Source organism: Pogoniulus pusillus, chromosome 35 (assembly GCF_015220805.1).
Source record: "Pogoniulus pusillus isolate bPogPus1 chromosome 35, bPogPus1.pri, whole genome shotgun sequence".
In the NCBI taxonomy this organism is placed as follows: domain Eukaryota; kingdom Metazoa; phylum Chordata; class Aves; order Piciformes; family Lybiidae; genus Pogoniulus; species Pogoniulus pusillus.
In genome coordinates this window covers 10,466,783-10,581,704 of record NC_087298.1, presented here as the reverse complement: position 1 = coordinate 10,581,704, position 114,922 = coordinate 10,466,783, and the positions used below count along the sequence as shown (strand labels likewise).

Below are 114,922 nucleotides of genomic sequence, written 5' to 3'. Positions count from 1 at the left end.
GGGATTTTGCATCAGCATGGGTCAGAGAAACAACGAGGAAAGAGGGCTAAATATCAGGAGGGAGGCAAACCAAAAGGGCTTGTATTGGCCCACAAACAGAAGCAACAAATTTGCCACCAGGTAATTCCAAGAAGTCAGAAAACGTTTTCTAAGCAGTAGAGGAGTGAAGATACAGAGTTTGGTTTCTTACGTTGATGAAGGTGTCTGCTGACCCACAGGCTCCTGCCAGAGATGATGATGGGGCCACAGATTCTAGCTGAGACTCTGAGGCAAAGTTCAACGAGAAACAAGAGCAATGCCATTCACAGTTCCAAATCCACACTTAGGGCATCAGCTCTTTATCCAGAAGGATTTGCCTTCTTCCAAATCCTTCCAACATATAAGTTGTCCAACCATAAACTTGTCTTTAGCTCCTGTTGGTAAAGATGTTGGGAGCTGGATTTCAAGCTCTCACATCAAGAGAAGCTGCTGAGGAATGAATAGGTCATGGCAAGCACAGCTGGTTTAGCATTCCAGGTGAAAAGAGGCTGAGAAGGACTAAAATTACATCCGATGCCAAGGGAAGGGTTCAGAAGTGTTTGCACAAGGCAAGCACCAAGCTACTCTGACGGTGTTGATGCTAGGAGGAATCAACATCTGAACTGCTTGCACGCTGGAGGGCTTGGGCTTTTTTTCCTCTTTGTTTTCATTATTCCTGCTCAATTAGATGGGACATTTAGAGGTTGCTACTCTGTATTGCTTTTACCTCCAGGCTACTGGTGTTTGCCCAAAACGCTGGTAACAGCTGCTCGAACCCTGCCTGCCGAATTGTTACTGCAGCTCAAAATCACCCCCCTGAAGAATGCACAACGGGAGCCAAATCCACGGGAGGTGTAGCCTCTCTGGAATTCCACACAGGTTAATGTGGCTGCAGCTAGATGGGTAAATAAAGATCAGCTTGTCCGATTTTGGACACAGGATGTAACCTAATACAGAATACCAATACTCTCCATTGGCCATTTTCCCTGTTTCTAAACTCAGAGAAAGATCCTTTGAACAGCAATCTCCAAGGCTTGGGCTGTAGTTACAGTCACCTGCAACCTGAAGGCTGAAGAAATGATCAGAATTTAATGGGGAAAGGTCAGCATCATTTTGTGCTGCACCCCAAGTAGGCTGATGTCCAGAGAAGGGCGACGAAGCTGGTGAGGGGCCTGGAGCAGAGCCCTGCGAGGAGAGGCTGAGGGAGCTGGGGGTGTGCAGCCTGCAGCAGAGGAGGCTCAGGGCAGAGCTCATTGCTGCCTGCAGTTACCTGAAGGGAGGTTGTAGCCAGCTGGGGGTTGGTCTCTTCTCGTAGGCAACCAGCAACAGAACAAGGGGACACAGTTTCAAGTTGTGCTGGGGGAGGTCTAGGCTGGATGTTGTTAGGAAGTTGTTGGCAGAGAGAGTGATTGGCATTGGAATGGGCTGCCCAGGGAGGTGGTGGAGTCACCGTGCCTGGAGGTGTTGAAGACAAGTCTGGACGAGGCACTTAGTGCCATGGTCTGGTTGCTTGGCCAGGGCTAGGTGCTAGGTTGGACTGGCTGAGCTTGGTGGTCTCTACCAACCTGGTTGATTCTGTGATTCTATGATGCAGCAGGAGAGAACACGTGCAGCAGCAAGCCCTTCTTTTGCTAATGGGACCTGAACTGACAAGAGATGAGTTAGGCAGCTTCAGAGTAAGAAGAGCTTGAATGTCTCAATGTGACAATTCTTTGCAACCACAGATTTGTCAGGAGAACAGCAAAAGCTGAGATCCCACTGCCGGTGTTTGCGCTGTGTAAAGATGTGTGAGCAGAATATGTCATGTAAATATATATGTATATATAATACAGCTACATATATATGCTCTGTCTCTATATATGCTCTATCTATAGCTACAGCTGTGAGCTGTTGCTGGGATCTGCAGACTGACAAATGCCTTTTTCAAAAAGACAATCAGGCTAAGTAAAAATGAACTCACAGTCCCTCAGATTCCACACATTGGGGGATATTGTCAAGGGAGGAGCAGGGCTTTATCTGCAGTTCATGCCTGCACTGGGAAATTGTACTTGACAAGCTGGGTTATAAGAATGTTCCTACAAAAGAGGGAGATGAAAGGCACTTGAAAAATCACAGCCCAGCCTCTGGTTCCCACACCGGCATCAAAGTGTTGCATCCCCTGCTTGGCCTGGGATTTGAGGATACTGCCCTGCTTTAATGATCAAGCCTGCAGAAACAGCTCTTGTGCTGATAATGACCCTTGATTAAGATGTTTGTTTAGGTTGTTTGTGTTTTCCCCTCCCAGGCTTGTTGTCAGGTACAGAGGGTGACAATCCCAGTGCAGTGGCCAGTGCCTGTCAAGGAGGCACTGCCTTCTGAGGTCCAGAGAATCCTTTAGGTTGGAAAAAAGGCCTTTAAGACCATCAAGTCCAATCACCAACCCAGCAGAACTATGTTTGAACAGGGACTCATCCTAAAAAGGTTTTGTGGGTTGTTTTTTTTTTTGGTGGAACAGCCCCTCACAGAGACCTTGGAGAATTCAAGTCTTGCTCAGCACCAGACGTATAGTACGAGTCAGATCAAGGCTAGACACACTGATACCAAAGGCCTTTTCAACTGATACAGAGCAGAGTGGAGTAAAATCCTTGGACTGGCTTGGCTCAGGAGCAGTGTGGGCAGCAGGACAAGGGAGGTTATTCTGCCCCTGTGCTCAGCACTGGTCAGGCCACCCCTTGAGTTCTGTGTCCAGTTCTGGGCTCCTCCATTCAAGAGAGATGTTGAGGTACTGGAAGGTGTCCAGAGAAGGGCAGCAGGGCTGGGGAGGGGTCTGGAGCACAGCCCTGTGAGGAGAGGCTGAGGGAGCTGGGGGGGGTGCAGCCTGCAGAAGAGGAGGCTCAGGGCAGAGCTCATTGCTGTCTACAGCTCCCTGCAGGGAGGTTGTAGCCAGGTGGGGTTGGGCTCTGCTGCCAGGCAACCAGCAACAGAAGAAGGGGACACAGCCTCAAGTTGTGCTGGGGCAGGTCTAGGCTGGATGTGAGGAGGAAGCTGTTGTCAGAGAGAGTGATTGGCATTGGAATGGGCTGCCCAGGGAGGTGGTGGAGTCACTGTCCCTGGAGGTGTTCAAGAAAAGCCTGGATGTGGCACTTAGTGCCATGGTCTGGTTGATTTGGTAGGGCAGGGTGCTAGGCTGGCCTGGCTGAGCTTGGAGGTCTCTTCAGCCTGGCTGACTCTATGATTCCATGACTCACTTGTGTTCAGTGCCATGCCACAAGCCTTATCTCCAGCTGCCCTGCCCAAACCACACAAACATTTGCTTCTCTGGAGAAATGCTTTTACAAGCCTTTAAGTTAACACATCCCAGGGATAGCTGCGTGCAGTGAGGCTGAACTGAGGCATCTGCTATGCTGTGCAGCCTTTCAGCCTTTCTGCAGCCTGCCAAGCATTCTCTCGATGCGTGTCCCCTCGCATCATCACTGCCCCTTCACGAATTAAGCCTCCAGGGACCTCGCTCTGCAGCAAGTGTCAATCTCTTGCATTTGCTTCTTCCTCCCCAGTTTTTCTCCTCCTCAGCTGAGACCCTCGGCAGCCTCCTGAACTGCGCTGCTCCACTCGACCCCGTTCTGCCTGCACCTCCCGCCCGGACACAAACGGGCTCACGCCGCAGACCGGGCTCGGGGGCAGAGCTGGGCCCGCGGTCCTCTGTCCCGCCCTGGTGGCCGCCTTCACCACTGCAGCCGTCCCGGGAGCCCCGAGGGCTCGGAAGTTCCAAGCTGTGTCCAGCGGCTGCCCGAGAAGAGAGGCACCACGCCTCGCAACACCCCGACCATCGGGAGCCCGGTGAGCACGGCCACGGCCCGGCGAGCAGGGGCTGCAGCCGCCCCGCCGGGACCGGACCCGCGGCACCGGGCCGGGAGCGGCGCTGCGCCTGCGCGGGAGGCTGCGGAGCCACTTCCGCCCTCACTGGTATTTACCTCCGGCGCTGCGCCTGCGCAGGACGCTGCGGAGCCACTTCCGCCCTCACTGGTATTTACCTCCGGCATTGCGCCTGCGCAGGACGCTGCGGAGCCACTTCCGCCCTCACTGGTATTTACCTCCGGCATTGCGCCTGCGCAGGACGCTGCGGAGCCACTTCCGCCCTCACTGGCTGTTTACCACCCCCCGGCGCTTTGGCTCCTCCCCTGCGGGCCACATGGGGGGCGGAGCGGGAGGGACACAAACAGGGGCGCGCCGTGACGTCACCGCGCGGTGCGCCGTGACACGTCGGCGGCGGCGCAGCTCCGGAGCCGGATGTGCCAAGATGGCGGCGGCGGCGGGGGCCGGTGCGGTGGCCGTGAGGGGAGGCGGTGCCCGCTGCTGAGAGGTCTCTGTCGCTGTGAGAGGCTGCCAGGTAGTGCAGGGGCGGCTGAGAGAAACGGGCATGTCTAGACAGACGGGCGGGGGAATCTCGGATGGCCTGCGGGAGGAACGCAGGGCCCGAGGTGCGGGCCCCGGGGCTGGCGGCGGTTGGAGCCCCTCTCTGCGCGGCTGAGGCTGCCCGGGGGGGCTGCGCCTCAGGGCGGTGGCACCCCCCGGGACGGGCAGTCGCGGCACAGGGAGGCGGCGGGGCGGTGGCAGTCGCGGGTCTCGGGCCCCGGTTCCGTTTGGGGTAGGTCATGGTGCTGCAAGGAGGGGCGAAGCGGTGAAGCGCTGCGGCAGGCAGCGGGGCTGTGCCGCCAGGGCGGCTTCCCGGCGGGGTTCGGCTTGGCGTGGGGCGTCTCGAGTGCCGCGGTGGGACAAGGTGCACACTGCAGGTGTTCCGTGTAATGTTTCATGGGGTGGGGAAGAGCAAAAGAGATCCTCCCGTCAGAACTGTCGCCTGAGGTTCGTGGCCGCCTGTTTGCTTGGCAAGATCTAATACTTCTCGCAACTCAGGGGCTTTTGTTTTCGACTTGTTACGCGTGGTAGGTCTGTGCTTTACTCGAGCTGCAACTGGTGCTGACTCAGGAGTACAGTTGCCTGCAACTGGCACCTGCTGGTGTGGTGGACTGGTAGTCAGTCTGCTTTGCAAAACACAGGGGAATGCTGCGCCTTGCTGCTGCCTGTGAATCGCTTTGAGCCCTGTGCTTTTGATTCCTGAAGAGCACTCTTCACTGAGTTACACTTCTAACCACACTTGCCGTTTATGAGAGGGCCAGCAGGAAGCTGTCAGCAGTACTGAAGCTGTAGAGTGTGCCCAGGCTGAGGGTCATTTGCATGACTGCAGCTGTGCAACAGTCAGCATGAAAAAAAACAACCCTGAAAAACTAGTGTCCCAGGGACTGCCTTGAACGATGCCAATCTCATTCTCTACCTTGGGGGTGCAGGAAGGTTTTCATTCACTTTGTCATGTACTTGAGCCTGTTTTTTTGTTTGATACATGCATAGGCACACATAAGAACATTCATACGTTGTGAGGATGCTTATTTGTGTTTAAGAGCAGCTTGCTTAGCTTAAATCCCTTGAGGACAGGATTAAATGAATTGCCCCCAAATAAATTATTCCTTCATGCAGATAAATTTTCACAGGGAAGTTTAATCATGGCTGTAGAGCTCATCAGGTGAAATTTATTGATGGCCTTGTCTGGAGGGTATATTTTATCTTTTTTTTTTCCTCTTCTCCCCTTTGGTTGCATTTTCTTGGCATGTGTGGAAATGCCTTCTGCAGTTGTTGTTTCTGGTAACTGATATTGAGCATTATCTATTAATAAACCCAGCTGAAAGTTAAGGATTATCAAAGCAGGGCTGGATTGCTCTTAATTTAGGTAGTTATTTCTCTTCTACAACTTACATTTTTTTAATCAGCATTTCTGTCAGTATCAGACTAGGGGGCAGGGAGGGTTGGTATCACCAGGCTGATATCTTCTGTTTAACTTACCTGACAGGGGCATGTTCATTTTATTTGGACTTAATTCTTCAAATCTTGTTTTTACTACTGTGTGCAGTCTGTTAATATTAACTTGCCTTCTGGAAGGAAACTGATACCCTCTTGTTGAACTTCTCTCATGCAACAACAAAGATCTGGGTAGAGAGATGACCAGGCAGTGCTTTTACGTAGAACTCTCTGCCTAATTAGCTAATTACTGGTTATTAACTAAAATATGGCAAAGGATTAGGATTTTTTTTTTCCTGGTGTACATCTGATGAGACACAAAGGAGGGATGTCCGTTGTAGAAATGTGGAAGTGGAGGTTTCAGTTGTAAATGCAGTTGGGTTTTGTGCTCAGCTGTATTTCAGAAACAGCTTTTTCTGATAAGAACAGAACTGTTAAGTAAGTGTCAATATTGCTCACATAGGTTAATCCTTTTCATGAGGCATTAATACATCTGTCTTGGCAGATGTATGAATGTTGTCTTCTCCCCACCAGTTTATTTGGAGGGGAGGGAGGAGTTCTTGCAGTTAGGTTAATACAGTTAAGATGATGATGAAAAACCAGTGGGGGTTCCCAGAGAAGTGGGGGTGTCTGAGGGGTTCTTCAGCCTGTGGGTTTCCTGGTAGTGTGGTTGGCAGTAAGCAGTCTGGAAAACCTTCACTTTGGTATCATAGTGGGGAAAAAAGGTTGCAGAGCACTAAAAGCTTTTTGTGAGTATTCCTTGAGAGGAATTTAACAGATAGGGTGTTGAAGACACATCCAAGTAATGCATGAAACCGATGAAGCTTCTTATTTAATGCTTTTCTCTCAAAGTCAGCTCCTGGTATTCTTTCCCAAAGTTTTAACTTTGGATACGACTGTGTACTACTTGTGGATAAAAGGAAGGACTTCAGAGCCCTCTGTCTTTTGGCTGAGGCCCTCTGGAAAAGTGGCCTGAGTGCTACATAGGACTGCTGGACTTTGCAGTGATGAGTAGAAGAGATTTTTCATTAGGGTAGATTGTCCTGATGCCTAATAAAGCCTGCACAGATCATGCTGTGATACATTTCAGTATGCATTTTAGTGGACTTATTTAGTTATAAATGCACAGCTTTGCAGTCTTCACTCAGTGTGTGGTTTTGTTAACCAAATCCCAGGAGTATTTTGTGTTTGAACTTCTCTACAGCTATTAAACTTCTGGCTTGATTACAGACATCTGACTTTCCTGGCTTCCCATTTTATTACCCTTACTGACAAGATGCTGAATGTTTAAAAAAACCAAACCCTCCAACTAAAAATTGCACAGCTTTTATCTGTCTTCTACAAACAGAAGTGCATCTGGTACCAAACAGTTGCTATGGGTGCTCCAAATGATATAAACCATATTTGTTGTGTATTATTAGGAAACAAGACTGTCATGTGTTGCTAAAGCTTCACTAAGCTAGACTGGACAAGGACTGATGAGAAACTTCTCCCAGGGTAGTTAAGAGGTGATAAAACAAAAAAACATGCATCTTCCTGCTGTCTACAACTCCCTGAAGGGACATTGTAGCCAGGTGGGAGTTGGTCTCTTCTCCCAGGCAACCAGCAATAGAACAAGGGGACACAGTCTCAAGTTGTGCCAGGGAAAGTATAGGCTGGATGTCAGGAGGAAGTTCTTCATAGAGAGAGTGATTTCCCGTTGGAATGGGCTGCCCAGGGGAGGTGATGGAGGCACTGCCCCTAGAGGTCTTCAAGAAAAGCCTGGATGAGGCACTTAGTGCCATGGTCTGGTTGATTGGATAGGGCTGGGTGTTAGGTTGGACTGGATGATCTTGAAGGTCTCTTCCAACCTGGTTGATTCTATGATTCCTGATTAATGTACTGAGCTTCCTGTGTGCCAGATTCCTCACTGGTGATTTTTGGAGTTCTTGATGGCAGAGCTGGAATGTTTCTGTGTCTGTCCCTTCCATCCTAAAATACAGCTGTAACTCTCATACTGTGCCCGAGTCCTCACTAATGTGAGGGCAACGATATTGATTAATTAACAGGTGGAGGGGGTTGACTCTTTTATGTTCTTAAATGCAGTTTGGCCATTAGGCAGCATTCATCATACTTCTGATGAAAGCCCACTTGCCTTTGTCAAAGTAAATGACACCACTGCCCTACACAATGTTTTCTTTATTGAAACAAAAATAGCCTGTGTTCTTTTGAGGAGATTAACGTCTGATGGATTGGTCTCTGGGGGTGCTTCTCATCTTACCTGTGAAAAGGGCCATTCACTGGAGCAGCAGTGCAGCAGAGCTGAGGATAATCTCTAACAGAGTTATAACAATTTCTCTGTAACAGAATTGAGCTTGCTATAGTGCTTGCAGGTTCTGCTGGCTGCTGCTGCGTGGTGACTGTGCTGCATGTTTCTGCTTACGATGAACTTGGGGGAAATGCCTTGGTGAAACTCCATTAGTGCTTTAGCAGTGGGAGATTTTGCCATTTGTACAGGACTGAACTCTGTTTAATTACTCTTACTTGGAGCTATTTGTTAATGTAGTTAAAGAATCATAGGATGAGTTGAGTTGGAAGGAACTTTAAAGATCATCTAGCTCCAGCCCTCCTGCCATTAGCAGGGACACACATACTAGACCAGCTCACTCGAGGCCACATCCAGCCTGGCTTTGAATGCATCCAGGGCTGGAGCCTCCACAGCCTCTCTAGGCAGCCTGTCCAGTGCTTCATGGGGAAGAATTTCTTCTTAATGTTTAATCTAAACTCATCATCTTCCACTTGGAAGCCATTATTCCTCATCCTGTCATTGCAGGCCCTTGTAACAAGTTCCTCTCCATCTCTCCCATAGCCCACTTCTAGGATTTGAAGGCTGCTCTAAGGTCTCTCCAGAGCCTTTTGTTCTCCAGGGTAAACAACCCCAACTCTCTCAACCTGTCCTCATGACACAGGTGCTCCAGCCCGCTAATATGCATTGTCACCACACAGCATTAAACTTCCTTAATACTAGACTTGGCCTTAGGAACACAATGTCAGGTGTATGTTTCCCACATTTTAAAGAAAAGAGAGAGATTTTCCCCTTCCAGTTCTGAGTAGCTTTGTTTCTAAGATAAAAATGACTCAAGTGCTGCCTGTGTTGTGAGAGGGGCAACTGATGTGTTCTCTGTTTTGCCTCGACAGGACAGAAGAAGGAATCTCTCTGTGGCATCCACTAGTAGTTTGTCATCTAGCATCCGACCCTGGGGGAAGGCCATCATGCAGCAGCCTCCACAGGCTGTCCCCGCGGGAGCAGCAGCCCCACCTCCTGCCGGCATGGCTCGGAACACGTACTGGAGAAACAGCTCTCTGGGCAAGCGAGCAAACGCAGCAGCGGCCCCGGTGCAGCCTGTCACAGACCCTTTTGCATTCGGCAAACAAACCCCCCAGGGTCCCCCTTTAGATAATCCATCCAAGGGCAATGCATTGCTTATGCAAAGCCCTCCCCCAGCCATGTTTCCACAGAGTTCACCCTCACTTGTAGCAGACAATCCTCATGGACTGCATCCACCTTTACCAGCTCCTGTGTCTCAGCCAGGGGTAAACACCAGTACCTTTTCTAATGTTCCAGTTCCTTCGCCGTCCCCTGGGTATGTTATCAATAGTACTGCAGCAGTGCATCCAAATGCAGATCCTGGACTACATGGGCATTACAATACAGGAGCAGCAGCTGAAAATTCTTTCAGTGTGCATCCTGGAATGGTGTCTGCATCAAACAAACCTGGAGGTAGGCAAGACTTTAATAGAGATCCAAATGATGTTCCTTCAGGACCCAGTACGACAGCACTCTTCCCTCCTCCTCCTCAGCAGCCTGTGTCTCAGTGGAGGCCTCCTCAAGGTAACCTGCAGCCTGCAGTCCAGAATTTTGTGCCCTATCCTGAGCCATCTTCTCAGATTGACATTCATAACATTTCTCAGTCTTCTGTTAGCGCTTCTCATCCTCCTCCACAGAGAAATTTGCAGCAAGGCTCTGTACACCAAGGTATTCCACAAAATACCATGCAAGCGCCTTTATCTGGTGGTGAAAAGAGTGGGAAAAGTGGCTCTGCAAATAGCAGTCATCACATGAACAGTGTCCAGCCTGGCAATGTGTTCAGGCAGAACAGAGAAGTGCCCAACACTTGGCTAAGTCAACCGTACCAGGAGCACTTCTACCCACAGCCACCGCTCCAAGACTCCAATTTTGTCATTCCTGCACCTCAGGAAAATAATCCCCAAAACCAATCTCTGGATACATCTGAAACATCAAACAGACCTTATCCCACAGATCGAGATTCAGGAACACTCTCCATGTTTTTCAAAGGGGATGAGGCGGAAAATGAAGAAATTCTTTCATCTGAAAAGGATTACCTGGTGGAGAAAGCTGAGTTTGATGCTTCCCAGCCAAATTCAGCATCCCTGTATCGCCAGCCAGCACATCCTCAGCGGCTAGCGACCAGTGCACTCTCTCAAGGGCAGATGGGTGCAGGTTCAACCAGTGAGATAGTACAAAAAGGAATGGATGTCCAGTACTTCCCCAAGCTTGTGAGTCAGCAGGAGATGCAGGCTGCTAAGCACTCTCTGTTTGGCAGTGGTGACAAGGCCCATGCCGGTGCCATGTCTGGGAATGGCGGGTCACAGTATGAAAACGTGGAGAACCTGGAGTGCATTCAGAATCAGGAGGTGCTGCCAAGTGAACCACAGAACATCAGCACTTCATCCTCTGCTGCTGCAGGCCCTGATCTGTATCGATACGGATCCTTTCCGGGTCAGATGCTTCCAAAGAACGCTGTTGTGAGCCATGCTGAGGGAGGACCAAATCTAGAGGCACCTGATCCATTACCTCATCCTGTCCGACCAGACAGTGTATCTTCAAACTATAGCAACATTAGCCACAGGAGTGCTTCCAGCTCAGCCAGACCTCCAGAGCAAGTTGGTACCTTTATTCAGCAAGAAAGTGGGAAGCCTGATGAAGAATCTTCTGCCAGCTTCTTCAAACAGATTGACTCCTCCCCTTTGGGAGGTGATTCAGGTGAGCTAAACCTGAGCAAGAACTATCATGCTAATCTCTCCCAGCCTCCTACTCCAAGCCCTCCTAAGCCTACTGGAGTGTTTCAGACAAGTGCAAATAGTTCTTTTGAACCTGTGAGATCCCATGGAGTTGGTATAAAACCTGCAGAGATAGACCAAGCAAAGATGGTGGTTGAATTAAGAGAGAACCACTCAAACCAAAAGAGTATCAAGAAGAATACAACTGTGCTGGCTGCATCCCCAGGCAATCTTGAACAGCCACCAGATAATCTGGAAACTATTTTCATGCCTCAGGTACACCCACTGCCTCTTGCAGCCACTGGGGAAGCTGGCAACATGTTGCACTCTGGACCTGCTGTGGAAAACATACAATCGGTATCTGACAGAAGGTCCTCAACAAGAGCTCAGGGAGCAGTTAAGAAGTGTGATAGCCCAGCAACGACTTTGTGGGCTCATAATGAGTTACCTAATTTTGGGGGGAATGTTCTTCTGGCTCCTGCTGCTCCTGCAGTGTATGTACCTGCCAAACAAACTGTAGAAGTCATTCAGCCACCAGAAGAAGTCCTATCTAGTCAGCAGCCAAGTAAACCAGGGACTATTGCTGTGCATCTCTCCCAGGATGGAATTACAGCTTCTGAAAATCTTGAGAATCCTCCCAAAATGGGAGAAGAGGAGGCACTTCAGTCTCAGGCAAGTTCTGGTTATGCAAGTTTGTTGTCTTCTCCACCTACAGAGTCTTTGCAAAATCAACCTATCCTCATTGCTCAGCCTAATCAAAGCTATAACTTGGCTCAGCCAATTAATTTTTCCCTTTCTCTATCTAATCAGCTAAGCAGCAATGAAAACAATCAGCCAATGAAGGACTCTGGAGTTGGGGACAAGCCTGCAATGGGTCCCCAAACTTCACATGCTGGTGGGATCATTTCTGGGGAGAACGTGCCGTTACCTGCGATGCAAGTTGGATCTCTGTTAGTTAATGCACTTCCAAACACTAATCTGTTAAAACATAATTTATTACAAAGCCCTGTTAATTCCTCTGATTCTGCTTCTAATCAGCCTGCAAACTTGCTTATGAAAACTCCGCTTAATTTGGCTCCAGAAGGGCAAAAGAATGTCAGTGTGGAAGGTTTTGTTCCTGAATTTGCTAGCAAGACAGAGTCTAACTCATCTGCTTCTCCTGGGACCAATCTCCCCAGTGGAAGTGCACTGATCCCTCCTGGTAATCCTGTAGTGCAGGCTGCTAATTCTGCACAGCATCCAAGTAACAATGGAGAAGCTGCTGGAGTGCTTGACTTCACCATGGCACGGCCCTTGGAGAAAACCAGTACAAGTAGTTCTGTACAGGTGCATAACCAGGCTCTTTCTGGAGGTCCAGTATATCCTCAACAGTCTGCTGGTAGTGCTGGTCAGGTGGGTCCCGAGATGCATGACCAACATTTCTATCAACAGGTGACAAAAGATGTACAGCACCAGGCTGTGTCAGACAGAGCTGTACAGGGAGCATTGCCATCCCAACCGCAAATGCAAGCAGCTCAAATGCAGCAGTCAACATCTGGGCAGTCCTCACTTCCTTCAAACTACCAAATAAAAGCTCTGCCAGCATCCCAGCAGCATGAGAACCAGGTGCTGAGTAACCATCCTCAAGCTGCAAGTCCCCAGGAGACCAGTTCAGCACAGCCCACAGCAAGGTACAATCAGACAAGTCCTGATAAGCAGCCAGCAGGTACTCCAGCTTCCACAGCCTCTTCTACCACCACTGGGCAGTCAGCCACACCAAGTGTGCAGCAAGACCTGCAGCGTCCATCTCTGCCTCAGACTCCTCAGGATGCCTTTGGTCCACCTCAGAACCCTTATGGCTACTATAGAGATCCATATGATGCTTACCAGCCTCCGTATCCACCGCCTTATCCTGCAGACCCCAGAGCAGCAGCTCTTTATTACATGGTAAATGTTTATGTCTCGTTTCCTCCTCTCCCACCTCAGAATGCTTTAGGAATTGTAATCTTTGACTTGTGAGTTTAAGCAGTTGGGTCATGGTCAACAATCAGTACAGCATTCGTGGTGAAGTATTTAAATGTAGGGAAAAAGCAGAGTTCAAGTCACAAATCTTTACAAAGATTGTAAATGCTTCAGGTAGTTGTTACTGCCAGTTGCAGTTGTCACAGATGTCAGGTGAGAGCCATTTATTGGGTTCTTTGGAAAAAAAAATGGCAGTTACAACTGCCATGAACCTAAACTTGACACTGATCTGTTGGAATGGGTCCAGAGTAGGCCACAAAAATAGAATGGAGTCCCTTTGCTGTGGGGTCAGGTTGAGAGAGTTTGGGTTGTTCAGCCTAGAGAGGAGAAGGCTGTGGGGGGACCTTTTTGTGGCCTTTCCGTGCTTGAAGGGGCTGATCACAAAGCTGAGGCCAGACTTCTTAGCAGGGCCTGTTGTGGCAGTATAAGGGGTGGTCTTTTTAAACTGAAGGAGAGATTTAGACTAGAGAGAAGGAAGAATGCCTTTTTTTTTTTGGCACTGAGGGTGGTGAGACACTGGCCCAGGTTGTCTAGGAAGGTAGCAGATGCCCCATCCCTGAAACCATTCCAGGTCAGGCTGGGGCTCTGAGCAACCTGCTCTAGTTGCAGATGTCCCTAGTGACTGCAGGGGGGTTGGAGTAGATGACCTTGAAAGGTTCCTTCCAACCCAAATCAGTCTGTGATTCCATAACTGCGCTAGGTGCCTGGCTGTTTCCTCTCTGGTGCCTGACTTACAGGCAGTTTAGCAGTGGCAAACACAGTGGTGGAGCTGCTTTAGCCCAGGTGTTAGACTTTTTGTTTTCTTAAGTTTAGGATGTTCATAGCTTTGAGCATAACTTACTACAGCAGAGAGGAGAAGCTAGACTCTAGTCTCTTGACCTGCTTCTCTTCAGGCATCACAGTTGTGGTGTGTGTGGTGGTTTGTTTGATTTTAAAGGTTTCTTGTTGAGGGTGGAAAGCCTCTGCCCTTACAGGTCACTCTCTTTTCTAGGACAGCTATGGACAGTATGACCCACGGTACAGACACTACGACAGCGCCAACGCCGCTTACATGGAGCCTGGGAGCTATCGCTATCCTGAGCCGGAACGTCCTAGTTCCAGAGCCAGTCACTGCTCTGACAGGCCTCCTTCTAGGTATGCAATGCCTGAGCTGAGCAAAGATGTGGTGTGCCCTGAAGCAGAGAGTGTCACGATGCCTGCTGGAGTTTCAGAGCACAAGCAGCAGAGGGGAAGTTCAAAAGCTCTTTGTGTGCTGCCACAGGAATGCTGGGTATCAAATGCTGTGGCTGAAAAGGATATGGTTCTGCAGCCTTCTCTGTTGCTAGCCCTTTGTTCCTCCTTTCATTCAGTTCTCTGGGTGGTTGCTGGTGTTTCTGCCAGACAGAAGCTCACTGTGATGGACACAGTGCTGAGATTAGCTCTCTTTCACACGTGCAGTGAAGGAGCAGTGTGGACTATGGGTTTCAGTCAGTACTTGTTTAGTTTCTATCTGGCACTGAAGCTGTGGCCCTAAAATTTGTTTATTAACATCATTTCAGTGCCTTTGTCTGGGATTTGGCTCACAAGCATGGCTGTATGGGTGCCTTACTGACCCATGATGGTTCAGATACTGGGAAGAGAGAGATGGTGAATCAAGTGGACACATCCTGGTGCTGTGTCAGGTTGACTTGATGATTGCATGAGCTGAGTGGATAAACTGTTCTACAGTATCCTCAATCCATGCAGCAGAGGTGCTCTGTGGGTGTTTCACACACTGTGACTTCACCATGGGCTTTGATGCAGGTAGCACATGAGTTAGGAAAGCTTACAAGCCAAAGTCTAATTAATATGAAATAAAAACAAAGAGAGGGGGAAACTGTGTTCAGGTGTTCCTTGTAAACATCAAATGCAGGAATTAAATCTCTAGTATTTCTCAAGCAAAAAGCAGCAAATTGCCTTCCAGGGATGACTGCTTTCTGGTGATTACTGCATAAGTGATTGGTATGAACCTCAAATTAATGACACAATGTTACTGCTGCATTATCTGGGGGATGGATTTTCAGGTTTCTCAGAGACAGCCCCAGTTGCCTCTCTGGAAATGCTGAAACCCTTTGTAGTTGTCTGTCGTTGATAGCTCATTCATGCAGCAGCCCTCACCTTAAAAATGTGCCACTTTGCTTACCACCTCCAGAAGATTATGGGAGGTGTGTATTTGCCTTGAGGAGTGCAAAACAATGGCTGTATCTGCATGTGATAACCTTTATCATCATTTTAAGAGAATCTTAAGTGCACTGTGAGATCTTGTAATGAGATAAGCAGCTCTAGGAGCACTTCCCGAGGTGTGTTGCTCTTATCTACTATTCTTATAAGAGGCCACAATTTCTATAGGTGGCCTTAGGCAGACCAAAGCTCGTTAGGAGTAACTCTGTCAGTTGATTTGTGAGGTGACATTGTAGGCAGCTGTGGACTGTGGTTTGGTACTGCAGGGCAGCAGAGTCCAAAAGTGGCTCCAGTGTGATAGTGTGACTGAAACTTGCCCTTAATGCATCATTGCTGATAATGCAGCTTTGTAAACTTTGCTTGAGGAGAGCATAACATCATTCTGAAGGAGACTGAGAAGGTTGGTTGAGTGGATAAACCTGATCTGATAAGATCAAACCTCCTTCTCTGCAGAGTAAGTGCAGAGTTAACAAACTTCCCACATGCTCCAGGGAGGAGCATCACTCAGCTTGCTTGGCCACCTGGGAGTTGTATGATGAGTTGTAGAGAAGCCTGAAAGTTTCCATTATCCCATACTGCCTTTAATTATCTTTACCTCTTGTGCATGGATATGTACATGGACTTGTGTCTCCTCACTTGGGTAAGACCTATGCATAGATCTTTCCATACACATGTTTGAACTTCTCTCCATTTCTATGTAGACACTACATGGTTCATCTTCTGGCTTGTCTCAGAAGTTGTGGCATGGTCACCCAAAAGAAAGTATGTCCTAAAGGCTCATAATTTTTCAAGCAAAGGCCACATCTTTCTCTTCCCATCAAAAGTATTCCAGTCTCCTTTTGTATTCACACACACTTCTGTGTTGGTTTTAATCAGGTTCTTGTGCTTGTTCTGTTCATTTGACAGTCATTGTTCTCATGTGGGCTCTGTGAATGAGTATTTTCTTCTACTGGTCCTCCTGTTGCTCAAATGAGAACCAAGCTTTTCCTGCTATCCATCTGAGCCTATTGAGAAGGTTATTAAACTTACAAGTCTGAAATCATTTCTGTAGTAATGTGCTGCTTTAAAATTGCAGCTCAATGCCTGTATTCAGTGAAGTGTTAAATATAAGAATGTGCAGACACTCAGAACATTGCTGCCTCTGCTGAAGAGCTGAGCTGGAGAAACAGACTGAGCATAGAGTGGAAATAAACCATTGAAATGGTATCAGTGCTGGTCCTGCAGGGTTAGTGTTCTGTGTGCCTGCCAGCCAAAGGCTGCCATCAGCTCCAAATCAGCAAAGTGGTGGAATATTAAGTTCTTCAGCCAGGTACTCAAAAAAGTTAAAGCATGCTTTGGTTTTGTTTCCTTTGTAGTTGTGTTTCACACTAGTGCCAGATCCTACTGTGGCAGCCCCAGATCTGAAACCTCTGCTCAGATACATCAGCAGGATCTTTTTTCTTCTGCAGGCTCTTTTCTGTAGATCTGCTTTGTTCTTTGTCCTTTCAAGTAGGCCAAGTTGCAAATGTGAAAGGCCTGTAGTGATAGGATGAGGGCCAATGGTTTGAAATTAGAGAAGAGGAGGTTTATATTAGATGTTAGGAACAAGTTCTGCACCATGAGGGTTCTGGAACACTGGAAAAGGTTGCCTAGGGAGGTAGTTGAGGCTGCATCCCTGGACATATTCAAGGTCAGTCTTGACAAAGCTTGGAGCAGCCTGATCTAGTGGAGGATGTCCCTGCTGACTCTGCAGGGGTTGGACTAGGTGGCCTTTGGAGATCTCTTCCAATCCAAACTATTCTGTGTTTCTATGAACTATCCATGAGGGAGGCAGTTTATGTCCTGACCCATTTCACAAGCCCTTCTCCAGACTATACTCCTGTTTTCATCCCCACAAGATGTCCCTCAGTTTGAGAAGTGCTTTGCTGTACAATTAATTCATTACCTTGACTCCTCTGTTGAGACAGTTGGAAAGATGCTAATTATAGCAGTAGTTTTCATGATTAATTGTCTGTTAGTAATGAAACTTATCACCAAAGCAGTTAACAAACCCCACTGAATTATAGTGTACTGGGAGCTGCCACTTTTTATGGCACACAATAATTCAGTGATGGTTTGTGAAGTTTCATTTTATGATTCCCTGACTTCATGTAAATGGCTTCTTTTAAGTATGAAACTCATAGTTCATCCCTCTGCTGGCTTCAGAAGAGGCTGAAGGAGGAATAACAACATATTATACCTATGCTTTCTCTTTCAGGCAAGACTATTCTGATGAATATTATGGGAAAAGTGGATGGAGTGATTACTATCCAGGCTATTACCCAAATTCTTATGATTATGGAGGTAAGGTGTCAAAATGAAATCAGGTTTTCTGTAGAAAATGGCAAGCTTAAACAAAAACTTACTGGAAAGAGAAAAAGATGAGTGAATTGATTTGTTTTCCATATTAATTAAAACTGTTCCTTCTGCAACCAGCAAGAATGAATTTAGGGTTGCGGAACGTTGATCCTTGGCCTTACTTCAGTTCTTAATACCATGCCAGCCTTCCTGTATGGTTTTTAATCAGTTTTAAAAAAGAGAATCAAGTTTATTCTTCTTTACCAGACTTCACCTTCTTATTGTGAAAGGCACCAGTGTAAGTCTACAGAATAGTTTCCTTCAATGTACTCAAACTTATCATTCACTGGGGTGTATCCTTGGTGTGCAACCTGCAGGCAGACTTCATTTTATATGAGTGTAAACAGAAATTAACTCATGACTGGAATTTGTTTTGGTCTGTGGTTGTCTAAATGCTCCCAGAGATAGATTGGCATTGGAAAGCTAAAGATAATGACTCGGAGTGTCTGGGAGGGTTTAAAGCAGCCTCTGTCCACATCCTGAGGCAATTAGCATGATGCTATCGCTGAGATTTTGTTAGTATTTATTGAGCTACCATGCCATAATCAAGTTCTAAAGCTGTTGGAGCAGATTTCTCTCTCTGGTGGTGAACACTGCTCTTTCAGGAGTATGGAGCTGACTCTAGTAACCATGTTTCTCTGAAAGGTGTGAAATGGATTTTGCTCAGTTGTTTTTTTGTTTGCTTCAGAAAAAGAGTGGACATTTATGTAGCTTTAACTACATTATTCTGATTTATTCTTTGTGCTTCAAGACCAAATCAGGGTACAGCTGAAGAGGAAACATCAGGAAAAGAAAGAAGAAAGCTTGTAGGTACTGGTTTTCAATGCTTAAACCATTTCTTTTTGTATTCCAAAGATCCAAGTCACTGGGAACGTTACTCAGCATACGACCCCAGGTACAGAGATCCTCGATATCAGAGGTATTGGTATGACCACGAACACAACCCTTACCAGAAGAGAGAAGCATATCCATATGGCAACAGGTTTGTCTGTGTTCTTGATAATCTTGCCAGATGTGGGGCAGCACAGGGCCTAGGTGCTGATGACCATCAAAGAAGCCGTGTGTATGTCAGAGTGAAGGCAGCCAATCTGCTTTCTGCAGGGCTGACTCCCCCATAGTCAAATATGTCACCAGAAAATTAAATCATGGCAGTGAGTGTGAAGGCAAAGGCTGAGTCTTTGCTTGTGCACTAACAGAAATGCTACTTTTACCTGATAAAGATCTGCTCCAAAGCCTTCAGATGTTATGAACTGCTGTGATAGTTGTAGCAGGCAGCAGAATTTCAGGGTATCCTGCAGATTTGTAGGTGAAATCCTCTCAGTGCTGATGAATTCTGTGACAGACTTAACAGTGCACCATTAGACATTTCACAGACATGTCTCACCAGTTCTTTCTGTAGCTTCAACAGATTAGAAAGCAGATGAGCTGTCATGTCACTCTCAAGAAAAGGCTTTCAGGCAGCAGGACTTGTTTTCAGGTCAGGTGAACATTGTGTGGGTTTTCCTAGAATATGAGGTTGGTCTTGATCAGGTATATTCTGCATGAACTTCTTGAGGAGACTGCAATGAAGACCTCAGTCTAGGAAATATCTAAAAGCCCTTCTGAAGTTAGGTAGATAAATGTCCAGAGAAGTCAATTCTCTTAGGGTTATGAGTATCTTCATTTTTGCTTTGGATGATTAAGGATTCAGACATTTCTCCCCATGAAGACAGACAGAAAACTGAGGCTGCTTTAGTCTGAAGAGAAGGCCGAGAGGGGATCTTAATGTTTATAAATCTCAGAGGGGTGGGTGTGAGATGAAAGTGTCAGGTGCTCTTTGGTGGTGCCCAATGACAGGACAAGGAATAGTGGGTGTAAGCTGGAATGCAGAAGGTTCCACCTTCTTTAGAGGAAGAGGAGACACTTCTTACCTGGGAGGATGACAGAGCACTGGAGCAGGCTGCCCAGAGAGGTTGCAGAGTGTCTTACCCTGGACACTTTCAAAACCCACCTGGATGTGTTCCTGTGTGGCCTGCCCTGAGTGATCGTGCTCTGGCAGGAGGGTTGGACTCAATCCAAAGGTCCCTTCCAGCCCTTTCCATTCTGTGATTTCTGTGTTCTTCAGGCATGACCGATACGAAGATAACTGGAGATATGATCCTCGTTTCGCTGGAAGCTTTGATGATGAGTCTGAACCCCACAGAGATCCTTATGGAGATGAATTTGACAGGCGCAGTGTCCACAGTGAGCACTCTGGTCACAGTCTCCGTAGCTCTCGCAGCATTCACAGTCGCCAGAGCAGCTTCAGCTCTCGCTCTCAACAAGTGAGTTTCCAGTGGTCACATCAACTATTCCTTCAGCTGAGTCTTTCTCAGTGTTAGGGGTGGGTGAAACATTAGAAATCTTTTGAGGTTTAGCTTGGGAAATAGTATTTTGAAAACTTTTCTTCTGTAAGCTAAGGCTGTTTTGTAATATGGTTTTGAACTTAATATTTGTCACAGTTGTCAAGAGAACTTTAACCAAAATCAGCACTCAGCTGTGCAAGTTGCCACACACAGAGAAATGGAAAATTTCCTCTGCTGAATCCATTTGCTGTTTGTGAGAACTTTGCCCTTTCTGTGCTTGGCTGTAGTTGATAATGTGCCTGGCTTTGCATTCTGTGCTTTTTCTCATCACAAGCATGAGTCCTGTCACTGAATTTGGGATCTGTTGAAAGACTAACTCCGTATTTGTATGGTGCTATTTTGACTCTGAAAGCAAAACCCAAATCTAACTGATTGCTCACCTACTTATGCCATAAGTACAAATAACTGATAACCACAGAGACTATTTGGGTTATTTTTGAGATCAGCTCCTTGGGGTGTGTCGTTTTTAGCTCCCATGTGTTGGCTCATCATGTTTCCAGCCTCAACTCCAACTCGTTCAGTAATATTAGAAGTAGTATTAGAGATTGGAGTGAGATGGGGGTCAGTGTCTTCTCCTGTCAGGTGCTAGAATGAGAGGAGATGGCCTGAAACTGTGCTAAGGGTAGGTTGAGGTTGGAGATTAGGAAAAAACTAATGCAAGAGTGTTCAGGCTTTGGAACAAGCTGCCCAGGGAGGTGGTGAAGTCACACTCCCAGCAGGTGTTCAAGAAACCTGTGGCCATGGCACTTGGGGACATGGTTTAGTGGTCATGGTGGTCTTAGTTTGACAGTTGAACTTGATGACCTTAGAGGTCTTTTCCAACTGATAGAGATTTATGATTCTGTGATTATTTAGGCATTTGTCTTTAGGCACCTGGAGTCATTTGGGCATTCTTCAGGTTTGATCAGCTGAGATTTTTCTGTCACAGCAGAGTTCAACGTTGATTCTGATTTATAGTTTCTGATACAGCAACACTCGAACCTGTAACTCACTGTGTACTGTTTATTTTCACACAAGCACAGACATTGTGAGACAACTGAGCTTCCTTGGGTGGGAACAGATCAACCAGTAGTGAGAGCAGTGAGGGAGAGCACCACGATCTGTTAACTGTCTCCTCTAGCCTGCTGCTCCAGGTGTCTTGTGGGGTAGTTCTCTCAGATGCAGGCCTGCAGTAGCCTTGATTTATCAACAGTACAAATACTCAGAGCTGGGGGGATGCTGACTGCCTTTAGTCATGCTTGCAGTGTTGCCTGCTCTGTATAACTTGATGCTCTGCTAACAGTTACTAATATGATTTGTTTAGAGCCAGCTGTACAGAAGCAATCATGACCTAACAGTTAATACCTATGAACCTACTGCGCAGGCAGTGTCGCTCCATGGGGATTATCCATACGGAGGATATGCTACTAACTTTGATGGACAACAGCCTTATGCAGATTATGGCTACCAAGCTGAAACTGGATGGTCAGCTGTAGAACAAGGTATTGACATTGCTGGGAAAGGAGGAGGGAAGATGCTGTGCTTCTGAGGGTGTCTAGCAGCAGTAATTTGCACTTCAGTTAGCGTTTGTAGTAAGCCTTTCATGTGTTCACTGAACCTGATAACAGGCTAGAAGCTATTTTGCAGCATATGTGCACATGGAGAGTTTGTGTTTCCTTTTAAGTGTAAGGATAACTTGCTGAAACATGGGTGTGTCACAGAACAGTAGTAGCTGGGCAGTTTGCTATTAAATGCTGCATACTCCCATCTGTAAATATCTTTACTATAGATAGATTTATAACTAACCTGTTTGTGTTTCATGGGAAGTGATTAAAGTTTAACTTGAAACCAGATTTTTCCATATATTTTTTTCCTTACCATTTTGCTGTTTCTCTGGAAAGGGCTTTTCCAGAATATGTTAAAGTATATCAGTAGCTCTAAAGATACATTTGTACAGAGGTTACAGATGTGTGTCTGATACAAAACTGCTGAGCTTCTGTAAGTTTGGTTTGGTTTTTGGCACTGCAAATCTTCAGCAGGTCTTTGGGACTACAATGGAACTGATTAATTGTGGCTTACAAAGTTTAGCCAAATTGAATGACAGAGGTTTATCCACTAATACTGCAGGATTACTGCATTGGATAAAGGCATCAGCAAGTTTACTCAGTTGCAGGACAAATTACTTGTCCTTATTTTATCTTGTTTTTTTTCCTGTTTCAGCACCTTTAAGGCCTTCAACGCCTGAGAAATTTTCAGTGCCTCATATCTGTGCTAGGTTTGGTCCTGGGGGCTACTTAATTAAAGTGCTACCAAACCTGCCTTCAGAAGGACAGCCAGCTCTGGTTGAAATACACAGTATGGAGGTAAAGTTGAAAAGGAAAAAGGGGGGAGGTGGAATACAGATGCTGCTTTTGAAGTGGAAGGGAGAACTTTCTGACCTTTTTGTCTACATGAGCACATTTATCTGTATCAATCTGGGCTGTAATCATAAGGAAAAGAGTTGCTTTAAAAGCTTTTTTTTGTCTGAGAGATGATGTGGCCACCATCAGCTCATCCAGCTCTATATTGTGTTCAGGTAGGATCCTTACATCCTAGAAGGGCTGGATTTGTGTTGATTTGCCTCTGTGTCACAGTTCATAGCGACAGCCTTGTCCTCATATTCCCTGCAGAGCTGAGGGCTGCCTGTCACCTGTGTGGACTGGGGATTAAATTTCATGGGTACATTTTCATTCTTGTGCCTCTACCAAGGAATGTGTTAGATAGTATTGTCCTGCTCTGGCAGGGGGGTTGGACTCTATCTTCTTGGGTCCCTTCCAACCCCTAACATCCTGTGAGCCTGTGAATGATGTACTTAAGGGATGTAAAATCTATGGAAGGACAGGCTTCAGTGGTGAGGGTGGAATTAATTGGTGAAATATCAGGGAGCACAATTGTCTACAAGTACTAGAACATCATCAGGAAAACTTGAACTTGGCAGTGTTTGGTTTATGGTTGGACTGGATCTAAGAATCTCTGCCAACCTAAGAGATTCTCTGATTAAGGAGATATATTTATGCTGCAGGATGACTTCCATCAAAAGCAGATTTCATCATTTCTTATCCTTATGCAGACTGCCAAGTTACCATGTGTGTTTTGTTGGAGCAGTAGCCTTGGTTATGTTCAGATCTGGAGGTTTCAGTGGTAAAAAGCAAAATCATAGCTAGAAGAATTTCTTATGGTTTGTATTTGTATTGCAGACTATGTTACAACATTCTCCAGAGCAAGAAGAGATGAGAGCATTCCCTGGTCCTCTTGCCAAGTATGTTCTTAGAGATTTCAGAAATAACTTTCATGCATTCAGAATTTATTTCTTCATTAAACTTTTGTCTGCAGATTAAACTGTTTTAAGCTACTTGTGGCTTTTCACCTACCCAAATAATTTAGGAGCTTTAATTCTGTTCCTCTTGCTAATCATAATAACAACCTGTATGCTTAGATCTCTCATTAAAAATGGGTTTTCTTTCTTTCTTTTTTTCACAGAGATGACACCCATAAAGTGGATGTTATTAAGTTTGCACAAAATAAAGCTACACAGTGCTTTAAGAATGAAAATCTAATTGACAAAGAATCTGCAAGTCTGCTTTGGGACTTTATTGTCTTGTTGTGCAGGCAGAATGGGGTATGTCTCACTGCTGGATTTTATTATCACCTCAAACATTTTGTTCTGTACAGATGGGTATTTATATAAGGCAGTAATATGCCTGTAGTGATTTATCTTGGAATAGTTTATGGATTGGTGGGTTCAGTGAGGTGGTCACTTGTCCTCAGGTGCTGAGAGGTGCTGTTTTTTAACATGTTGCTGTTGAAGTGACAAAATGAAGTGTTGGAATAACAGGAGGTTTTGGTCCTGATTTTTCTCTTCATACAGACTGTTGTGGGAACAGACCTGGCTGAACTTCTGCTCCGAGATCATAAAACGGTGTGGCTTCCTGGGAAGTCCCCTAACGAGGCAAATCTGATTGATTTCACTAATGAGGCTTTGGAACAAGTAGAAGAGGAATCTGGTGAAGCCCAGCTCTCGTTTCTCACTGATAGTCTCATAACCACAATTGACAGCCTTGAGAAAGAGACAGAGAGATTCAGAGAGTTGCTGCTTTATGGGCGCAAGAAGGTGAATGCTTACACTCTTGTTCCTGATACTTACAGGGTCACAGAATGGTTAAGGTTGCAAAGGACCTCGAGGATCACCCAGTTCCAACCCCCTGCCATAGGCAGGGACACCTCCCACTAGAACAAGTCACTCAAGGCCTCATCCAACCTGGCCTTGAACACCTCCAGGGAGGGAGCAGCTACATCCCCCCTGGACAACCTGTGCCAGTGTCTCACCACCCTCACCCTTTCCTAACATCTAGTTTGAGTCTCCCCTCTGCCAGTTTAAACCCATTCCTCCTCATCATTTACAAGACATTGTAAATAGTCCCTCCCCACCCTTCCTTTAGGCCCCTTTCAGATACTGGAAAGCCACTCTAAGGTCTCCTCAAAGCCTTTTCTTCTCCAGCCTGCAGAGCCCCAACTTGCTGTATTTTGTTTACCTGTTTTCCACAAATCTTGAAGCTCTAAGCATCAGTTAAAATCTCTTTTGCAACTTGCAGTGCTTATAATATTGCATGACAGTGCACTACACTGAGATGGAAAAATGTTATGCCCTGCAGTTAACATAAACCAAAATGATATTAATGTGTTAACATTTGATCTGAACAAGCATTTTAAAATTCTGAGTGCTACAGTGGAACAACCATTGTTTATCTGAGCAGCATCATAAACTATTCCCAAGAAACTAATTTCTGTATTAATTAGGATGCTTTGGAGTCTGCCATGAAGCATGGTTTGTGGGGTCACGCTCTGCTGCTTGCCAGCAAAATGGACAGCAGAACACATGCAAGAGTTATGACCAGGTACTGTTTGGCTTGTTGATCAGTACAATGTGATTCCTTGTTCTGCTAATGAGGTACAGGCTTGGTGCTCAGAAACCTTAATGTCAAAATCATGAGTTATTCTCAGTAGCTTATGCAAGAATTGTACTTGAATTTTATATCTCTGTTTGTCATCTGTTACTTTATATCCTGGAGCCTTCTGGCCATAAACTTAAACGTGAAAAGTTGTTCTATGCCACTTGTTCCTTTTAAGGGGTATTTGATCAACGTGGGCTTGCTTGAGGGATGCTGTTAGTCACTTTGTGCAAAAACCCAACTATTCCAGCTTGGTTGAAGCCAAGTTACTCTCTTGTACCCTTCATTCTCCTTGCCTAAAAGAAGCAGATGTTTTTGTGCCTGCTTTGTTTATACACAGAAAATCTTTCAGCTTCCTGAGCTTGTGAAATCATGTACTGAGTTTAGTCAGCTGGTGAGAGAATCCTGAAGTTTTTCCCAGCTTGGACTGAGCTATGGCAGAGTGGCAGATCCAGTTAACTAGTAATGTTTTGCTTGTGGATTGGGCAACTGCTTATTCAGTGTAGTATTTTCAAACAGCACTTCATCTCTAGCTTAGTTTAAGAGAAGGAACTACCACTGATGCTTTTTTAACTGCTTTCAGTACACTTTAACAGCTTACCTCATGTTTGTGTTCTCTTTTTCTCTATAATGTCCCTGTAGATTTGCCAACAGCCTCCCAATTAATGACCCTCTGCAGACTGTTTACCAGCTCATGTCTGGAAGGATGCCAGCTGCATCCACGGTAAGATTTGAGTGTGAGCTGCAGCTGATAGTAAAGGAGTGCTGCAGTGAGTAGTATAGATCACAGCAGTGATCTTTCCATGTGCTTTGCCTGGAATTGTCAGATAAGTTGCTTTGGTCCTTTTTAGGTTGAAACACCCATGCAAGAGCTCCAGTCACTGATTTGACTAATTCTTCTACTTTTAGTGCTGTGGAGATGAGAAATGGGGAGATTGGAGGCCTCATCTAGCAATGGTGTTATCCAACTTGACCAATAATGTGGACTTGGAATCCAGGACCATTGCTACCATGGGAGACACTCTTGGTAACTCTTGGGGACTAAACAGGGTGATGACTGAAGGGTTGGACTTGATGATCTATGAGATCTCTTCCAACCTTGGTGATACTGTGAAAGCTTCCTGAAAGCTTTAATTACAAAGCTTATGTTTTTGACAACAAGAAATTGCTGTGTAAAATGTGAAGTGGAACAGTTTTATATGGCTGTGTCTCTGTTGTGAGGGTGTTTGAATGCAAAGCCAAAACAACACAGGACACTCAGTTACAGCATGCCACTGAGGGGAAGCCTCCTGAGTCCTGTCCCTTATTTCTCTACAGCTTCTAAAGGCCTGCTGGATGCTGCTCATTTCTGTTACCTTATGGCCCAAGTTGGGTTTGGAGTTTACACAAGGAAGACAACAAAGCTTGTCCTAATTGGATCAAATCACAGGTTTGGCTTTCTTTTTTTCTTCATGGAAAGAGTGATTGCCTATTGGAATGGGTTGCCCAGGGAGGTGGTGCATTCACCATCCTTGGAGGTGTTTAAAAGAAGGCAGGATGAGGCACTTAGTGCTGTGGGTCAATTAATTAGAAGGGTTAGGTGCTAGGTTGGATGGACTTGATGATCTCAGAAGTCTTTTCCAACCTGGTTAATTCTGTGAAAAATGAAACTTAAGAATTGGGCTACTCTTCCTAGCACTAGCCACAGCTAGTTTGGAGGCATCTATCTGATGCCCTGACCTTGTTTGAGGAGTTGAAGTTACTGATATTGTGTATCTAATGGAGCTATGTTTCTGACTTTATTGCTGGGTTTGTGTGTTGTTGTTTTCACTGTCAGCATATTACCATCTCAGTGTCAGTGATACTTTTCATTTCCCATTCCCAACAGCTTGCCATTTTTTAAGTTTGCCACTAATGAAGCCATCCAGAGAACAGAAGCCTATGAATATGCCCAGTCACTAGGATCTCAGCCTGGCTGCTTGCCCAATTTCCAGGTGAAGAGCTGCTTCTTTTTGCTTTACTGTAGACAAATAGCAGTTACTTGGATGTATTGGGTGGAAGAAGAGAATGAAAGCTTCCTCCTCACCTTTTCATGTTTTCCTGCTTAGTGTAGTTGTCATAATGAGACCTCTGAGCTTTCAACTGAACTGGCAGACTGCCTTTCTTGTGATACCTCTAAGAACATTCTGACTGCTTGGTTTGCTTCATCTGCTTGCACTCCACAGGTTTTCAAGTTCATCTACGCTTGCCGACTGGCTGAAATGGGACTTGCTGCTCAGGCCTTCCATTACTGTGAGGTGATTTCCAGAACTGTCCTTAAAGACCCACATTACTATTCACCTGTGCTTATTGGCCAGCTAATCCAGGTAACATCAAGAATTAAGTATTTGTGGCTTTATATTGTAGGTAGCAAGTTGTAGATGCAATTGCTTTGTGCTGCCTGATTAACCTAAACTTCCCCTTCGTTACTTTCCTTAGATGTCATCCCAGCTACGCCTGTTTGACCCACAGATAAAGGAAAAACCAGACCAGGAGTCTTTGATTGAGCCTTTATGGTTAGTAAGGCTTCGACATGTGGATGGACAGATCAAGGTACAGAATGTAATTCTCACCATGAAGTCTTCTCTTCTAAGGATCAGTGTGAAGCCAAGTGTTTTCATTGGTTTGTTTTACACTACTAATTACAGAGCAGATGAAGCAACTTGTGGTTCACTCATGGCATAAAGGACAAGTGGTGTGATTTAAGCTCTGGATTTGCCACACTGTGGTGTCCTGATAGTCCAGGGGTGCTGTATGTTAGGAGAAACTTTCCTTACTATTGTAATGCAAGGAGAATTGCACGGCTCAAAAAGATACAGCAACTCCTGCTGTAAGCAGAGGATTAATTTGATGGGACCCTGAGAAACCTAATCCAGTTGGAGATGTCCCTGCTCACTGCATGGGGGTTGGACAATGTGACCTTGAAGGGTGCTTTCCAACTTGATTTGTTCTGTGATCTGCTTGTCAGTTCTGTCTGAATTAGCATAGCTAGGTTGGAACTGTAAAAAAAATATTTAAAGAGATCTGTTAGAAATGTGAACCCTGAGGTGATTAAATAAGCTTCCATTGATAAAACCCTGCTCCCCCCCCAAAACAAACCCAAAACAAACCACAAAACAACCTAACAACAACAGCAAACCAAAATAAACCCCACCCTAAACCAAAAAAAAATCCACAAACAACAAATGTAAATATTTAGGTCAAACTTGGCCTGCAAATGGCTGACAACTCATTTTTGACTGAAATTTGTGTGCTGTTTCCACTCTTAACGTTTCCTTTGCTGTCTGTTCCCTTGGTTATGACCTGAATGTCTTGTACAGTTCATAAGCTATTGCTTTCTTGTGCAGGAGGGTGCCATAGCTTATAACACAGACAGATCCACTCCAACACCATATGCCTGCAGCACACCAAGCTCTGAATTAGACCACACCAGTCAATGTGATGGAGCAGGAGCTGGTCATGATGTGGGTCCAGGTGCTGAAAATGCATTGTTGGCATCCATATTGCCCAGCATGACTCAACAGATGCAAGGTGTGCAGCTGATGCCTTCAGGTGAGTGTCTCAGACCCTTCTTCATGGCAGAAAATAAAAGTCTCAGGTTTCTGGCATAAGAAACCACTTCAGAGGGTGGTTAAAAACAGGGAGATGCCATTTCTGCATCCTAGCATTTTTGTAAGGTAAAATGTTCACAAACTGCAATTTTTTAGTTAGGGCTGATAACTTCCTTTTTGTGTTGCAGCATCTCAGGCTGTTCTCGATGGGTCAGCTGCTATGATTCCTCCTGGTGACCAGGAAGCTGTCAGAAGTGTCCCTTTCTATCCGGTGGCTCCTCAACCTATTGGTCCAGGACCTGGCTTTACAACTCCAGGATTTTCAAATGCCTATGGTGCTGAGCCATCACCACTGTACTTAGGGTCAGCACTGCCACCAGGAGGGCCACCACAAGAAACTGAGCCACGGTCAGAAGAGCAGACACACATGGAAACAGGTCAGGCATCTCAGTAAACAGCTTTCCCTCCTTACAAGGGGAATGAAGTATTTTGGGGAATAATGCAAAGTACATCACTATTGAGAAAGGCAATCAAAGTTTGAGTATTAAAACATAAATCCACCATGTGATGGTACAGAGACATTTAGGGAAACTCAGTGATCATTCTGCTTCTTTGGCTTAGTTTAAAAGAGAAGTCAGCCTCAGCAGATGATGATTTAAACCCTGAATGGATCATCACCGAGTACACTGGGATTGGAAGCTTTGGTTGCAAGAATTGTGACTGGACATCAGCCTCCAGGACTCTGATTAGTTTAATTCTGTGACAGTGGACTCTGACACATGTGAGGGTGGGCAGGAGCTGTATTAGAGATGTGAAAAACCTTCAGTTGCCTCATACTGGTGTTTGCATCCCTCAACCTATTCTAATCTACATTTGGAGCAAACATCCTAACCATGCAGGAGAGAAGAGAAAATCACAGCAGGTCTAGTTGCCATTCTTTAAAAGACCAGCACAAAATTCAGAACTAGTGAGAATTTTGCCTTAAAATTTAGGGGTTTAGGGCTTTTTGTGGTTATTTTGGTGGTGGTTGCTGTGTGTGTCCCCTAATGTGATGTAATTTGGTTTTGAAGGAATGCAGAGGATGGCCCCAGAGTCTCCATCACAAGGCTCCTTCCCTGAGCAGCGAGAGGAGGATTTCTATGGCAGGATGGCTAGCATGGTACCTCTGTTTCACACATCTCTTCAGCAACTGTCAGCTGCACTTGCACATCTTTGCAAACACAAGAATATATTTGGGCTCTCTCTTGCTCTTCAGTGAGATTTGAGGCTTAGTTTTCCTTTCCCTTTCAGTAGAATAAATAACAAGGAGCTAGGAGGAAAATTTTAGCCACAATTTTTTTCTCTAAATGTTAGTTATTTTCTTTTAAAGGGGAAGGGGAGACTATCAGGCTGCTGTCTGGAAAGTTTAAAATCTTTCTCTGCCCTGCCTTCCTCTCCCACCTTCCAGACTGATTTTTCATAGCCAGAAGAACTTGTAGCATCCATCAGCAGATGAGGCATGCAGGCCCCAAAGAGTCTTTGTGTGACAGTTTTAAAAGCACAGTGTTGACTTCTGCTTGGAAATGAGGAAGGTCTTTATCAAAATCCCAACTTCTTTTTTAAAGTATCTGGTATTTTCACTGTTAAAACAACATTGAAGTTGGCATCTCCTTGGAAGTGAGTCCCCTGAGGTGAAAATTGTTTGAAGGGGTTTGTCAACCTGATCTAGTTGAAAATGCCCCTGCTCACTGAAGGAGGGTTGGACTAAATGATCTTTAAAGGTCCTTTCCAACCTAAAGCATCCTCTGATTCTGTGATATAAACAGTTTTAATGTGGATACATTTGGCAACTGATGAAAGGTGTGGAGAATTGTAAACTAGAATTTGACCATATAGAATTTAACCACAACCATAGCAAAGAAACAGGCATTGGATTTTTTTTTATATACTTCATGCTTGAGTTACTATGTGAATGTTAGAAGAACAACTTGGTGGAGGGGAAAAGAAAATGCAGCTACCACTCCCTGGTGCAGCATTTTTATCTCTTTCCTCTTGTGGGCTGCTTAACCTGCACAGCAGTGCCCTAACATAATTCTTTTTAATGGACCAGTTTCATCATAGCGCAATTAACTTGGCCAGATTTCAGCTCTTTCCACACCCTCCTGCATGCCAGAGGAGATGCAAGGACCCAAATAACCAGCTTGGATATCTTTAATTGTGTGAGAATGCTTGATGAAAGTGAATGTTGTGCAAATATTTAGCTGCTTGCTTATTATGCATGTCCTGGCTTTATGTCTAACCAGGCACCAGGACGAAGATCCAGATCTGCATCTCAGTCTTCAGCACCTATGGTATGCCATCAGCAGGCTCTTTCACTAAATCTTCATTCTTATTTATGTTTGTGGTTGGTTTGTGTGTTGTGTGGGGTTTTTTTTTTTCTTTTTAAGTGCTTTTATATCTCTTCCTGTTACTGACTTTGCAAAACAGAAATTTGTTTAGCAAGGTGAAGTGTGAATCCATCACTCCAGCAGCAACACCTTTGTGCTTTCCTTTGTGTGTAACGCAGGGCTACGGGCAGAGATCTCGGACAACTTCAGAGTCCTCTGTTCATTCTGTGGGCCGAGAGAGATCCAATTCTGCAGCAAAACAGCCCTCTCCTCCTCCATCTGCTCCTGCAGGGAAAGAGAATAAAAAAGAAACTAAAAAGGAGGCAGCACCTAAGAAGGTAAATTTTCTAAGGTGCCTATAGCTGGAGGAAGTTTGTTAGCACCTGTGGGAACTCCTGCTCCAGGTAGTGATTTAAGAGGGCCTGACTGAACTGTCTCAGCCTGCAACTGTCTGCAGCTTTGGCCGCAGAGTTGAAGCCTATAAGAAAAAGATTATTTGTTGCATGAGTGCTTCTTTTATCCTGCCTGTAAAGACAATGGGGACAGAATTAACTAAACAGATGAATTTCTTTTCAGAGTGGTGGAAACTGGCTTCGCTGGCTGATAGGAAAAAAGAACGAAGCTCACCTTCCAGATGACAAGAACAAATCAGTAAGGCCCCCTGAATCACAAAAATCTTTCCCTATATAATTCTAATTGGTTCCAAAAATGTTCCTGGATGGCAAATGAATATTGTTTTGGCAAGCAAAGAAATAAGCACAACTTTAAAGATTGTCTTTATTTTAGATCTGACTTCTAAAAGCAAGTTACAACTATTTCTTCTGCTCTTGACGACTTTGGCACTCCTGATCCTTGACTGTGGTTTTCTTGTAGATTGTTTGGGATGAACAGAAGCAACGCTGGGTTGATCTGGATGAACCAGAAGAGGAGGTAAAAAAATCTGAATATTCATTTCTCCAAGTGAAAAGCTGAAATCTGTGCTAGCAAACAGTTATCTTTTAATCTGTTAGTGCCCCTGAAGAGCTGCCTTTTGCTGAATTTGGATTAAAATGTGCAGCATTTTGAAACTAACAAAGAGGTTGCAAGTTCTTTATGGAGCCATTTGTATCTTCAGTTGCAGTTGGATTTACAAGGGAATTTACTTTGAACTTAGTTCAGGGTGTCTGTTCGTAGAGGTTGCCATCATTTAGATAATTGATTGTTGACTGAGTTCTTGCTAGCAGGAAATGGGGCAGGGGGGCAGAAAAAGTTAGAATCATAGAATGGTTCAGGTTGGAAGGGACCTCAAAGCTCATCCAGTTCCAACTCCATGCCATAGACAGGGACACTTCCCACTAGAACAGGTTGCTCAAGGCCTGGCCTTGAACACCTCCAGGGAGGGAGTATCCACAACCTCCCTGGGCAACCTGTGCCAGTGTCTCACCACCCTCACTGGAAAGAACCCATTCCTAACATCTAGTTTGAATCTCCCCTCTGCCAGTTTAAACCTATTACCCTTTGTCCTGTCATTACAAGACCTTGTGAGTAGTCCCTCCCCAGCCCTCATGTAGGCCCCTTTCAGATACTTAAAGGCTACTGTAAGGTCTTCTTGAAGCCTTTCTTCTCCAGGCTGCAGAGCCCCAACTCTCTCAGCCTGTCCTCATAGCAGAGCTGCTGCAGCCCTCTGAGCATCTTTTTGGCCTCCTCTGGACTGGGTCCAACAGTTCCATGTCCTTCTCTTGTTGGGGGCTCCAGAACTGCACACAGGACTCCAGGTGGGGTCTGATGAGAACAGAGTGAAGAGGCAGGATCCCCTCCCTTGCCCTGCTGCCCACACTGCTCTTGCTGTAGCCCAGCACAGGGTTGCTGTCTGGGCTGCACTCACACTGCAGGCTCCTGTTGAGCTTTTCATCACCCCACACCCCCAGGTCCTGTTGCTTAGGGCTGCTCTCCTCAGCCATTCCCCACCCAGCCTGGATTTGTGCTTGGGATTGTGCTGACCTGGATGCAGGACCTTACACTTGGCCTTGTTGAATGTCATGAGATTGGCCTGGGCACACCTCTCCAGCCTGTCCAGGTCCCTCTGGATGGCATCCCTGCCCTCTAGCAAGTCGACTGTGCCGCACAGCTTGCTGTCATCTGCAGATTTGCTGAGGGTGCCCTGATTCCTCTGTCCCTATCAGAAGATTCTGTAGTTTTAAAAATCCAATGCATTGGATAGCAAAGCAAATCACCTGTCTCAAAAGACAAACGAGTAAGAGTCACTGTTGTAAGTGTAGGTGGGTTGTAGAAATGCCCTGACCTTAGTTATCAGGTGGAGTGTGAGGAACTACAAGATGTCTGTGTACCCAATTTTGTGTGCTCTGGAAAAGACAAGGAGAAGTCAGATGAATACTTGGTTTAAAACTCTTAAACGTTGATGTGGTTGGATGTTATTTTGTTCTGCCTGCAGAGTAAACCTCCACCACCACCTCCAACAGGATTTCCTAAAGTTCCCCAGGCTGTTCCACCTGGACCTGGAGGTGGACCCGGAGGCCCACCTGGTGCCCCTGTCAACATCTTCTCTAGAAGAGCAGGTAGGAGATGACATTGGTGCTTGAAGCATGGGACACTTCAGATTTTCTCTTGCATAAAACATGAAGGTGGAAGTCTTGACTTCTCTGGAGCTGTCTGGGAACAGTTGGCAGCTCAGTGCTATCATGGAGCTGAGCCTATTGGTGGCACTGCTTGTGTTTGTCACAAGCGTGTTGTGACTTGGCTGTTATTGTTTGTATTCCCAGAGCATTGTTTTCTGATGCTGAGAGATAGTTTTAACAAGCAAACTCTTCAGGTAGACGTGGGTGAGGCTCACTTGTCTCTAATGTCTGTCTTTTCCTGTTTCAGCTGGAGGCAGAGCTCATTACGTGGATGTCCTGAATCCAGGTGGAACCAAGTCAAGCAGTGCTCTCCCTGCACCAACAGACCTGTTTGCCCCCTTGGCACCAATGCCAGTTCCTGCAAATGTATTTGTTCCAAACTCAGGTGTGTCATGAGTGGATAACATTGAGGAGGTTGTGTGGTTCTCTCAGTCACTTTTGACACTGGATATGCTTCAATGGCTATTTTATAACACTCAATCTCATTAACTGCAGTTTGATTTAGAAGTAGAATCAGTCTGGGAAGAGCAGTGAAACAAATGGGGTGTAAAGCGCAGCTCTGCATGCTGCAAACAAAGGGATTGGGTGTGGGATTTTGCCTTTTTTCTCCCCATTGCAGAGTGGCTGGGCTTTCCAAATAGCAAAATGGGAACTGTGGTGTGTTCCTGTGCTGCTCACTATCTCGTGCTCACTTGTCACGCCTATTCCTAGTCCCAGGATTGCTGTTTGCAAAAGAAAGGTCCAAGTTTTATCTGCACACTCGCGTCCCACCTATTTTTTTTTGCTTCTACTTGCTGTGTTGTACCACATTACCTATATGCATCTGTAGGTCTACATCCATATGCATCTCCTGCTTGTCGCAAGACTTGGACATCTAGAGACCAGGACACAGCCCTCTTTAAATTACTTTTGTTCTGGGAGAAGATTAATATTGTAGAAATCTGGTCCTGTTGATGTCCCTGCATCTCATTTTGTAGAATCAGACAGCCTGGTATGGCATGGGTTTGATGCCTGTTTCCTTTGTAGTTCCAGGGGAATCCCAGCCACTGGAAGGCAGTGCTGCAGCGGAGCACACACCAGCTGCAAACCAACCCAACTCAGATCCTGCTGCAGCTGTTGAACCAGAGGTGGGTTAGGATAAATGCCTTGTGCTTAGGAGGGTTTTCTTTGCAAGCACGTTGTTGTAGGGATTATAGAATCATAGGATCAACCAGGTTGGAAGAGACCACCAAGATTATCCAGTCCAACCTATCACCCAGCCCTGTTGCAATCAACCAGACCAATATGTTTGGTGCAGGTATAAATTCAAAGGTTTGATTCATCTCTAGGAGCTTATTCTTTCAGTCAGTACCTTCTGCATTCCAGATGTTCAGAGTAATTAAGTAGATTGAAGAGCACTTCATTCAGTTCAAGAGTAGACTTTATTTTAATAAATAGATATAGGGTCAGCATTTTTTAGTGATTGGTTTTCTACAGCTTCCCACACCAGCATGAGTTTAACCCTTTTAGGTTATGAACATTTCACTCAGTCTAAAGTGGAAAAAAAAATTAAGAGGTTGATCTTCTGGGATAGTTTTTAAATGCTGGTGATAAAGTGATCCCAGCAATGAAGAAAGGAGTTTTTTATTGCTGCAGCTGTCTTTTAGGAAAAGAAAATAATCTTTAAAATCTCTTTTTTACAAGCCTAGGAATAGGTCAGATTAACAAGGAGTTAATCATAGAAGCAACCAGGTTGGTGTATGGCATTTTAGTTAAGGGAAATACAAGTGAGTACTGTGGGAAGCCCATGGAAAGTTGTTTCCCAGTTGGACAGCTGCAGTCTGTCAGGGAAGCGACTCAGGACACAGGGAGAGGCACACACTGCATGTTTCACCTGGCCCCGTGTGTTGTGATGTTCTGCTTCAGTGGGATCAGTCTAGCAGAAATACAAAGCAGCATCACAGTAACTAAGCTAAACAGAAGTGCACTGTTTTTTCTTTAGTATTTAAACCCTGCAATCCTTCCTCCTGGATCTGGACTTCCTGTTTCTAACCCCGATGGCTCCCAGTCAGGCGAGGTAAGGCTCGATTCGAAATAGTTGGGTAATGACTCCTGCAGTATAGTTAAACTATCAATTTATGGTGGGACTTAACGTGGGCCATCTCAAACAACAAGTAGCTGATTCAGATGCTGATGAGCAGCCAAGATGGAATCATGTGGCTGCCTCCAGAATCATTCTGGAAAGACCTCTCTCAGTCTCTACAAGTAGCTCATCCTCAGTGTCATAGGTCCCGGTGTGATCTTCTTTTTCCATATAAGTAGACTTCTTCAAGCCTTTTTCAGAGTAAAATGTCAGGAGCAGTTTGAGGATCTCTTCTTGCCTCCATGCATGCATATAATTTCACTAATATCAAGTGCAAGACACAACAAGGAGAGCAGATTGCTATGTGCCAGGCAGAGTAACATGACCTTTGTTCCTACTAAATGTTTTCTATACCTACATAATTTCCCGTGCTTTCAAGAAGCCCTTTTGATTTAAACTAACTTCTGGCTTGACGTTTGGTTTGGTTTTGTTTTGGTGTTTGTTTTGGTTTTTTTTAACTTGAAGTTGGTTTAACCTTTGGCAGTGAAACTTTGACAATGAAATCAAAGGACTGGAAGCTTGGGGCAGTGACCTGCATGACGACTCTTTTTATTTGTGTTTTTTTTGTATTTGTGTGTTTCTTGCTGTTTTGTAGCTTTCGCGCTCTAGTTCAATGAGTTCATTATCACGTGAAGTAAGCCAGCATTTTAATCAGGTACATGTGGCTGGCCATTCTCATTTTATCTTCACTTTCTTTTTCCTCTCCTTCCCCTCCCCTCCCCTTCTTTATTTTGCATATGCTCAAATCCTTACTAATGCTACGTTTTGAGTCGTTCTTCCCCTCTTCTCATTTCACAGAAGTAACTCATGATGTAGTGTTCCTTTTAACACTCAAACAGGGACTTCAGAGTTCTTTCTTTATGAAAGTGCATGTAATCCAGGCATGCTTTTTTCCTTCATGTTCATGTTCCTAAGAGATTCACTTAATGGTTTTGATCACCTCTTTCTTGGGATCTCAAAAGTCATTTAACTTTAAACAATCAGAAACAAACCAAACTCCTAAAAAAGCCTCTCACAAGCAAAACTTTTGCTGTTCTACTGCTGCCAGTCTCAAATCAGTAATGTCAAAACCTGTTTCATCTGCAAAAGCCCCTGTAGGAATTAAAGGAATGCTTCATCTCTGCTGTATGTTCCACTACTGGGGGTCACCAGAATAGAGTGACCCAAACTTCCTGGTATTTCTTAGTCAAGGCATAGAATGTTTAGCTGGGGGCAAGCCCTAAGGTCTACTAACAAGAGCAGAAGGTACTAATTGAGTGAAGTCACACTGGTGTCTTGTTTTGGTTTTGCATGCTTTGGTTTTTCAGAGCTGTTTCCAGTTGGTGCATGTGCCTTTGTTTTGCCAGTTCCTACATTGAGCAGTGCTGTTAAAGATGTGGATGCAAACCATGCCAGCAGCTCTTGCAGTCGTTACGATATGCTGCGCTGTCCATATTGTTGGCATTGTTCCTGTCAATATTTGCCTTGTGTAAGCACACCAGTTCTGAGCAGCAGTGATGCTCTGCAGATGGTAATTTCAGTGTCTTCTACCTTCTAGCCTGCCACTGTGCCACCCTCGGGGGGACCTGCAGCAGGAGCAGTACAATTCTACAACCCCTCGCAATTTGCACAAGTGAGTAGGGGCTGTGTCTCGACTTTGAACACAACTGTTGAGCAAGCCCAGGTTTTGGTTTTACTACCTCAGTCTGGCTTGCTGCATGGAGACTGTTAGATGCATACAGAGACTTGTTTAGCACCTGGTTAACAGTTTATGGTCAAAACTTTGTGGCACTTACACAGAAGTGAGGTGCAAGTTACTCACATGGTCTTCAGAAGAAAAATTTTCACCATGAGAACAGTTAAACATTAGAATAATCATAGAATCAGTCAGGTTGGAAGAGAGCTCCAAACTCAGCCAGTCCAACCCAGCACCCAGCCCTATCCAGTCAACCAGACTGTGGCACTAATTGCCTCATCCAGGCTTTCCCTGAACACCTTCTGGAACAGTGACTCCACCACCTCTCTGGGCAGCACATTCCAATGCCAATCACTCCTCTGACAACAGCTTCCTCCTAACATCCAGCCTGTACCTCTCCAGGCACAACTTGAGACTGTGTCCTCTTGTTCTGTTGCTGGGTGCCTGGCAGCAGAGCCCAACCCCACCTGGATATAACCTCCCTTCAGGGAGCTGCAGACAGCAATGAGCTCTCCCCTGAGCCTCCTCTGCTGCAGCCTGCACACCCCCAGCTCCCTCAGCCTCTCCTCACAGGGCTGTGCTCCAGGCCCCTCGCCAGCTTCATTGACCTTCTCTGGACGCCTTCCAGTACCTCAACATGTCTCTCAAATGGAGGAGCCCAGACTTGGACACAGCACTCAGTCTCCAAAAGGAAGCAGTGCGTTCCCCTCCACTGGGCACTTTTAACACTCAATCTGATAGGGTGCTGGACCATCCCATTTAGACTACACTAGCACCTAGGAAGGTTGGACCAGGCGATCCTTGAGGTCCCTTCCAACCTGGCATTCTGTGATTGATTCTGTAACTTCATTTTTTTTTCCTAATCTCTTTTCCAGTCTCCTGCAGTCACTGGAAGCTCAAGATTGGGAAGAATTGGACAGAGGAAATATCCAACCTTGAAGTAAAATACAAGAACTTTGTATTTGGAGTTCTGAGTAAACAACTCTTCAATCTTACAGGATGTGGTATCAGTACTGCGGTTGACTTAACAGAAATTGAATGATGGGTGATTTTTGTTTTTCATGAGTCTCCTTATTTGCACCTCATCTACTCAAATCATTACCAAACATGAAATGTAGGTAACTTTTCCTGTTTAAAAACAAACAAAAACCTTGGCTAGGAATAGCTCTGCTGTGGTAAAGAATAGACATGAGGGAGGAGATAGTTGTTGTCTGTTACAAAAAAAACCCTCTGTGTAAATTGCATTGGCAGTTCATTCCTGAAGTATAAAATAAACCATGAGTGTCACCTTGAAAGACATAGTTTCAGGGAATTTCTAAAGGATGCTTCCCTCTCAGTGAGGGCAAAAAACCTCAACTAACTCATGTCCACATTGTAACATAACACTCTGTGGCCTTAAGAGGACCATGCACGATTGTGATGCTTAGCAAACAAGACTGGAATGGGAGATGTTCCTCTGGGGGAGATGCCTCACGTTGGTTTGTTTCTTGAAGCAAGGGAGGGAGCCACAGCTCATCCAAATAAATTGACCTATATCAAATGAAAACTGTGACTGTAATCTAATACTAATTGGATTGGCTCTTACCTAGTCTGTATGTAGTTTGTGGTTTAGACTACTTGTAAAGCAAACTGTATAGTCTGGCAGAAGCTCCTGTATCATAGCCAACGCTGTACTATTTGACGAGTGAGTGTTCTTTTAAGTGCAATACGGTTACTTGCTTTCTCTCAGACTGCTGGCACTGTGCAGTTAAGGTGATGACAGCTTGAAAGTTGTTTCTTTTCTTCCTGTTGAGTGCCAGAATCAGCATAATACTCTGTTCTTGGATTTCCATGACTAAAATAACCGAGCTAACAGCTGAATTTCAGACCTGCTAAAAGTAGAATGGATTAGACCTCCTACCGATGGACTTCCAAATCTTTCTAGGTTTCACGTAGGAAATCTTGAAATCCATGGTATGCATCATTGAGGGATCTGACTTGTCTGCAAAGAGAGAAATAAACTTTTAAATATTTATTAAATCATTAGGCCATATTTTATTTAGAACTTGCCACCAAACTATTTTGATGCTTTCTTGTTTTTTTTTTCTTTACTTGAATTCTCTGCCCGTTGAGTAGAAATAATGTGGATGTGAAATTGCCATTGTTGGTCCCCTGTTGTTCTCTTCTCTTTTTCCTAAAAAAAAAAATGCCACCTCTCTGAGATCCTGATAGCCTTATGTATGTCCTAAAAGGTTTGTATGTAGCTGAAGCAAAATGCTGGTTTTGGGGAGGGGATTAGAAACCTTTGCATAATGGTCCATACTTGATTCCAGATGTGGTCAGCAGCAGTCAATGTGGTTTACTTTTCTATGTCTGAAGCCCAGACAGACACTTGGCTTTCCTCTAGTCCAGCCAGGCTGCTGCTTATTTTCTCCTTTCAGTAGAGACTGCCAAACAACTTAATTCAAGAAGGCTTCCTTTGAGCTGGGAGCTGCTATCTTTCCTAAGTGTAAGATTTGACACTGTAAATTCTTAAATAAAGTATTTTGCGCTCTGGAGCACTTTCACATTTTACTACTACTTGTGGTTATTGCTTTAGTGAGGTGGGCTGCAGGAACTTCTCTGCTCTTTGGAAAGGATCCATTTAAAGGTTGTGTTTTGGAACTGGGTGTGATATCTTTATTTTTTAATAGGTCATAGAATGATAGGCACCTTGGAGATCCAAGTCCCATGCTAAAGCAGGTTTGCCTAGAATAGGCTGACTGGGATCACAAAGTCCAGGTGGGTTTTGAAAGTCTCCAACCATCCTGTTGCACCCTCACAGCAAAGCAGATGTTCTTGAGTGAAACCTGCTGCGTTCTCCTTTATACTCATCACTCCTTGTCCTGTTACCGGACACCGCTGAAAAGAGACTGGCCCTATCCTCTTACTCTCCCCCACATCCTTTAACTCTTGCTGAGCAGAGAGGATCCCCTGTCAAGCTGCTCTTCTCCAGGCTAAACAGCCCCACATCTCTCCACTACAGAAAGGGACATGATAACATGATATTCAAGAACTGTCTGGCTGTGTTCTGGTGTGATCTGCTCTAGGTGATGCTGCTCTGGCAGCAGGGCTGGACCAGATGATCTTTGGAGGTGCCTTCCAGCCCCTGACATTCTGTGATACTGTGATCTCTGAGCTTTTCCTCAGAGATGCTCCAGTTCCCTCAGCGTGCTCTGGCCTCCTGTTGGACTCTTCCATAGTTCCTGGTCTCTTCAACTGAGGAGCCCAGAACTGGACACTAACCAGGGCTGCTCTGTTGGAACTGGCAGGGTAAGTATTTTTGACAGATTTGCACAGATTGTCAGACTGCATTAGATTGGAAAGGACCCTCAAAGGGCATCTTGTCCCATGCCTCTGCAGTGAACAGGAGCACCTCTGGCTAGATCAGGCCCCTTTGAGTCTGATCTTGAATGTCGCCAGGGCCCTCAACCACAGCTCTGGTAAGTCTGTTCCAGTATTTTATCACTCCTTGTAAAAACTTCTTCTGTATGTCCAACCTAAATCTCCTCTGCTCCGCTTTCAAAGTATTGCTCCTTGTCCTATCACTACACACCCCTCTAAACTGTTCTTCCCTAGCCTTCCTGTGGGTCTCTCCAGTGCCTTTTCCAGGCTGAACAGCCCCAGCTTCCTCCTCAGCTTCTCTTCACGGGAGAGGCTCCTCCTGGACGTCCTCTCGTCCCCCTCTCTCGGATGTGCTCTAGCAGGTCCCTGTCTCTCTTCTGGCGGAGGGCCCAGAGCTGGACGCAGTACTCCAGGTGAGGGGGGCGGAATCCTCTCTCTCCACCTGCTGGCCCTGTTTCTTGTGATGCAGCCCAGGATGGGATTCGCCATCTGGGCTGCAAGTGCACGTTGCTGGCTCAGGTCCAGCTCCTTTTCCGCCAGCACCACCAGGGCCTTTTCTGCAGGGCTGCTCTGACTTTCTTCGTGATGCTCTGATCCTCAGGCTGTGTATCTTCACGGGAAGGCTCAGCGTTTAAGCTGTGCACTTAACCGGTCTAAGTGTGAGACGCTTTAAACGGAGTTGAGTGCCGCCTTAGCGTGGCAGGTGCGGTCCTCCCGCCGCCAGGGGCCGCTGCCTGCTGTCTGGAGGGTGGGCCCAGCGTCTGCCGCCTGCCGTTGCCACGGGCGCGCCGCGGGGCTGGGGCTGGAGCTGAGGCGACTTCTCTCGCCCGCCAGGCCGGGTCGGGCCGAGAAGGGCCCTTGGGGGACAAAGGTGGCTGGAGCTAGTGGGGGCCCGCCCGCAGCAGCGGGTGAAGTGCTACTGAGGCCAGCGCAGCGGAGCCGGCCTTCGGCGGGCGGCAGCGAGCCCCGCGGGCCGGGAGGTCAGTGAGGAGCGGGGTGGGTGGCTGCGGGGCCTGCCCGTGTCAATGGCTGCTGTCGCGGCGGCTCCCGCCCCTCCGCTCCTCGCCTGCAGCTGGCGCGGCCGCTGTTAGGGTCGTGGTGGCGAGGCGGGACGGTGGGACGGGGAGGTGTGTGAAGGGCTGCGGAAACCGTCTCTGTCCGGTGAGACACGGAGGTATGAAGGGCTGCGGAAGCCATCCCTCCTCTTCAGTGAGACACGGAGGTATGAAGAGCTGTGGAAGCCATCCCTCCTGTCCGGTGAGATACGGAGGTATGAAGGGCTGCAGAAGCCATCCCTTCTGTCCGGTGAGACACGGAGGTATGAAGGGCTGCAGAAGCCATCCCTCCTGTCCGGTGAGATACGGAGGTATGAAGGGCTGCAGAAGCCATCCCTTCTGTCCGGTGAGATACGGAGGTATGAAGGGCTGCAGAAGCCATCCCTTCTGTCCGGTGAGATACGGAGGTATGAAGGGCTGCAGAAGCCATCCCTTCTGTCCGGTCGGAACGTGGATGGCTTCCCCTCGGGTACCAAATCCGCCTTCCACTGTGCTTTAACGGGATTTGATGTTTTCAGTACTTTAACGTGTTTCCAGTCTGGAGCTGCCCCGTGTGGGGAGTTTGGTTTGCAATAACTGCAGTGTAATGAGATGCTTCCTCTCCAGGTTGGGGTTTGCTATGGAGCTAGATTCTGTATCCTTAAAACTAATCCCCAAGATGTTCCCTCGGTTTCAGCAGTAGTGGCTAGAGGCTGAGCAGGAGAAAGTGGCAGCAGTCACCTTGCTGTGGCATTAGGTGAGAGGCTGAGATCGCTGGAAATTTCCTGGTCTCTGGTGCTGAGTGCTGTGGGCAGAGTGGAGGCTGTGACTCAGTGTGCAGCCAGGAGAACAAGCTGTGATTTATGTGCAGTTTTAATCTCCTTTTATGCTGACAGGATGCACAACCTTGTTTTAAAGAGCTCTATGCACAGCTGCGGTGCTGACAGCAGCAAGGAAGTCAAATCACAGCTCTGCTCTCGTGAACAAATAAAGAGAGAATAACGTTGTTTTTTCTAGCAAGGTCACATTAAGGTTTCGTTTGTGTCAGGGGGAGGTCCTGTGAAGAGCATCCTCTCCGAGGAAGGAGCAGAGTTTGCAGCTCAGTAACTTCTCACACGCAGACAATGCATCTGCCCACACGTACACCTGCGCTTCATCCTCAACCAAAGACTGAGCTGTCTTCAGTTTCCATGTGTTTCTGGCTTGGTTAAAGCCCTGTGAACCTACAGGGTAAGCAAAGGAAGGAAGCTATGCTGTGAGGAACTTCTGTGGAGCAGTGTCCATAGCTGGTACCCAGAGAAGAATGAGTACTCCAAATGGATTTCCACTGCACTCAGGAGGATGTGTCACTCGGAGCATGGAGGGTGGAGCAGTACAGGACCTGCAAGCTAAAAAAGCTGGGAAAGCAGCTAAGAAGGAGGCTGGAGACAATGGGCCACTTACCTTTGATGACCTTCCAAGGGTAGGCACCTCTTTAAACGAAGCCTTGAAGTTTCTACCAGGTGAACTTAAAGCTAATATGAAAATTAAATCCATCACTCCAAGGCCTCCTCGGAAACCGCGGCTGGAGCGTGCGGCGTCTTTGGACGAGAAAAGCTGGAGGAGGTGGAGGCGCTTTCGAACCAGCCAGGAGAGCCTGACTGATCCCAACGAGACCAGTTCCTCCAATGGCTCTCTGCAGGAGGCATCCCTCAGCACCCCCGTCAGGGGCAGGGCGAGCCCCTGCCCTCAGCGCTGCCAGCAGAGCTCCTTGCACAGTTGTTCGCCAGATGCCTCAGAAGCCAGTCCCGCGGGCAAGAGCAGAGGAGGTCCCTCCGAGCTGGGCAAGAGAGCTTCCGAGATCTCCAGTGCCTTCGGTGGCCTGCTGCGGGGGAAGGCGTTCACGGGCGGCAAACCCCGGCTGGCCCAAATAATGCCAGCTCGACCTCTGCCACCCGTGGAGCTCAATGTGGCCTCTCAGGCGCTGAGGACAGCTAATAGGATTGATTCAGATTGTGTGGATTACCAACATTATTCTCAGCACAAGTTTGGGAGGGTGAGCAGCAGCCTGAGCGACACCAGGCTGCATGGCAACGGCGTGGTCTATGACAGCTGCTCCACGGACTCCATGAAATCTACGTTTAGCCTGCTCACTCCCATTCGCTCCAAGGATGTCAGAAGCAGGTATGTCCGTTGGCTTCCCGTGGCAAAGCCTAGGGTGTGTTAGCAGGGAGCCAGCTGCTCTAAAAGATCCTTCTGGGCTGAGAATGGGAGCTATCAGTAAAGCACAGAAGTTGGTCTGTGTTGTTTAATCTATGTGGAGGCTGAGGAGTGTGAAGGTGTTTAAGGCTAGGCTGGATGAGACCTTGAGTGACCTGATCTAGTGGGAGGTGTCTCTGCCTATGCCCTTGGAACTGGGTGAGCTTTGAGGTCTCTTCCGACCTAAACCATTCTGTGATTCTAAGATGGAGAAGTCAGTGCAGATAGTCTGTTTACTTCTTTCAGCTGGTGTTGGTTTTAGAATCATAGAGTCAGTCAGAGTTGAAAGGGACCACAAGGATTATCTAGTTCCACCCCCCTGCCATGGGCAGGGACACCTCACACTAGATCAGGTTGTGTAGAGCCTCATCCAGCCTGGCCTTAAACATCTCCAGGCATGGAGTTTCCACCACCTTCCTTGGCAACCCGTTCCAGGGTCTTACCACCCAGTTTCCATAACTGTAAGTTTGGTTTGCTGTCAGCTTGCTTGTGATATTTAAGTAATCTGGTGTGAAAATGGAGAAGTGTTAGCCTGACAGGATAAGGGTTGGGAGAGCTTTTATTTTACATCTGGAAATACTCTGGGCTTGAGCTGAAATGTTAAGTGCCAGGAGTCACAGAATGGTTTGGGTTGAAAGGGACCTTAAAGACCGTCTAGTTCCAACTGCTCTGCCATGGGCAGAGGGACACCTCCTACTAGACCAGGCACCATCCAAGCTGGCTTTAAACACTTCCAGGCCTGGAGCCTCCACAGCTTCTCTGGGTAACTGTTCCAGTGCCTCACCACCCTCGTAGGGAAGAACTCCTTGTTTGGCTTCTGGCAGGATGAAATGATGTTCTTTGAACTGCTTTAGTCTCCTACAGGAGGTCTTCTGCCCCAGCTTTTCCAGGAAGCTTTTGAGGAAGAGTATGATTCCACTCAGACCTCAGCAGTTTCTCCTAGTGTGGCCCTGACCTGCTCTGTTCATTTGTCATCATTTGTAGTTGTTTAGATGTTTGATTGGAGGGACTCAAGACAGAGACACTGCAACAATTACTATTGATAATCCTGCAGGTCAGGAAACAGGTTAAAAGGCAAAGAACACTGTGTACTCATCTGAAGGTTGTACATTTCAGACACACAACAGCCTGCAAGACCTTGAGGCATAAACCTGATTTTGATCTAAAAAGTGACAATCAGTGGTACAGGAGAAATAATTCTGAGATAAATTAAAGTTACTGTCTGGTAAGACAGCCCCAAGGGTAGGATGCAACTTGTTTGCCTTGAGAGATTTTCTTTCACTTCCCTCTGCAGAGCTGTTGGAGTTGTCTGGGTAGAGCAGTGTGTCGCAGGGTGTCCCCTGGCATCATGCTGGCATCATTCTTTGCAGAGCTTAAACAAGATTATAAATGGTTGTTCAATTTGAAACCTTGTTGCCAATCTCCCTTGCTGTCTGGAGAGGCAGAAAGCTGGGGCAGATCTCTCCTCTTTTTCCAATGTGATCCTCTAGTTGACTGGATAGGGCTGGATGATAGGTTGGACTGGATGGTCTTGGAGGTCTCTTCCAATCTGGTTGATTCTATGATATTACACTAAGAAGCAATTATAAATGATAACTCAAATGCCAAAACATTCTATAATAAAACTATGAACATAGAATAGATCAAGGTCACTCTAAGAACTAAATCTGGGTATTTTGTTGGTTGGTTTGGGTTTTTGTTGTTCTTTTTGTTGTTCTAGAAGTATAGACATTTAAAAGTATTGAAAAGAGATTGAAATGTAAAAAAAGCCTGGATGAGGCACTTAATGCCATGGTCTAGTTGATTGGACAGGGCTGGGTGCTAGGTTGGACTGGATGATCTTGGAGGTCTCTTCCAACCTGGTTGATTCTGTGATTATCTCTGAATTCAGACTCAATAAATCATCTTTCAAAAGCCACTTTGAGCTGAATGGAGGAAGAGTTTGACTTTGAATCCTTGGAGGAGCAGAACACTGGGAATGACACAGCTCTTCTTATGTTTCAAGTAAACTGAGCTGCTTCAGGATACCCAAACATCAAACTCATCTCTTTATTTTGTATGTGTGCTGGGGGAAGACTGAAGACTTTGGATGGCTCCAGTCTTCTTGTTACAGAACCTGTGCAGTAGCAGTGTCACCACGAGTTGTGTCCCAGATCTGAAAAGGCCACTTTGTGGCAACAGTTTTGTTCTGTTGCATGTGATCCATGAACCTTCTTCAAGGGTTGAATCTTTATAAGGAACTTAAATCAAGCAGAGAAATATATCACAGAATCCCAGAATGTTAGGGGTTGGGAGGAAAAAATCCTCTAGTGCAACCCCCCTGCCAGAGCAGGATCACCTAGAGTAGGTCACACAGGATAAAAACTTACCATCTAAATACTAAATGCTGTTTTCTTGAGCTAAAAGTGTGTCTTTGATTAACTCAAGTGTTACAAATCACTATTCCAACCTGTTATTCCCTTTCCTTAGATGCTCTTTTATTGCTCTTCTGTTCACAGAAGCTATTTGGAAGGCAGCCTTCTGGCAAGTGGTGCCTTACTGGGAGCAGAAGAACTTAGCAGATATTTCCCTGATCGGAATATTGGGATTTTTGTGGCCACCTGGAACATGCAAGGCCAGAAGGTATGTGCACAGAAGTTTCCCCAGGTCTTCTGGCAGTGGTAAAGTTCCTCCAGCTTTACTGCAAGGACTGGTGTGATGGACTACTTCTGCTATGCTCTGTTCGTGTTATTTTGTTTATGACTGCTCCTCACTGACTTGAGTTCTTTATCAAATTATAAGACCCTCTCTTGCTTGTTCACTTTAGTCACTCATTGGAATAGGCTTCAGCAGACATTAGGTATAACAGCAGTGAGCTTGCTTGTGCCACTCTGGCTTTTTGTCAGCTTCTTTGTACTCTGCTGCACTTAAAGTCATGAGGATCATAGGCATCCTGTGTCATAAGGGTCACAGGATGTTAGGGGTTGCAAGGGACCTCCACAAATCGAGTCCAGTTCCCCTGCACAGGTCACAAAGGGATACATCCAGACAGGCCTTAAAAGTCTCCAGAGAAGGAGACCCAACAACCTGTCTGGGGAGCCTGTTCCAGTGCTCCATGACCCTTAGAGTAAAGGAAGTTCCTCCTCATGTTGAGGTGGAACTTCGTGTGCTGTAGTTTATACACATTGCCCCTTGTCCTATCACAGGGTGCAGCTGAGAAGTGTTTGTCCCCTCCCTCTTGACACCCAGCCCTCAGACATTAGTAAACATTGATTAGATCCCCTCTAAATGTTCTCTTCAGTAGAGTAAAAAGCCCCAGGTCCCTGAGCCTCTTCTCATAGGGCAGGATTCCAGCACATTAATCACCTTCATAGGTGATTAATCTACTCTTGAGTAGATCCCTGTCCCTCCTAGACTGGGGAGCCCAAAACTGAACACAGTATTCCAAATGAGGTCTCACCAGGGCAGAAAGAAGGTAGCTGACAATTCAGTGTTTATGATGAGAACATCTCTGATAAAGAACACAGCCTCCTGCCTACTTCTTTACATGGCCTGAGGATTCCAGACTTATTCTACCAGGTGGTTTAGAGGCTGTGCTTGGAGGAACATAAGCAACCCTTGGGATGTTCAGTTAACAGCCCATGAGCTTGGTAAAAATCACAGGGAATTACAAACAGTGCTGAGCTGTGGAATCTCAGTTGCTGCTGGAGCCACAGCAGTCAAAGTCTGTCTCAGGGAAGAAGAAGTTTTAATGCTATCATTTAGCCTCCTTTTAGAAGCCTGAATTGTTTGTATGTGCTGTGGAATTTGTGGCTTAACCTGGACTCCTCTTGGTCTTTTCTAGTCCATTTTCACATAACTGATATTGTGGTTTTGTTTTCAATCATAGGAACTTCCAATAAACCTGGATGACCTCTTATTACCAACAGATCCTGACTATGCCCAGGACATGTACATCATTGGGGTTCAAGAAGGCTGTCCAGACAGGTAGCAAAAACAATGTAATGAACCATCCTCTTTTATTGTTAACTAATTACTTTGGGTTTAATTAGTCTGGAAATAGTCTCCATCATATTAATAATACTTTCAATAAACAGCTCATTTAATAAGGTTGAATTCCATTGCATAAACCTGTGGGGAGATGTTTTTTAGAGGAAAATGGCATTAAAAAAAGCTGTAAATAGAGAACTTGGTCCTGTTGTCAGAGCAGCTAATAACAAAACTGTGCTCTGATTCCTGTGAGCTGTCTCCTGGGCTGGCTGTGAGCCATTGCAGCCTCGTGCTCATCACTGGTGCATTGCTGCAAATTTTAAGTCCATCCAAGATTGGCCAACCCCAGAAGGGCAGGTTCAAGCCTCACTGAATCACAGACCTTTAAAGGTCATCCAGTCCAATCCCTCTGCAGTCAGCAGGGACAACTGCAACCATAGCAGCTCGCTCAGAGGCCCAGACAACCTGACCTGGAAAGGTTTCAGGGATGGGGCACCTCTCTGGGAAACCTGGGCCAGTGTTTCTCCACCTTCAGCATCAAAAATTCCTTCTCTCTAGTCTAGATCTCCCTCTTTCAGTTTCAAACCATCACCTCTTGTCCTGCCACAACAGGCTCTGTTAAAAGGTCTGTCCCCAGCTTTCTGATCAGCCCCTTTAAGTACTGAAAGATCACCAGAAGGTCTTCCTGGAGCCTTTTCTTCTCTGGGCTGAACAACCTCAATTCTCTTAGCCTGGCCTCTCAGCAGAGGGGTTCCAGCCCTCAGATCATTTTTGTGACCTCCTCCACTTTATTAGGGTGTATTCCCAGCAGGATTGTCCCAGATTTGCAGCCCATTCTCACCACCATGCAGAGCTGGCTGCATGGCATGTGCGGAGCTGCACATTGAACTGGACAGCCTCTGCTGCAGCACTGCTGTGGAAGTTCTGCTTATGCTTCCTTCATGTTCTTTATCAGAGAGACCACTCAGGTTTTACCACACTGATTTCCTTTCCTGGTTACTGTCTCTTGTGCTGTCCTCTGTGATCCAGCTGTTGTTCTTTCCTGCAGAAGGGAGTGGGAGATCCGCCTGCAAGAGACACTGGGCCCCCACTACGTTATGCTCTACTCTGCTGCACATGGGGTGCTGTACATGTCAGTCTTCATCCGGAGGGACCTGATCTGGTTCTGCTCAGGTGTGTGGTCCAGTGAGAGCTGCAGAGTGGGGAGGTGAAAGAGGCTGCTGCTGTTGGGTGCCTTGCCCTGTTCTCCAGGGCTGCCCCTTGCCTGACTTCCCTGCTCACTGTCTCTAAATGTGTTTGGGTAAAACCAGCTTCTTTTTCTCCTTCCAGAAGTGGAGTATGCCACAGTGACAACCAGAATTGTATCCCAGATCAAAACCAAAGGAGCTCTGGGAATCTGCTTCACCTTTTTTGGGACCTCCTTTCTCTTCATCACCTCCCACTTTACATGTGAGACATTTACAACCTTGTTAGAAGTGTCTTGATTGAGGGAGGAGGAGGGGAGTTTGCTTGACAAAGGTAGAAAAGCTGCAGAGGAGCAGGACAGGCTGGAGTCAAAGCTTAGGACTACTGAGCTGAGAACAATAAGGGAGGGTGATTTTTTTTTATAGCAAACTTACAAAAGAACTGTTTAGGAGCCAGGAATGAACTCTGCACAGTTGTATCCCCTTTTCCATACTTCCTGTCAGTATTTCTCAGTTTGCTTCCTGGGTCAAAGAGTTACATTTTACATGTGGGAAGTGTCTGATGTGCTGCGATAACCAGAAGTGGTAACTGCGTGGAAATGGTGCATCATTGGCAGTGCTGGGATTTCTGTTTTTCAGCTGGGGACAGTAAGGTGAATGAGAGGAAACTGGACTACAATAAAACCATTCAAGCCCTTACACTCCCCAAGAACGTTCCAGACACAAACCCATATCGGTCCAGTTCCAGTAAGTGTGAAACCATACTTCTGTGGGAGCCCAAATGGGCAGAGCTTGTGCACTGCTTCTCAGCCTACACTAAGGAAGAGGGAACGAGGGTGCTCATTTGAGGTGGGAGAACAGGCAGCCACAGGGCTTTTGTCTGAGGGTGGTTATTATTCACATGATTATTTCCAGTACCTGAAGGGATCCCACAGGAAGGCTGCAGAGGGACTTTTCGTAAGGGTGTCTAGCACTAGGGCAAGAGGGAATGGTTTGGAGCTGAGGGAGAGTAGGTTTAGACTGGATCTTAGGAAGTTCTACAGTACAAGGGTGGTGAGACAACTTGCACAGGGAGCTTGTGTATGCCTCCTCACTGGGGGTGCTCAAGGCTAAGTTGGATGAGGCCTTGAGCAGCTGAGTCTAGCAGAGAAGTGTCCCTGCCCATGGCAGGGAGGTTGGAGTAAATGATCTATCTCTAAGGTCTCTTCCAACCTAAGCCATTCTAGGATTCTATGAAGTGTAGTATCTCCTAGCAGTAAAAAGGAAAGGATTGATGCCTGTTCCTTGCAGATATCCAGCAGCATGATCAGTAAGCTCAGCATCACACAGCTCTTACCTGGAAAGAATTAAGTGAGTTTCATTTTAATGAGCAGGCAGCTGCATCGTAAACTTTCATGTCCCTCCAAAGTCAAAAGGAGATTCAAGGAAGAAAAGGTTGGGATCCCTCTTTTGCTTTCAGAACTTTTTGGGTTATTTACCTTTATGCTGACACTTCTGGCTTCAATTTGCAGGTGATGTCACAACTCGGTTTGATGAAGTGTTCTGGTTTGGTGACTTCAACTTTCGGCTCAATAAGGATCGGGAGACTGTGGATTCCATCTTGAACCAGAACCCAGGGACAGATGTGTCCAAGCTACTGGCCTATGACCAACTCACTAGTGAAATGAGCAGGGGTGAGTGAGCAGATGGTTTTCACCTTAGCCACCAAGAACAAAGATAACTACTCACAGAAATAATTGCAGCCAAATCCATATTTCCTGCTTTCTCTTAAGTTCCCTAAAAAGGAAGTCAGCAGTTGTCAAATACAGTGAGAATGTACAATGCTGTAGCATTTTGCTATAGTTAATCTCCCAAGTCATTTCCTGCTTTGTCATCTGACTCTTCTGTAAACTGAGCAGCATTTATGCACAGTGTCTTGGGCTTTTAGATGTAACTGGTCTTTGCAGAGCATCATGAGCTTTGGTGTGCATGCACCAAGTGGTTTTGTTTAAACAGCCACTGACTGCTTTTTATCCTCACTATGTAATAACTTGAGCTTGCTCCCTTTCTGGAGCCCAAACCCAGTTTTTTCTAGTCATGTATGTACATGGCTGTTGTTTATGGCCAGCATTAATTAGTGTTCTGGATTCTTAGGAAGGAGGAATTTGCTGTTCATGCTGTTCTGCCCTTCCCTTGCAGGCTCTATTTTCAAAGGATTCCAAGAGGCTGACATTCACTTCTGTCCTTCTTACAAGTTTGACATAGGAAAGGACAGCTATGACACCACTTCCAAGCAAAGAACTCCTTCCTACACGGTAATGGGTGCTGCAGAGCAGCGTGCTCCTGCGGGCTGCTCAGCTTCACAGCTGTCTCCACAGGGGGTTCTCACCTCTGGCAAAAAGCTGCCTTTCAGAGCTAGTCTGTGTGAGAGAGAGTCGTGCTGAGATTTGTTACTTAAAGGCAATGGGTGTGTGGAACTGGTTTGGAAGAAAGGAATGTTGGATCTGTGAGCACAGGGAGCAGTTTGGCACAGGCTGCTAATCTCATTTTCCTTGCATGCTGGGCAGTGCATTCTGCCCTGTGCTCAGCGCTGGGCACAGAACCACTCCTGGGATCAGACTCTCATTTGTCACGAGTGCATCCCTGTGCTAGACACTGAATTTTGCTGACTGGAGTGTATGAGAAACTAATGGATTTGTCTCTCATGAAGCAGTGCTTCTTTCCAGGGTGGGTGTGCAAAGGGACTTGCATCAGTCTCCCCTGTCTCTGCCCCCCAGGATCGAGTTGTGTTCCGCAGTCGGTACAAAGATGACATCCAGGCGGTCAAGTACTCCTCCTGCCCTAGCATCCGAACCTCGGACCACCGGCCCGTGTTCGCCTTGTTCCGCGTCAGAGTGAGGCCTGGCAGAGACAAGTTAGTACCCCCTTGTGTCACTGATTGCACACGCTCCACCCATCCCGAGGGGATGCCCCTGCTTGGACTTTGTCCTCCCAGGAGAGTCTCTGAAATAGTTTATCCTGAGTAGCTTTCCACAGCCTCTTTGACTTTTGACTGATAAATGCTCTTTATGCTATCAGAGAATATGAGAGGTTGGAAGGGATCTCTATTGATCACAGGATCAGAGAACGTTAGAGGTTGGAAGGGATCTCTAGAGATCAGAGAATGTTAGAGGTTGGAAGGGATTTCTAGAGATCACAGGATCAGAGAATGTTAGAGGTTGGAAGGGATCTCTAGAGATCAGAGAATGTTAGAGGTTGGAAGGGATCTCCAGAGATCAAGTCCAACCTCCTGCCAAAGCATCATCTAGGGCAAGCCACACCAGAACACATCCAGGTAGGTTTTGAAAGCCTTCAGAGATGGACAGTCTGCAACCTCTTTCTCTCTCTTCTCTCTCACTTCAGTGGTGACAGCAGTGAGAAAGCTTAAACCTTGCACTGATACCTGAAATCCCTGCTGCCAGGTCCCCAACTCCTCCTTAAATAAGCCCTAACTGCTATGAAGAGAACTTTGTTTTACCATTTTCTCCCACAGCAGTATCTTAATGCCTTAAGAAATTAAAAATTAGGGGTTTGGCTGTAGTTGGGAAACACTGGGCAAGGGAGGAGGAGGTTTTTGTACCCTGCTCTAACTGCTTGTGTTTGTATTGTAGCATTCCACTTGCTGCAGGGCAGTTTGACAGAGAACTCTATTTAATTGGGATAAAGAGGCGGATTACAAGGGAGCTTCAGAAGCGGCGAGAGCAAAAGGACCAAAGATCCAGCAGCATCTGTAGCATTTCCTGAGCTGAGAACTCTGCGATGCTTGTGTTGGAGGAGGATTTCAGGCCATGGCAAACTCTGCAGGGAATTGTCTGCTTAAGCAGTTGCTGTGGCTTGTGAAGAATGTCTTAAACCTCATCCTGGATTCATCTGCATAAGCTAATCCATGTAGCTCAAGTGCTTTTGCTGAAGAAAATGGAGTCACTTACTTAGGACATCCATCCCAACAGATCCAATTGATCTATTTTTAACTATACTATCTTTGGAAGCAATCAGATGCCGTCTCTTGGTTCTAAGATGACTCCACCCAGGGGACACAGCTTCTGGAATTGGCATGATTGAGGACCAGAGAAAAGCCTGCAGAAAGGTGAACGTTTTTTGTCTGTCTGTCTGATTTGGTTTGCTTATGTACATTGTGGGGTTGAGTTTTCTTTCTTCTCACTCCTAGCCAAGTGTTGAATACTGTGTAAAATGCATGGCAGGGACCAGTTAGGGGATTTCAGCAGTTGTGTGCAAGGATGGTGCTCCCCTGTTGGGCTTTTTGGGTCCTCTGCAGCAGCTGTGTGTGAATGTACTACTGTGCATTTGAAGTGTAGAGACATTGCCTTTCAAGAATTATTTTAAAGGCCTTCTGTTACTAAGGGGGTAAGTGTTAATCTCTCACACCATGTATTTGGCTGTTGAGACTGTTTGAAACAATCCCTTCCTTAAGTCACCTACCCTCCCCAGGGGTAGGGAAACACCACCTGCCTTCAGCAGCAGGACATTGGAGTTGGGAATAATGGTCTGAGTACAGCCACTGTGCAATGCTTCACCAAAGTGAGTACTAGGAAAGTGTGCAGAGGCTGCAGCACGTCAGCTGAGTTCCATTACCTCTGATTACAATCAATTCCTTTCAGGTTTATGTTTCCAATTCAATCAACTTGCTATTTTTAAAGTAGTGTCATCTTAAGGCTAAATGTACTACAGGGACCAGTATGGCACTGGGAAAATCTCAAGTACAGCTAAACAGTTAAAAACTCTTCCTAGGCACAGGTTGGCTGGATCTTTAATCACCTTAGTAGATAAAACACCTTGCAAACTCTTGAGGAAGTGCTGCTAACTATGCAACCTGTCCAAGACAGAGCTTCTGTTCTGCGGTACAAATGTTTCTGGCACTGACCTAGCTGTAGCCATCAGGTATTTGGATTTCCTTTCTTTTTAAAGGAATTAAAGAATAAATGAATGCAATACCTGAAATGGGACCTAGCTCTTATTTAGGGTGGGTCAGAACCAGAGTTCTTTGGGTGGTGCATGCTAAGTGTTGGGGTGACCTGAGCCATTTGTCTTCAGCTGGAAAAGTGAGATAGATTTCATAGAAGTGTCAGGGTTGGAAGGGACCTCAAGGATCATCCAGCTCCAACCCCCCTGTCATAGGCAGGGACACCTCCCACCAGATCAGGTTGCACACAGCCCCATCCAGCCTGGCCTTGAAAACCTCCAGGGATGGCACCTCTACCACCTCCATGGGCAACCTGTTCCAGTGTCTCACCATGCCCATGGTGAAGAACTATTTCCTAACACCCAATCTGAATCTACCCACTTCTAGTTTTGCTTCATTCCCCCCAGTCCTCTCACTGCCTGGCAACCTAAAATGCCCCTCACCAGCCCCCTTAAGGTCCAGGAAGGCCACAATTAGGTCACTTCAGAGCCTTCTCCAGACTGAATAACCCCAACTCTCTAAGCCTGTCCTAGGAGAGGTGCTCCAGCCCTCTGATCATCCTTGTGGCCCTTGTCTGGACATGTTCCAGCACTCCAGCCTCTTTGGGCTCACTCACATGGAACAAAGAAAGCACACTTCGTCTGCCAGTTCAAGAAACTCAGCTGTCAGCTGATGCATTTCAGAACTCTTATACTTGTTCCATTCATTTAGAGGTCTCTTTTATTTTCTTACAAACATACACAACTGCACAGGACTCTTCCAGACCAGAGGTTCCACAAGAAGCACTGCAACACAGTTTCTCATTGTTGCATCAAGGAAAGGTGTGGGCTAAAGCAGGTAACAGCTGCCTCAGTGTTCTGCTCCCAGTTTGGCTGCTCCTTACACCACACATCAAGCCAGCAAAGGGCTGCAATGCAGCTGGCTGCATTTTTAAGCCCATATGTAAAGAGATTATTTAAATCAAATGTTTTGTTCCTCTTTTGGGTCTCCATCTCTTGTCTGTGGCACTTTGTTTTGTGTCTTTCTAGGACATGGGGTCAGTCACTTTCCAGACCATGAGCTTTCTGCATGTTGTCATTTTGCAGATCCCAACTCCTAGCTGAGCAACATCAAAGTGGGACAATTTCATCTTCTTTTTGCAAGGCCTTAAGTTCATCTGAGTGACAACAAAAAGCGTTGATGAGCATTGGGTACAGCAGCAGCAACTACTTAAAGCTGTTAAAAAGTTCTGCAGTAAAACTTTTCTTCTTTAGCTTAGTTCACTTGCAAGTGAAAAGCCTGAAGAATGGGATCACTTCCATTCTAGAGCAGATGAACTCCACAATATCTTAAGTCATGCCTTAGGTTTGCTTTCCTCTGAGCTCTGGCCAAATGGTGAGATTATTTCCAGTCATGACAGCTGATAAATTACACTGATGAAAGAGATCCATGATGCTTTTAACAAGACCTGGAGTGCAGGAACCTTTGTTGCCTAGCTTCACGTGGACAATAACTGGTGTTTTCTTCATGTGGTTTGAGCAAATCTTTGTTCACCTTGGTAACAATAGAAATATCCTTGAATTCAGCTCCATAAGCCAAGATTTTAAGAGGCCACCACATTCCTCAAGCAGGGCACACACCAGGATCTCCATTGCGACAGCTCCACTTCTACTGCTGATACGGTGAAGTGGTAACCCACAGCAGTGACTGACCTCAGAGAAATGCTTTCAGTTCTATCGTGGATATTTTGGCTGGCTGTGTCCTTTCCAGTGCCAAGAGAAGGCTGTGGACACCCATCCTGTCTTGTAACCTACTCAGAGGGTCAAAGTCCTCATTCAGAGCCAGGCAGGGCCTTTAAGTCCTCTTCACAGTCCAGAGTCCTGAAGCAGCTTTGTTCAGCTGTAGCATCGCTCCACCTTTGCAGCATGGGGCGTGGGGGTGGGGAAGGGCTTGCAGCAATATTATCACCTCCAAAACATGTTAAAAAAGAAGCCAGGTCTGCCAGGGGCGTGCAGGAGGTGCTGCTCTATCGGAAGAGGCGGTACAGCCGCGGCAGCCGCCCGTCCTTGCTGGAAAGTGCTGCCTGGATGTGTTCGTAGCTGGGCAGGTCTGTTAAGTCACCCAGGGCAGCCACTGCTGGTTTTTTATGAAGCATCTTAGTGACCACCCTCTTGATATCAGTAGATTTCACCTGGCCTGCAGGAAAAGAACAGTAAGCTAGAGCTGTGCCAACTACACTGGAAACAGCACAAAGCAGCTTTATTATCAGAGAATCATGGAACTGTTTTGCTTGGAAAAAGACTTTAAGATCATTGAATCCAACCATTAGTCTGGTGCTAAACTATGTTCCTCAGCACATCTTTGTGGGTTTTAAACACCTCCAAGAATGGGGATTCAACCACCTCCCTGGGCAGCCTGTTCCAGTGTTTGAGAACCCTTTCACTGAAGAAGTTTCTTCTAATGGCCAACCTAGACCTACCCTGATGCAACTTGAGGCCATTTCCTCACATTCTATCACTTGTTATTAGGTGTAACAACCCCTACCTGGATCCAGCCTCTTTCCAGGGAGTTGCAGAGAGCCAGAAGGTCTCACTTCAGCCTCCTTTTCTCCAGACTAAACAATCCCAGTTCCCTCCCCTGTTCCCCACCAGCTCTGCTCTCTAGATGGTCAGAAGCCCAATCACTAACTCTAGACCTTCTCTACTATATTTGTTTTTTCCTTCTGACAAAAACCCCATTGCACTGGGAGTTTGAGACCTCTCTCTCTAGTATTTCCAGCCCCACATTATTTAAGGCTCTTCATCTGTGCTACAGGAGTATGTTGCAATTTGCTCCCCAGATGCCTTGATCTGTAGGTACAATCATAGAATCACAAAATCAACCAGGTTGGAAGAGACCTCCAAGCTCAGCCAGTCCAGCGTAGCACACAGCCCTGTCCCATCAACCAGATCATGGCACTAAGTGCCTCATCCAGTCTTTGCTTGAACACCTCCAGGGATGGTGACCCCACTACCAACCTGGGCAGCCCATTCCAGTATCAATCACTCTCTCTGCCAACAACTTCCTCCTAACATCCAGCCTGTACCTCTCCTGGCACAACTTGAGACTGTGTCCTCATGTTCTGTTGCTGGTTGCCTGGCAGAAGAGCCCAACCCTACCTGGCTACAGCTTCCCTTCAGGTAGTTGTAGACAGCAATGAGATCTCCCCTGACCCTTCTCTTTTCCAGGCTGCACACCCACAGTTTCCTCAGCCTCTCCTCACAGGGCTGTGCTCCAGGCCTCTCACCAGCTTCGTTGCCCTTCTCTGGTCACATTCCGGTGCCTCAACATCTCTCTTGAATTGAGGAGCCCAGAACTGGACATAGTACTCAAGCTGTGTCCAGTGGGAAGGAAAAGTATCATCTACTCACTGATCAGGTCACAGAGCTCATGAGGTAGCTTCCTTGTGTTTGTGGCCAACACCTGCCTTCCCACATCTTCAAAGATAACTGGCCGAGCCTCCAGGTTCATCATGAGCATGGACTTCAGCTGTGTCTTCGCCCGCTCAAGTTCCACCTGTGCATGAACAGCAAATACAAGCATGATCAAAAAAAGCCTGGCTGCTGCTCTCCGACACAAGATACCACCTAAGAGTTCTGCAAACACCTTCCTCGTGGTGAAGGTGTGGCTGACAGGACTGTATTCTTGTACAGAAATATGTAACATACTTATCAACAACAATTCACTGCCAGTGCAATGCAACATTTCAGCTCAAAGACCTTCTGCAGGTTATGCTGCTGACCTCTCCTACTGCTCCTGCCATGAGAATGAATTCTCTGGTGATGATTTCCACCATCTCTCGAACCTAAAACACACAGGTCATTGAAAGAAGGTGAGAACAATGCTTACTCTGGTACCAAGGGGTGTGATTGCTCTTTAAGGACTTGTGTTTGAATGCAGGACTCTGTACCTGCTTTGGATCTGCACTGGCATGTATACACAGGAGACCTGTATCCTCGTAACTGTGGTGGTAAGAAGTTGCATTGTACATCCAGTGGTGCCTGTGAGGACAAAAATAGTGTGCAAACGTTTTAAAAGCTGAACTGAAATGTCAAAATCAACCAAACATGGACAGCAAGCTCCCTCCTAGGGTACTCAGCAGTGCCAGAGGAATTCATCACTTCCTGCCTCTGACCTTTTCTGCATATGCCACCTACTTCCTTCTTTCTATTTGCATTCTTGAGACCCAAGCCCAGAGCAATATGCAGCAGTATCACTGGTACCTACTGCCAATTCTGTTAGTCTCCTGGATTACCTCAAGGTGGAAGAATATCCCCAATTAAAGGATGTGTTGGGCTAGTGGAGAAAGACAGGATTCCTGCTCACTTCTGCCCTTTCACCCTCTCAAAATGCCCACTGATGAATCTTACAGCTGATGTAAAACCTGGGGGTGTTGTTGGCTTTCAAAACATGGCACTTAGTGCCATGGTCTAGTTGACTGGATAGGGCTGGGGGATAGGTTGGACTGGATGATCTTCAAGGTCTCTTCCAACCTGGTTGATTCTATGATTCTAACATGAAGGCTTCAACATGAGCCTTAAGAAGACTTTTTGCTATCCCTTCAACAGAAAGGCAAACCAACCTGTTGAGCACATTGAGATAGAGGCGAGTGAACATGCCCTTGCCAGGCCCTCCAGCTGAGAAAGAGCCACCCCCTCCCATCATCATGTTCAGTACTGCAAATGGAATGAAATCTTCCTCCTGGATGGCAACAAGAAATTCAGTCAGCGAACAGCAGAGCTCTGAATGGTCTGGGATGAGTGAAAAAAGAAGAGTCTAAGAAGAGCATGAAGCTCAGCACCTTCATCAGGGTGCCAGTGACAAGCTGCTGGTCTGTACACACAGCATCAGTGCCAGTGTTTAGATAATGAGGTACAGTGTTCTGAGATTCTTCAAGTACAGGGTTTGAAGTTGATACTTACTAAAAACGAGCAGCTTTCTAACCCAATCATGATGTGGGTGAGCTCTGGGATGGGAGTAGGGCCCAGACTCACGTCTGACATATCTTTTTCAACCTGTGTGAAGGGCAGACAAATTATTAGGACCGATTTTCACCTCCACTGTATCCAGCTTGATAGATTCCCAATAATTAACTTGTCACCCAGAGAGCTGTCAGAGAATCACAGAACGGTCTGGGTTGGAAGGGACCTCCACAGGTCATCTAGTGCAATGCCCTCTGCACTGAGCAGAGGCATTTTGATGAGGTTGCCCAGGGCAACATGGCCAGCTGGGGCTCATATTCTTGAACGACATCTACTTGGAGAAAAGCAAAGCCTATAAAGCAAGCAGCCAAAGAGGCACAAAGCCACCAGCTTTTTACCTTGACAATGCCTCCTGTGTACTGAGCCACAGATCTGTCCACGTCCTTGGTCTGTCCACTGCCCCACGCTGGCTCCACTCCAAGCAGATGTTTCCTGGCACACTCCACCAACTGCTCGTGCTCGATTCCCACCCCAGCAAGCACCATCCTGTCTGGAGTGTAGTAGTTGCGCAGGTAGGAGTGCAGCACTCCGCGATCGATCCTGTCAGTGTTCTCCACAGGGCAGAACCTGTTCAGCCCCACTGTGTTCTCTCTGTAGGCTGCCTAAAAGGAAACAGAGGTGTTAAAATAACAAATATTTACCCAGCCTCCATCTGAACCTTCTCTGCCTGCTTGAGACGTGAGGCAGGAAAGGTTGAGCATTTCACTGAAGTTATCTCAACAACATATTCATAGGATCATAGAATGGTTTGGGTTGGAAGGGACCTTAAACATCATCTAGTTCCAAATGCCACGGGCAAGGACACCTTCCACTAGACCAGGTGGCTCAAGCTAGCAACAAAGGTTAAGTTCCAGACAGTTTTAATTTAGGTTGTCATCTTTTATGTGCTGTAGTTTACATTCATTGCCCCTTGTCCTGTCACAGGGTGCAACTGAGTATCTCAGTCCCCTTCTTCCTGACCCCCACCCCTCAGATATTTATAGACATTTATTAGATCCCCTTTCAGCCTTCTCCTCTCCAGATTAAACAGCCCCAGGTCTTTCAGCCTTTCCTCACAAGGCAATGCTCCAGTCCCTCTCTGTAACCCTCCACTGGACTCTCTCAAGTAGATCCTTGACCCTCTTGAACTGGGGAGCCCAGAACTGGATGCAATATTCCAGGTGGAGCCTCACTAGGGCAGAGGAGAGGGAAGGGAAAAACTCGCTCAATCTGCTATACATACTCCTCTTAATGCCCCCCAGGATGCCCTTTGGCTTCTTGGCCAGAAGGGCACACTGCTGTCCCGCTGCCCCCGCGGCACTCTCTCTCTTTTACCGCGTGGATCATTTCTGTGAGCAGAGGCTCTGGGTCAGGTCTCATGTTCAGGTCTTCAAGCTCAAACCGGATAGCTGTGCGAGTCATCTCGATCTCTTCATCTGCAGCCAGAGAGACAGCAAGGGATGACAACCCCACCTCCACTGCTCAGGGGCTAGTGAAGAACTCTGAAATCTCAGAGGCCACTTTGGAAGCAGAGACTGATGTTCCAGACCTGATAACCTGGGCTGTAGTGCGACATCAGCCAGCAAGTTGACCACTGTGTCCAGGCCTTTGGCATCAGCAGAAACAGCATACATGATGGTGTCCCTGCAACACAAGCAGAGGGCTCCTGCACTGAGAACTCACTTCTGTGATCATTCAGTAAACACAAAGGTGCTTGGCCGTTACTAAATGCTTCTGGAGGCAAACAGAACTGACTTTTCTAACCCTTTCAGGTGGTTTCTTAGCAGCCACCACAAATGGATTTGTGCTCCTTAAAAAGCACAAACTGCCTTTCACTGCCATGCACCAGGAAAATCAACTCAAGCTTGTCAGTGCTAAAACCACTCAGGTAATAGCAAGGGAAGGAGCACTGTACCTGGATGCCTGGCAGTCACAAATGCCCCCATGCTTTTCTAAGGTGAGGAGAATTTCATCTTTGCTGGCAAATTGAGCTGTGGACTAAAAACGAGGATAACAATGTTATTGACTAGTAAAGCAATAGCTGCTTGCAATCCTTTGGTGTAGTCCAGACAAGCACAGTTTACATTCTAGACATCAAGTAGTTTGTTATACACTCAGGAAGCTTAGAACTGAAAGAACAGACTTACAAAGTGTAATTTGGGTCACAATAATTAACTAGGAGCACTACCACGATCCATTTAAACAGCACAGAGCGGTAGGGCTGTAAGGAGCTGGCCCTGCCTCAGCTTTCTCAGGTCCCCAGGTGCTCAGGTTTCTGTTCCACACAGCTCCCAGGGCCCCACTGTGGGTACTCACAGAGAAGGCCAGCTTTTCCAAGAAGTGAGAGATGCCACTGAGGTATTTTGCTTCATGTCTTGATCCCGAATTGACAAGAACTAGTGTTAAGAAGACAAGAAATCAGCATATTTTGGCCATAACAACCCCAAGCAGTGCCCCAAGTTGGGGGCAGAGGGGCTGGAGAGCAGCCAGGCAGAGAGGGACCTGGGGGTGCTGGTAGAGAGTAGCTGAACATGAGCCAGCAGTGTGCCCAGGTGGCCAAGAAGGCAAATGGCATCCTGGTCTGGAACAGAAGTAGTGTGGCCAGCAGGACCAGGGATGCCCTTCTGCCCCTGTACCCAGCACTGGTCAGGCCACAACTTGAAACCTGTGTCCAGTTCTGGGCTCCTCAATTCAAGAGAGATGTTGAGGTGCTGGAAGGTGTTTGGAGAAGGGCAGCAAGGCTGGGGAGGGGCCTGGAGCACAGCCCTGTGAGGAGAGGCTGAGGGAGCTGGGGGTGTGCAGCCTGCAGCAGAGGAGGCTCAGGGCAGAGCTCATTGCTGCCTGCAGCTGCCTGCAGGGAGGCTGTAGCCAGGTGGGGTTGAGCTCTGCTGCCAGGCAGCCAGGGACAGAAGAAGGGGACACAGCCTCAAGCTCTGCCAGGGGAGGTCTAGGCTGGATGTTGTTAGGAAGTTGTTGTCAGAGAGAGTGATTGGCACTGGAATGGGCTGCCCAGGGAGGTGGTGGAGGCACCATCCCCGGAGGCGTTTAAGAGAAGGCTGCGTGGGGCACTGAGTGCCATGGTCTGGTTGATTGGCCAGGGCTGGGTGCTAGGTTGGGCTGGCTGAGCTTGGAGCTCTCTTCCAACCCGGTTCATTCTGTGATGTCTTTACCCACACCGCAGTCCTTACACACAAGCAAGGCCCCCGGGGGAGGTGAAATGTCACCGCCACGGCCCTAGCCCGGCCAGCGGCACGGATCGGTGCCACTCCCGAAGCCCGCCCTGGCCATGCGCCGGTACTCACGGCCCACGGTGCAGAACTGCCCGAACTTGTTCTGGGAGGCGACGCGCAGCCCGTTCTCCAGCACCGTCACCCGCGTCTCGAACCGCTCCCGGCCCTCCGCCGCCGCGAACACCGCCTTGGGCACGCCAGGCAGCGGGCAGCTCAGCGGCACACCGGGGTACGAGCCGCCGCCGCTGTAGCGCCGGCCGGCCGGCAGCCCGCACCTGCGGGACAGCGGGAGAGGCCGTCAGCGGGGACAGGCACCCCGGCAGCACCTGCCCCGCGGGCGGTACCGGGCGCTGCATCCCCGCCCCGCCCAGCTTTCCCCCCGCCCGTGGCAGAGGCAGCTCTCACCGCCGAGCCGGGCCGCAGGCGCCGCGCCGCAGCCACGCCATGGCGGCAGCCATCCTGCCGCGGCGTCACGTGTGCCTGCGGCTGCCCCTGCGCGGCCGCGGTGGCGCCTGGGAAGGGGGGCGGGACCGGGCGGAGGCCGGGCTTGGGTGCGGTCGCGGCGGCCGCTCGCTCATTGGTGCGCTGCAAGGAGGGGCGGGGCCGTGCCTCGGGGCGGGACCCGCCCTGCCGCCGGGGGAGCGGAGGCAGCAGCGGCGGAGCGGAGGCAGCAGCGGGGTTGCGGGGCCAGCAGCGGCGGAGCGGAGGCAGCAGCGGCGGAGCGGGGCCAGCAGCGGGGTTGCGGGGCCAGCGGCGGCGTGGCCATGGCCGCGGGAGAGCTGCCGGCCGCGGGCCCGGACGAGCCTAACCCCTTCTCCTTCCGCGAGTTCGTCCGCACCAAGGCCCGCAGCGGCGAGGAAGTTACCGGTACCTGTCAGGTAGGGCCGAGGCGGAGGCGCGTCTGAACCCGTGGCGCGGAGGCGCCCGCCCCATGTCCACCTCAGCTCTGCTCTCCCGTCCCATCCGCAGGCCGCGCCCCCCGGCCACAGCCTTGGCCCTCTCCTACTCCCGGATCCAGTGCCTCTTGGCGTGGCGGAGGATGACGAGGAAGAGGATGAATGGAGCGAGAGCTACCGGCCCTTGGCCGTGGAGCAGGCCTATCTCGCCGCCGTGGGCCCTGCCTCACCCTCCGCCGGCTCCTTTTTCTCTGCGAGTTTGGGGCTGGCAGGCAGCGAGGACCTGAGCGTGGCCTCTCTCGGAGCCCCCCCAGGGCCGGGCTTTCACTCCCAGCGGCAGCCCAGCTACGAGGAGGTGAGCACCTTGGCCGCCCTCCCGGCACCTTTCTCAAGGCAGGCACTGGCGCTGCCTGCGAGCTCTGCTTTCTCGGCAAGCTCCTGTGTCAGGGTGTTGCAGAACTTGATGTCAAAGTGCGCGGTCAGGAAGGGTTGTTAGAACATCTTGAGAAAGAGGAGTAGGTTTGAAAAGCTTCTCCTACAGCATAGGGCGATGAGGCTGAGGAGAGGTCTGGCAAGCATGACCTGTGAGGAGCGGCTGAGGGAGCTGGGGTGGCTTAGTCTGGAGAACTGGAGGCTGAGAGGGGAATCTTATTGCCCTCTACAGCTACCTAAAAGAAGGTTGTAGTGAGGCTGGAGCTGGTCTCATCTCCCGAATTACTAATGATAGGACAAGAGGAAATGGCCTCAAGTTGCATCAGGGGAGGTTTAGGTTGGAGGTTGGGAGGAAGTTCTTTCCTGAGCAGGTGGTCAGGCACTGGAACAGGCTGCCCAGGGAGGTGGTGGAGTCACCATCCCTGGAGGTGTTTCAAAGGAGAGTGGCTGTGGTGCTTGAGGCTGTGGTCTGGTGAAGAAGGATGTTGGGATTGAAGGTTGGACTGGCTGATCCTGGTGGTCCTTTGCAACCATAGTGATTCACAGTGATGAGATGTTGTGCTGAGGGCTTTGGCTTAGTCAAGGGCTTGTCAGTGTGAAAGTAATGATTGGACTGGATGAGCTTGAAGGGCTTTTCCAATCTGTGAATCAGATCCAGCACCAACTGCTTTTGACATGACCCAGGTGACTTTATTCTGCCCTTGCTCCTTGAGGTCATATTAATTCAGAATTCACAGCATTTGGTTATGCACTGATGGTTTGGTGCCACCTTTCTGTATCCCCCAGAGTTAGTGAAGTCAAGAGGGGGGGGAAAAGGTGTGAAAGCATGTGTGAATGTAACAGAAAGAGCAAGACAGCAGTGGAGCTCAAGCTGAACACTTTTTCCTCGTTGTTTCTCGTTTCTAATGAGAATGTTTTGTTTTTCAGCTAAAGGAAGAGAATGCCAGTTTGAGAAGCAAGATCAGTAAGCTTCAGATTTTCTCTGAGGCTCAAGCAGACAAGTGCGTAAGCCACAGTATGGGGAAAGGTAACCACATAGGAGAGGAGTTGCCTTAGAAGAGGTGCTCACTGGGAAGAGAGTCAATGGCTTTGAAGAAGACAAATGTAGTTGAAATCTGTGTTATTTGTTAAAAAGCTTTGACAGGCTTGGTTTGGTTATTGAAAAAGGCTTGGAAAGTAAGTAGCAAGCTGATGTCTGTGCAGTATGTTTGCGGGGCTGATGCTTTGTGGAGTTGAGGCGGTTAGTGAAAGGGTAGGGCTTGGCAGGATGCATAAAGCTTCATAGTAATGAAGTCATCTTCTTTAAAGTAGGAAAAACCCAAACGTTTATGTTTTTGCTGGTGAGCAATATGGAATGGGGAGACTTGAATTGTCTGAGGTTCTAGAAGCTAGGCTGGCTCTGAATCTTTCTGCACTCTGCTGTTTCTTCCAGTGAGGTAAATTGGTATTTCCATGGGGATGGGATAAATCTGGTTCAGAATTGCTCTTCTCTAGGCTGGTTGTACACAACCCTTGTTTCTGTAGGGCCTTTCTGCCTTCAACTCTGTTGTTCCCATTAATGCTAGTGGATGTTGAACAGTGTCCCCTGAGCCACAGCCTGGAAGTGTAGTTCTGTGAGAAGACTTCATTTTTCTTGTAACATGGAAGAATGAGTTTCTTGATTCTTCTCTAGAGTTTTCTTTCTGTTACAAGTGCTTACTGTACAATGTCCTTTGGGTTTTTTTTCAAGGATGAAGAAGCTGGAAAAAAAGCTTGAGGAAAACAAAATTAAAGAAGAAAAAGAAGCACAGGATCTAGAAGCAATGGTGCAGCATGTGGAACAAAATCTCCAGCTGATGACTGTAAGTGTTGGTGTTTGCCATAGCAGTGGAAGCTGTGTAGTTCCTTTTCTCTCTTCCCTTAGGAAAGAGAGGGAAACTGAGGTGATTCCTTAACCCTTGTGAGCACTGAACAGCTCTGATGTGGGTTCAGGTTCTTAGGATAGAATAGAATGTAGTCAAGGAGGTTGGAAGAGACCTCCAAGCTCAGCCAGTCTAACCTAGCACCCAGCCCTGCCCAATCAACCAGACCATGGCACTAAGTGCCCCATCCAGGCTTTGCTTCAACACCTCCAGGGATGGCGACTCCATCACCTCCCTGGGCAGCCCATTCCAGTGCCAATCACTTCCTCTGCCAACAACTTCCTCCTGACATCCAGCCTAGACGTCCCTTGGCACTACTTGAGATTGTGTCCCCTTGTTCTGTTGCTGGTTGCCTGAGAGAAGAGACCAACCCCACCTGGCTACAGCCTCCCTTCAGGTAGTTGTAGACAGCAATGAGGTCTGTCCTGAGCCTCCTTTTCTCCAGGCATAATAATGCCTTCCCTTACAATAAAACTTCCTTATAATAAAACTGTCCCATGAACTTCTTTTGTTATGCAGAATCACAGAATCAGTCAGGGTTGGAAGGGATCACAAGGATCATCTAATTCCAACCCCCCTGCTATAAGCAGGGACACCCTACCCTAAACCAGGTTGGCCAGAGCCTCATCCATCCAGGCCTTAAACACCTCCAGGGGTGGGGCCTCAACCACCTCCCTGGGCAACCCATTCCAGGCTCTGGAAGAAGAATTTCCTCCTCACATCCAGTCTGAATCTCCCCACTTCCAGCTATGCTCAATAAGCATGAGGAAGGTCTTTGCAGAAACACTGATTCTGGATTCTTTAACACCTTCAGGAGCTGTTTTGCACCCTCCTGTATGAACTAAGAACTGTTTTTCCTGCTTGCTTATTTATACTGAGTACCTTTTATTCTTGTCCACGAACAAAATTTAATGTCTGGAGGTAGTGGACAGCACTTGAAGATACCAGAAAGGAAAAAAGGAGGGAACAGTTGACAAGACATGACTGGGACACTGTCCCCATCTTGTAAAGCAGTCAGAAGATGAGTTGGTGTGACAACCATTTCACTTCCAATTTATGTACTGGAATGAGGTGTTCCTGTGTAGTTCAAGCTGCTTGCTGTGTCCTCAGCTCTGCTGTGGTGTAACTCATCTTCACTCTGTTGCAGAAACGAGCTGTTAAAGCAGAAAACAGTGCTGCAAAGCTGAAACAGGAGAATGCACTTCTTCAGGTATGAAGCAGTGTCCTCAGGACCTTGCTAAATGTACCAGGGATGAAAGTCTACATCTGCAAATAGAACCTGCAAAAAGGAGGATTTTAACCACACCTCAACTTTCCTAGGGAATCCTGCAGGAGGTGTTTTAGACTGGAGGGTATCAGCTCCATGCAGGCTGTTAACCTCAGCTCTGCAACTTGTGCTGCATTGTGTACAATTCTGCTGAAGTTTCATGTGTTGTTCAAATGTTGTTTGACACTGGGGACCTCTGGATGCTATGATGTGACAGGGGAAATGGGCATTTAACTGCAGGGAGGTTCCTGATAGAGAAGGAGGAGAAGCTTGAGAAATACTACAGATAGCTGAGCAGAGCCTTTGGGATGTTAGGGGATAGCATCAGTGTCAGGCTTCCATCTGCACATTCCATTCCATGGAATCCACTGCTCCAACACTGGGTTGATTCTGTGAAGCAGAACAGACAGACAGGCTGTCATGAGAACACTGAATCCATTTTCAGCTTAAGGCTTCCAAGTTGTAGGTCTGTGCCCAAGACAGCTCTGCAGAGCCAGGAAAACATTCTAGGCTGGCTCGTATGGGATCTGGTCACAAGTTGTGGTACCTAATAAATTGCTGTACAAAGGCCTTCATTTAGTTGTAAGGTGATGCAGCTATTTTTGGGTCAAGTTTCTGGTTTTTCCCTCTCTAGGTTCAGCTGCAGAATTACAAGACAGAAAATGAGGCCCTGAGGCTGGGCCAGTCAGCGAGTCTGGCTGCAGTGAAACAAAATGCAGACCTGGCCCTCCAGAAGCTTCTCACAGTGATAACAAACTCCCAGTCCTCCATCAAGTGAGTGCTTAAGATGAATGTCCTAACACTATCCCAGAGAGTGAGGTCACATCTGTATGTCCCCAGTGGGTTTTCTAGGATTGAAATTCTGTGTGCTAGATCAGCTCATCCATGTTCCCACCTACCTGTGATGAATTTCCCTCCAAGTTAAGGTCATTAAAATAAATAGAACTTGTCTTACTTTTACATTTAAGGTAAAACCATTCTACTTAGATGCTCCAAGTCTCTTACACTTGTGCCACGTTTTCCCTTGTATGTAATAAGCTCTTTCCTGCTGCTAGTCTTGAATGTATCCTAACTTCAGTTAATCTAGACTTATGTTTGGGGTAAGCACTACTCCAAAGCCATTAGCTGGAAAGAAAAGGAGGCAGATATTTTTGTCCTAAAGAGATGTTTAGGATCTTGAGCATGCTGTGGATTTCTAGTGATCCCAAAGAGATAATGGGTTTTGTGACCTGGAATGTGAGTTGACAGCACTTTTGTGGGAAGATCTCTCTATACTTCTGCTTCTTTTTGCTTTCTTTGGTTTTCAGGTGAATGCTTTAGGAGCACAAATTGTTTGCTCTTGACATTTTTTCATGGGACAAGACTTTATTTTCCTAGGCTAGGGCTGGGTGCTAGGTTGGACTGGATGATCTTGGAGGTCTCTTCCAGCCTGGTTGATTCTGTGACTCCTCTAAGACTCTTTTCACTTCCAAGTGAAATACAGATAAGCTGCTTGATAAATCATGTCGTATGGGCAAACATCACCTAAACCTCCATGATGAAGGGCTTCTTCATCCTCTTCTCCTCAGTCTAATGCTGTCTCTTCCCTGTTCCAGGCAGCTGGTCTCTGGAGCAGAATCACTGCAGCTCGTCGCTGATCTCCTTAAATCAATAGACAGATTTTCTGAAGTGTCAGAGGATGGACAGTGACTCAAAGTGGTCTCAAAGGGAGAACTTTGCTTTAATGCAGAAACCACTACTAAAAAGTTAATTTCTAATATTCAGCCTCTTTACGACGTGGGAAGTTTTTAGTGCTGCTGCCAGAGTCGGCTTGTGCTCTCCCCACACCGCACAGCAAGAGCCAATGAGTCGCTAAAATCTGAATTGACAACAGTATGTCCCTTCTCCTGCTCACCTGGGACCTCGCACCCATCTCCTTCACACCTCATGTACCCGTGAGAGCCCCAGACGCTGGCTGAAACCCCACCAAGCAGCCCGACTTTCACCTGGCACCCCACCAGAGTTCTGGCCGGGGGTCTCCTCACATTCCTCTCGCCGCTGACAGAAAAGGGGTTGGGGTGTTTATGTGGCGGGGTGAATCCCCGCAGGGCTCGGCCTCGGGCGCGGTTTGCACCTTCCTCTCGGCCGCAGCGTAGCCGTTTTTGCGGCGGTGCCCCCACGGGCAATGTGCGGTGCTGAGGAGGGGCGCAGGGACCCGGCAGCGCTGCTCCGCTGGCCGCGTGCGTGGGCTCCGCCCCTCCGGGGACTCGCGGGAGCGCTCGGTTGGCTGGGCGGTGTCACGTGGGGGGGGGGGGGCTCCGCTGGCAGAACTCCGGCGGTGATTGGGCGCAGGGAGAGTGGCAGAGCGGCAGTCATTGGCCAGGGGGAGAAGGGCGGGCCCCAGCAGTCATTGGCCAGGGGGAGAGCGGCAGTGATTGGCCAGGGGAAGAGGGGCGGGCCCCAGCAGTGATTGGCCAGGGGGAGAGGGGCAGAGCGGCAGTGATTGGCCAGGGGGAGAGGGGCGGGCCCGAGCGGCCCAGACCCCGGCCCCGAGCCCGCGGCCCTGCCGTGTCCCGCTGGACGGAGCCGGCCCGGAGCCGCCGCCCGCCATGGAGGCCGCGCTGCCCCCCGCCGCTCTCGACCTGAACGCGGAGCGAGAGAAGATCCGGCGGGAGATAGAGGAGCTGGAACGGAGCTTGGAGCCCGGCGGAGCCAGCCTGGAGATGGCCGTGTCCGACTCTAGCCTTAGCTCCGCCACGGGTACGTTGGGGCGCGGGGCTGCCGCTCTGGCCCTCTCCGGTGCGCTGGCCGTGGAGACGCCTGTCTGGCGTGTCGGGGAGAGGCTCGCGTCCGTTAAGCCCGCCGGTTCTGCTGGTCGCTGCGCACAGGCGGTGCCGGGAAGGAATTTTGGAGGACTCGAGGCGGCTTCCCTCGGCGAGCAGGGCAGCGGCTGGCACCGCTCTTGGGCGTGTTTGCGTCGGGGAACCCACGCAGGCTAACGGGAGGGCTGAGAGAGCCTCCCGATGGAGGTTTCTAGTCGGGGCAGGTGGCGCCGAGCTGGCTCACGAAGCGTAGCAGCTCGCCAAATAGCCTTTTCCGCGCCGTTTGAATGGACGGCACAAAACTGCTGCGTGAGCCTCACTGCGTCTCCTAAAATTGAATGTTCAAAGCGAAGAGATGGTAACAGTCCAGGTTCTGTACCTGCGGTTGCTGTCACAAACACCTACCTGCGTGTTGATCATAGAATCAACCAGGTTGGAAGAGACCTCCAAGATCATCCAGCCCAACCTATCCCCCAGCCCTATCCAGTCAACCAGACCATGGCACTAAGTGCCTCATCCAGTCTCTTCTCGAAGACCTCCAGGGACGGTGCCTCCATCACCTCCCTGGGCAGCCCATTCCAATCTCTCTGTGAAGAACTTCCTCCTAACATCCAGCCTAGACCTACCCCAGCACATCACACAAGTCTGACTGACGTTAGAAATCTGTACCCACACTGAATGCAAACCCAAATACTGCTGAGGAGGGTTTAAGGGCTGTTAGATGCTTACAGAGTTCGTGGGTTCTGTTGGATTGAACTGTTCACCTGGCTGCACTCTCTGGAGCCTGTAATTTGCCATGACCAAGTTGCAGCTGCATTGATCTGTAGTTATCAGGAGCTGCTCTTTTTGTTCTTCCCTAGAACAAGAAAGCAATACATGAAAATGCATGCACAGAGTGTAACTCAATCTCGTTTTTACTTGCCATTATTATCACAGTATCATCAGGGTTGGAAGAGACCTCACAGATCATCAAGTCCAACCCTTTACCACAGAGCTCAAGGCCAGACCATGGCACCAAGTGCCACGTCCAGTCCTGCCTTGAACAGCTCCAGGGATGGTGACTCCACCACCTCCCCGGGCAGCCCATTCCAGTGTCCAATGACTCTCTCAGGGAAGAACTTTCTCCTCACCTCCAGCCTAAATCTCCCTGGTGCAGCCTGAGGCTGTGTCCTCTTGTTCTGGCGCTGGCCACCTGAGAGAAGAGAGCAACCATCCAAAAACTTCAATGGTCATGCCTGGGAGACTCATGTGCTTTATTCTGTGTGCCTTAATTGGGCTTGAATCCTGTTTTTAATCTCACTGCAGTCAGCATTTTTGCATTTGTGTTGTCTAACAGATGATGGTGAAGATGATGATGATGACTTGGATTCTCCAGCTGAAATGGTAACCATTTTCTCTTTCTAAGCACATCTTTTCTTCTGTCTGTTGAAGGGAGCAGAGGGAAGGGAAGTTTCACTCTCTCCTGGAGAAATCTGTCTTGGCTCCATAACTCAGAGGGATTAATACAGACCTGAAGAGTTAGTTACTCCTTGCCAGGACTTTGTTACTCACTGGAGTAGAGACTCATGTGAAAACCAGAGGCTGTGTGTTTAGTGCTTGTTACTGGAAACTTCACCTCCTGGGGAGGTCACTGAGAAATTGCCCATGAGAAATCATCATGTGAACAATAAATCTTTTGTTCTTCATACCTACAAAATGCTGAGTTTGTACTTGAGGAGAGAATTACTTCTGTGACTGCAGCATCAGTGCTGCTGCTTTGCAGTTTACTTCCAGTTTTGCATTTGGTGGCACAAGTTGATTGGCAAGGTTTGGAGTCAGACTTTGGTTCAGATAGCTGCAGGCTGAACTAAAGAACAGGGTGAACAGGAGCTGGGCAAGGTTTGGAACAGCCTCTGGAAGTTCAGAACAACTGCTGGGGGGAGACAAGCAGTTCTAAGACTCCATAGCTTTTGAAAGTGAGTTTTGAGATGTAATGGCAGTGTTGAATCACAAAATTAACTGCCTTAGGTACCTGCTTCTAAAGCAAGCAGTTTTCTCCCCCCATCAATTCCTTTTTCTTCTCACCCTCTAAAATGCCTTATTTTCTTCAAGGAAATGGGGAGGGGAGAGGACAGTAGTGATGATGACATTGAAAGCAGCCTGCCACAGGATCCAGAAACTTGCCTGCAGATAAACCATGTGTACCAGGAAGTCATCCAGGAAAAGCTTGAGGAGGTCGAGCTGCTTCTTGCACAAAACAGAGAGCAACAGGTGAGTGAAACAGGAGTAAAGTGCTTATTTCTCTGCTTTTCTAGGTTGCCATCTGGCATCTTCCTCTGTCCATAAATCCCTGTAAAACTTCCCAGAGCACTCCTAGTCCATCACAGGTACCAATGGAATCAGCTGCAGCCGCCACAGGCCTGTGTTCATATGTTGGTGCAGTCAGTGCTCAGCTTACTTGGCCAGGAGCTAGGTTCATTTTCTTCATGGCACTTCAGTGTCAGATGGCTTGACTGATGTTTCCATGTCTTATTATCACCAAAAGTGCTCCCACTGAGGTATTTTAGAGCTTATAATTTAGCTTCTTGTAGCCAGTTAGTGTTTGGGTTTGCTTTTTAACTGCCTGTAGTGCTATTATACAAACGCAGGGAGTTCCAAATCCTGCCTTTAACCCATACAGTTACAGTCTGGTGCTGCAGATTTGAGCTCTGCCTGGGATGTTTGTGGTGGCTTAACCACTGCTCTCTGCAATGGAGAATTTGAAGGAGATGCTAATTACTGGTTAATTCTTGTCTTGCAGAAAGAGCTCACGTGTGAGCTGAGTGGTCCAAAAATAGCAAAAGCAGGAGATGGTAGGAATCTACCAGCAAATATATTTTTGGGTCACTTTATGAAGCCATACTTTAAGGATAAAACAACAGGAATTGTAAGTAAATACAACTCAATTGCACCCTGATATGTTTCTGATAGATTTAAATTGTAGCTGTGTTATAAACTGTGTTGTCTTTCTGCTGTGGAACTGTGAGCCTCACTTCTTAGTTGAAGCTATCTCTTTTTTCTTTCCCCTCACTTGTTGCTTACTTACCCTCTTTTGGAAATGTTTGTTCATTCCCTGTCTGGCTGTGACATCTGCAGGTGAGTTCTGAGGAGAGGTGTTCCAGCCATGAGGCACTTGGACATTCTGATTTACAACTTAGCTTTGATTGTTTGTCTTCATCTCCACAATCCAATTTTATGCAGTTCTTTACTGTGCTCATTGAAATCTGATTGCCTTTGAAAAGGAGTTTCCTGAGGAAGGTATCACTGCTTTTTGTCATGTATTTTTAAAGGCTCACTAGCAGAAGGAGATGACTTCTGCCAGCTGTCACCATACATATATTAATGTAACATTCAGGCCAGGACTGTTAATTTTGCTATTAAATCCTAACTCAAGTTGGTAGCACATCATAAGGAGGAACCAATGTGCCCCCACGTTCAAAATGCTTCCTGACCCAACCACATCAGTTAGTGTGAGCAGAGCTGGCTCTGAGCTGAGTGTGCTGCATAACCATGGCCAAACTAACCTGCCTGAGGGATTTGTTTGTCTTTGTTTTCTTCATGTATTTGTCTTATGATCTGTGAGCTGGTGCTTGAAAAGCTAACTGAGCTGTTGGAATGTGACAGTTGGCACAACTTTCAGTTGCCAGTCTTTCTGTAGCAGGTCACATTAGAGTTCTAAGAAGAAAGAGCAACTTTTCTGCCTGCCAGACTCTTCCAATGTTTCTAACCTTCTCTAGGGCCCTCCTTCCAATGAAGACACCAAGGAAAAGGCAGCTCAGGGGATAAAATCCTTTGAACAACTGATTTCAACAAAATGTGAGTTACAGTATGAGCTGTAAGAGCTATAACAAATGTATATATTCATATTGTCAGTTCCTCCTTCTTATTTGCACTTAAACATCAACACTTTTGATGTTTCATACTCGATTTCAGACAGTTAAAAGTAAATGGGATGCTCTGTAAATTCAGTGAGTGATTAATGATTTGCATTTGTTTTGATGTATCCTAAAACACCTCCTGTGAGCACTCAAACCAGATGAGCTTGAACAAGGATGGTGCTCAGGTGAAAGAGATTCAAGGGACACTTACAGCTCTGAATGGTTACAGACACCAGGGTGATGAGCTTTATTTTCATCTCTTTGTAACTAAAACTGAGCAAGAAGCTGCAGCTTGCCCAAGTCAGACCTGCTGTAGTCATTGTGGTGGAGCGGAGGATCAATTTACCTACCCTCTAGTGGCTGCTTTGCCCAACACAATCGTAGCTGATGAAGAGGAGCTGCTATTGAAGACCTGGGGAGTGCTTTAATAGTGGTGCTACAAGCAGTGGCTCTCTCTTTTGACAGTGCTTTTGGACTGATCTGATTTTCAACTACCTTGTTTTGGCTAGGGAAAAGCAGGGAGAAGACTCTGCTGCAGAAGTCAATTGTAAGTGACCGCTTGCAGCGCCTGCTTCAGCCAAAGTTACTGAAGTAAGTACTGTACAAAAGTCTGTCTCCTGGTGAGGTTATACATGGAAGAAGGAAAGGATATGTGGAGAGATTCCACCTTCCTTCAGTCAGTTCTTGTTTTAACTGTTTGAGATTCACTAAGGTTACAAAACGTAGCAGCGTTGGGCCTGGGGGAGCTGCTCTGTGAATCACAGTAGTGATCTCAAACATCCCTGTCCTGTGTTCACCAGTGCAGAGGATGACACTGTTGTAGACAGCAGCATCTTTTGTTCTCTGTTGGTATCTCTATTATCTGTATGTGCATGTGGAACCAAAGAGTTCCTGCAATGCTCCAAAGGCTGCCTGCAATTTTCTGCCCATGAGTAACAGCATTCAGGCTGGGTTGTAACTGCAAGCATCTGGCAAGTGGAGAGGTTTGGTTTTGTATTGTGGCATTCTGTGGCCATTTCTTTCTTCCCACTGATAGAAAGGTAGAATTTCAAATAGCCTACAGGGCTTGAAGCTGAAATTGTGCTATTTACTGAGGTTTAGATGGGACCTAGGAAATACTTCTTCTTTGAAAGGGTTGTCAAGCCCAGGGAAGTGGTGGAGTTTCCATTCCCAGAGGGATTGCAGTGCTCTTGCAGATGTGGTGCGGAGAGAGATGGTTTAATGATGACCTAGCTGTGCTGGGTTAATGGTTGGACTCAAAGAGTTTAAAAGATCTTTTCCAGCCCAAATAATTTTGTGATTCTACAAGAACTGTGTGTCCAGTGAGAGATTTTTCTGCCTGGAGCTACTGTGGCCTGGCTTTGTTCTTCTCCTAGCAGTCATTGGTTCTCTCTGTAAACACCAAAACGATTAATCTGAGACCTCTTCTGCGTCAACGACTTGCATTGAAGGGGCAAAAAGAGGACAATGAGTGTGCCGTGTGGGAAGAGCTAGAACAACAACAGTGTTGTGTGGTGTGGAAATAAAGGTGAAGGGAAGAACAATGCTGATGGGGAACTCGGCTTTGCCATGTGTATTCTGCTGCCACTCACCTCGTTCTTATCTAGTCAGTGAAGTAACAACAGAAATGTCTTTGGACAGGATGAGTTACTGGAATCAGAAACTGGAGAAAGTCAAGACCGAAGTAGAGAAACAGATCTTGGAAAAGCAGATCAAAGAAGTGGAGCAAGAAATAGAGGCGATTAAGTGAGTTGTCTTTATCTTCTTGGTGAAAATAAGTTTCTTCTTGGAGTTTAACTCTTAAAATTCCCTCCTTTTCAAGCCCTTTCAGATAGGACATTGGAGAAAACTTAATTTCTGTTGGTTTGAAAGAGAAGCAAGTGCTGTTCAAACTGATCTCTGCAGAGTTTTGCTCATTGACATGTTTAGAGCAATGTGTTTTGATGCTGCATGAATTGTTTCTTCTGCTAAGCAGCATTGGCTTGTAGAGAGCTCTTTCAAGAAGAAAAGTGGTTTGGGGCAAAACCATGTTAAAGAGTCTGATGCTTTCAGGTAGTGAGTGTTTAGTTCTTTTGGAAGTCAGTGGCAGCTGGGAGGAATAAGATGATGAAGCAAGATCAAGAAGGCAAAGTGACTGCTGAATTAACCATTAATGAGTTTCTTTCTATCTCTGTACCTTCTGCTTTAGCAAACTCCCAGAAAGTGACTTGTTGGGAAGCAGATTCGATGAGCATGACTGGGAGAAGATTTCAAACATCCATGTAAGTTGGGAGGTCTGCTGGCTGTGGCTGATCACTGCTGCTGGCTGTGTCCTCTCTCTTGAGGATTACCTGCTCTGGTTTATTTTGCATCCACTGTTTCCATCTGGCATTCCTTAAAGTTGGCTTTTGTGTGATCTCAACATGTCAAGCACAGAAAATTGGATGTCACAGATTAAATTTGATTTACTTCTGGGAAAAGTGCAATAAGAAATACTTGGGATGCAAACTACATTCCTTGGCTCAGTGTTTTTTGCTGTCCAGATGTTTGGTCCCAGCTATTAAGACCAACCAAATGTTTGATGCTTCTTTTAGTTTGATGGACAACGAAGTTCAGATGAACTGAGGAAATTCTGGCAAAACTGGGAGCATCCAAGCATCAACAAAAAGGAATGGACTGAGAAGGAAATACAGAGGCTGAAGGAGATAGCTTCTAAACACCGTTGTCTGGACTGGCAGACAATAGCCCAGGAGCTGGGGGTAAGGCCAGCACCAGAGGTGTGAAGTCACTTAGCTGACTTTGTGGTGTCTAATGTCAATTCTCAGAAAGCACATTAATATTAACTTCTTGATAGTTAAAACCTTTCTGAGAAGAGTTCAAGGACAATACCTAAAAAAGTTTGGTACTTGAGCCTTGCTCTCATGCTTTTTATCCTCCTAAATCCCCAGCGACCTGAGTAGCTCTGTTTTCATTATATTAAGACAAACAGGACACCTTTCCAGTGCCTGCAGGAGTATCAAGTCAATAACAAAGACCTGAAAAGGAAGGAATGGACCAGAAGTGAAGATCAGATGCTGTTAGAGCTCGTTCAAAAGATGAGAGTAGGAAGTCATATCCCATACAAGAAAAGTAAGTGACCTACAAGTGAAAATGTCTTAATGTCTTCCTTTCACCCATGAAAGGTGTTTGTCCTTCTCTCAAGCCACTAAATATCCAAAGTCCTAAATCCAAACCTGTGAGTCCAACATCCATGAGTCAACCAACACTGAACCTGTCAGATGTGTACTGGAGCTGAAACCTTTCCTAGTTCCCAGCTGCTGGAAATGGATTTGCAGGGTCATTGAGTCTCATGGACAATGCTGTGATAAATAGCAACGTGTTGTGTGTGCCCTGCTCTTCCTGATCTTTTTGTGTGCCATTGCTTAAGTATTTAGGCTGAGATGTAAATGCTGTTTATGGCCATGACTGTTTGAGAATGCCACAAAGTGAAGGAAGAAGCCCTCTTTGCAATAGGCTTTAAATCACACCCTTGCATTTCTAGTTGCTTATTACATGGAAGGAAGAGATTCTGCTCAGCTGATTTATCGATGGACAAAGAGCGTGGACCCCAGTTTGAAGAAGGGCCCTTGGACAGCAGAGGAAGATGCTGTAAGCTGTCTTCTCTGATGGATAGAACTGCAGGGTTCAAAAGTGGGGAGGTGAAACTTGGGCTGCTGCATGGCTGCATACATCTGAGCTTAATAGTGGCACAAAGGGATGTAAAATGGACCACTGTGGGCAGTTTAAAAGTCAAGAGCGTTTAGAAGCTTTTGAGTGCTTCTGTTCAGAGATTTACAACATCTGCTTCTGCCACAGGCCTGCCAGGGTTTTGAGTGGTGAGAATTTCAGCTCTTGCTTTGTCTGATCAACACAGATGCTGTTGGCTGCAGTGAAGAAGTATGGGGAGCGTGACTGGTACAAAATCCGGACAGAGGTGCCGGGGAGGAGCGATGCGCAGTGCAGAGATCGGTATGGCCCTGAGAGTGGCAGGCTCTCAAGTTCAGTACACAGAGCCAGAACCAGGCAGCTGGTTCTACAAACATATCTGATTTGCTCACACCAGCCTCACTCTTAAGAAGTGTTTTGCAGAAAGTGGTGTTATGGTCTAGATCTAGTCCCTAATGTTGTCATAGAAGCATAGAGAATGAATTGGGTTTGAAGGGACCTCCAAAGCTCATCCAGTCCAATCTCCCTGCAGTCAGCAGGGACATCCTCCACTAGATCAGGCTGCCCAGAGCCCTGTTGAGCCTCACCCTGAATATCTCTGGGGATGGGGTCTCAGTCACCTCCCTGGGCAACCTGTTGCAGTGTTCCAGCACCCTCATGATGCAGAACCTTGTTCCTAACGTCCAATCTAAATGTGCTTTTCTCTAGTTTGAAGCCATTGCCCTCGTCCTATTACTGCAGGCCTTTGCAAAGTCTCTTTCACATCCTTCCTGTAAGCCCCCTTCAGGTACTGAAAGGCTGCTATTAGGTCTCCCTGGAGTCTTCTCTTCTCCAGGCTGAACACCTCCAGCCTATCCTCATAGCAGAGGTGTTCCAGCCCCTTGATCATTTTCATAGCCTCCACATAACCCTGCATTTCTAGTTGCAGAAGTCAGAGTTGAAATGGAGTTTGACAGAGAATTTGCTTTGCTGCCTGTGGAGTGCAGCTCCCTCAGCTGGGAATGATGTTGTTCAAGATAAAGCAAAGGGGTCATTAAGCATGAACAAGTGCATGCAGGGAGGGAGAGCTGACAGCCAGGTATTGTCTGTGCATCTGAAAATGGCCTTCACAGTCACTTCTTGTCACTGTGAACAGCACAATGAGCTGCTGAGCAATTTTCAGCCTTGGACTCAACTTCAGAAGACTGAGTACAGTATGGCCTAATTTCAGTGACCTGCTCTCCAGCTGCTTGTTGTAGTTCTCAATCATGTGGCCTAATGTTTTGGAGAACAAAGTGGTTGTAGCTGGGTTGAATTAAGGGAGCAGGGCTGGGACCCTTTACCCAGGAGAAAGACTGGAAAAGAATGTTGGTTTTGTTCAGCTTCAGAGTGTGCAGTGCTGAGTGGAACAGTACAAGCAGAATGAATGCTCCTTTAATGATTGTTTTTCATTTTGAAGGTACTTAAAAGCATTGCACTATGATGTGAAGAAAGGCAGATGGACTTTTGAGGAAGAGGAGCAGCTAATTGAACTGGTTCAGAAGCATGGCCTGGGTAAGCGTTTCTGTGCCTTGATCTTCAGCAGCTTAGAGAAGTGTTGTTAAGGAGTTTATCATTTCAATTTTCTCCTCTTTCATTTTAAGCCCTGCAGCTGGCACTAGCAGGCTCAGCTTCCTGCTGATGATTGCAGCTTTCCTTATGGTGTTTAGTCAGTGCTTGGGCATTCAGTCGTCGAGGGACTGTGTGGTAGAGTTATGTAGCTGTGTTAGGAAGGTGTCAGAGCTATGACCACTTGGAGGGGCAAGTTCCCTCTAAAACTGCCTGTGAAAGAGTTCTCTGAGTGTCCTGGGTTGAGTTGGATCTGCTGATTTGTGTTCAGAGCCATCCTGCTGTTGTGCAGTGCTGCCTGGAACAAGTTCTCATGGGGCTTGAAGCTCAAATTGTAACAAGAGGCTTCCTGTTCCAGTTGCTGCTTCTGGTTTCAAATTTTGGGGTGCTGGACTTTTCCATAGTGCTGGCTGCAGCATGCTTGGGTGGGAGGGACCTGTTTAATTGCTGTCTTCTGCTGCTGCTTCTGCTAAGGTAATTGTACAGTGTGATCTCATTAAACTCCTTATCTCAACTCAGGGTTGAGGTTTTTTTGTGTTACCTTCTCTTCCCTCTGTGTGTGGGGCTGGGGGCTCACTTGGCAGAGTGGGCTGTGTTAACCCAGGGCACTGAGATGACTTCCTTGAACAAACAGAAGCTTTTCAACATCAGTTCAAGCTTTCTTCTGTGTCCTCTCTTACTGTTGCCAGGAAGTTCTGTTCCAGATTTCATCACTGGTTCATTTTTGGTAGTTTCTAACTTGAGCTGAGTGTGTAGCAGCAGAGTCTGATCGAAGAGCACTAATGAGTAATAAGGCTTTGAGATCCATTCACATAGTAACTGCCTTGTACAAGGAAAGGTCTAATGTGTGAATAATGCTCTGCACTGACAAGACCTTGTTGCATTCATAGCTGTGCTCTGCATCCTTTTTAGGTCACTGGAGTAAAATAGCTTCTGAGCTGCCCCATCGGACTAGCTCCCAGTGTCTAAGCAAGTGGAAGCTCATGATTGGCTCTAAGGTATTGCATAAAATCCTGCAGTGTCTCCACCCCATGTCTATAATTAAGATTCTCTAAACTATAAAAGCAAACAAAATGTGAAATCAATGCAGAAGTTGGCAGGGATTTCACACAATGTGTGGTGCCCTGATTTTTGGTGCCTTAAAGCAGCCTTTCTTCTGAAGTTGATTTGCTCTACATTTGCATACTATCCAGAATTCCTTGACTGCCTTCAAGTGCCTGTAATGATGGGATTATATGTAGGTTGTTCAGGTGTGTACCTGGTATGAGTTCCCAGTTTTGGTCTCAGGCACTCCAGGAATTCTGTCTGTTTCAGACCACATTAAAGGTGCAGTCTTGTTTCCATGGGCAGAGCAGCTGCTCTGATTGAAAAGCCTCAATGTGTTGAGATGGGGCAGCTGTGCTTAGTTTGTATTTCCTCCTGCACCAGTTCTCAACACAACCTTGTCCCTATCTGTAGTTTTCCTTTGAGTACAAGAGACTAAACCAATACAAATCTGAGCCAGATTTTCAGCTGCACTGGATTTACATAGTCTCAGCAGAAATGAAGTCTGGTTTGGAAGCTACATTTTACTGATAGGATACTGCCTCGTGAGACTTTGTAACTTAGTGTTTGGAGAGATGGATGAGTCAGGGGTGAACACTGCCTAAAACTTGTCTGTGCTTTCTTTGGGAAGAATAAATGCAGGCCAACAAAACGCCAACACGTGGAAGAAAGTTCTAGCTCTTCAGAAAGCAGCAGTGAAGATGTTGAACTGGACTTGGCAGACAGCTCAGAGGAGGAGACAACAAGCAAGAAGAAGAAACCTGTGTTTCCCAGCATTGATTTGTGGGTACCCACATGGACAGATACACAGGAGTCAAAGAAAGGAAGATACCAAACTCCATCCCTTTTCTCTCCTGCGAGTGCTGGTACCCAGAGCAGCAGCGACGAAGTTTCAAGAGCAGCACATAATGGAGACAAGAGCAGCACTGCTGATAAATCATCAGAGCTGAACACCCTCCTGAGGGGCATTGCACGACCACATTCAACAGACATTGTTGTGAAGAACCCAGCAGAAGTTCTGAGCGAGGTGAGGCCTGGGATTCTTAGTCTCTTCTTGGTGGCACTGGAGCTTAGCTCTTGAGCAGCCTGGGAAGTGGACAGGGATATGGAGATACTGGAGCATGTCCAGAGCAGGGCCAGGAGGATTCTCAGAGGGCTGCAGCAGCTCTGCTGTGAGCACAGACTGAAAGAGTTGGGGCTGTGCAGGTTGGAGCAGAGGAGGCTCCCAGGTGACCTTGTTGTGGCCTTCCAGTATTGGAAGTGGGCTACAAAAAAGCTGGGGAGGGACTTTTTAGGCTGTCAGGGTGTGACAGGACTGGGGAGAATGGAGCAAAGCTGGAGGTGGATAGGTTCAGACTGGACGTGAGGAGGAAGTTGTTGAGCATGAGAGTGGTGAGAGGCTGGAATGGGTTGCCCAGGGAGGTGGTTGAGGCCCCACCCCTGGAGGCATTTAAGGTCAGGCTGGCTGAGGCTGTGGGCAGCCTGATCCATAGATCAGGGTGTCCCTGGGCATGGCAGGGAGGTTGGAACTGGATGATCCTCGTGGTTGCTTTCAACCCTGACTGATTCTATGATTCTAAGTGCAGTGAAGAGAATATGTGATGAGAAGACAGCAAAATCTTTTATGCCTCTCTGGGCTGCTTTCTCTCTGTGCCATTGGGTGGTGCTGTGGGAAGCTGAGCTGTGACATTAAGCAGAAGTTTCTAGCACTGCCTCCCCATGCGTTGCCTAGCAGGCAGCAGTGTTCTTAGCTGCATATAGGCTCATAGGAACAGAACTTGGGCAGATCTTCATAAAGCAGAGCAGTCCAGTGAACTGTGATGTCTCTCTGCCTTGGTGACTGGGGTGTATTGGCTTAGAGTTTGGAAGAATTAAGTTCATTGGCTGATTCTGAGCTGAGTTTTCACCTCAAGTCAGATACTGAAACAGCACAAAGCCTCCTAGCACATTTTTGCAGGAAAAAAAATACTTCTCAGGAAAATAGCAAATGTTTAAACTTGATATGTCACCTTTGAAATGTTTTCATTAAATGATACTATAAAATGTGATTTTGTAATGATGAAATTCTGAGGTCTGTATTGTGTCCAGTAGTGCATCTAGTTCAGTATCAGTAGAAGGACACAGAGCTGCTGGAGGAGGACTCAAAGGCTGGAGCATTTCTGCTCTGAGGACAGGCTGAGGGAGCTGGAGTTGCTCAACTTAGAGAAGATTCTGAGAGGACCTTAGAGCTGCCCTACAGTACTTGAGAGGATCCTACTGCCAGTCTGGAGGAGGACTTCCCATGAAGATCTCTAGAGACAGAACAAGGAGGAATGGTTAGAAGCTGAGGGACAGCAGGCTTAGACTGGATTTAGGAAGTAGATCTTTGGTAGGAGGATGGTGAGACTCTGCAACAGGCTGCCCGGGGAGGCTGTGGATGCCTCCTGCCTGGGGGTGTTCAAGGCCAGGTTGGATGCTGTGTCTAGTAAAGAAGTGTTGCTGCCCATGGTGGGGAGGTTGGAGTAGATGATCTCTGAGATCCTTTCCAACCTGAGCCATTCTAGGATTCCATGAGTCTGTGATAAATTGCTCTTGAAGCTCATAGAAGCAAAATTGTGACTTCTGTGCCCAGAATTGCTCCTCTGCCCTGGACTGCAGGGCCAGTTGCAGCAGTGACACTTCCCTTGATTACAGAAGGGATGTGTTCTGGGGGTTATGGGATGTGAGGGCTGTGAGTGCTTGTCTGGTGTAAGCAGATCCAGACACAGCATCATTTTACTGTTAAAAGTTTAGGGAAGAGTCAGTGGCTTTTGCAAACCTCTTCCTATGTAATGCTGAGACAAAAAGTGCAAAGAGAATCGTGAGGTTGTTTAGCCTGGAGAAGAGGAGGCTCAGGGCAGAGCTCAGTGCTGTCTACAACTACCTGAAGGGAAGCTGTAGCCAGGTGGGGTTGGGCTCTTCTCCTCGACAACCAGCAATAGAACAAGGGGACACAGTCTCAAGTAGTGCCAACGAGGTCTAGGCTGGATGTTAGGAGGAAGTTGTTGCCAGAGTGAATGATTTGCATTGGAATGGGCTGCCCAGGGAAGTTGTGGAGTCACCATCCCTGGAGGTGCTGAAGCAAAGCCTGGCTGGGGCACTTAGTGCCATGGTCTGGTTGACTGGGTAGAGCTGGGTGCTAGATTGGACTGGCTGAGCTTGGAGCTCTCTTCTGACCTGGTTGATTCTGTGATCCAGTCAGTTCTGACCCTCAGCCTGGGGTTCTGTAGATACTCCACACAAAGGCCTTTCCAAACCAGACATTTGGTGGTGCCATAAGGCGCAGAGGCTGAATGTTAGGTCTGTGCTTCAGGGCTGATTTCCTTTCATAAGATACTCTCAACAGCAGGAATGCTGCAAACATTTCTACCTTCTGTGTATCGTCAGTGCAAATAATTTGCTGTGAGGTCTCTTCCCTTTCATCTTTTCTTGTATGCTTTTGTCTTAAGGCTTCAAGATGTGGGAAGCAAGTGCTGCGGGTTACCGTGGAGGACGTGAGGAGAGTATTAAGACGTAACACTTTCTTCCAGGGGAAACTTGTGAGTGTCTCTTCTGTCTTGTCTACTTTTTGTGATGTGAGCACTGCTAGGCTGTGTTTAGTGGGAAGTGCTTTCTGATGGAAGCACAAATCCCCTTGCACTGTAGTCGCAAGGGGAAGAACTCAACCATTTTCATTTATCTTTTCCGTAACTCCCCCATGAGCATTTTCTCCTGGGAGAATACTGCATCTAGTTGGGGCTCTTCAGCCTGGAGAAGAGAAGGCTTCGAGGAGACCTTGTAGTAGCCTTCCAGTGTCTGAAGGAGGCCCTACAGGAAGACTGGGGAGGGACTATTGACAAGGTCTTGTAATGACAGGACAATGAGTACTGGGCTTAAACTGGCAGAGAGGAGATTGAAAGTGGATGTTAGGAAGAAGTTCTTTACAGTGAGGGTGGTGAGACACTGGCACAGGTTGAGGGTGGTGAGACACTGGCAGAGGTTGCCCAGGTTGGATGTGGATCAAAGATCACATTCTGTGCTCCACAACCTCCCTGGAGGTGTTCAGGACCAGGTTGGATGAGTCCTTGAGTGACCTGTTCTAGTGGGAGGTGTCCCTGCCTGTGGCAGGGGGTTGGAACTGGATAAGCTTTGAGATCCCTTCCAACCTGAACTGTTCTATGATTCTATTCATAGTAGAATCTTCCTAACTGGAAGTCTTAATTGTGTATTTGTTCATGCACAGCAATCAAAGATACTAAAGCCACCTGCCCTTCTAACAAAGCCATCTGGAGGTTGTGCAGCTGGCCAGAAGCCTCAGGGGCTGCAGAACACCACAGAGAAGGTTTATCGGCAAGAGAGAGAGCGACTGAAAAGGATGAGACTGGACAGAAAGCTCCTCATGGCAGTGACACCTTGGGTGGGCAATGTGCTCCTGCCGTACACCTTGCAGGCTGGGAAGCTGGCATTTCAGCATACAAAAGGTAGAGGTGACCCAGCAGAAGCACAGCATTAACCAGGTTGGAAAAGACCTCTGATGTCATTGGGTCCAATCTGTCACCTAACCCTTCTAATTAACTAACCCACGGCACAGAGTGCCTCATCCAGCCTCCTCTTAAACATGTCCAGGCATGGGGGCTCCACCACCTCCCTGGGCAGCCCTTTCCAATGGGCAGTCGCTCTTGCTGTGAAGAACTTCCCAATGTCCAATCTAAACCTGCCCTGGCACAGCTTGAGACTGTGTCCTTTTGTTCTGTCACTGTTTGGGAGAAGAGACCAACCCCACCTGGCCACAACCTCCTTAGAGGTAGTTGTAGAGAGCAGTGAGGTCTGCCCTGAGCCTCCTCTTCTGCAGGCTGCACACCCCCAGCTCCCTCAGCCTCTCCTCAGGGCTGTGCTCCAGGCCCCTCACCAGCCCTGGTGCCCTTCTCTGGACACATTCCAGTACCTCAACATCTTTCTTAAATTGAGGGGCCCAGAACTGGACACAGCACTCAAGGTGTGGCCTGACCAGCACTGACTATAGGAGCAGAAGGACTGCCCTGGTCCTGCTTGCCACACTATTCGTTATACAGGCCAGGATGCCTTTGGCCTTTTTGGCCACCTGGGCAGGGACAGAACTCTCCTGCTTTTTGTCCTTGCTTTCCAACACCTTCTTAGTGAGTGCCCTGCTGATACTGATGGTGGATTTTTTTTTTGTTCTAGCTGATGCTATTCAAGAGAAGATGAAGTCAGTCAGCCTTGCAAGCACTCCTCTCTTCACACTTTTCATTCAGGTGGGTTTAATAGCATTATCATAGAATCACTCAGGGTTGGAAGGGACCACAAGGATCAGCAATTTCCAACCTCCCTGCCATAGGCAGGGACACCCTACCCTATAGCAGGCTGCACACAGCCTCAGCCAGCCTGACCTGAAACACCTCCAGCCATGGGGCCTCAACCTGGGCAACCCATTCCAGGCTCTCACCACTCTCATGCTGAATTACTTCCTCCTCACCTCCAGTCTCAATCTCCCCACCTTCAGCTTTGCTTCGTGCCCCCCAGTCCTGTCACTCCCTGACAGCTTAAAAAGTCCCTCCCTATTTTTGTAGCCCCCTTCAGATCCTGGAAGGCCACAAGAAGGTCACCTGGGAGCCTCCTCTTCTCCAGATAGCACAGCCCCAACTCTTTCAGTCTGTGCTCACAGCAGAGCTGCTGCAGCCCTCTCAGCATCCTCCACATCCTTCTTGTCATAGGGGCTCCACAACTGGATGCAGTACTCCAGGGTGGGATCTCACCAGAGCAGAGTAGAAGGGGACAGGCACCTCTCTCAACCTGCTGGCCACAGCATTACCTGCATTTCAGGCAGTGCTAGTCTTTATTTCTGTATTTGATGCTTAAATGATTTATCTTTGTTTCCTAAACAAATCCCTTTTAATTACTGGATTAATCTGACCTCCTGGCTTTTGGATGATGGTTCTTCAATAAATCCTGCATCCAAAATCTAATTCTGTCAGGACTTTGAATGTAAAAATGTCCTCAGAATCTTGCTTGTGAAGCTTCTCTCTTCCATCTGTTATTGTCACTGGCCCTACCAGAACATTTTTGTTGTCAGTTAAATTTTAATGCAGTTCTCATCTCATAGCTCTTTCAGATTGATACCAAGGGCTGCATGAAGGTCATCCGTGAGAGAAGGCTGAAGCAGGCAGAGTTGGTTCAGGCTGACACAAGAAGGCCTCAGCAGGTATTGTCCATGTTCTCTTTCCAAGCTTTTCCCACTGAAGCAGACATCTTTAACTGTGTGACCAGTAGTGTTCTCTGTCCACCTGTGCTACCACTTTGTTTTGGCTCAGAAGCACAATAAAATGCTGGCCCCTTGTATGTGACGTTGGCAGGTGTGGGTTTAGTTCACATCTGTGCTGATTTAATGATCTTTAGAGATCTCAGAAGTATAATTTAATGTTATTTTTTTTGCAGGCTTCCCAAAATGTGGAGACTTCTTCAGGTACCTACCAGAACATTTATTTTGTGATGTGCAGGAGCTTTTACTTAGCTCATCACCATTCCGTTCATGATCAGTGTAACTGAAGGAGAGCCTGTGGCACAAACCTACATTTGTCATGCTCCTTTTGCCCAGCTCTTGCATCTTTCAGTTACTGCCTAAACATGTTACCCTTTGGTAAGGACTGGAACAAGCACTGAAGGGCTGTGGGACCAGTGGCACTGGGCCATCAGTTCTGTCGGCTGTCGCTGCCAGGTGTTTCTCCAGCAAGGTTCTGGTTGTAGTGAAATGGATTCATAGAATGGTTTAGATTAGAAGAGATCTTAAAGATCATCCAGTTCCAACCTCCTTGCCATGGGCAGGGACACCTCCCAGTAGCCCAGATTGCTCAAGGCTACAAGGATGAAGGGCTATGAGGATGATTAGGGGACTGGAGGGCATGGCTTATGAGGAGAGGCTGAGAGACTTGGGACTTTTTAGTCTGGAAAAGAGAAGACTTAGAGGGGATTGGATAAATGTTTATAAGTATCTGAAGGCTGCCAGGAGTGGGGGGACAGGCTCTGCTCACCGCTCCCTGGGATAGGACAAGGACCAGTGGGTGTAAATTGCAGCAACAGGTTCTGCCTCAACACAAGGGGGAACTTCTTTACTGTAAGAGTCACAGAGCACTGGAACAGGCTGCCCAGAGAGGCTGTGGGGTCTCCTCCTATGTAGACTTTCAGGGTGTGTCTGATGTGTTCCTCTGTGATCTGTGTTAGATAGGATTGTCCTGCTCTGGCAGGGGGGTTGGACTCGATGATCTCCTTGGGTCCCTTCCAACCCCTAACATCTGCCATCCTGTGCAGGCCTCTTACAGCCTGGTCTTGAACACCTCCAGGAAAGGGGCATCACAACCTTCCTGGGCAACCTGTTCCAGTGTCTCACCACCCTCACTGCAAAGAATTTCTTCCTAATATCCAGTCTCAATCTCCCCTCCTCAAGCTTCCATCTGTTATTTCTTGTCCTATCACTACAAGCCTTTGTAAAAAGTCCCTTCCCAGCTTTCTTGTAGCCCCCTTCAGGTACTGGAAGGCTGCTATAAGGTCTTCCTGGAGCCTTCTTTTCTTCAGACTGAACAGCCCCAACTCTTTCAGCCTGTCTCCAACTAAAAGCCCAGTTCCTTGTCATCCTGGCTGCTGTCCATGGACAGTTCTTCCTGTGCACTTTTAAAGTGCATTGCTAGCCCTTGTGTGATTTCTGGGGGAAATTCCATCATTACTGACCAAGTCTGCATTAGTTACCTGAAGGATGTAAGGGCTGGGATTGATTAAATCAAGACTATAGCATTGTAGGAACTCTCACAAACAGCAGTTTTGCTGCTTCCCATGCAGGGAACTTGATATTTGAATAGCTGAGGAATGGCTTTGGAAAACAATGTTCAGTCTTTTGAGTTGTCCTTAATCTTATTTCACTTCCTCCACAGGCAATTCATCACAGCCTGGTACTCAGAGGAACTCCCTCAGGGGCATACCAAAGAGTGCTGTCAGGAGACCTGCTGTCTCTGAGAGCAGCACTCCTGCCACACAGGGAGCTCCTCCAGCCCAAGTGCAAAGGCACAAGCCTAAAACTGTCTCGGAACTGCTGAGGGAGAAGCGGCTCAGGGAATCCCAGGCTAAGAAAGCTACAGGGAAGGCAGTATTTGTTACTCCACAGGTGCTGGTTTCAGGGCCTCTGATAATCCAGAGCCCACCACAGCAAATCATTCCTTCTGCACAAGCAGGGAGCAAACCTGGAGCAGTTGGTTGTACAAATAGCCAAGTACAGTGTGTACCAGCTCCACTGCCAGCATTCACTTCTGTTGCAGGTTCAACTTCTACCACTGCTGTGCTTGAAAACCATTCCTCATCAGTACCAGAAAGTGGGAAAAACCTTGGTTCCTCACAAGGGACAGAGGTACAATCCAATAAGGAAATAAAAGACAAAGCTTTGGAAAGTAGCTCTGAAGGAGGGGCAAATCCAGCTGCAGCAGAGAAGGCCCCAGATCAGAGAGGGTGCAATGGTCAGGTGCTAGCTGGTAGCTCAGCTCCAGTAGTGTTGCAAAACCAAGCTTTTGTGCCACATCAGATTACAGTGATGCCTGTTGGCATTGATTCTGGCACCAACAAATTACCAGTGACTGCACCAGTTGCCTGTAAGATGAGCAGAAGTGAGCCACAACAGAGACCAGTCAATCTGCTGCCTGCTGTTGTAACTCCCCAGACTGGTTCACATTTGATTCCCAACAACATCCTGCCCTTCACCTGGGTTGTGATGCCACAGGCTTTGCTCCCCACTGCTGTACAAACCGTGGTGGGTGTTCCCCAAGGACTGCCAGCTGCTGCTGTCAGAAGTCCATGTCGGACCACTGTGACTTCCAGCGGCAGCCCTTCGAGCTCAGCAGTGCCTCCTGTGCCAGCTGGAGCAAATCTGCCTCAGCCCAGCAGCGCAGAGACTAAAGCAGGCAGTGCCCAGCCAGCAGCGGCAGGGCCTTTGGGAAGGGCAGCTAACCACTCCACAGCTCTCCTACCTGTGACCTCAGCCAGTCCTGGATGTGCCACAGCAGCCACTGTTTCTTCTGCAGCAGCTACATGTTCAGGTGGCTTCTCCAAGACTTCTGACTCCCCTGCAGCTCAGACTGCTCCTCCAGCTGATGCACCAAGCTTGTGTGCTGTGCTGCTGCCACAACCACAGCTGTCTGCCAGCGCTCAAGGGACTGATTCCCAAGGTGCATCGAATCTCAGTAGCTTGGGAAAGAGCCATGACTCCAGTGCAGCTTCCAATCCAAGCATCATCACAAAAGGGATCATGCTCCAGCCAGGAGCAGTCACCCAGAACAGTGTCCCAAGGAACTCGAATAGCTTTGCTGCACGAGCAGTGAAAAACAGACCTATTGCCTCCAAACCTCCGAGCACGCAGCCTGCCGATGCTCCAGCCCAGCCAACCACTTCCAGTGCAGAAAAGAATCTGCTTGACTTCAGCCTCATTTCCCTGGAAGCCGAGGGGCTAGTGAAGGAGTGGCTGAGTGGGAAGCAAGGTGTCCACGTACCCCCACTGCAAACTAGGTTGCCTTATCTGCCACCTTTTCTGTGCAACTTAAAAACCCTCTCAAAGCTGCTTCTGCAGAAAGCGGCTCTAGAAGAGCAAGCAGCATCTCTTCTGCCTTCTGGTGCCAGTCAGGGTGAGGGCACTGGGCTTGATTTGCAGGCCATTGGAGACCTGGTGCAGCAGAAACTCGGTGATAACCCTGCTTACCTCCTGTTGAAAGCCAGATTCCTAGCAGCCTTTACGCTCCCAGCTGTGCTAGCAACTCTGCCTCCTCCAAAAATGATGACAACTCTGTCCACCATGAGGAATCAGTGTGAAGAGAGTGATGAAGAAGAGTGGCAGAGTGAGAAGGAAGCGTCTGACGAGGAGAGTGATGGGAATGAATCTGCAGGTGAACAGTCAGATGGGAGGTCTGATGATGAGCCCAGAAACAAAGATGCTGATTTACTATATCAGGTAAAGCAGAGGTGCAGAGACTAAAAGCAGAAAGTTACTGCCAGCTAAATAGTCCACTGGAATCCAAGGTGAACTCCTCACTGTTCTGAAGCGTGGCAGAGATGGCCTTTTGAGTAGGCAGTTTGGCAGCTGATGAAGTGAAAAGCTCAGCTGTGAGCCCTGAGCCTTCACAAGGATAAATGTCTGTGCTTTATGTAGCACATTAAACTTCACAGTCCCTGCAAGTGGGTATCAAAGCTCCTTTCCTTTTAACACTTTAGAATCTGCTGCAGTGACTCTTGTGGTTTGGAAAGCAGACCCTTATTCTTCACCAGATGTGTCCTTTAGTTCCACATAATGCCAGGGGAATTCTGTTTGCTCCTGTTGCCATTTGATATCTTCATCCCACATTACAGGACTAGAAGTTACTGGAGTGTGAGGATCAATGTAAGCCAACCTAAACCACTCATTTTTGAACTAAATCCACTACTGCCCTGCACTGTTTGTGCAGAGCATGCCAGGAAGTTGTGCAGCTCAGCCTTGCATTTCAATTCATTGTGGCTCCAAACTAAACAAAACAAAACAGTAATAAAGATGAATAAACAAAGTAAATGGCCTGTGGGTACAGAAAGATGGCAAAGCTGCCCAGAAAATCAGAGCTTTCCCATAGGAAGCCAGCACTTCCCTTTTGTTTTGGCTCTGACTTTCACATTTGGAGCAAGTTCAGTGTATTCTGAACTGTCCAAATTCACCAGCAGTTGTTTGCTGCCTGCCTCTGTCCTGTGTCATCTGCCACCAGACTCTTTCCCATTCCTTTTATCAACACCATAGCCAAGTTGTTTTGCTGTAAAATGTTTGTGGTAGGGGTTATAATCTGTGAAAAACCAGAAGTTTGTGCTGACCTGTGCTGTCTGGGGCAGTGTCTGGCTCCAGCAGTGGAAACTAAAGTGTCACACAACCTCCCTAATGAATGGTTCTGCCCAGATAGAAAATACAGCAGGAATTGCTCTGCTTTGGTAGCAGAAACAGAAAGAAACATCAGCGTTGGCTGAGGGTTTAGCTCTGAAGACTTGAGGGTGTTGTGTGCTCAGTGTGACAGTGGTACCAGAATGTCAGCCCATGCTTAGTTTTGAAGGCAGATAGAAGGGTTTGGTAATCTTGCTGAGTTCTCTAAAATGAAAAGCTGGCTTGAAAGGGTTCTTTTGCAGTTGTGGTGCTGACAGTCTTCTGCTTACATTGCAGGGCATGGGAGCTGAAGAGAATGCTGCACAGTCTGCCTTGGGCTCCTGCACTGAGGTGGCTGCTGGCAGTGCTCCTCTGATCAGAAGGAGTGCCCGCCTCAGGAAAAGGAGGAGGATCTGAGGAGGAAATGTGTTAGTAGCTACTCAGTGAATCCTGTACTTCTTGCCTGAGAAGAGAACCTGAAATATTTGTCTGTGGTACAGCTTAGTGGCTCATGACCCTAGGAAAGGACTGAAATTGTCTCACTTTTCTTCCCCTAGGAGACAGAGTTCTGCTGTCACCCATTAATCACAGGCTAAGCCTAAAACTTTGACTTTCAGGGGGAGGGAAAGTTGATATCTGTGTGATAGAAGAGTATACAAAAGGCTTTTAGCCCATGCTAGTGCCTGCTGGTAGCACTCTACAGGCTTGACTGCTAAAATCAGACCAGTAGAGGGTCATAATTGGTGGGCCAAGGAAGCCTGGGCAGCTGCTGCTGAAGAGGAGATTGTGTGTGAGGCTAAATGCTGCAGCAGAAGCTGAAGTAAATTTTGCTGTAGATTGCAGCAGGCTGATGAGATGTCCATGCTCAGGGTTCTGAGGTTGTCTCTAGATCCTGGGCAGGCAGTGGCAGCTCTCTGTGTGGTTTTCCCTCTGTGGCCTGGCTTGTGACCCTTGAAGAATAATAGAAGAAGGTGGTGGGAAGCTGGGGCTTATGCCCAGTGGTACTTCACAGAATGCCCAGTGTGATGAGCCTGGAAGTGACCTCTGGAGATCATCCAGAACAACCCCTTTGCTAAAGCAGGGTCATCCACAGCAGCTTGCCCAGGATCACAGTACCCAGCTGGGTTTGGAATCTCTGCAGAGAAGGAGACTCCACAACCTCTCTGGGCAGCCTGCTCCAGGGCTCAAACACCCTCACAGCAAAGAAGCTTTTCCTTATGTTTCAATTGAACATCTTGGCTTCCAGTTTCATAGAATGATAGAATCAGCCAGGTTGGAAGAGACCTCCAGGATCATCCAGTCCAACCTAGCACCCAGCCCTATCCAGTCAACTAGACCATGGCACTAAATGCCTCATCCAGTCTTCTCTTGAACACCTCCAGGGGCAGTGATCCCACCACCTCCCTGGGCAGCCCATTCCAATGCCAATCACTCTCTCTGGGAAGAACTTCCTCCTGACATCAAGCCTATACTTCCCCCAACACAGCTTGATGCTGTGTCCCCTTGTTCTGTTGCTGGTTGCCTGGGAGAAGAGACCAACCCCCACCTGGCTACAACCTCCTTTCAGTTAGTTGTGCCTGTTGCCCCTTGTCCTGGCACTGGGCACCACTGTGAAGAGTCTGGCCCCAGACTTCCCAGGAGTTTGTCTTTAGCACATCATCTCTGAACAACTTTGTGAGTTGTTTTTCCCCCCTCTGTGGCTTAATTCCCCTATGTGTATAACAGCAGAGCTTCTGTAGGGTACAGCTCTCTGACACCTTCGTATTTGTTGAGGCTTTTGGTGAAGGAGAGCGAAGATGAAGGATGTTTGATTTGCATTTGTCAGACATTCCAAACTCATGCAAGTGCTGTGGCTAACTGGAGTTGTTGGTGCTTTGTTACAGGAGTCACTTGGATGAGCACTGCCTCCCTACGTGGCAGTTAGGAGAACTCTTTGCACTACTCACTTTTAATGCTTCCACGGCACTGACCAGCCAGACCTGAGGAAGAGAGGGAAAATAGCTGGACTGGTTTTCCCATCACCTGGCAAACTGTCTGCACCTTGAGACAAGCTGCAAACAGTGAAACAAAACCACTGGAGGAAAATCTTTCAGGCCTAGACTAGCACCTGCCACGGGTGCCCTGGGTGAAGGTGGTTGGAGACCTGAGGGGAAGCAGCACCGATGGTTATTTATTTCCTTTTCATGTCAGCCCCTATTTATGTCAGTGTTTATCCACCTTCAGAATGCCTTGTCCTTTGGGTGGGTTTGTTTTCATTCAGTGCTGTGACAGTGGTTTTGCTCCGTAGCTAACTGACTGGATGCTGCTGAATGAGCAGCAGCTTCATTTTGTATCCAAAAATGAGCCTGGAGGATTTGTTGGAAATACAGATGTTTTATTTTTCTCACTTAAAAATGATTGTGTGTTGTTGGGGGGTTGTTGAGGGGTGGTTTTTTTTGGCCTGGTAAATAGTGCTTTTTAATAAATGTGTGCCTGAGTGTGATTGCTAATGAGAAAAATTAAGTTTGCAAGCTGCATGAAAACCAGAGAGAGAGAGAGTGGGAAATGAATATGCATGTGGCTAAAATTGTAGCATTGAATTAGGCTTGGATTCTTTCAGGCATCCACAGCCTGCCCCATACAGACATTAGCAAATCACTTAAAAACTTGTTTCTTCATTCATAACCCAGCAATTTCTCTCTTACAGAGAGGTGCAAGACTTAGCTGAGTCACAGCTGGTAAAATCTAGTGGGCAAGTGCTGCAGAAAGCTTCATCCCACCACGTTGGCAAAGCTTCCTGAGGGTGTAGTGGTGAGTTCAGAGCACTGTGAGGTTCAGGCAGAGCTGAGGTCAGGGACAGCGAGCACCAACCTTGCTGTAACTGAGTGTCAAGGCAGTATGGAGCAGAAGGAAGGGTTTTGCAGCAGCTTCCCTCCTGCACTGTGCTCCCTCCCATATGCCAGTGCAGTGTGCTGTGCTGTTGGCATGAGGCATGGGTAGTGAGTGTGATCTGTGCTCCTTTGCAAATGCTGTTCAAGAGGTGCCCTCATAACCTCTCAGCTTTGTGCAGCTCTAAGCAGCAGCTGTCTTTGCTCTTTTCCAGGATTGAACTGAGCTGTCACTACAGAACAAAACACTCCTGAGGCTAGATTGGTCAGTTAGGAGACATTCTGATTACCTCCAGCAAGGGCATAGCTAACAGAGGTACTGTTTCTTTATCTAAAGCTAATTTTAATGCCTAACAAGAAGCAGAGGCTTAAAGCATCTCTGCCCCACTCCTAATGACAACATGGAGAAACTCTCCAGAAACTTAGAAAGCAGAACAAAGAGGAGAGTGGGAAGCTGATGGGAAAATGTGTCATGCTGCCATGGTATCAGAGAGTGTATGTTCTTGAGACTTTAAAAAGTCTGCTTTGAGACTGTTGGTGAGTTTTTGTTGCAGCTCCAGCTCTGGGACTGTGGGAAGGCGGAGAGGCAGTCAAAGGTATGATGTTGATGCTTCACATCATCACAATGCTGCTTGCTCTGCTGCTCCTTTAATTACTGTTAGAGCCACAGCCTGTAATTTGGGAATCGTGGGTTATGTTCCTTGCTTTGCCAAGACTTGACTCCCCTTCCCTCAAAATACTGAGTTGTCACAATCATGCTTGAAGCTTAAGGGCATCCAAAATTAGAGGCATCATTATAGAAACCATCCTTTTCAGCTGAGCTCTAAGCCAAGAGAGTGTTCTTGTTGCCACCAGCTTTCCTCTGTAAAGATGTTAACAGCTAAAAGACCATTTGAAGAGTCTCTTTCTTTTAACTGTGACTCGTTTTGTCCCCTGAGATGAGCTGGACAGACCTATGCTGTGACCTCCACTCTAATTTTTAGTCTATCTGTCTACTACACAAAGAAACTTTCTGGAGCCTAGCTGGGGCTTGAGCTGGAAACAGATTGGAAAAGAGAGCTGGAATGAATCTAAAATCACTGCCTGTGTGATGCTGCTGACTTGCAGTGTGACTGGTGTGTTCTTCCTCCCCTGTCACCCATTCTGGCTTCCCCTTTTTAAACATCTGTTGCATTGGGTTTTTACCCCATCTGAATAGTTCTCCATTTTCTCTTTCTCAGACCAGTTTTGCTCCTGGAATGATTTTTTGCTGTAGCCAAAGGGAGGCTGCACCCAAGATAAGTTTTCTCAGAGACAGGACACAGACAAATGTTGCTAGACCAGGAGAGGAAGCAAGGAGGCTTTTGACTGCACAGACTCAGGTCAGTGCTTGTAATGCAGAATGGTTTATATTAAGAGGGAAAGTATTTTTCTTTTAGAGCTCTGAGGTAAGGCTGTGGTGTTTATCAACAGGGGAATGCATTTCCTCTAGTCTGCTTAGGCTGGTTTGATGGCAGACAGATCACTTTCTCCATGATAAGCAAAAATTACTCATGTCAGTCCAGCTCCTTAATGTGACCTGTCAGTGGGATGGGTAACAAGTATGTGCTGAAGATGTTTGGATTCCTTCTCTGTGCTGCAGCAGAAAAACAATGAAGTTTTGAGATGACCTTGGAGAGAGATGCAGTAAGATGCATGTGAAATTGGACAGGCTGCAGAGGTGGGCACAAGCCAAGCTCGTGAGGTTCAACAAGACCAAGTGCAAGGTCCTGCATTTGGGTCCAGGCAATGCCAAGCACAAATCCAGGCTGGGCAGTGAGTGGCTGGAGAGCAGCCCTGAGAAGAGGGACTTGGGGATGCTGGTGGACACAACAGGAGCCAGCAGTGTGCACTTGCAGCCCAGAAAGCCAAGCAGAGCCTGGGCTGCAGCAGGAGAAGTGTGGCCAGCAGGGCCAGGGAGGTGATTCTTCCCCTCTACTGCACTCTGAGACCCCCCCCGGAGTATTTCATCCAGTTCTGGAGCCCCTATTGCAAGAGGGATGTGGAGATGCTGGAGTGTGTCCAGAGCAGGGCCAGAAGGATGCTCAGAGGGCTGCAGCAGCTCTGCTGTGAGCACAGACTGAAAGAGTTGGGGCTGTGCAGTCTGGAGCAGAGGAGGCTCCCAGGTGACCACCTTGTGGTCTTCCAGGATCTGAAGGGGGCTACAAAAAAGCTGGAGTGTTTTGGGGGCTTAAAGATTCAATTCTAAGCACAGCTGAGCATCTGGAGAGTCTGTGGTGATGTTTGAGATGTGACAGCACTTCCCTGGGGCAGGCTGCTGGGAATGTAGAGCTGGATTTCTCTGTTCATGAGCTGCTCTGCAGCTGACTGTCACCAGTGGACCTGTTGCTAAATAGTTTCGTTTTCCTCTTGCAGCGAGGCCTGGAAGATGTTCAGCTGGTTGGAGGGAAGTCATCCAGCTTTGGTGACTTCTCTTTTCTCAGAATTCATTGTGGCTGTCCTGCACATGTGTCAGCAGCTCTGGCACCAGCCTCGCCGCTGCTGAGCCCTCCAGTCTGCTTCCTCGCCGCTCTATCAGCGCAGCTGCTGCCTTCTGTAGGTGAGCTGCGAAGGCGCAGGTGGGAGATGTGTTCCTGCAGCTGAAGGACACTTTTGCTTTCTCAGCCTGGTCGGGTTGTTGGTTTCACACAGCCCCCGCTGCTGTAGCGGCTCAGAGCCTGCTCCTTGGAGTTCTGGTCTGGGATTTTTGGGGACGGACCAGCACGGCTCCTGAGCGCCCCCCCCGCCAGCATGCAGGAAGAAGATAACGATGAGGCCTGCTGGAACGACCTGGAGAGCTTCCGTGTGAAGCTGATCTCTGTGATCGACCCCTCGCGGCTCACTCCCTACCTCCGCCAGTGCAAGGTCCTCAGCCACGACGACGAGGAGCAGGTCCTCAACGACCCCAGCCTGGTCATGCGCAAGCGGAGGGCAGGTGGGTGAAGAGCAGCAGCTTGTCACAGAACCTCGAGAGGTTGGAAGGGACTTCCAGAGATCATCCAGTCCAGCTCCCCTGCCTAAAGCAGGGTTACCCAGGGTAGTTTGCAGGCAGGCAGGTTTGGAAGGTCTCCAGAGAAGGAGACTCCACAGCCTCTCTGGGCAGCCTGCTCCAGGGCTCTGTCACGCTCGCTGTGAAGAAGCTTCTCCCTGTGCTGAGATAGGGCAGCCCCAGTGCTGCAGGGCTGGGGGCAGTCATGGTGCCCCTCTCTCTGAGAAGCAGCCCCATGGGGAGGGACCTGGGAGTGCTGTCCATGGCACAGCAATGTGCCCTGGTGGCCAAGAGGGCCAATGGGATCCTGGGGGCTATTAAGCAGAGTGTGTCCAGCAGATCAAGGGAGGTTCTCCTCCCCCTCTACTCTGTCCTGCTGAGACCTCATCTTGAGCACTGCCTTCAGTTTTGGGCTCCCCAGCTTAAGAGGGACAGGGATCTGCTGGAGAGCATCCAAGGGAGGGCTATGAGGATGATGAGGGGACTGGAGCACTGCCTGGTGAGGCGAGGCTGAGGGACCTGGGGCTTTTTAGTCTGGAGGAGAGAAGACTGAGAGGGAATTGAATCAACATTTCTAAATATCTGAGGGCTGGGGGTGAGGAGGGGGGGACAGGCTCTGCTCACTGCTGCCTGGGATAGGACAAGGAGCAATGGATGGAAGCTGCAGCACAGGAGGTTGCAGCTCAACACAAGGAGGAACTTCTTGACTGGAAGGGTCCCAGAGCACTGGCACAGGCTGCCCAGAGAGGTTGTGGAGTCTCCTTCTTTGGAGACTTTCAAGGTCTGTCTGGTTGTGCTCCTGTGTGACCTGAGCTAGATTGTGTGGCCCTGCTCTGGCAGGGGAGCTGGATTGGATGATCTCTTGGGTTCCCTTCCAACCCCTGACATCCTGTGAGCCTGTGAAACCTATGTTCAAGTTTGTACCTGTTGCTCCTTGCCTTGCTGCTGCAGACCAGCAAAAAGAGATTTGCCTCATCCACTTGACACCCACTCTACAGATGTTTATACCCATGGATGAGATCTTATCTCAGTCTTCTCTCTTCCAGACTAAGTAGCCCCAGGCCTCTCAGTCTCTCTTTGTAGGGTAGATGCTCAAGTACCCAAATCATCTTTGGATGGAAACGCATCCTAAGGGAGCTCCTTAGATGTTCCCTTGCTCTGTCACCTCCAAGGAGCAGACTGAAAGAGTGCTAATTGACTGAGCCTGAAGAACACATCAGTCCTAGGTTACTACAGCGCTACACAACTGGTGTCTCCTCCCCTTCCCCTCGCACATCGCTGTGAGGGGAGAGGAGGAATGGAGATGGTTCTATTGCTGCATTCCTGAGCACAGAGGATGTGCAGCCGTTTGGTGCCCTGCACCTCTAGATTAGCATAAGGGAGGGAGTTGCTTGGGTTTCCCTCACGAGGTTTTTCTTGTGTAGTAATGCTGCAGAGGGAGATGGTTCCAGGATGAATTCACATGTCCTGTCCCTTGTTCCAGTATTCTGGAGTTTGAGGGGATGCTGACAGCACATGAAGTAAACTCTGTGACTGTTCTTTACAGCCCTGGGCTTGTTCCAGCCAAAGACAATGAAGACTTTGTTGTGCTATTAGTACATCTATTGGATTGGGTTAACTCTTACAGCCAAATTACTGAGGGTCACTGGGGGGGGGAAGATTATTTTCCCTGTTTCCCAGATTGGGAAACTGCAGCACAGAAAGGAAGCATCCCCCCTGGCCTTGATTTGGTATAGAGTATTTCTAGCCAAAGTAGGAAACTGAGCTCAAAGTCTTTTTGGTCCATGCTCTCTTAGGCTGTTCCCTGCTACCTCTCTAGTTATATGCAGAGCACTTACACCAGTGCTCCTTTTTTCCTCTCTATTTGCCTTTGGTATATGGAAGAGGAGCCTTGAGCTGCAGAAACTGTCATGGTACTTTGTTTTAACTCACTTCTTGTGTCATTATCAGCAGGGTAACAGAAAGGGCTTCTCTGAGATCTGTTTTTTCAGTAGGAGCTAGGTACAGGGGTTGAGTTTTAACTGTTCCTTCACAGTTCAAATACTTCTGTATAGCAACAGTTGTCTTAGGATTAGCTGGGGGGTTGGATCCCAGGGACTTCAGTCTGCATGTGGAGAAGGTGGAGTGTTTTTTTGTTATGTTAGACACAGGTAAAGCAATAAATTCATGGAATGTTCACCTTGTTGCTGTTGTTTCAGGTGTCCTTCTGGACATTCTTCAGCGAACAGGACACAAGGGGTTTGAGGCGTTTCTGGAGAGTCTTGAGCTTTATTATCCACAACTGTACAAGAAAATAACTGGCAAGGAGCCCAGCAGGGTTTTCTCTACGATTATAGGTAATGCTTCTGCTCTTTGGTGTTGCTGTGCAAATTAAGGTGGGATTCGCCTCCCCTTTTGTGTCTCTGGTGAGCAGTCAGGAGGTTCCCTGGTTTACGCTGTGTATATTGAAGGGTTCTGGACAGAATGGCCTTGCTGGCATCACAGGCTGGAGCTGGAAGGGTGGAACAGAAAGCAGAAGGATCAATTCTTCCTTCTGCCTGTGCTGTCAGGGACAGTGGGATGTAGAAGGGCAAAGAGCAGGAGGGAAGCTGCAGGGCTAACTGGGTCATGCACTGTCAGGGTTTGCACCCTCATGCACTGGGAATGCGATGCTCCTGAGCTGCAGTGATAGGTGGGTGGGGGCCCCTCCTGCAGGTGCTGCTGGGGAGCAAAGGGGACAGCAGGGACTGACATCTGCCCACCACACAGACACTGCTGGGGAGTCGGGCCTGAGCCAGCTCCTGATGAACGAGATCACGAAGCTGCAGAGCACGGTGCAGGAGGAGCGGCGGAAGGCGCAGGAGCTGGCCGTGTGGCTGCGCAGCAAGGAGGACACCATCCGAGAGCTGTGGGTGAGGGACAGTCTGCTCCGCAAGCACCAGGAGCGGGCACAGAAGATGAGGGAGGAGAGGGACAGCCTGAGCAGGGAGCTGCGGAAGTGCAAGGACGAGAACTACAGCCTGGCAATGAGCTACGCCAGGCAGAGCGAGGAGAAGAGCACTGCCCTCATGAAGAACCGGGACCTGATGCTAGAGGTCAGTCACCCGAGAAAAGAAGGCTCCCAGGAGACCTTGGGGTAGCCTTCCAGGATCTGAAGGGGGCCTACAGGAGGGCTGGGGAGGGACTATTGATAAGGTCTTGTGGTGACAGGGCAAGGAGTAATGGGTTTGTACTGGCAAAGGAGAGATTTAAACTGGGTGTTAGGAGGAAGTTCTCTACAGTGAGGGTGATGAGACACTGGCACAGGTTGCCCATGGAGGTTGTGGATGGTCCCTTCCTGAAGGTGTTTAAGGTTGGGTTAGATGAGGCTTTGAGGAACCTGTTCTAGTGGGAGGTGTCCCTGCCTATGGTGAGAGGTGGGAACTGGATGAGTTTTGAGGTCCATTCCGACCTAAACTATTCTGTGATTCTCTCTGATCCCTGTGCTGTGCATCAGACTTCTCTTTGCCCAGCATGATCTGGACCAGCTCTGTGCATCTTCTCTAGCAGGTGGTGTGTCTTGGTGGTCCCTGGCTCAGCAGGTCCATGTATCACAAGTTATGCTGTGGAGAATTAAGCCTTCCCCTCGCTCAGGACTGGGCTCCCTCCCAGGGCAGAATGTATCCATTTAGCACACAGGCAGGGCTCTGGTCCCCACAGCATCCTGAGGAAGACAAAGCTGGGGAGAAACTTGTCTCACCTTTTGTTTGGGGAAGGGAGTCTGGAGCTCAGGCTTTTGCTGGCCTGAGCTTACCCTTTGTTACTGATGAGCTCTGAACCTTCTTGCAGATCGATCACCTGAAGCACAGCCTCATGAAGGCTGAGGATGACTGCAAGCTGGAGCGTAAGCACAGCATGAAACTCAAACAGGCCATAGAGCAGCAGCCCAGTCATGAGGTGGTGTGGGAGATCCAGCAGGAGAAGGAGCTGCTCTTGGCCAAGAATCAGGAGCTGGAGAACACTCTCCAGGTTGGTGAGAGTGGCTGCAAGTGGACTCCTGAGAAGCAATTACCTGCAGCAGCCAGGGCAGCGACAAGGCTGCACTTAAGACTTGTGTGGGTTGTTCTGGCCCTGTCCTCCCATGTCAAATAGAGCTTTGGAGGTCTGTGAGAAGAGACTTGATATGGAGTTAGATGGTTGCTGTAGCTCACTTTCTTTTTTGTCCAGCAGGTTGCCAGGGAACAGAACTTGGAGAAGAGCCTCTCCACTAAGACTCTGGAGAATGGCTGCAGCCAGATGCTAGAAGAACGCCAGGAGCTGCTGAACACCATTTACAACCTTCGCAAGCAGCTGCAGAGAGCTGAAGTGTGGCAGGACAAAGTAAGAAAAGCAGAGGGAAAACCTGCAGTGTCTTGCCAGTGCAGCAGAGCTACTGCTCAGCAGCAGCCTTTGCTGCTCAGCAGCAGCCTTTGCTGCTCCTATGCTAGTGTCTGTGTTAGAGTTTGTCCTGGCATAAGTGTTACCTGTTAATTAACAGTCCCTGCTTCAGCCTGGGGGCTAAAGGGAGCTTTTTATCCTGATTGCCAGCTCAGGTACGCATAAATCCATCATGTTAGCAGTCCTCCTGAGTCACGTTGACCAACCTTCTGGATGGCTTTGCCCCAGCTGGAGAGTCTGGCCAAACTTTGACACTGCACCAAGGTCTGGCTGTAGCAATCTGCAGCGTAGAGCAGCAGTGGTGAGAGCCTAGCTCAGGCTCTGCCCACAAGCAGGATGCTTTTGGCCTTGTCTTGACAGTATGCAGAGGAAAAAGAGATGCTTGAACTACAGTGCACGTCTCTGAGGAAGGACTCCCAGATGTACAAAAGACGGATTGAAGCTGTCTTACAGCAGATGGAGGAAGTGGCTTTGGAAAGAGACCAGGTGATAAAACACTGCTCTTGGAGCTGCTGCTAACCCCTGCTTTGCTGTCTGAAGGGGGCAGGCACTGTCACCCTGACTGCACTGTCGTGTGACACGCCACCACGCTGTCCCTCTCGCCAGGCACTCCTGACTCGAGAGCAGTTCTACACCCAGTACTCCAAGAGCCTGGTGGAGAGAGATGCTTACCGCAAGCAGATCCGGGAGCTGGGGGAGCGATGTGATGAAATGCAACTGCAGCTCTTCCAAAAGGAGAGTCAGTTACTGGCTACTGAAGCCAAGCTGAAAAGGTTGCAGCTGGAGCTACCCGCACTGGTATGCCTGTGGGGCTGTCCTCTGTGTGGTGGGTTGGGAAGCTGAAGATGGGGGCCAGAGCGTGGCTGTGTCTCAGAGCAGTCTGAAGGCAGCAGGCAGCTGTGGGTGACCATTTCCTTTTAAGTGCTGAATTTAGAGTGATGATAGATGTGATGGTTCTTGTTACATCACCTTGCTTCCAGGCACTGATGATGCAAGTTGAGGCTTTTTGTGTTTGGAGCAGGTCCAGCGATGATGAGGGGTCCTCAAGCCCCAAAGAGTGAACTCTAAAGACCATGTATGAGCCGTTTGGATGAGAAGGGATTAGAGGTTAAGAGTGCTGAAGTTTCTGGGATGGAATTCCACACGTAGGGGCTTTTAATTAAGGTGGCATTTGGTGTACTTTCTCCAGGTGGTCAGACAGCAGTCTAGGAGAGAGGAAGTCCACACTTCTCTGTTTTCTGGAGCTTTCAGTCTGTTGTGTGTTCCCTCAGTACCACTTCCTTGCTTATAAAGGATGATTAATTTAGAGTCATAGATTGTACTGGGTTGGAATGGACCTCTAGAGGTCACCTAGACCAACCATCCTGCAGTGAGCAGTAGGTCAGGTTGCTCAGAGCCCCATCAAGCCTGACCTTGAGTCATCTCCAGGGATGGGGCCTCCACCACCTCCTTGGCTAACCTGTTCCAGTTCCAACGATTTATGCTGGTTTTATTTCAGACCTCTGACCTGGATGATACTTCCTCCAGAGATTCCCAGGAGGTGAGTAGGATGCCCTGTTTACCTTTCATTTTTTTGGATGGGATGCTTTCACATTCCTCACAGTTTCCCAAGTAATAACAGTTTTCAGTCCAATGACTGAATCTCCCTGTGTCCTGAGCTTTCAAGCATAGGACACAGTTATGGCCTCAATCAGCAAGATTTATTGAGTCTAAGCACATCAGGGGACTTGATTTATTTCAAGTTGCTTCTAATTATCTGTCTCGTGGGAGCACAGGCTAAAATAAGCCTTACCCCAGGGACATCTGTAGTAAAAATGGTTTTCACTTAGTTTGTAACTCTGGTATGAAGGTGATTGTCACACTGTCTGGAGGCTAGAAGTATAAATGAGGCCAAAGGGACAGGATCTGTTCATGGAGGATAAATCCATGAGTAGATCTGCAACTTCTGGTCTGGTGACAGCAAAGTGCACTAGGGAAAGGTCAAGTCTATGCATGTCCTGCTTCTTACATTCCTCCATCTGTTTCTGCTCACTCTGAGACACAAAAAGGGGCAGGTCTCACATTCTTGCTTTGTTTCTCTCCCATAGCTTACTCTTCATGGTCATCTAGATGAAGATACACAACCAGCTAAAGGTAAAGCTTTTCCTGGGAGATGGTAGAGTAAAATTTGTGAGAGGATGGTTCAGTGCTTCAAAAGGACAGGAAAAGACATTCCTGGGTTTCATTTCTAGTGAAGAGCAGGTAGTCCAAGTGAGGAGTTGGTTTGGGAGTGATGCTTCTCAGCAGGGTGTGCTTGGCACTCTGAGTAAGACCTCCTTGAGGCAACTCAGCCTAGGCACCCATAAATCAAGGCATCCTGCTGCACCACCAGCTTTCTAGCTTTCTCACCTTTAAAAGGAGAACATGTGCCCAGCTGCTGGGAACAGTGAATGCTTGGAAAGCTTTGCTGAGATAAAAAGCTCCACAGGCTTTTTACTACCTGATCTCTGAAAGGGTCTTTCATGTATCTGAATGACCTGGGACAAGTGGTATCATTAGACCATCCTGGGCCTTTGAGTCCTTTTCTTGAGGTAATCTATCTGCTGAACTTGGCCAGGAGAAAGCAGCTGCTGCCTTTGAGAAGCAGCTCCTTGGGTGCCTTTTTTTTCCTCCTCACTCCTCTTAAATTTGTCACACAGCCTAGAACAGAACAAACCTCTTTCATTTCAGCTGGACCATGTGGCTTTCTCCAGGGATTTTTTTTCCCTCCCCTCTTCTCTTTTGTGTTGCAGGCTGCTTTCACAAAAGCAGAACTGTGTAGTTAATGCTGCCACTGCTTCTGTTCCTTTGGCATCCCCAGTGGAGATGATTCAGCAGCGTGGAAAAAAAGCAATGAGCAGGCTCCTCTAAGAACTTGAAATTCTCTTTTAAAAGGTGTTTTGGTCTCCTGGAAGATGGAAATGATCTTTTCACTTGTTAAGAGGGGAGATTTTTCACAAAAGCTGAACAACACTGATCCAAAAAGCCTTTTTATTCCAAATTGTAGTTCACTCAGTGCAAAACATGCCTCAATACCTGATCACTGCATCAGGAGCTTAACTGGAACACAGGCTGATGTGATATGGACAACTTAGTTTTTGGAGAACAGGGACTAATTAGGGTTAAAATACTGATCAACTTGATTGCTCATGTTAACCTCTAACTTGATGTTTTATTTAGTGATGCTAAGCAGAGCTGCTGCTTTGCAAAGGTTCATTTTGCTCCTGAATAGGCAGAAATAAGAAAGCTGCTTGGCCTCTTTCTGAGCCTGATGGGGAAGTTCATCATCTTGAGCAAGATCCAGGGTTTGAGTGAAAATGAGAAGTGTCTCCTTCACAGGACTGAATCCTGAAGGTTTCAGGGCTTGGTTTCAGTTCTGCTGTTGGCTCTGTGAAGTGCTGGGTAGCTGTTAAAAGTACAACTATTGCTGTCTGAGGGACTGGCAAAGGGGGAAGTTACTTTGCAATGACAACTGTGACTAAAGCTGTGATTTTTCCTTCTCTTAGAAGGTTACCCTGAAGGACCAACCCAGCAATTTAGCACTCGAGAGAACAGTCTGCCTCCAAAGTCACCCAATGTAAGACCACTTTGTAGGCTCTTCTGTACTATGACTGGGGCTTGTGATCATCTGTGTTCTCGTTAGTGATGGTTTGAGAAGCCTGTAATCAGCTGCAGAGTTTTGCAAATCTGAGCACTTCCTGCTAAATTCACCCTCCAAAAAGGGTGAGCTCTGAACAGCAGAAGCACTTTTGGGTAGTAATGTCTCTATGCTAGAAACATCTGCTAATTACTTTCTGGCCTTGATGTCTGGGTATGTCCAGTTTAATATTTGGTGTGGGTTTTTTCCTCCCCCCACTTCAAGGAGTGTGGCTTAGCCAACGAGGACCTGGCACAAAAGGAGAGGAGGAGGATGAAGGACTGCTTTGAGCGCTACCGAAGGTCTGGATTTTAGTAAGCAGGACTAACTCATGTGACTTAACTGATGAACAGCTTCTATGTATGTCCTCTTTTCTGTCTATCTCCTGTCCCCAGGTGTTATGGAGGGGCAATTAATTAATGTGAAATGATACTTTCCCAAAATTAATATTCACAGTGTCATAGAATGGTTTAGGTTGGAAGGGACCTCAAGGATCATCCAGTTCCAACCCCCCGCCGTAGGCAGGGGCACCTCCCTCTAGAAGAAGGTCGCTCAAGGACTCATCCAACCTGGCCTTGAACACCTTCAGGGAGGGGGCAGCCACAACCTCCTCAGGCAACCTGTGCCAGTGTCTCACCACTCTCACTGAAAAGAACTTCTTCCTAGCATCCAGTTTAAATCTTCCCTCTGTCAGTGTAAACCCATTACTCCTCATCCTGTCATCGCAAAACCTTGTCAAGAGTCCTTCCCCAGCCTTCCTGTAGGCCCTTCAGATACTGGAAGGCCACTATAAGGTCTCCTCAAAGCCTTCTCTTCTCCAGGCTGAAGAGCCCAGCCCCAACTCTTGTAGCCTGTCCTCATAGCAGAGCTGCTGTTGCCCTCTGAGCATCTTCTTGGCCTCCTCTGGACTCGCACTCGCAGTTCCATGTCTTTCTTGTGTTGGGGGCTCCAGAACTGTACAGAGTACTCCAGGTGTTCTAGCAGCAGACCAAAGTGCTCCTACTGACAGTGTAAACTATGCTTGTGATGGCTGCCAATACTATTTTTTATTAAAAAAAGGACTTTGGGTAGGGTTTTTCATCTTCTGTAACCAAACATCAGCCACACACCACACTTCAACAAAATGTAAGAATGTCTTTCTCAGTCTAGACCCATTTTTAACCTGGGTGTGCTTCATGCTGGATGTGTCATGTTCAATTAAGCACTAAGTGGATTGACTTGTACTGAACCTCCCCCCTGACCTTCCCAAAGTGTTCAGTCATAGAATGTCAAGGGATGGAAGGGACCTTGAAAGCTCATCTGGTCCAGGCCGCCTGCCAGAGCAAGATCACCCAGAGCAGATCACACAGGAATGCATCCAGATGGTTCTTGAATACCTCCAGAGAGGGAGACTCCACAACCTCCCTGGGCAGCCTGTTCACTGCTCTGTTACCCTCACAGGGAAAAAGTTCTTCCTCAGGTTCACATGGAACCTGCTATGCTTCAACTTCCACCCATTGCCCCTTGTCCTGTCACTGGGCATCACCAAGCAGAGGCTGGCTGCAGCCTCCTGGCACTCACCCCTTACACATTTATAAACATTAATCAGGTCACCCCTTACTCTTCTCTCCCTCTCTTATTGCTTAAGTTTAGAAACAACCCTCTACATTCATTCAAGAAAGAGATACTTGGTCATTATTAGAATCACAGAATCAGGCAGGGTTGGAAGGGACCACAAGGAGCAGCCAGTTCCAACCCCCCTGCCATGCCCAGGGACACCCTACCCTAGAGCAGGCTGCACACAGCCTCATCCAGCCTGGCCTTAAACACCTCCAGCCATGGGGCCTCAACCACCTCCCTGGGCAACCCCTTCCAGGCTCTCACCACTCTCCTGCTCAACAACTTCCTCCTCACCTCCAGGCTGAGCCAGGACTTCTTCCCCCATGTCTTTTCCTAAAACACAGTAGTTGAGAAGTGTGCTTCAAAAGGGCCATAGGTAAAGCAGAGTTGAATAATATTAATGACACCAAGGATTGACTTTATTTATTTTAGAGTTTCTCCAAGTGCTGAGTACTGAGCATTTGTACAATACCAGCTGTTTGCAGGAAAGCTCTAAAAATTGACCATCTAAGTCTTCTTTGCAGAAAAAGAGCCATGAGAAGGGTACCAAAGGACCAGCACCACGAGGCAGACTGGGAGAACACCACTGGCAGTGACAACACTGACACTGAAGGCTCCTGAGAGCAGGACTGAGCTGTGGGCAGCACCAGCCTGGCCTAGAGGCTGCCCTACCCCCTCTGCCTTGCTCTTTCAGTGGACTTGAGCTTTTTAAACCCATCTAACAAAAAACTCGGGGCAAGTTGATGTTTCCAAGGGGCTGCTACGTTTTCACATTTGCCATCCCTTCATCCGTGTGTCTCTTTGAAAGGCAGGGATGTGAGAGGTGTGGATTGAAGGGCAGGGATGTGGATGTGTGGATTGAAAGGCAGGGATGTGGATGTGTGGATTGAAAGGCAGGGATGTGGATGTGTGGATTGAAGGGCAGGGATGTGAGAGGTGGGGATTGAACGGCAGCGATGTGGATGTGTGGATTGAAGGGCAGGGATGTGAGAGGTGGGGATTGAACGGCAGCGATGTGGATGTGTGGATTGAAGGGCAGGGATGTGAGAGGTGGGGATTGAACGGCAGCGATGTGGATGTGTGGATTGAAGGGCAGGGATGTGGATGTGTGGATTGAAGGGCAGGGATGTGGATGTGTGGATTGAAGGGCAGGGATGTGGATGTGTGGATTGAAAGGCAGGGATGTGGATGTGTGGATTGAAGGGCAGGGATGTGAGAGGTGGGGATTGAACGGCAGCGATGTGGATGTGTGGATTGAAGGGCAGGGATGTGAGAGGTGTGGATTGAAAGGCAGGGATGTGGATGTGTGGATTGAAGGGCAGGGATGTGAGAGGTGGGGATTGAACGTCAGCGATGTGGATGTGTGGACTGAACGGCAGGGATGTGAGAGGTGGGGATTGAAAGGCAGGTGTCATAAATAACAGGCATAAACTAAGGTTCATGCCAAAATAAGGCTTTAATAGAGTTGCAGGAATCAAGCAATGCACAGGCCTGGTGTGCAGGGAGGCTCTGCTCTGCCCTAAGGCACAGCCTTTGCCTTCAGCTGTCTCTTTTTATCCCCTATTCTATTACAGATTCATTACTAATTCTAAGAAAAGGTTGGGTTTTCCTTACCAGTTTTAGGAATGGGAGATGTCTCTTCCACACATGTCTCTTTTTATACGGTGGTCCCTCTGGTGGTCTTCAGTGATGAAGACCATTACAGAGCCATTGGAATGGGCTGCTCAGGGAGGTGGGGGAGTCACTGTCTCTGGAGGGGTTCAAGAAGAGCCTGAATGGGGCACTTAGTACCATGGTCTGGCTGACTGGATAGGGCTGGGTGCTAGGTTGGACTGGATGATCTTGCAGGTCTCTTCCAAGCTGCTTGATTCTATGAAGTAAGGGGTCTTCCGTGATGAAGTAAGGGGTCTTCCGTGATGAAGTAAGGGGTCTTCCTCAAGTGTCCTTTCCATGAACTCCAAACTAGTAGTGTCCTTTGTCTTCCTCTGTTTGCTCATGCACCAAGGCTGTCTCTTCCACACGCCTCCCTCCTCCACCAACCTTTCTAGTTACTGATTGCATTTATCTTAAGCCTATTGCATACCTTTGCGCTGGTGGTGCAAGGAGGTCCATTCAAAACTCCCCTTCCTCCCTGTCTGTGACCTCTTGCCACGAATTGGTGAGATCAAACCCGTCTTTCTCACACAGGGAGGTGAGAGGTGTGGATGGAAGGGCAGGGAGGTGAGAGGTGTGGCTTAAAACGGGATTAAATATTCACCTCCCGGTATTAAATATTTAAGGGGGTGGAAGAGTTGTGGGCCCAGAGCCCTGAGCCTGTGTCGCATTTCGCTTCCTGCCTCATGCAGCCCAGTGTGAGCTGCGCTTCAGTTCAAGTCCGCTCCCTGTGGCGACGGCGGGGCCCGGCCGCAGGGCCGAGAGCTCTGCCGCGGCGGGGCGGGGCCGGCGCTTACCCTGGCTCGGCGCGGCCGAGTCGCCGCCAGCCGCGGCCGCTTGCCCACACCCGACATGGCCGCCGCCGCCTGTCTCTGCCAGCCGCGGCCGCTTGCCCACACCTGGCATGGCCGCCGCCGCCTCAGTGCGCGCCGCGCGGTGCGCCTGCGCCGGCGCCATGCAGCGTGGGGCGCGAGCGCTGGCCTGGGCCCTGCTCCGCGCCGCGCAGCCATGGCCGCACCGCCGCCCCCCGCCCTTCTCGCACCGCCGCCCCCCGCCCTTCTCGCACCGCCGCCGCCCGGCCTGCACTGCCGCCGCCCCGGGGCAGGTGAAGGCCACGCACTACGGGCTGGTGTACACCTGCAAGGTGGGCTTGGGCGGGCAGGGAGGCTCCGCGCAGGGTGAGGGCCGGGGTGGTGCCGGGCGCTGCGGGCTGTGGTGAAGAGAACAGGCCGCGGTGCAGGGGAGGTCTGTGCCGGGACCCGCGTTCCTCTGAAGGCCACGGGGAGTTGTAACGCCATCGTCCGCCTTGTGACAGAGGCGAGGGGGGGCAAAAAAACCCTTTTAACAGGGGGCTGCAGTTCCCCTGGTCGTAACATCCGCTTCGTTTGCTTCGCAGGTCTGCCAGACCCGATCGGCCAAAACCATCTCCAAGTTAGCCTATCATAACGGGGTGGTGATAGTGAAGTGTCCTGGCTGCGGGAATCACCACGTCATAGCCGATAACCTGGGCTGGTTCTCAGACCTGGAGGGCAAGAGGTGAGTGTGCCAACGGCGCTGGTGTTCAGGAACAGGATTTGAGTTCTCCTGAGCTGATGATTGGTTATTTCTGTGATGATTTTGAACCGCAGTTCAGGTAACACCAAAGCTTTCGCTGCGTAGAGTTCAGTTTTGTTCAGTAAAGTACACAAAAGAGCTTTATAATCGTCTCCAGTCTGACCATCGTTAGCTGGCATCTGAATAAACTGTGTGAAGGTGCAGCAGAGGCTGTGCTCAGATCCGTGTCGATGCCAGCAGGTGAATTACTGCCCCTGGGCTTCTGCTGTCCCTCAGGTTTTTACCAGATCACCACTCGGCTCTCCTGACTAAGCATTTCAAACGTGTAGCCCTGCCTGCTGCTGAACATCAGCAACTTTTAGCTCCCTGACAAACCTTCACAAAGTTTTTATGATCCCAATGGATGAAAATAGTCCCAGAAGGTTGGGGTGATTTTATCAGCTTCCTAATGCTGTGGTGATGCTCAAGGAGTGAGTCACTCCCTAAAGGTAACCCTGAGAGCAAAGCACGAGAGCAGGCCTGTGCTGGACTGTGCTCTGGCCTTTGCTCTGGTGTCACTGTTGGTTTCTGCATCACTGTTAAGGAACATTGAGGAGATCCTGGCAGCCAAAGGGGAGAAGGTGAGACGTGTGGTTGGTGAGGAAGCTGTGGAACTGCTGCTGGAAAGCTCAGCAGATGCTGGCTCTCAAGGTCAGTCCTCGGAGGGAGAAAGCGGAGAACCTCCCCCAGAGGCGGGCGGCAAGGGACAGACCTGACGAGTGGGATTGGTGTCGTTCTGCTGCTGGCAGGAGAGGCTTTGGAACCTTTAGTCCCTGGTTTCAGCAGTCTGTGTTTAAAATAAACTTGGGTGTTGGTCTTTCTCTGTTGAGTGTCTTGGTCTTGCTGATGGTTTTGGAGATGGAATGTGGATGTTTTCTGTGGTACTTCAAGGTGAGGCTCGGTGTCAGGAGCCTGGTGCTGTTCTCTGCTGAGAAAGAAGGCAGGAATTCTTTGTGTGCTTTGGTCTGGGGAGGTGCAGCTGTAGATGGAGGCTTTAGTGATGTCTCTTGGCCTGGCCCACGTGTGGCATGGCCGCAGCTGGTTCCAGAGCTGGTGGAGGTGGATCCTGTGGGGGAAGAGCTGAGCAGATGAGGTGATTGATGCCACCTGAGATGTGCCTCAACCTGTGTGAGTCTGCAAAGTCAAGAGAGGGTCAGATCAGCAGCTGTTAACTGCACTCACCTGCTGCTTTTTTCTTTCCTTTGCTACTGTCATAAATAACAGGCATAAACTTGCATTCATAAGGCTTTAATAGAGTTGCAGGAATCAAGCAATGCACAGGCCTGGTGCGCGGGGAGGCTCTGCTCTGCCCTAACGCACAGCCTTTGCTCTTGTCTCTTTTTATCCCCTATTCTATTACAGATTCATTACTAATTCTAAGAAAATGTTGGGTTTTCCTTATCAGTTTTAGGAATGGGAGATGTCTCTTCCACACATGTCTCTTTTTATACGGTGGTCCCTCTGGTGGTCTTCAGTGATGAAGTAAGGGGTCTTCCTCAAGTGTCATTTCCATGAACTCCAAACTAGTAGTGTCCTTTGTCTTCCTCTGTTTGCTCATGCACAAAGGCTGTCTCTTCCACATGCCTCCCTCCTCCACCAGCCTTTTTAGTTACTGATTGCTGTTATCTTAAGCCTATTGCATACCTTTGCGCTGGTGGTGCAAGGAGGAGTGCAGCTCCATTCAAACCCCCCCCCCCTCCCTGTCTGTGACCTCTTGCCACGAATTGATCAGATCAAACACGTCTTTCTCACACCACCTTCCTGAGTTTTGCTTCTGTCCCCCTTGTGCCAGGCCTGAAAGTCCCTGTGAGAACATCAGCCTCTGTGCTTGGGATTCCTACTCGGGGCAATGAGTCTGTGAGTGGCTCCCGGTGCCGGGGTTATGCAATTCCTTGTTGGTGAGGGGGAGGATGGGTGTGAAGGCAGAATTAATGTTTGTGAAGCATGTTGGAGATAAGTGGGGCACCTAGAAAGTTGTCTTTGAGCTGCTTGACAGATATTGAGGTGCTTATTAATGCTGCTGCTGCTGCACGTTAAGATCAGTTAGATGGAAAAACAATCATTTCATAAACGAGAAACGTGGGGGTTTACCAGCATGCAGCAGCTGGGTACTGATGAATCAGGCAGTGAGGAGATGGTGGTGCACTTGGTTAGGGCTTATGTCCTTTGTCTGCAGGGAAGGTTAAGTCCTCTTGAGATCTCTTAGCCTTGAAGGGAAGAATCTGCTCTCTTATGCTTTTAAACTTGAAGTCGAAGAACGAGTGAGGCTGGAGGTTTCTAATCCAGCCCTGTTGTTCAGTGTCAGGTTGCTCCCAGTCTGGAGTATCTCAGGATTGAGATCCCACAACCTCTGTGGGCTCCTGCTCTGGTATTTCACAATCCCATAGTAAATGAACTGAACATCCAACTGTAATTTCTTGTGTTCCAGCTTGCTCCATTACCTTCTTCCAAACGCTGTGCACTGCTGAGGAGAGCCTGCCTCTTCTCTGCACCCTCTCACGAGGGTGTTGTGGAAAGCAGTAAAATCTCTCTTAGCCTTTCTGTCTCTGGGCTGAACCAACCCAGTTCCTTCAGCAATGCATCCAGCGAGAGCATTGCCTGTGTGTTAATGAGTGCTAATGAGCTTACTGAACTGCTCAGAGTCATTCCTACGTGTTGCATTGTCAGCATGGATCAGGGTGAAGGGAATGAGCCCTGTTTCCCTGTTGGTACATAAGTTCAGGGTGATGAGACAGGCTTGAAGGGCAGGAGCTTCATCCATCAGCCAGCTTGTGTGTGCTCAGGTCCTGCTGACACTGCACTCCGAGACAGCGAAGCGCTGGAGTGATCCACACCTTGCTTCTTGGAACCCTGCTTCACACTCACCCTGATGTGAGCTGCTGGCACATACTAGCACCCTTCTGGAAGAGTGCTTATTTTCTTACCTTTTAGCCCAAACTCAGCATTCTTCTGCCTGTGATGGGGTGGAGCAGAGCAGCTGTTGCAGGATTCGCGTTGCCTCGGAAACTCTTCATTTACAACCTGACTGTGCTACACTGTTTGCCTTACCTTGCTTACCCATGTCTGTGCCCCAGCTGCAGAAAGTGATGCTTGGCTTTTTTGTGTTGGGTGAAAACTTTGCAGATGATGTTCCTGCCTCACTGCAGAGGAGTTTGACTAGGTGACCTTTAAACGTCTCTTCCAACCCAAACCATTTGATGAGGTGCTCTAGTTAAAGATGTTGCTGCTTGCTGCAGGAGGGCTGGGCTAGATGACCTTTAAAGGTCCCTTCCAACCCAATGCATTCCATGATTCAATGAAAAGCTGTAGCACAGTGTGTCCATGTTGGCTGTCAGTAGATTTTAGTGTTTCCTCAGCCCAGAATTCTCTGGCAGGCAGCACTCAGACACCTGGAGGCAGGAACAGTGCACCTGGACTTGCAGCACTCAGAGCTGAAGTAGAGTGGCTTTTTGCTGCTGCTGTGAAGGTTCAGCTCCACAGCAGGGGCAGAACACAAAGTGGCAGGTGACTGGGAGTGGGCAGATCTTCAGGGTGAGGCCCTGGTGTGGAGCACAGAGGTTGTTGCCCACCAGTGCCTGTGAAGGGTCTGCAGGAGGCAGTGGTGTGGTATGCAGCATCCAGGGACTCACAAGCACCAGGTAGCCCATCAGACCTTGTTTTAGCCCAAGATGAAGGAGCAGGGAGGAGAGAAGCAGCCTTACTCCTGAGCTGCAGGTGTGAGAGATGTGTGAAAAGGTGACATGGCCTGGTGCAGCAGAGCAGAGCAAAGAGACTGACGGTGCAGCCAGCCAGGGTGAGTTTTGTGGCAGAGAAGAGGTGGCAAGTTCCAAGGTGGCACAAAGCAGCAGTCAGGCTGAGTAGCAAACATAAGTCCATTTGCATGGTCCTTGGAGCATCTGACTGTGGCTCTTAGGGTTCAGAAACAGGATTCATCCTTGTCCCACAAGAGCTTGTCTGCACCATGAGAAATACTTGGTCTCTGTTTTCTGCCTCTTGGAGCAAATTCTCCTTTGTGAGGGCAGCTGAATGCCAGTGTGGATCAGGCTGCTGAGGGACTCTGGGCACCCTGTTAGCTGCTGGGGTTAGTGCTGGTGTTCTGGCCCATGCAGGGGTGAGTGCTTTAGGGGCTGGGAATTGAGTGGTGATGGGAGTGAGGGAAGGCATTTTGCAGACCCCAGTGAGTGAGGCTGGGGTGCAGAGACTTTTCTGGGGCTTTTTAACCAGCCCTCTGCTGCCTTTTGCTACTAGTGTGTATGAAGGTGGTGTGCATGCTGCATGGGGCTGTGCCCCCCCCTGCCTGATACAGAGATAGCCACGCTTGGCTGTGCTGTGGAGGCCTCAGCTGGCCCAAGGAGCCACCTGGGAGCCTGTCTGGGGGAATTTGCTGGCCTCACTGGAGTGGCAGCTGGAGGACAAGTATGGCTCCATTCCTGCAGCATCAGTGCAGGCAGTGAGGAGGGGCACTGGGGCTGTGAAATCAATCACTGCTTGGTTGTGCTGCTTGCAAAGGGGCTGATGGAGCTGGGTTCTGGGCCTCCTGCTGTAGTGTAGGCAGAGAGGCACAGCAGGGGAAGGAGAGGTCTCTGCTCAGACCCCATCGCGCTTGTGTCTGGGCTGTGCCCTGGGCTGGGCTGATCAGTGCAGGGCTGGCCCTGCCTCACTGCAAAGCCATGCAGGAGTTAACTCAGCCTGTGGCTGTGTCCAGGTCTAGCAGGGTCCCAGAGGGTTGCTGTGGAGAGCTGCCAGAAGCTGTCCAACTCCAGAGTGCCTAAGAGCTGTGGGCCAGTGCAGCCCTTTCCACAGGTTGAGCCTTTCCAGTCAGCTGAAGCTCAGTGATGCTTGAGCAGGAGGCTCCAGGGAGAGCTGAGGTGAGTGCAGAGACTCAGCCCTGTCCTGGCAGAAGAGGAAGACATGAGCCCCCCACGGGCCTGACATCAGCCTGGCTCACAAGCACCTCTCAGGAGCTGAGGGGGAGCTCAATGGTCTCTGTTTCTGTTGGGGTTTTTTTTCAACCTTCCCCTTCACCTCCAGCCCTGTCCTGGGGGCAGCCTCCTGCGATGTAGCAGCTCAGGCCTGGCAGTCCAGATGAGGGAGCAGGGCTGTGTTAGCTCTGCATAGGCCTGGGCAGTCTGTGGATAGCCAACAGATAACCACAGGGGAGAGCTCTGCCCTGCCTAGCATCAAGCTCTGTGGGTCTTGGTGTTGTGGGAGAGAGGGGCTGGAATTGTACACTGGGGCACCACTGCCTACAGGGCACAGCAGAGCAGCACCCATGGCTGCTCTGGAGCTTCAGTGCCTCCTGCTCCCAGAGGCTCTGAAAGAGTCAGCATTTGCTGGAGAGCCTCTGTTCTCTTCCCCAGCTGCTAAGGACACAGAGAGACAGCAGGTGACATCTCATCACTCACAGGGACTGTGCTGCTTCCTGGGAATCTGAGCCTCTATCCTTCGCATAGCTGGGGATCATGGCTCTGGCCCCAGGGCACACAGGGTTCCGGTGTCCATGCCCTGAGAGGTGAGAGGATGCCTGATGAGAACAAGCTGATGGCTCTTCACTAATCTTTGCTCAGGACTGGCAGTGGCCAGCACAGGTCAGCCAGGCGTGAGAGGACCAA

General features: G+C 48.1%; 7 protein-coding genes across 19 annotated transcripts; 6 read left to right on the top strand and 1 right to left on the bottom strand.

The window, feature by feature from the left end:
* The first annotated feature begins 4,259 nt into the window (after positions 1-4,259).
* SEC16A (SEC16 homolog A, endoplasmic reticulum export factor) lies at positions 4,260-39,725 on the top strand. 4 transcript variants are annotated; one of them, XM_064170860.1, is made up of 32 exons: positions 4,260-4,384; positions 9,022-12,831; positions 13,898-14,040; positions 17,342-17,427; positions 18,337-18,463; positions 19,586-19,784; positions 21,229-21,346; positions 22,065-22,207; positions 23,081-23,142; positions 23,364-23,502; positions 23,752-23,994; positions 24,681-24,778; positions 25,475-25,556; positions 25,742-25,859; positions 26,150-26,261; positions 26,700-26,805; positions 27,037-27,177; positions 27,290-27,403; positions 28,198-28,402; positions 28,590-28,838; positions 29,472-29,560; positions 30,684-30,731; positions 30,947-31,105; positions 31,344-31,418; positions 31,641-31,697; positions 33,199-33,322; positions 33,630-33,767; positions 34,409-34,509; positions 35,364-35,438; positions 36,100-36,159; positions 37,042-37,116; positions 38,055-39,725. In XM_064170860.1, exons 2-32 carry the CDS (start codon positions 9,097-9,099, stop codon positions 38,121-38,123), a joined length of 7,290 nt encoding a protein of 2,429 aa, XP_064026930.1. In that variant the 5' UTR covers positions 4,260-4,384; positions 9,022-9,096; the 3' UTR covers positions 38,124-39,725. The 4 variants fall into 4 exon arrangements, with proteins under 4 accessions (XP_064026930.1, XP_064026927.1, XP_064026928.1 ...); XM_064170857.1 differs by having other exon boundaries at positions 21,169-21,346; XM_064170858.1 differs by lacking the exon at positions 30,684-30,731 and having other exon boundaries at positions 21,169-21,346.
* Positions 39,726-41,340: 1,615 nt separating this feature from the next.
* INPP5E (inositol polyphosphate-5-phosphatase E) lies at positions 41,341-53,944 on the top strand. 3 transcript variants are annotated; one of them, XM_064170877.1, is made up of 11 exons: positions 41,341-41,522; positions 42,625-43,739; positions 46,313-46,436; positions 47,683-47,780; positions 48,832-48,956; positions 49,113-49,232; positions 49,607-49,714; positions 50,479-50,640; positions 51,146-51,261; positions 51,724-51,860; positions 52,597-53,944. In XM_064170877.1, the coding sequence occupies exons 2-11, from the start codon at positions 42,880-42,882 to the stop codon at positions 52,727-52,729; spliced, it is 1,983 nt and encodes a 660-aa protein (XP_064026947.1). In that variant the 5' UTR covers positions 41,341-41,522; positions 42,625-42,879; the 3' UTR covers positions 52,730-53,944. The 3 variants fall into 3 exon arrangements, with proteins under 3 accessions (XP_064026947.1, XP_064026949.1, XP_064026948.1); XM_064170879.1 differs by lacking the exon at positions 49,607-49,714; XM_064170878.1 differs by lacking the exon at positions 41,341-41,522 and having other exon boundaries at positions 42,131-43,739.
* A 664-nt stretch (positions 53,945-54,608) lies between these two features.
* Positions 54,609-62,573, bottom strand: PMPCA (peptidase, mitochondrial processing subunit alpha). The gene is made up of 13 exons (XM_064170880.1): positions 62,521-62,573; positions 62,188-62,390; positions 61,202-61,281; positions 60,801-60,883; positions 60,435-60,529; positions 60,221-60,321; positions 59,245-59,508; positions 58,847-58,939; positions 58,507-58,625; positions 57,835-57,925; positions 57,667-57,729; positions 57,296-57,440; positions 54,609-56,081 (listed from the first exon to the last, which is right to left on the bottom strand). The coding sequence occupies exons 1-13, from the start codon at positions 62,571-62,573 to the stop codon at positions 55,912-55,914; spliced, it is 1,560 nt and encodes a 519-aa protein (XP_064026950.1). The 3' UTR covers positions 54,609-55,911.
* A 229-nt stretch (positions 62,574-62,802) lies between these two features.
* On the top strand, positions 62,803-68,370 carry ENTR1 (endosome associated trafficking regulator 1). The gene is made up of 7 exons (XM_064171217.1): positions 62,803-62,993; positions 63,085-63,366; positions 64,371-64,444; positions 65,173-65,284; positions 66,492-66,554; positions 67,246-67,385; positions 68,207-68,370. Exons 1-7 carry the CDS (start codon positions 62,880-62,882, stop codon positions 68,298-68,300), a joined length of 879 nt encoding a protein of 292 aa, XP_064027287.1. The 5' UTR covers positions 62,803-62,879; the 3' UTR covers positions 68,301-68,370.
* Positions 68,371-69,059: 689 nt separating this feature from the next.
* Positions 69,060-92,935, top strand: SNAPC4 (small nuclear RNA activating complex polypeptide 4). 2 transcript variants are annotated; one of them, XM_064171494.1, is made up of 23 exons: positions 69,060-69,350; positions 70,749-70,795; positions 71,504-71,662; positions 72,192-72,317; positions 73,168-73,246; positions 73,818-73,899; positions 74,950-75,054; positions 75,497-75,569; positions 75,882-76,046; positions 76,269-76,416; positions 76,829-76,935; positions 77,201-77,295; positions 78,431-78,525; positions 79,492-79,577; positions 80,255-80,650; positions 83,091-83,180; positions 83,864-84,101; positions 84,823-84,893; positions 85,742-85,840; positions 86,074-86,101; positions 87,561-89,617; positions 90,839-90,969; positions 92,425-92,935. In XM_064171494.1, exons 1-22 carry the CDS (start codon positions 69,200-69,202, stop codon positions 90,956-90,958), a joined length of 4,617 nt encoding a protein of 1,538 aa, XP_064027564.1. In that variant the 5' UTR covers positions 69,060-69,199; the 3' UTR covers positions 90,959-90,969; positions 92,425-92,935. The 2 variants fall into 2 exon arrangements, with proteins under 2 accessions (XP_064027564.1, XP_064027565.1); XM_064171495.1 differs by lacking the exons at positions 83,864-84,101; positions 84,823-84,893.
* Positions 92,936-93,028: 93 nt separating this feature from the next.
* Positions 93,029-109,201, top strand: CARD9 (caspase recruitment domain family member 9). Of its 7 annotated transcripts, none has more exons than XM_064171499.1 (14): positions 93,029-94,004; positions 94,629-94,769; positions 95,803-96,361; positions 98,614-98,751; positions 99,164-99,489; positions 100,223-100,402; positions 100,601-100,753; positions 101,171-101,296; positions 101,417-101,608; positions 102,309-102,350; positions 102,898-102,943; positions 104,335-104,405; positions 104,691-104,767; positions 109,114-109,201. In XM_064171499.1, the coding sequence occupies exons 3-14, from the start codon at positions 96,178-96,180 to the stop codon at positions 109,151-109,153; spliced, it is 1,575 nt and encodes a 524-aa protein (XP_064027569.1). In that variant the 5' UTR covers positions 93,029-94,004; positions 94,629-94,769; positions 95,803-96,177; the 3' UTR covers positions 109,154-109,201. The 7 variants fall into 7 exon arrangements, with proteins under 7 accessions (XP_064027569.1, XP_064027568.1, XP_064027566.1 ...); XM_064171498.1 differs by lacking the exon at positions 109,114-109,201 and adding an exon at positions 106,589-106,954 and having other exon boundaries at positions 100,604-100,753; XM_064171496.1 differs by lacking the exon at positions 109,114-109,201 and adding an exon at positions 106,589-106,954.
* DNLZ (DNL-type zinc finger) lies at positions 108,665-110,131 on the top strand. The gene is made up of 3 exons (XM_064171503.1): positions 108,665-108,861; positions 109,114-109,253; positions 109,855-110,131. The coding sequence occupies exons 1-3, from the start codon at positions 108,673-108,675 to the stop codon at positions 110,024-110,026; spliced, it is 501 nt and encodes a 166-aa protein (XP_064027573.1). The 5' UTR covers positions 108,665-108,672; the 3' UTR covers positions 110,027-110,131.
* Positions 110,132-114,922: the final 4,791 nt, after the last annotated feature.

What these genes read in the sequence shown, in the direction of transcription:
- SEC16A (XM_064170857.1), top strand. Translation starts at nt 9,097, where the DNA reads ATGCAGCAGCCTCCACAGGCTGTCCCCGCGGGAGCAGCAGCCCCACCT. An exon ending in TTCCCTGGTCCTCTTGCCAA is followed by an intron (nt 23,143 to 23,363) that starts GTATGTTCTTAG and finishes TTTTTTTCACAG; the next exon opens with AGATGACACCCATAAAGTGG. An exon ending in TGTATTTGTTCCAAACTCAG is followed by an intron (nt 33,768 to 34,408) that starts GTGTGTCATGAG and finishes TTTCCTTTGTAG; the next exon opens with TTCCAGGGGAATCCCAGCCA.
- INPP5E (XM_064170877.1), top strand. Translation starts at nt 42,880, where the DNA reads ATGAGTACTCCAAATGGATTTCCACTGCACTCAGGAGGATGTGTCACT. An exon ending in CAAGAAGGCTGTCCAGACAG is followed by an intron (nt 47,781 to 48,831) that starts GTAGCAAAAACA and finishes TCTTTCCTGCAG; the next exon opens with AAGGGAGTGGGAGATCCGCC. An exon ending in CATCACCTCCCACTTTACAT is followed by an intron (nt 49,233 to 49,606) that starts GTGAGACATTTA and finishes TCTGTTTTTCAG; the next exon opens with CTGGGGACAGTAAGGTGAAT.
- PMPCA (XM_064170880.1), bottom strand. Translation starts at nt 62,573, where the DNA reads ATGGCTGCCGCCATGGCGTGGCTGCGGCGCGGCGCCTGCGGCCCGGCT. An exon ending in TGGAAAAGCTGGCCTTCTCT is followed by an intron (nt 60,884 to 61,201) that starts GTGAGTACCCAC and finishes CCTCGTTTTTAG; the next exon opens with TCCACAGCTCAATTTGCCAG. An exon ending in ACACAGGAGGCATTGTCAAG is followed by an intron (nt 58,940 to 59,244) that starts GTAAAAAGCTGG and finishes CCCTTCACACAG; the next exon opens with GTTGAAAAAGATATGTCAGA.
- ENTR1 (XM_064171217.1), top strand. Translation starts at nt 62,880, where the DNA reads ATGGCCGCGGGAGAGCTGCCGGCCGCGGGCCCGGACGAGCCTAACCCC. An exon ending in TCTGAGGCTCAAGCAGACAA is followed by an intron (nt 64,445 to 65,172) that starts GTGCGTAAGCCA and finishes TTTTTTTTCAAG; the next exon opens with GATGAAGAAGCTGGAAAAAA. An exon ending in AGGAGAATGCACTTCTTCAG is followed by an intron (nt 66,555 to 67,245) that starts GTATGAAGCAGT and finishes TTCCCTCTCTAG; the next exon opens with GTTCAGCTGCAGAATTACAA.
- SNAPC4 (XM_064171494.1), top strand. Translation starts at nt 69,200, where the DNA reads ATGGAGGCCGCGCTGCCCCCCGCCGCTCTCGACCTGAACGCGGAGCGA. An exon ending in TCATATCCCATACAAGAAAA is followed by an intron (nt 76,417 to 76,828) that starts GTAAGTGACCTA and finishes TTGCATTTCTAG; the next exon opens with TTGCTTATTACATGGAAGGA. An exon ending in ATGCTGATTTACTATATCAG is followed by an intron (nt 89,618 to 90,838) that starts GTAAAGCAGAGG and finishes CTTACATTGCAG; the next exon opens with GGCATGGGAGCTGAAGAGAA.
- CARD9 (XM_064171496.1), top strand. Translation starts at nt 96,178, where the DNA reads ATGCAGGAAGAAGATAACGATGAGGCCTGCTGGAACGACCTGGAGAGC. An exon ending in CTGAAGTGTGGCAGGACAAA is followed by an intron (nt 100,754 to 101,170) that starts GTAAGAAAAGCA and finishes TTGTCTTGACAG; the next exon opens with TATGCAGAGGAAAAAGAGAT. An exon ending in TGGCTTTGGAAAGAGACCAG is followed by an intron (nt 101,297 to 101,416) that starts GTGATAAAACAC and finishes CCCTCTCGCCAG; the next exon opens with GCACTCCTGACTCGAGAGCA.
- DNLZ (XM_064171503.1), top strand. Translation starts at nt 108,673, where the DNA reads ATGCAGCGTGGGGCGCGAGCGCTGGCCTGGGCCCTGCTCCGCGCCGCG. An exon ending in GGCTGGTGTACACCTGCAAG is followed by an intron (nt 108,862 to 109,113) that starts GTGGGCTTGGGC and finishes TTTGCTTCGCAG; the next exon opens with GTCTGCCAGACCCGATCGGC. An exon ending in TCAGACCTGGAGGGCAAGAG is followed by an intron (nt 109,254 to 109,854) that starts GTGAGTGTGCCA and finishes ATCACTGTTAAG; the next exon opens with GAACATTGAGGAGATCCTGG.